General features: G+C 40.9%; 2 protein-coding genes across 5 annotated transcripts; both read left to right on the forward strand.

The window, feature by feature from the left end:
* Nucleotides 1-11,918: 11,918 nt before the first annotated feature.
* Nucleotides 11,919-63,148, forward strand: LRRC8D (leucine rich repeat containing 8 VRAC subunit D). Of its 3 annotated transcripts, XM_066555624.1 has the most exons (3): nt 11,919-12,025; nt 23,352-23,491; nt 57,464-63,148. In XM_066555624.1, the coding sequence occupies exon 3, from the start codon at nt 57,466-57,468 to the stop codon at nt 60,025-60,027; it is 2,562 nt and encodes an 853-aa protein (XP_066411721.1). In that variant the 5' UTR covers nt 11,919-12,025; nt 23,352-23,491; nt 57,464-57,465; the 3' UTR covers nt 60,028-63,148. The 3 variants fall into 3 exon arrangements, with proteins under 3 accessions (XP_066411721.1, XP_066411723.1, XP_066411722.1); XM_066555626.1 differs by lacking the exon at nt 23,352-23,491 and having other exon boundaries at nt 11,955-12,025; XM_066555625.1 differs by lacking the exon at nt 11,919-12,025 and having other exon boundaries at nt 23,190-23,491.
* A 16,744-nt stretch (nt 63,149-79,892) lies between these two features.
* ZNF326 (zinc finger protein 326) lies at nt 79,893-102,984 on the forward strand. 2 transcript variants are annotated; one of them, XM_066555412.1, is made up of 13 exons: nt 79,895-79,999; nt 80,486-80,560; nt 86,343-86,469; nt 88,499-88,904; nt 91,529-91,727; nt 93,431-93,465; nt 94,337-94,424; nt 96,684-96,798; nt 97,822-97,969; nt 98,291-98,390; nt 99,586-99,716; nt 100,609-100,704; nt 102,170-102,984. In XM_066555412.1, the coding sequence occupies exons 1-13, from the start codon at nt 79,984-79,986 to the stop codon at nt 102,329-102,331; spliced, it is 1,698 nt and encodes a 565-aa protein (XP_066411509.1). In that variant the 5' UTR covers nt 79,895-79,983; the 3' UTR covers nt 102,332-102,984. The 2 variants fall into 2 exon arrangements, with proteins under 2 accessions (XP_066411510.1, XP_066411509.1); XM_066555413.1 differs by lacking the exon at nt 80,486-80,560 and having other exon boundaries at nt 79,893-79,999.
* Nucleotides 102,985-144,179: the final 41,195 nt, after the last annotated feature.

Here is a 144,179-nt window from a genome sequence, read left to right on the forward strand (position 1 = left end):
CAACCAGCTACTATTTCTGAGACACATTCTGCTCACCTAGATTTAGGAAATCCACACAGGAGTAAGTAACACAAAAAGAGTGAAATGGGTCTTAATTTAAAGGATCTTCAGCTACCCCCAGCCCCAGTTTCTCCAGCTGGGAGTTTATCCCTGTCATTACATGCTTAAAGTAGAGATCAACTCTTCCTTCCTGTTCATGCAGATCTGGGAAAACTGGTTGTACTTTGTTCAGAGAAGAATAAACAGCAACCACTAACATGGTCAGCTCATTCCTACCATCTGTCAGCTCATTCCTTGATCTGTCAACTCCTTTTGCTGCTTATTTGCTGGCAAAGAAACTCAAACCAAAGGTCCTTTGGGAGATGCAAAGACAATAGAAGGAAACATTTGCCTGGTATCTGATGTTACCACAAAGATCTGGCCAGTGCACATAGAAATATTTGACTTACGATGGAAAATTTAATGGTGAATATTGCAGGAATAGAACCTGTGCTTAGAAGGGCTTATCTGTTCCCTGACATACACTCCAATTGTCAGTCGTTTTCCAGCACACTCCTCCCTCTGGAGGAGGGTACTGGTCACAGCATCTCCCCTACTCATTCATTCCCTGTTTTCCATTCCCAATCCCAATTTCCAGACTTCCAAATTTAGAGTGCTTCCCATCTGAGTAGTCCTGATGTGAAGTACAATTTAATCACAAGACACTGGCTGTCCAATCCTTCCTGGAGTTCTTCCTTAGGTGCATTTTGGCTCTTCCCTCTTGCACAAGAAACATCCTTGTTCACTCACAAGCGGCCACTGCTCTGTGCAGCTGCTGCTTGTTATCAAGAGGTTTCTGTGTGAAACAAAACCTAGTTATAAAAGAAGGGAAAAAAATGTGAATTCCCTGGGGCTGGGCATGAGGCTGTGGGACTCTCTTAAACCCCTGGAGATTAATTTCTGGTTCTGCAAACAAGCTCTGAATGAAAAACTTTGCCTGCTGGAGTCAACTACTCCCACCACAATTAATGTGTAGGAACTCAACATATGTGGAGGTTGTGTCTCTGGAGGTATTGTGATGGACCACTGTCACTGCAGGAAACCTAGAAAAAGTGGCATAGTAAGTGGGCATAAATTGGAAAAATTAGGCTGTTTTCAGTGAATTTACTAACCTTTCATTTAGTAACCTTTCATTGTCATTTTATAAATATTCAGATTTACTGATTAGCCATCCAAGCAAAGGGGTTTGCAATGGAAGCAACTACAGATCGGGGGACAATGTATGTGAGTACCAGGAGAGCTCATGCCACAGCAGCATCAAGCATAGGGTTGTGTAATTTGAAAATTTGGGTACGCATCCGTATTGCACTAACCTGAATTTGTTTTGCAGTGGAACTCAGCTGGTTTTGAAATGGAAAGACAAAAGAACTTACCGATAGCACAAGGGAAAAGGCACATAGAGGGTGTGCCAAAAGCGTTTAAAGACACATTCAACAACTGGTATTCAGACATGAAGAAGAAATTCTGCAATAAGCACAGGTAAGACAAGCTGTTCTATATAAGGAAAAAAAAAGGTGGTTGAGAGCTAACAGCACAGACAGTCTCTTTTTCCAGAAGTTTGGAACTAAAGTGTAGAAATTTCATATAGGGAGTACTATAGAAATATAGGGAAAACCGGGAACATAAAGCTGCCAGTCTCCTCCAGGCCAGAATTGCCACAAAATGGCATTTTGAAACTAGATAGATAAAAGAAGCTTTCTCAAATACTGGGAAGCAGGAAAGAGATGGTCACAATGCTAACTTCAAGTGTATCCAGGATGCTGTTCCAATGGACAGAGAGTGTTCAAAGCTGGAAATTTGAGTCCAAATATATAAATAGCATGACAACACAGTGTGGAAAAAGTACCTAAAGGAACACTGCAAACAAGTCAAAAAAAGACTTGGTGATGTACTGATCTCAGGGTCCAGAGGTGTCATTACAAAATCATGAAGTGTGGCGTCACTTCTCCTTACTTGAGAACACACATGCAAATTAATGCAGGCTGCATTAACAAGCACATGTGTACCTGAGACTACAGAGAAATGTAACACATGCCAAGCTAGCAGCCAAATGTGGGTTCAAGAGTCACAGACAGTAGGGGAAGGCTCTGGGTCACTCATTAAACTCTGAGACCTTGTTGTTCTTAAAAGATGAGCAAAATTGGGAAATGCAAGAAAACTGTTCACGTTTTGCTGAGTTTTCAGATCTGAGTCTGCTAAATTAATGTTTTAAGTAAAATATCACAATTTTATAATATGTTTCCAACTAGTCATTTTACAGCTTTCCACAGATGGTCTGAAGTATGTATGAAAATATAATTCAAATGGAAAATTCCATGCCTTTAGAGCATCCTTACATGCTCTCTCATATGCACCTCCTGCATGTCCTGCAGCAATAGTTTAAATGTTACAATTTCATGACCACTGGTGGTTTTGTGGTGGTGAAACGAAGCTGGAGAAGTGGAAGCAAAAGAAACAAAGCAAGAAAGAGTGATGTTTCTAGTAGGAAAACAAAATGTGCAAATGCAAGAGACTTGCAAGGAAAAGTAAAAGAATCAGAGGAGGTGATGTTAGCAGCACTCAGTTTATCTAGGAAAGGATAGGGGTTGGCTGAGATGCAAGGTGGAGAGACCCCATCAGGAGTGGGAACCAGCAGAGCTGTAGATGTTAGCTGAAGCCCTCCAGATGAATGAGGTGGTCTCCAGAAGGTCACCCAGGAGACATTTGTGAGGGGAGGAAGGAGTAGATGGGCTTGATGTAGACTCCCATGTGGAAAGGGCAGGGAACAGATGAGGGCAAGGAAGGATGAATAATGTGCCCAGGGTGGGAACAGAAGGAGGATGCTGGCATCCTGGTCCAAGGGTCTTTGTGGAAAGAAAGAAGGCAGCAGACAAGAAAAGCAATTCCATAAGACAGGAAGGAATACAGCTTCAAAGGGAATTTGCAATTAATGGCACCAGAAGCAGCAGCACAACCAGAAGGATGGGGATAGAGATGGAGGAGTGAGAGGCTGTGAAACTTAATGGTGCAAGCACTGGAATAAAGGTAGAGATCAGGGTTGTTAGGCTGAGGGTAGAGTTAGCTGTGGTGCTGGATTCTCCCATTCAGAGAACAAGGAAGAAGAAAGGGTGGGATTTAGGGACAAGGGGAAATTATAAGCTGCTTACCTTGGAAGTCTTGATAAAGGAGCCTGGAGGAAAGTGAGGATTTGGAGCTGTGAAGGATTGAGTAAGGCTAAAGGAGGTGGCAGAAGATACAGTTTCTGGGGTATTTGGATAAGTAGGAGCAGAGTAATGCTGTTGACTGTATAAGAGCCAGGAAGAGTACAGGAGAGGAACAAGCCTGGCTCAGACGTGGGAGAAGCTGGCAGTACCCCTGCACAGAGGTGGAAGAAAGAGAAGACCTGTGTGAAGCAGTAACCTGAGGTGGTAGGCAAGGGGTCTAAAGTGAAGGAAACTGTTGGAGGAGTGGGAGAGAGGATGGAGCAAGAGGTGTTAGGAGAGAGCACAGAAGATGTGAGTAGTAGGGAGATATAGAGGAAGGAAAGGGTAGAGCAGTGCAGCAAAGCTTTGTGAGGCTGAGGAGTGCAAGAGAAAAGGGGATGGGAGTCAAACAGCAGAGGTAGTGTGAAGGTGGAAAGGATGGAGAGATGGAATTATTCCAAGGTGGGAGGGAAGAAGAAAGACAAATGAATAGGCAAATTGTAACTAATGCAATAATTAACTGCTACAGCAGTAATCTGATTGTTACCCAAAAAAGAGGATGAGGCAGGGAGTTCGTGGGTGAGGGGGAGGCATGATCAGGCTGGTAGAGAAGCAGAAGTGGGCTGGGCCCAGTGGGGTGCAGAGGCAGCGTGGCAGGGAGCAGATGCTGGGGCTGTAGTTCCTATGGCAACATAGGAAGGCAAATGCAACAAGTGTGCCAACGTGGCAACGTTAGCAGGGGACAGCTCTGTGCCTTTCTGTGTCACACTGCTCAGGGTGGGAGTGGAGCCGAGCACCATCCCTGGCCACCAGGACAGCATGGCTCTGCCCCTGCAGAAACCAGCACAAATTACTGGCAGGTTTTTACTGCTGTGAAATGGAGGTCTTGTGCTCTCTTTCTCCAATCTTAGGAATCCCAAAGCGCAGCAGAGTGAGAGCTGCTGAGGGGCCTGTGTGCCCCATGGCGAGGGGATAGCTCTGCCGGGAGCGATGGAAGAGTGAGCATCTGCCCTCCTCATGCCCATGTGCCATGGGGCTGGGGGCTTAAATCTCCCATGCCCTGGCTCAGCATGGCCTGATGCAGCTGGCACATACCTCCAGGTGCCTGCAGTGTGTAGATGCCCGCTGTCATAGTGTGAGGCCGGTCTGCCTACAGCAGGCAGAAAAAGCACATGGCTTTCACAGGATGGGACCTTATTTTTCACTCATAAATTTTGGCAGAGTTTTCCCTTCCTTTCCTGTATCATCTCTTGTAATTAATCAGCAGTTTGGGTCTGTAGCTACTCCACCGTTGTGCTCATGTCCTACACTAAACAGCTGGAGACAGAACATAAGGGCAAATTTTCCTATAGCTCTGACGCTCGGACAGAAAGAATAACCCTGCGGGCTGAGCAGCAAGGATGCCGCTCCCATTTATCCTGCCCTACCGGAGATCCATCCTGCCCTGCCGGAGATCCATCCTGTCCCGCAGCAGCGCTCGGGCTCTCCGCGGGCTCTCAGCTGCGTCCAACAGCAGAGGGAGCTCCGGGAGAGGAAGAGGAGCAGGCGAAGCTTGGCAGGAGCAGCCCCGGGAAGGAGGGAGGTGGGCAAGGGTGGACGGAGGTAACTTCAGGCTGCTCTGCTGCACCAGGTAGGGAGCTTTTAACAGCGTGAATGGATGAGGGGAAAAGGGGCTTGAGAGCGGGAGCAGTTGAAAAGCAGCCACCATGGAAACAAAATGCCAGGAGAACTTTAGGTATAAAGAAACAAGAATGAGACAAGCAAAAGATGTGTCTGGGTGCTCTTTCTAAGATTTAAGATTTAGGCTAACTTCAGGGCATCTTGTGCTAAATAGCTGTAAGGAGGAGGAGGAGGGTATCTTAGTTACTTGGAGAGTGTTTTTTGTATATTTAGGTGCTAAAAGGTCTGGTTGTATTTTTTCTGAGGAGAATGCCCTGTGTTGAACACTATTGTCACATCAAATTAATTTCAGAAAGTTTCAGTGACATTTTGAGAAACTCTGGTGCCATGGGTTCACACCAGGATCAAAGGAAAGCAGTGAATATGCCTTTGTGGCAGTGGAAATGCACCCACTGGTAGTTGATGGCCATTTCTGCCACACTTGGGATGACAGCAATACCAGCCAGCCACATCACAGCCCCTACAAAGCCAGATCGTGGCTATGACTCTAGCCACAGAGATCAGAGCAAGGAAATAAATATGTTGGTCTTTCCATCCCTTGTTCTCCGTGGTCCCGGGTGCAGCACAAGAGCAGGCATGATTCATTCCACGGTGTCCGGGCAACCCAAGGGAAAATCGCCTGCTAATTTCAGTTTCTGATGTCAGAACATATAATTAACCTGACAAAGCAAAACGCTATTTTAGGTTAAGGCGTGATCAGACCTTCCTTCTCCCTCTACCTATTTCTAAATGGTAATAAGTTGAAGGTGTTTGAGGCTGGGGGAGGTATATGTTTTGTGGTGGCTATACAGTGTTGGCAGTGAATTTGCTGCTCTTATGCCCTCTAATAATAAAAATATTACCAGTGCTTTCTCCAATTAATTTATATTCAAGTTAAATGCAGAGAAACAAATTATTTGGACATCAGAGTAACCTTCTTCCCTGTCATTGCATGTGTGTACAACACTCCTCCTTTGTATCAGTGTTTGGAACAGGAGATTTGAAATTAGCATGCTGAATGCCATGGTGGCTGTGCATAGGAATCACAGGAGTACTTGGAATCTTTAAGGTGTGTAATGTTAGAGTGGATAGTGTGATGCTAGAATGACAGTGGATATTTAATTTTGTAGAAGCTTTAGTGACTGGAATACTTTGGTTTACTTTTTCAAATACTGTATTTGAAAAAGCGTTGGGAAGAGGATTTCAGAGGTGAATTTATATCATGTTGTTGCTATGTTTTCCCTTGGGTAGAATTGATAGAATGGAGCAATTGATTTTGTTTGATCTATAATATATACACATAACCAGCAGAATGTGCTGCATTTAAGGTAAGAAGATTAATATAGCCCATTTCAAGCAAAACTTCTTTTAGTGCTGTGTTGGCAAATCTGAGTTCTGTAGGCTCCCAGGCACAAAAAAAAAAAAAAAAAAAAAAAAAAAGCAGCCATTTTGCAGTTCTTGAGGTGGAGAAAGAGCTCTAAGTACCTCTGGGTCCCTGATTAAGGAGCTCCATTTTAAAACAAGAGTTCTACAGTCTCCTTCTACAGAATGACTAGTGGTTTCTTTGCTCCATAGTAAAATAGGAAGGCAGAGAGAAAATGCAGCATGTAAGATATAAATATTACTCCCTTATCCCTTTTTCCCCGCCTGCTGTTTTTGCCTCATATTCCTCAAATTTGGTAGTTTTTGGTGGTTGAGGTTTTTTTGTTGTTGTTTTCGTTGTTGTTTTTTTACGATTTGGGTTTGGGTTGGTTTTTTTTGGGGAGAGGGGTTGTTTGTCTGGATTTTCTCCTGATCTAGTTGCGTGAGTCCTTAATCTTTAGCCATTTGAATGACTGGAGATCAGTCATTTGCAGGCTCAGAGCATTTTGGTCCCACATATGTTCTTTCTTTTTCCTCCTGCTGCTCAGAAAGCTTTGCCCAGCTGTGCACCTCATTATGCCCTTGTGGCTAGGCTATTTTAAGGAAACTTATTCCAAAGGAATAACAACATCAGCAAGGTCTAACTATTGTACCAGTGTGATTGGTGAAGTAAAGGTTAAGTGCTAGCACAGGTACAGCTCAGCACTCTGAAGATAACTGGCTTGCCATTTCTTTAAAGGTCACCTAGATCCAGGTGGGGCACTTAGGTTTTGTGTCACTCCGTTTGCACATGGAGCCACAGCCATTTCACTGAGAAAGCCAATTGAGATCTGAAGGGGAAAGAAGGGCTTTCAGGCCTGATTTGAAGAAAGAAATAATAGACTGAAATGTCCCTGGGAAAGCAGGGAAACTGTTCCAGAGAGCAGGGCTAGACAAAGTATGACACCTGAAAGCTTCTTTTGGTCTTACCCTGCTAATTCTTATTATGACAGCTTTTAAATTTTTATTTCCTCTTCAGTCTCCATGTTTAGCATTTAGTAATTGTGAAAATGGTGTTGAGCAGAAGAGGCAGAGATCATAGAAGCAGTAAAGTGCAAAATCAAGAAAATAAGAAGAGCTAAGTAGATTAAGTAGACTGGCACAGACGAACCCCTCCTCCCAGCCCGCTGGCTCTGAAGATCTGAAGGTACTCAACATCTCAGCAGTGATTCCTGCCTGGGCACTGAGTATCCACACCCATGTTACCAGCCAGTACATTTGACTGACACAGGCTCTATCTTGGGCTGGCCAAGCAATGCACAACCACATTCTTGCTTCTGCTGAAGTAAGTTCTGCCCTGGCAAGGTTTGCCTGCAGCTCGGTTTATGGCCTTCCTGCCATGCCTCCCATCTCATATGATGCTCTGTGTTTTGTGACTTTATAGTCCTTTATTGATAAGTACAGAATGAAACAGATTGGCCATCTGTTTGTCTATCCACTGGATGAAATTTGAGAACTCATGAAAACTAGGTCTTCTGTGTAATCAGAAGCAGCCAGCATGTGTTCCTGCCATCACTTGAAAAACTTTGCTGAGCTGCAGTGAGATAACACAGGCTAATTGCAATGCACACCATCATGGCTGCTGCTCTTGTTTCAAAATACAAAGGTACTTGCTAAGAATGAGGCCATTCCCCAAATTTTTAGAAATGGGAACTGCACATTGGGTGGCTGACATCACAAATGAAACAAAAGAACTGGTGAGCACATTGTGGAGTTCTAGATGTAAGTAGAAACTGCTGTTTATCTAAAACAGTAATTCATTCCTTTTTTCAGCACAAAGACAAGGTAAGCAGTGATTTTTTTCCATCCAGGAAGTTCAGAAGCTAGGCTGGCTTGCAAGCCCTTTAAGAGTCATTGTGTTTTTTAATACAGAGGCTGCTGTGCCAGGTGATTGAAGAAAAGCATAATAGCAAAGTATCTTCAGAAAAAGTGGTAACACAGGTCTGGATAATTGTTTATAATGGAGTCATATAATGGCAAAGAAAGTTGGTTAGCAGGAATTTAAAAAAGAAATCGATGGAATTACAAATGAACCTAGTAGGGACACGGTTTTGCAATGCTTTTTATATTGGAAAAACATGCTTTTTTTTCTTTTCTTCAATATCTTTGGGATTGTCAGTAAAAGTGTATCAAAAGGAAGATTGTCTGATAATTTGATTAGACTTCCTGAAAGCTTTGGCAGTTTGTCCTGGTGATGGGCAGACTGAGCTGCAGCAGTCTGGCAGCACAGGATCACAGCCTGGGGCTTCTCCTTCCCTCTCCTCTCTGGAAGAGCAGAGCCCCACACCTCACAGCTGGCTCTCCATGCAACAGGCTTTCCACAGCCAGCTGTGGGCATATGCAGAGCAGGCCCTTGCCAACATCTGCTTGCAGGACAACAAACCAGCTGCCAGCACATCGCCCAATTTTGCCTGGGAAGTCATCCTTGCTGCCACTATGGTGGGTGTGTGGCACAGGGGTGGCACTAATGGCCCTGGGGGGTGGCAGTGGCAGATGGGGGCTGACAAGTCTGACTGCAGTCCCAGCCCCATCGTCCTGCCCATGTGTCCTGGTCGAATACCACAGGCTGAGCTGTTCAGCACTTAGAAACACTCTTTCTTGAAAACAGGTGGCCAGTAGCCAAGAGAAGTGACTCATATGCATCCTCCTCCTTATTTAAACTGGAGTCTTCCCCTTCATGCTTTGCCCATTCCATGGAGCCAAATTGGTGTTTCTGGAGAGGGGAAAGCCAATTCCCTGCCTGTGCCTCTTCTATGTAGCCATCTACACTTCTTCCTGAGTAACTGCTACCTCATCTACTTCTTTATCATAGAATCATAGAATACTTTGGGTTGGAAGGCATCTTTAAAGGTTATCTTGTCTAATCCACAACATCAAAATTCCCTTTCATCCTAAAGTTGCTTGGAAGAAAAATTTGTCAGCCCACTCAAAACCAGGACTGAAATATTTCCCAGTATGGAATTTTCTCACTGTTTTCTGAGGAGCCACTGGTGCACTCTATTTTTGACACCATCTCTTCCTCATATTCACCTTCTGCTGATGTTTCTTTTGCAGTTGGCTCCCTTGGACTGAACTTGGACACCTGCTGGACAATGTCATACAGGTATATATGAGATGCACAGTATGGCTGTTTGAGTGAAAGAAGGAAAGTACTGGAAATCATCTCAGAATAAATAGTCAGCTTTCAACCTGGCCAAAACTGTAACTCTGTTGGAGGGCTGAAATTTTCTAAAAATTTTTAATGAAATAAGAATGAGGGTAACAATAAGGTTGAAAAATATGACATATTTGGTTACTCAAAGTTAGGGAATTTGAAAAATTGAAAGTAAAATGCAGTTGTAAATCCAAACAGGATTGGTTTATCCTGTGAGGCATATGGCTGCATTGCTATTGCTTGTTATCTCAGTTCTCTGAGCCACAAATCAAAATAACAAAATTAGTTTATTTAATTGTAAAGGGCCAATGTCAAAACTGTGCAAGTGGAAAAGAGCCATTTTCCCCTCACAGCCTCTGTTTTCTTGCATCTTTTTTATCATATGGAGTAACTTGGAGTTGGCTGCCTTGTACTTTTGCATGTAGACTATAGCAGGATAACAGAATGGCTGGGATTTTTATTTGCCCCAAGCTGAGCTCTTTTAAATTTATAATTTCCCTCCTCTCTTTTCTATTCCACCTCAGCATGTCCTAGGTGGTCAGAGCTAGAAACAGCAAGGCAGAAAGAGCTGCCCAAAAGTACTCAAACTTGAGCTTGGGGAAGACCAAACCTGAAACAGTGGGAGAGGTCTCTACTAGAAAAGCTTGAAAGAGATGGTGTAGAGAGGTTTAAATTAAAACCCATTTGCGTTACCTTTAAATACATACCAAAACAAGTGAAAAAAAAAATCCAAACCAAAACAAAAACCAAACAACCCAGCATATGTTCTGTAGGAGGCGAGTCCTTCACACTTGTGTTTGCCCTGTCGGAAAGGGACTCTTAATTGGATCCGGATCTGCCCAGTTCCAGGTGTCTCCTCTCACAGGTCCCCAGAGCCATTTGTTTGTTTTGCTGGTGTGCCTCAGCTTGGCAAAGTATCTTGATTGCTAAGTGAATGTGGATTCAGCCAGCTCTGACCAGCTCTGGCATCTGAAAAAATCCTTTTTTCTTCCGCTTGGATTTCTCTGCCAGCTGCCTTCGAGTCAGGATTTCCCAGCCAGCAGCTCTTGTTATTATCTGTTTTCACTTGCCTTGATGTTTACCAGATTGGACTGCTTTTATCTCTATTAACCCTCCCTCACTGTGGAGCCCCAGTATTACATACCCTATGTGCCTTGGCCACTGGGTCAGAGCAGAAATAAGTAAATAGATAATAAAATCACCTTGTTGAGAAAACAGTGAGGTCTAAAATATTGGCCAAAAATAACACAAGTGGTGATGATCTCAGGGAAGAAAATAGCTAAAAGGCCAAATGAAGGTATTAAAAATCAAAGGTTGAAATAATTGACTCATTAGCTCATTAGACGAAATCTGAGTTCTGCTAAAATTCCCCACCAGAAGAAAACTCTGGTATGAAAATAGTGCTGAACAGCTGAGAGCAGGACAAGCTGGCCTGATTTTTCCTGGTCTCAGAGTGAATTGTTGCTAAGAAGTGCTTTCATTTGTAACCTTAGATACGTCATACAGTCATTTAGACCAGAAGGTCTGATTAAAAATGCATCTAAAAACGTAACGGGGAAATTCTCAATCTTTAAGGGGCCATAAAGCTATTCTGAACAAGCACCAAAAATCACTTCCCATCTCCTCCAGTTCTTGAAAACATGCGGAGAAAATAAAATATGGAAAAGATAAGCTCGTTTTTTGTTTTTATTTTAAATTTCATTCTTCATTAAGACCAATATACTTTCAAAGGTAATAGATTACATCTAGTTAAAAAGACCCGCATGCCTGGTCACGTGTCAGTTCAGTGTTTAAGAAATATTTAAGGATATCGGTGGCTTTTCAGTTAAAGGAGGAAAAAAATGTTCTAGCGGATTTCGGGGTGAGGATCGGGGTAAGTTCGGCTTCTTCCTCAGTGTCCTGTGCTCAGCCTCCGGAGCCGCCGTGGAGGAATCCGTCCCTGCGATCCCAGCGGTGCCGCCCCCGCCCAAGCTAAAGCTGCCTTCGACTTTTTGGTTCCCTCAACGGCTCAAAATAGACAAATGAAGTAACTTCCCTCCTTCCCCATGATAAGATTTTAATAATGAAGCCACGCAATGTGAACTTGTCGCTGCTTTATTTGGCTCACGCACTACGTTCCATTTACCTGCGCACCGCGAACACCCCTCGGGCTTTGCCGCCCGGCGCTTCGCTCCCGCCGCGCCCCGCGGACACTTCCAGCGCCCCCGCTCAGCCCCGGCGGTCCCGCCCCCGGCCCCGGCCCCCGGCCCCGGCCCCCGGCACCTGAGCGCGGCGGCTGCGCGGGGGGCGAGCGGGCGGGGCCGGCCCGGCCCGGCCCTCACATGCGCGGCGCCGCAGGAGCCATTGGCCGCCGCCCCGCCGGCCCCGCCGCCGCCGGCAGCCGGTGCTGTCCGCACGCCGAGCCATGCGGGTGCGCGCTGCAGGGCGCTGCTAGGAGCCGAGCCCGCCCCGCCTCTGCCCGCCCGCATGGCAGCTCCGTGGGACTGACCGCCGCCGAGAAGCTCTGCGCCCCCGCCGCACGCACGGTTCGGCTCGGCTCGGCTCGGCCGGGCGGCTCTCGGGGTCCGCAGCCCGCAGAGCCGTCCCTGAGGTGAGGCGTGCGCGGGGCCGGCGGGAGGCGGTCAGGCAGGCGGCGGAAGGGCCGCGGGGAGGGGGCGGCATCCTCACCGGCACCCCCGCCGCTCCCTCCCCGCGCCTTCCCTCGCGCTCCTCTTTATGTTTTTCTGCGCGCAGACCGGCCTGGGCCGGTTCGCCGGTGCTGCTGCCAGCCCGGTGTGCCTCGGCGGGACCCCGGGGGCGGCTGCGCTCGTCGCGCTGCTCTCCCGCGGGATGCGCATCCACGCAGGACGTGCCCGCATGAGCGGGGGGCCGGCGGCGAGAGCGGGACTGGGAGTGCGGCGTGGTGCTGGGGAATGCGGCTGGAACTGCGAACCCCTTTCGAGGCCAGTGGGGTTGGATCCGGCCCCTCTGGGGGACGCCAGCTATGCGGGTTTTGTATGGGGTCAGCTGTGCGTCGTGTTGCAGCGCACGCAGATTAAAGGGGCCCAAGCCAGTCAGTAAAGCACATCTTCAGGGCAGAACCAGCCCTTGTCAGATAACCATCTCTGTTTTTTCGAGGCGCGTCTCCTCCCTTCCCCCTGCTCCCCAGTACGTGGCAATACCGACTCCTGCTCCTTTAGGATCCCTGAGCTTGGCACAGCAGCTCCTGTATTGCAAACCTGCATTTCCCTCCCCGTCACAAGTGCTGCTCCTGCTCTCAAACAAATACGAATTCAGGCGCAGAAGGCTTGTGACTTGCCCAGCATCCTTTAGAGGAGCTGGTCTGCGGTCACTGGGGGGATTCAGGCTCTGCGTTTCCAGCACGCTTGCAGCCCGTTGCACTTTCTCCTCTGCATGTTCCCAGTGTGTAAGAGCCATGAGATAGGTTACTCAGACTTGAAAATGGAGGACGGTAGTGGTGGTGGTGTTGTTTGGTGGATAAGTCTTAGCAGTACTTCCTGTAATGGTGGTGCTGAAAGTGATGTTTTACTTGACTTAGCTGCTGATGCAGAGAGCACTTCGGGGTACCTGCTGCTCGTAAGCTTTGCCAGTTACAGCTTTAAAACAATCCTCTAAAACTACAGGGAAGTATCTGGTGTTTTTTTCAGCATTATGTCTGTCACCGTGATAGGAAAGGATAGTGTTTTCTGCCTGTAAAACTGAAGGTGGGGAGTGACAATGCCTGCTTGTTTGGGAGAGAGGGCTTTTAGGATGGGAGAAATTTGCATGAACAGGGCTGAGATTTTAAACCCACAGCTCTGAGCTATCAAAAAAGCACTCTCATGCCAGATGGGGTAGCTAAGTCCCTTTCTCTGTGTTGTTTTTTTTCTTTTATTTCTGTCTTATTTCTTGTTTTTTGTGGTGGTGTTTTGTTTTGTTTTTTTCCCTCACCTCTTCCTGGAGACAAAGGAAATCATCTTTCTTCAAACTTAGGGTAAGGTTAGTGTTGTGTTATTTGCTCTTGATTGCCATCTTTAAATTAATTCACCAAGCCTTACTTGGGGCCAGGATCCTATTCATTCTTTGTGCCTTACAAATGCCCTATAAACCTTTTATTGTTAGTTGAAACTGATTTATGAGGTCCTGACCTAGGAATATGCTTCTGTGGCTATATTTTTTTTGCACAATTTTATCCTGTGTCTCTAGGCAGGCATTGCCTTTATAGTAAACTCACTTGGTGCTTTGCCTGTACCTTGCTTAGTGTCAGAAACGCTTGTCTGTTTGCTCCATTTTCTTGCACATAATAGCAGGGGATATTAAATAGATTCTGTTCTTTGTAATTGTGATGACTTCAACACAAAATATTAAAACTTTACAACAGCTGTGTGAGGTTATGCAGGGAAGGAAGCAGCATTAAGCTGTCATTTGTTTTGTAAGATCCAGGTATGCACAGCAGATATATCTACCAGTCTTGACATCCTTGAGGGGATGGTAATCTGTCCAGTGTGTTGAGATCTGGAAAATGAATTCTAACCAGCAGTACCAGCAATGAAGAAAGACTTTGTGCTGCTGTCAGAGGAAGGTAATTATTAATAGGAGCCAACCTCTATAATAACAATGCAGAGAGAGTGAAAGCACTTGGGTGCTTGCCCTGGAAAGATTAACTAGTGAACATTGTACTAATACATAGCTGTACACCTGAAATGTAGCTCTTGTATTCCAGTTCTTTCTTAGCCCTTTGTGCCTGTTGCCTTCGTCTTTTGTGTGGCAATACATAAATGGCGGTACAGAGATATCACAGCTCTGCCTCCTGTTTATGGACTCTTTTCTTGACTACATGCCTGGATAGGGAGGAAAAAAGCTAATGCTGTTTGTGCTGGACTTGCAATAAGTCCTGCCAGTGACAAAAGGATAAGAGAATAAAGGCTAGTGGAGGAAAGGGTACGTCCATCCCTGTGGTCAAAAGCACTTGCAGCTATGCGTGTTGTGGCTTGGTGCAATTTTATAAGGGAAGTTTCCTGCGTTGAAATTGGTTCTTTTAAATTCTCTAGGTCTTCCCATTTCTTCTGTGTATTGAGGTCCCATTCAGAGTGTGTTAAAGCCAGTGGCAGTAAGTGGGTTTTGAATCAGGCCCTGTAGGCAAGCTGAGTTTCTTACCTTCTCTGTGTTCTCTGATGGCACCAGTGGCTGTGTCAGGTCCTGCTTGTGCTGCGTTCTCGAGGGTTGGCAGAGTGCTGACTCAGCACCTCAGCCCAGCCTCTCCCTTTGCCTTCTCCTGCACCCCTCAGAGCCAGAGGGGAGCTTGGCTACAGGTACAGGGGCACTGTGATAGCTGAGTTAGTGTCCTGAGGCTTAAAGCACTTCATCTCTGTGGGGCTGCTGAAGGCTGCTTTGCTGAGAAGTACCCTGAGTCACAAGTGGGGGAACATAAGGGAACTCAGTAAACAAGTTTCTCAACTGGATTAAAAAAAAAAGAAAAAAAGAAGGGAGTTCCAGTGTAAGTATTTCACAAAATAATAATGAACTCTGAAGGTTTTCATTTCCTTTCAAAAAAGCAGTTTTTTATCTTCCAATTCACGAAGTTGCTGTAGATTCCTAAATATAAAACACAATTAACAATTTTTATACTTAGATGTTACATATAATAGCACAGTAACATTAAGTGGAAAGAACAAAACCTGTTATTTCAGTTTCTGCTACTTAAATTCTTCAATTTCTTGCTAGCATTGAAATAGGGCTGCACAGTTCTCCTTTTGTGTTTTTTTTTCCTTTCTTTCTGTTCTATTTGTTTGTTGTCTCTTTGTGCTGGGGAGATTATATCCTAACCAACCTGAAAAGAAGAAGCTATTGCTGTGTTAAGAAAAATGGAAATATTTTTCCCCAGAAACTTTACATTTAGGTAAAGAGTTGCCTGTGCTTTTGCATAACTGACATTTTAAGCATGTTTTTTTAACAAGCAATGAAAAGTCTGTGGACTTCACCATGCAAAGACTTGTGTCCATGACTAATTTTCCACCTATGTATAGTTTCATGAGTCCACATGCATGCATGAGGCTCTCTGGGGTCACGCTAGTGCTGCTTGATCTTGGATCTACCTGCTTTTATTCTTGGCTGTGATGATGAGCTGCTGTGGGTTCACAAAAGACTGAGATATGAAGAAAGGTGTTTGTGAAATGCAGTTCTCTAGCAGTTACCAGCATTATGTTTTGTGAAAGCAGTTGTAATTAGTGTTTCAAGGCTGTCCTGTGCTCCTAACCTTGAGAACACTTTGAGCTACATTTTTTGACTTGCTTGCGTTGGGGATGGGTTTGGCTCAAGATCTTTTGGTTTGAGCAAATTGAGTACAATTTTCTTTTAACCATATAACAAAGAATAGGTACCAATTGCTTGCCAAACAGTTTCTCCCCTCAGAGATTACAAACAAATTTAGGAAAGAACAAAGCCAGGATTTCTAGTGTTTAACTTCTTGAGAATCATCTTGGTTTTGGCATGTGAAAAAGAAAAGTGCGTCACAAGTCAAGTTGGCACCTAATGCCATCAGTAATACTAATTTCCACATCATTAATTTTAACTGACACTGCTTCAATCTTTCTCTTACCACAAATTTATTTAATTAAAAAAATTGAAACTCTTTTCATTTATTTCTCTATTCTCTTCAGCGGTAGCGAGAACAGGTTCTTGTGCCCCTTCAGGAAATGGATAGGAAGAGAAGTTAAAAGACGTTATTGTAGCAGCTGCCAGAATATTGAAGGAGATATCCTTGGAAGGAGAAAGCTTGTTTTCTAGAAATCAAGCCAGCAAAACCCCACTTTTGCCCAACACTTGGAGGCAGGCTGTAGTATGGGAAGTGAGTATGGCTGTACCAAGGACTCGTTTGTTATAACTGTTTTAAAAGAAATACCTTAGTTTTCTTCTTCTCCCTCTTCAAGTGTAAATCAGGGTACAAAACCATATTGTTCATGTAGCCTCAGAACTAATTTTCCTTCTTTCCACTTGAGCTCTTTCCTCAGAAGTGATTTGTTCTGAGACTGAAGTAATTGCAACATTCAAGACTTTAGAAACAATCATGGAATAAAATACAGCCACCCTTAGGGAGGAGGAAGGATGGTTGTTGCTCAGATATTTTTTCTTTTTGGAGGCCCTTTTTTGTTAAAGGTAACTCTGATTAAGAAGTAGAAAGAAATAACAAGGCTGAAGGCGTGTGGCATCCAGCAGTGAGTGAGGATAGCATTTGTGTTTATTCATCATAGTCTTGCTTTTTGTATTGTGTGATCAGTAAAAGAAGAAATAGTCTGATTCTTGTGATTTGCCTTACTCTGTTAGTGTTTAAAAAAAAAAAAACCTCTGTATATGGTCTTCTTGTCAAAAGTTAGGCATCTCAGGTGTTCTATCTTATGATGGTCTGCTTTGAAGACCAGAAAGTTGCAGTGGAAGATTTCTCAGACCTGAGGAATGGCCACTACACATAATTAAAGGCTGTTGTTACCTTTTCCTATCAGATATCTCTTCAAACTGTTTGCTGTGCTTATAAATTTTGGAAAAAAAATGCACAGTTCTCAAACTCACAGCTCTCTATTCATTTGATCAGGATTTTTCTGAGTCATATCTCCTGATGATTTCCCCTGCATGGTTAGACCACGGATAAGGCAGACTAAAGTGTCTGTTGCTCTTTTAGATGTCTTACCTGTGACACTCACATGGAGCTGGTAAATATGATGAGACCATCTGCTGGATACAGTGATGCTCAGGATGAGCCCTCTCCCTGCATTCATTGTGTAAAGATACACAGAGAAAGGAAAAACCCCTTACATGAAGGTTCTTTATTGTCCTGATGAAGCAGTGACACAGGCTCCTGCCTGTCCTCATATAACCTAATGGCTACGAAGTCACAGCCAAGATACAGGTTTGTCTTTTTTTCCTCTCTTGAACTTCGTTCTTTGCAAGTCAGCATTGAGATAGTTTCTTTATAAAAGGTATTCCTGATTGCCCTTGGGTCCTACAGAAGCCAGGGCTGCCACACCTATAATGTTTTCAAGTCTGGCCAATTGCACAGATACCAACATGCCTGTTAAAAGCTGGGATTTTGTTGTATGGAAAAAATTTTGAAGCACTTTACTCTTGCTGCAGTGATTTCCCAACCTGAGATTATAGCTTTAAGGCCAGAACCAGTGCACAGGATGTGTATATGAATATGATGTCTGAATATTTACCTGTTTTTCATCTGTTGCAGGATAGGAAGGAAAGGAAGCTTACGTGCTTTCAGCTGCTGTGAGAACTTGTATAAAAAATGCGGATGCCTGCAATTACCCCAGTGCAGGCTTGCTGAATCTGTGTGTGCTAGGGATGGATATATTTTGATGTGTGCACATAAAAAGTTGATTTTTTTCGTGTTCTGTCAGTAAAAGGTATGGTTTGTTGTCTGTCTCAAATACACTGATTAAATAACCAAGCTTATACAACACTGATTTGTTAATCATTGAAAATAACCTTTCGGTTCAAGAGCTTCCTCTGTGAGAATTAATATTTTATACAGAAGTGTTATGTAATAGACATTTTGTTGCCTTTGCAGTCCTGCAGAGGAACATGTTGTTAAGCTGATGTAGTTTGGATTGTTCTGTATAAATTTGTCCACTAAATCAATGCAAATATCAATGAATAAGGGGGAAAAAAAAGGTCCATATTGCATATTTGTAAATGGTGGTTTGTGTACAGATCATGGAAAGGGAGGATAGGAATTGCTTTGGCCTGATAGTCTCTGCATTTAAACTTGAGGGAGCAGTGTTAGAGGTAGTGCCCTGGCTTGCTTTGTTTCCAGGCACCACTGTGGTTACACAGGCTTTCCACATGCATTAGCAATTGCCTTCATCAAGGATGCACGGAGCACCAGAGTGCACAGTTAATCTGACTGTGCTTCAAAATACAAACTGAGAAGTCCATGTACAGGGCTCCTCTCAGTGGCTGCCATACAGAAACTTTTATGTACTTACTTTCTGACTAATTAAATGAAGAAACAAAGCCTAACTTACCTAGTTTAGCAGAGGAACTGACAAAAGGGAAATGAAATTTTTCACGCGAGTTTTTTTAAGTGATATTTGATGGTTTATAAGCCATACTAAATTTCTTCACAGTTTTGCCTTGTTGGCCTTGATAGTAGAGAGGAAGGAAAAACTGGTTTGATGGTTTTGCTACTCTCCTTTTCTATCCTTCTGACAACAAATGTATTGGCTCTGGAAACAAGGAAGTGGAGGAATGCAGAGACATAAAGGCTTGTTGGTGCTGCAGAAATTGTGAGTTTAACCAGTGTTGGTGTCCCAATGAAAAGTAGGTAGGAAAAAAAAAGGAGTGGACTGAGAGAAACAAAATTGTGCTAATGATCATTCAGAAAAGTGAAAGATGCACAGGTTTGGACAAGAATATTTTTCTGGTGTTTAAAACTTGTATTTATGCTATGTTTGTTTTTAGTGAAAGTTAATTTAGTATGTACTTAGATTGAAAGGTGAATTTAAGAGTGTTTTTATTAGCATTGATCAGTTTAACCCAAACAGATTTTAAAGAAAGAAACCACTGAGGCCTGAGTTACAGGAGAAAAAAGATAGTAAAGCCTGAAAATAAAAACATGAGAAACATGCAAAAATACAAAAGAAAATAGTAATATTGAGGCAAAGAAAATGAGAAAACAAAACTGTGGAGAGAAGTGTGAGTAAATGTAACACAGAATTATAAAGCGTGAGGTTATATATGCTGTTCTGCAAGTGGAAAGTGTATGAATTCTGTTTGTTTGAGGGTGCCTCATTCCAGAAACAAGGCTTTTGTGCTCACAGTGGAATGGCCAAGTTTTCCCTGTTTGGAGCTAGCTTGAAGCAAAGTATTGGAAAAAAATTCATTGCATGAAATGTAATGGGTGCCTGAAGCTCACACGTTGAATTAGTACAAGCCTGGTTTTGCCTAATGGTTTGCACGTGCCTCATTTGTATTTCAAGACTGCAGTGTGTCCATGTGCACAGTGGCCCGGGGCAGCCTGGAAACAGGCAGTGTGCAGCTGGTCAGTGTGAGGAGCAGAGTGCCCCTGCTCTGCTATTCCTTCTGTGCAGGAAGAGAGGATGGTGGCCCTCCACACTCTCAGAGCTGCTGATTTCATGATAAGACTTCTTCAGTGTCTGATTATTTACCCCTTTGCTGTTTGAACTTGTAAAATCTTAGCTCTGGTTTGCTCTCTGCTGAAGAGTGTGATACCAGAGCTTGCAGCAGCAGCAGCCCCCTCTCTGCTGCCTGTGTCAAACAGTGAGTGAGCTGCAGCAGTGAGGGGGTTTGCCTGCTTCACCAGCAAGGTTTGATTTGTTGATGTCTTTGCTCTATTCCTGCTGTCTGCAGCAGAAGAGAGGAAGTGGGGAGGAGTTTGCACACAGCCTCTGGCTCATGGATGGGGGAAGAGGGGGTGGCCACCAAGAGAAGGGAGGAATTACAAGGAGCTCCCAAATTAAGCTGGGTGTTGGGTGTCATGTGAAAAGCAGGGCCTAGAATGGACAATGAGCTCTGCAGGGAGTGGCAGTGGGATCCTGTAGGCTCCCATGTAGCAGGAGCAGTGCCTAAGGTGCTTTCCAAGGGGAGTGTGGTTTCAAGACCAGCTGGAGCAAATTTGAGCTTGCACTGCTGTTGAAAGGGGAAGTCCTGCCTTCCAGCCCACCCTCTGCTGTGGGCTAGATGCCTTTCCCAGGCACATACCATGGAGAGAGCAGGAATGTTAAGTAGCAGGGTGGCCACTAATGAGCTTCAGCTAATTGCAAAACTTACTCAGAGATAGCAACAAAATCTGGTATTTATCTGGTTAGGTTACACGCTACTTTTGGCAGTATTTCTACAGGAGGTATCTCTGCTGGGGATTTTTCTTCTCTCTTGATGGCACTTTTCCTATGTGCTGGTTTGCTGTTTTTCTTAGGCAGCAGCAAGGGAGGAAGATGGCATTTTAACTGAAGAGATTGTCAAATGTCTGCTGTTGTCTGGGTACTTTGAGATATATGTAGAACTGAGAATTATTCAGCTGTGCTGAAATTAAACCTCTAATGACTGGAACTGCTTACTTATTTAATTAGCTGGGGTTTTGGTTTTTTTATTCCAAAATATCTACTTCTTCCCCAAAATACTGTGACTTCCCTCCTTTTCATTTCTTTACAGAATTCATAATGATTTGTTCTAAGTGAATTGTTCAGGGTTTTTTTTCAGCCTGTTAACAATGATTATTTCCCTGTTAAAAGCATCAGAAGTATTGTTTTCCTTAATGGAAAAGATGTTTGATCAAGTGACTGTACAAATGGAGGCAGCCACTGTATATAGGACGTGGCATTTGGAGGTTGCATGTGTTATGCCTGAAGTGCCAAGTGCTTGGCTGTGATTCAGATGAAATTGGCACTGGCTGATGCCAACACCAATGTAAATGTGGTGTCTTTCCCTATGCTGTAGGGCCCTGAAAGAAAAGTATTGAAGTGAATGAGTGCCAGAGGGGACGAGGTGAAAAGAGAAGTGGTGCCTGTGCTCCTTATTTAATCTCCTTTGTAGCCACAGTCCCACATACTGACCATACCAGTGGGTGTGTGTTCTTGTATCAAAGCAGATGTTTCTGTAAGAAAGATGTTGCTTTGTTTTAATAAATTGAGGTTGTCACTTCAAAAGTGGGAGAGGGAGGTGAAGGAAGTAGCATAAAGTGAGAATTTGACAAATGGGATTTGGAACAAAATCCATGAGGACTTTTGTTGGTAAGAACTGCAGGGAAGAATCTGCTGGTCTTGGCATTGCCCAAACATCTACTTAAGCACTGCTATGATTTACATAAGTTCTGCTCTTTCTCCTTTTAGATTGGTTTTTGGGGGTTTTTTGTTTCCTTTTGTTTGTTTTAAACCAAAAATTTGTAAGTGTTTTGTCATTTGTCATCCTTTACATGTCCTCAGGTATGATCCAGTCCATGTGCTCAGCCTGTTCTGTGAAGGGGAGGGTGGTGGTGATGGACCTCAGCAGTATTTCAGATTGTGATTCAGCTCTTGAAGACAAGCTGTCCTGTTCTTCCCATGCCTTGCCAAGTGTGGTGGTGGTGCTGTTCATCCTCTCCTGGCCCCTTAAATGCTGATACACTCTCAAAAAACACAGTCCTGCTTTGAAGGTGGGAGCTGCCTTTGCCTGCTGTTTTCAGAAGTGGTTGGTTGCCTTTGGGAGTGCTGCTGAGGAGGGATTGGAGGGCATGGTGAGCTCTGTTCAGGCCCTTCTTACATGGCTCCCTGACCTCCTGAAAAACAAGGGTTACAGAAACAGCCAAGGTGAACGGCCCCGTGGCTGTGAGCATTTTCTGTTAGACCTCAAGTATGATCCAAAGGTCTTTTCTGAAGCCTGCTTGCTCTAGACCCTTGGAATGTATCTAGTCACAGGTTTTTTTCCTCCATTTATTTAAAAACCTGGAGTCTCTGAAAACTCCAGTTCTGCATAAAAAGATTTGCTTCTCCTGAGACCAGTTGACTACTCGAAGCTCTTTCAAGAAGAAAAGTCTATGAGGCGTATTTTATTTGAGGATTTGACAGTGTTTTCCCCATCTCCTTATCCTGGGTCTCTACTGCTAAGAAGAAACCTGGAACAGCAGGTTCCTGCTGACCTTTAAAATTATCTCAGTGGAAAGCCTGACACAGGTCTTGTTCCTGTGTGCTTCTGAGTGCCAGTGGGTGCCACCCCTGAAAAAGCCTCAGAAGAAAATTAAAGGGAGATTTGGGGGGAGGATGTGTTTGCATTTTTTTCTGCAGTGGTTTGGGAGCAGCTCAAGTGGGTGAGTGCACTGTTCTCGTTGCTGGGTGCAGACCCTTACAGCAGAACAGCTCTGCTGCAGGCACTGCTGGGCTGGGGGCAGTGGGCTGGGGGCTGAAGCAGGGGATGCAGCTGCTTGTCCCTGCTTGTGGAGCATCCTCTGCTCTGGAGGGCTGCCCCTGTACCTGGGGCTTGCCACCCTTGCAGTGAGCACCTGCTGCACTGGTATTGGCATCCTGGCACAGGGTGCTGTGGTTGGCAGTGCTAGGAATGCCCTGGGCACACAGCAGGGCAGCAAGCAGTGGCGGGCAGCTGGCTGTGCACTGAGAATCCTGTAGAATCCTGCCTGTTGCTAAGGGACTCCTTTTGCATATGCAGCAACACTGGTTTATATAGCAGCTTTCCCTGTGTTTGTTGATTGGAGGCAATTACTGTAAAATACTTGATTTATAACAAGGCATACTTAATAAGCAGCAAAGTAAAATAAATATTCATGAATTACCTGCTGGAGTATGTTCTTTTTGCTGAGTCTTTCCATCTATGTGCTCTGCACAGCCCTGGAACCTCTGGGTCTCTGGAAGTGAAGGCAGCTATGCTGGGTCTTAGCTGGTGGAAGTTTTGGGCTGAAGAAGGAGGGGGACAATCCCACTTTTTCTCTATTTTATTAATCCCAGAGGATAGAGGTGTTTTCCTGAGATTTTTGCAAGCAGCTCATTTGACTCAAAGTGGTCTGCTTGCCTGGCATAGGGCTGTAATGCAGTAGTTGAAGTGTCACCAAAGTGTTTGTGTAAAACATGTGCACTGTGCAGCTACCACATCATTGGGATCTGGTCTGGCTTTTGTGGTGCTGTAGGGAGGTGATGATGTAGAAATAACAGTGCTCTTGGTTAAGTTAGGATGAGCCAATATGTTTAAGAAAATATGTGGGAAATGACAAAGTGCTCATTTGGGATCTATGCTCTTCAAGAATAGGACCACTCATTTAGAGTAGTTCCTAAGTTATTAAAACAAAACAGTCTTCCCTAGAGATGAAGCACAGTCAGCAAAAGGATGAGTAACCTTTGTCTTCTGTGTTGCAGAGTGGCATTCCTCTGACCCTCACTACCATGACCACTTTATTTGGCCAGCCTGATTCACAGGAGTTTGTTTTTATATAGGAGGAGTCTGTGGCGCTTGTCAAAATGAGAAAGTGATCATCAGAGTGTGGCTTGGTATTCCTGCTGCTGGAGCCTTCAGGAGCCAGCACTCAGCCCTGCTGAAGCCAGAGGAGGAGGGCGGAGGAGCACAGCCTGATCAGGTACTGAGCCAGGAATGGGAAGGGTTCTTTGGTGCAGAGTTAAGTTATGGATGATCATTAGTTATAAAAAGTTACATTCTTTGGAAGGTCTTGTTAACATGGTGTGGTTCAATGGAGGCCCAGTAAGGGCAGCCACCTCCGTGGGCCTGGCAGGGGTGGGTGTTACGTGTCTGAGTTCTGTAACAGAGCTGAGGTGAACATAAATGCAACGCATTTTCGGGGGTATTTGATTTGCACATCTAACGTGCAGTACTGCTCAGTACGTGTTTGCAAATACCATTTTCAGGCTTCATGTAAGTTGTGAAGAATGAGCTAGGAGTACTCTTAACAAATGTTTGAATGTTGAAGAGCAGTTTGATGTCTTGAGGGAAGGTTTTTCCCTCAGCTTTATTCTTTGTTCTAGTAGGGAGACTTCAGTGCTAGCTTTAGATGAGTGGTATGTTATGTGGGAACTGTAGAGCACAGAGGTAGCAGACTGATGGCTTTTAAGACACAACAAACTCTTTTTTCTTGTTATGTTTTAATTTGCTGAGCTGTCCGTAACCATTCCTGGAAACTGGTATTTATTCTTGCTTTCACATCTTTCAGAATGTCATACTTGAGAAGATTTAGTTAGGTTCATCTAGTGTGAAGACAGAGAAGTTCAAGATTTTGATTTATTGTATTCGATTTGGGGTTTTTGTCTTACATAACTGTACCTTCCAGTTTATGTGGAACTCCTGCTCTGAGGACCATGTTTTGAAAAGACTTTGCATATTTTTGTGTACCATTAGAGATCCTTTATGAACAGGGCTAGTACTTATGTGGGCTTGTACAATGCTTGGGATGGCAGTGGCATGCAATTCACTGTTAGAGGGAGCATTCTATGAAGAGGCACAATATTTTTTCACCTCAAGTGATGCTTTCTCTGCAGAAATACCAGCCTCTGTAGCTTAGACTGTCTGAATTTATTAGTCACGTTTTTATTTTTTTATTTATTGACACAGATAGAAGCAGTGAGAGTAGTTTAAAATCTGTTAAGACAATTATTCCTAATGTTCTAGAGGTAGTTTTCAGCTCTGTTTATATCTTTCCTGGTGTGGTTAAAAGATAGAGAGCTGATGGTGAAAGATAGAGAGCTGTGGTGAAAAGATAGACTCTTTTTCTAGCATCCATTGTGAATACTACACTCTTTTTTTTGGTGGGTTTTTTTTTTGGTTTTTTTTGGGTTTTTTTTTTTTTTTTTGTTTTTTTTTTGTCTTGGGAAATAAGAATCAGCATTTATTTGATTGAACAACCAGCTTCCTGCTTCCCAAGGAAGAGATAGTGGCTCATTTGCTTGCAAACATCCCTCCTGTGGAGAGTCTTTGTTGGGGAGTTAGAGGAAAGCTAGCAGTTCCTAGTGAAATAGCTGCATAGCAGGATGAAGAGGGATTATTGAAGCATTACTAGGAAATTCATGGCTGTGTGGAAGACCTTATGTACTCCACAGACGAGCTGACCTAAATTCTGCAGCCAGGCCTTACTGGTTTCTGTGTTGATGTGATGTGGCAAGCTGGATAACCTGCAGCAGATCTGGGGTTTGGAAAAAAAAAGCAGAGGGAATACAGAGAAGATTTGTGTTTGAGTGGAAACACAGACAGGCATGCTTTTAAAAGACTAGTGACTTGGTCTTAAATTTTTTTTTGTTGTTTTCTAACCCACACTTCTCTATTCTTAGTATTGAGTATTTTTCACATAGTCAGGATGGGTCTGTATTATAAGGATGCTCATTAGGAAAAGTGGAGATGTTGTTTACTCCTGGATGAGGAATATGTGGATGGATTTGCTCATAAGAGGCTTGGAGTTCTGAGATAGGTTTTAGTAAAGAAACTGTGCTAAGTATCTTATCAGCAGTGAAACAGTTAACACAACTGACACTTGAACTCTTCAGGAAAATAGGATTAGTATCCACTTGACATAAATGGAATGGCTTATGCTTGGGTTTCTAGGCGATGTTTCTTTCTCAAGATTATACATTACATGAAACATGACAAAACAATCCAAATAGAAAACAAAATGCCAGGTCTGGCACAGTCAAGTTGGTCAGTCTGACCTGCGTGCAGTGTTTTTGTGCTGTTACTTCTTGTAGTAGTGTTGTGACTTTGCAGTTTAGTTTCTGCTGGCACAAATGAGGTGTGAGGGCAGTTACTGCTTCCTGCCTTTTTCTGTACACATAAGCTAGACTGATGCAATGCTCTTCTTGGCTTTCACCCTTCCTGCTTGCTCACTTTGGTTACCTGGTCTCACTGCTTCCTTCTCAGGTTCCTCTACTGGTATGGGAGGAATTTTTTTTTGCTAGTACTGCTTATACCATGTTCTGTGAAAGGAACTGTTTATGCAGGCAGAAAAATTTTGCAATCACTAGAAGGACTTTTGCGGTAAGATTTTTACTGGCATAGTTGGGAAGCAAGAAAAAAAAATATTGGCTGATACAGTTCAATGAACAAAATGTTAAAGTGTGGCTAGGGGCTTTGCTGTGCAAGTGTTCTGGTCTGGTTACTGTGATGGAGTGTATGTGTATTTATAAAACATTTCCGTCTGGAAACCTTTTTGTGGCAGCATAAGCTTTAAGTCTTGAATTGTTTTAGAGGAATTTCTGCAACTGCAGCATCCTGAAGTGCCAGGGGAAATAGTGATATTCTGAAACATTGCTGGCTTATTTTAGCTCACATTTCACTTGATGTGCTTTTGATTTGTTTTAAGAACAACTTGTCTGTATAAGCTATTTGTTTACTATACGCACATAATAAGCTGCAATGCTGACCTTCGAGTGGAAACCAGAATGACTGCTGGTCCTGCTGCCCCACTGCCAGGAGCAGGTATGGAGAGGGGATTGGAGAGCAAGGGCTGTTTCCTGTGCGTGTGTTTCAATACCAGAAGCAGTAATTAGAAGCTTATAAACTTACAAATAAATTAAATTGATTGGAATTCCCTCCAAAATGGTGAACTGGTTTTTGCTTGCATTAGTGTTATTGCCAAGGCGACCTCAAGGCAGAAGCAATGTTTTCCTTAGTAGAGATATAGATGTAATTTTGAGTAATTCTTTGCAATGAAAAAAACTTCTGTGTATCTTGCTCCAGTGTGTTACAATTTTCATGTTGGTTTATCTTTTCTTTCTTCCTGTCCTTCCAGCAGAAATTTTAATGTTATCATTAGAGACAGAAACTGAAAAATAACTGGAAAATATCTGGAGAATAGCCCCACTTTGGTGTTTTTTTTCACTGTTTTTGCTCTTGTATTTCTTTGCCTAGACAGGAGACTTGTCCATTACTGATAGCAAAGGGCAGTCCTCACAGTGATGGGTCAGTGAGCTGAGCTGCTTCCAGCTTGTCCTTCTGGAGCCTGACCCAGCCTGGCTGCGGGCGGTGGCACCGACACAGCACGGGGGAGGAAGGGGATGGCCTGGCAGGGCTTGTGGCCAGCTTGCTATAGCAGGGAAAAATCTGAGCAGGGTCAAAATGCAGCACTGCTCTCTTTCAGCCTTCCCTGGAGTAATGTCTTGTTGCATGGTTTTGTGTTCACAGACCTGTTTTGTACTGGATGTGTATCAAATTCAGTGGGCTGCAGTATTCTTAGCTGTATGTTTTGACATATTATGATGTTGTTTTGAAATACCTACCTGCTCTCAGTTCTCAACTGGAATCTCAGGAGGTGCATTTTGGATAGATGGGAAGTGATTCTCAATATGTTGCTCCCCTAAGCATCATCTGTTGTCTTTGGTTGGTGATGCTGTTTTTAAGAAGGCAGCACCATCACAGTTCTTGTTCTCTCAGAGGTTGAGTGAACACTGGAGCACTAAATCAGTGTAGTGAGGTGCAGCATCAAAGAGTGAGGTCTGCCTGTCCTTGTCCATACCTGATTTGGTTTCAGGAGAGATGAAACACTCCCAGCAATTGAGAAATCACAGAAGAGACTGGACTGGGGAAAAGCTGACCTTTTCAACACCAGGTTTTCCTTGTCTAGATGGGCCCAACAAGACTCATGGTGCTGTATTTGCACATGATGGTAAAGAGGACATACCATTAGATGTTGGTGACATTATTGCCTTGCATCTCAGATAGTAAAGATGGGGGAAGAGAGAGAGATTTGCAAGGAAAAAATGAACAAACAGCTCTTTGTTGCTCAATTATTTTAGTGCTTCTGTGGTTTAGCTGTTATATTGTGTTACTCTGTCCACAGCTTTTTATGGGTCTCTTTTGGAAAAATTTAAAATTTACATAAATAATACATTTTTCTAGTTCTATTTATTATTTCAAGTGTTAGAATATGCTTGCAATTACAACATTCCAATGCCTTTGGTGATTGGATATATAAAATCTGGTCTTTGTTGCTGAGCAATGAGCTCCCAAACTTTCTGCTTATCTGATTGCATTTCATGAAGTGGGTTTTGCTCAGTGTATTACTGGAAACATAGAAAAGTCTTCTATGCATAATTAGAATTGTTTTGATCAATAAAGCATCAGTCTCTTTTCCATTCTATTAACTCTTACATTCTGCAGGAGCTGGGCAAAAAAAGTGATTTTTTTTTTCCTGCTCATAAATTGAATCTACTACTTTTTTCCAGGCAGACTGCAAAACAATTTTCTTGGGGAGTTCAAGTAATTATTTAAGGAATATAGTAATTGTTAACATTACTGATATTTGAAACATTGGGGGAAAAACAATTCCATGAAAAGACATTTTTGAGAAAGGAAAACACCATACAGCCTCTTCCCCCTGGCCCTGCCATGTGCTGTTTTGAAGTTCCGTGTTAGTTAAGGGGAGCACTGCCCAGGTTTGGGTTTGGTTTGTTTTTTCCAATCTTTACTATGGCAGAAGCATCATAGTTTAAGGCTTTAGAGGCAGAGCTCAAATGCCACTCCACTATTTCCCCCCAAAACCCCACCAGATTGTTGCTTGTACCAGAGCTGCACTCTGGTGTCCAGCTGTCCTGTTTGCAACTGGATCTGGCAGTCCCACATGCTTTGCCTTTTTGGCAGGTCGTGTGTTTTGGTGGCTTGCTGCCTGCCATGACACCAGGCTGAGATGCTGGTAGTGCTGCTGGAGGCTGGGAGCAGCAGACATTCCTGTGCCACGGGTGAGATGGGAAGGATTGGAAATAAGGATGCTGCATGGGGTTTTTCTTGAGGCGCAAGAAGCTGTGATAGAACCAGACAGCCACCTCTCAAGTCACCACCTTTTGGCTGAGGGCTGATGGCTGTTTTTTTCTAAGTCTCTGTGCTCTCTAGTCCTTGGGCAGTCACTGATTCGTGGTAACTTGCAGTCAAGTTCACAGCAGTACTAGATTTTCCTTCCAGCTTGGGGAACAAGATGGAGAGCTGCAGGTAACTTCTGCAGGATCTGGGTGAGTATTTGTGAAGACAGATGTGGGTGGTGACAGAGCTGGGAGGTATCAGAAGGGAGAACATGGAACATAAAGCACAGCTAATTTTGGTCCACACCTCTGGATTGTGCTGTCCTGGTATGTGTATTTAAACTGAGACAATCTGAAATTACTGGCTGTCAACTTGTTAAAATAATCAGGTTGCCAAGAACTCTATTATTTTGTTAAGCTTCATTTCAGATTTATTTTTTTTCACCTTTAATGGGACTAATTCAGGGGATGCAAAGGTGAGGTTTAGCACGCTAGTTCCACTCCCTGCAGTTCATTTAAATTTTCTTTTCATTTGCTTTTGCCCCCCTGCTCTGTCTCAACCAGTGTTCAGTCTGAAGGCAGCAAGTGAAAAAGTATTTCCTTCACTGAGAGGGTAAGTCTAGGTTGTAGGAGATGGGAAAATGAGAATTGGAGCTCTCATCCATAAACATTTAAACAAAGCTTATTTCAACAGCCTCTTCTGTCTTTGTTAGAATAGTTGGAGGTATGCCAACCTAAAAAGCCCCAAACCTGCTTTGATTTAACTTTCACCTAGGTCTTTATGTGTCATGTCCTAATGAGGGCCAGAGCTACTTCTGTTTTCCTTGTGTGTTGGATAGCACTTTCGTACGTTGGTGGTGGAACTTGGGTGGGTTTTTTGCAGTGTTATTGAGTTTCTTTTCCTTGTGTGGGTTGTTTAAATAGCTGTGCTACTGGGAATACAAACACTTAAAATTGAAAAATATGATGAGGCAAGGGCTGTCAAGTATTATGCATCAATTTTGTACTTTACATGCTGAGGTCCTGACCTACTTGAGGTCTCTAGGTACTTTTGCAGTGTAAGTGTTCAGCAATGATAAACTGCAGTGTCTGGCAGAGGGATTTGGTGTGCAAGGACACCTGAAAAAACAACCTTTAATCCTTTCCCTGAAATGAGCTGGTTTCCAGGTTTCTGTTTTTTCAGAGGAGTTGGACAGGGTGCTTCTATTCAGTGTGTGCTGGCATGATATTCAGTGGTCAGCACCTTGTTTTAATAGTTGTCAACAAAGTAATATTGATAGAGCTGACTTACTGGATTTTTTTCTCTGCATGTGTGCCATGTTAATTCTTTGAATCTATTTTTTTCCTCATAAGTAATCAATATACCAGGAAAAGCCCCATTCACCAATAGCATCTGAAAACAGTAAAAAGAGCAGGAGACCAGAAAGCCCCCAGGTATCCCTAAACAGCAACAAAAAAATGAGCTATAATGTGGTCAATGGGAGAGCTGCTTGTAGCCAAGGGCACTTGCTGAGAGGAGACAGATTATGAAAGCTCACCTTTTATCTTGGATTTTTGAATGAGGAAAAATGTAATTGTGTTCTCTAAATAAATGAGCGCAGTAGTTATGTTATGTTTTGTTCCTTATGGTATTAAATGGCTTGTTAATATTAATAGTTTCACAGCTTGTCACAAAAGGCCTTGGTGTTTATTCTTGGTTTTCTAGATAGTCTGATTACAGGTGATGGAACTAGACAAGCTAAAGGGTCATGGCATTTTAGGAAGTGATTCTCTAAATGAATATCTCAAGGACCTTTTAGAGTTAGAGGTGTCCCCAAGATAAGCTGTTACTGATCTGAGGCCACAGATATGAATGTTTCTTGCTTATTAAATGACCCAAATGTGAGTAGATGTGTGTATGAATAAAAGGCTTTGTGGATCAGCACTGGCTGAAAATGTTTCTGAAGTTTGCATGGGTTAAACAGCGTTTCTTGACACCTTTTCTGCAATGTCATCTACCCCATTAACAGCATATTTAGGGGATGGACTTGTTTTGGTTCTGTACAATCAGAGTGCTCATAAGGAATGTGCATCTTGTTTTCACAGCAGTCATAGAGCAGTCCTCAGGAGCTGACTCACTGCTATTTTGTAAGCAGGGTTTGCCTGCCCGCCTTTTATGCGGTTCTGCATTTTTCCATTCCACAGTCCATGGCAATTTAGATCTTAAGTGTGCTGGTGCTAAAAAGCCTGCTTCCTGGAGTAGATCTTACCTCTATGTATGTGATGTGTACTTGGCCTAATTTGATGCTAACAAAAGTAATTTTTGATTATTTCACTTTTTTCTAGTTGTGTCTTAATCGTGTTATATTACAAAGGCACTTCCCCTGCAGCTAATGTACATGATCATTAACAAACAAGTATTAATGATTTGGGGGGAATTTTATTTAGTCTGTTAGTTATTGTTACACTGTCACACTTGCAGGGGCTTGTTTTCAAATTTTCCTGCACAATACTTGACTTGAGTTTTAGATTAATTGTCTTGTTCTACTTGCATTTTCACTGAGTTTTGCTATTGGGATGTCGTGGTAGGGTGGGACTGGTAAAAATGGGCCACTGGAAAGATACAGAAGGAAGGCCTTGGAGGCTCCCTATAATTTGAGCATTCAAGTTAGAATTTCTAGTGTGTAGCATACCTTGAATAACACTGGTTTCCATTATTGACTTCCAGAATCACTTAAACTCACTCTCACACCTTAGTAACACTTTATTCATGGCAAGTCAGGTATTTTCTTGTGACTTTTTATTGTTTGCTTTTACTTGACTCAGATTATTTTTTTCCATGTTGGCATCTTTGGAGGAAGTAAAGTACCAGCAATCTTCAGTGCTGTCATGATTTTTATTTTTTAATGAAAAGCTTTTCTGAAAATAACTGTGCACCAATGTGTAAATCAAAGTGTTTTCACAAAGTACTGCTACCTTTGTAATTTTTTAAAAGCTTTCCTAGGTAAAAGTTGGAAGATCAGATTGTTTTAATTGATGTTTTTGCAAAACATGTGGCTGGAAAACTGACAGTAGTCATGTGAATTTGTATTACTTCTGCATGATTAAAATCAACAGCAGCACTCTGGGCTGCTACTAGAAATATTTCAGAAAAGCCCTACAGGAGAGACTAGGGGAGATAACCTAGCAGAGACTTTTTTTTCCTTTTCCTCATATTCTGTGGTAGCTCCAAGGCTGAGTATAGTAAAAGGGGAAGATGTAAATCATTCTTAGGGCAAAAGGGTGAAGTGATGCTGGTTTTCCTGGTAGTAGCCAGAAGGCTGCAGAGAGGAGAGAAGCAATAGGAAGCTCTTTGTTTCCTGGGTGGGGTTTCACATTTGACGCTGGTCAGTGGGAGCCTGATCCGAAGGCACCGGGCGGGTAGAACGCAGCACCTTCCCTGGGAGCTGCTGGACTTCAGCCTGGGTGTTCCTGCAGGAAACTCCACCCTCTCCTTCTATCTCTGGTACGTTTTCTAAGCCTTGATGTCGTCTTCTCACTGCTGGCAAAAAGTTAATGTGTGGGAGATATGCAAATGTCTTGTAGTGTTCTGATGTAATTTTAGCACAGGGAAAGAGCAAGCTCTGTACATAGGTATCACTAACTGAGCTGCAGTCTTGCAGCTCAGTTTGTTTAGTAGAGCTGTCAAACTTTGAAAAGAGATTTGCATGGATGTGGGGTGTAGGATCAAGTTTGTAATTTTGTAAACTTAAAAAGTAGCTTCTATCAGTCCACAGTTCTCTAAATTCCTTCACAGACAGCAGAAACTGTCTGGATGAATACAGAAGAATTGTATAACTCAATGACATGATAATTGAGGATTTCTCATTATCTGAATCCTCTTATTATTTACAGTGTATACTGTCGCTGCAAGAATACTGGCCTTGCAGTGAATAACTGAGGTGGACTTTAGTGGACTTTATCTTCTCTTGTTTCTCTCAATGTAAAATTCTAAATAAAATTCTGTTTTACCTTTTCTCTTTTTTTCTTTGTGGCTTGGGGTTTTTTTTGTGGTTTTTCTTTTTGGTGGGGGAGGAATTTTTCTTTCCAGGTATAATGAGGGCTTGATGATCTTGTGAGAGAGGAATGAAACTACTAAAAGTCTTTCTCATATGTACAGGGTTAAGTATTAGTCAGGAGGGTAATGTTCCAGTGGAATTGCAGTCTCCCCATAACAGTTTAGACTTTGGTAAAGCAAGTGGATGAGTCATTGCACGGATTTGATGGCTGAAAAGATTGATTAATAATTAATTTAAAAACAAGATGCCCTTTCCTCTGTGTCCTTGCTTTCAGCCATTCAAAAGATCATCAGATTCCCACATGTAGTTTTAACATTTGAGTACTAGGGACGTGTTTACTTTGATGTCTTTCCCTGAACTGAAAATGTTGCTTTGTCTTTGCTTTTGCTCACACATTATTTATAGAGATATAAATGTCAAATTTGATTCAAGTGTTCTGATGAGGTTACTGCACTTAGAAGGAGCCAAATGTTCCCATTTGGTGTGCTAAGGTTATACTTGCCTCATGACCTTTTTGAGATACAGTGGTCTACCAGGTGCTTCATGGGTAATGGCATTCCTGATTTTCAGGAATTCTCACAGGTTCTTTGCTATTCTTCAGTAGACATTTGTCAGTCAAGGATTTGTATTTCTACAGGTTTGCATTTGTGCTGAGTGTCTAATGGGAAACCTGTGGTTTCTAATAGGAAAATGGGTCCAGGGTGCTTTCTAGCCTTTATGCTGGGATAGTGATAAAAGTAAAGATGCTGCTGACTGCAGTGTAACCCTGAAAGGATGTAACCCTCAAAACGAGCCCTTTGAATTCAGTTAAACTAGCATAATAATGTCTATTTGAGAGGGGTTCAACAGCAGTAGGTCGAGATACGGGGTCAATCAAAACCAATCCATGAAAGGTACAGAAGCTTCAGCAACCTTTTGGAATCCTTTAAGGTGAATTGATACCCTCTTGAGTGCTCCTGTCTGGGGGCAGATCTTTGATACAAGATAGGTCTTGTGACTCTGATCTTAGAAGAGGTAATAACCTGTGTTTTGTCTTTTTGGTTAATTAAAATCATGCTATGTGCAATCCTTGTCAATTTAGGTAATGAATCGTGAATATTTAGTGCATGGCGCATGCACATCAAGACATCTCTGTGCTGACAGTGTACAAAAAGCCACTGTTGAAACTTTCATTTTTACTTATTTATAAGAGTGAAAGGTGAATGGAAATGCGTCATAATCTTACCTTGAGCTGTTGCTATCATTCATAATTTAAACCTGAAATGCTTCCCATTTTCAGTGTAATGATTCTCTTAATCATTAAATTCTGAACTATGGCAGGCTTCTGTAAAAAGAAAAAGGCTGCCAGATATTTGGTACCAAGATGTAGCTACAACCTTCTGGTGTTGGTGTTTGTGACCTTGCATATTGTCAGGTATGTAAGGTACAGCAGCTGACACCTTGCACTTTACAAAGCCTCAGTCTTTGAAGATCTGTCTAAATTTTCCAGCCTGCAGATAATGAAATACTTTGGCCTCCTTTAACTGTGAATGTTATTTTACTGTAGTCAAAAGTTAAGATTTAGTTGCACTGCTTTACAAATGCTATATAATTGTTACTGCATATTGCAGAGTTACTATGAGTAGGGATTTTGGCCTTTGCAAGGATAGCATTGGGGTTAGACTTCAGGAAGTTTTGTAAAAAGAGGTTGTTTCTTGACCTTTGTGATAAAACCACCATTTGCCTGTGCACAGAATATGGTAGGAGAAAGCTCTCCCTCCCACTACCTCTTTAATTTGTGTTAAAAGCACTGAAAGTAGGAAATGTGGAGATGAGATTTTGGCTGCAGGGAAGAATATGTAGTCTGATTTATAAAACTAGACCTTCTTGAATGCTTGTTTTACTCCAGCAAAGCCTCCTTTGGTAAACGTCATGTGCAGGATTGAGTAGGTGTTCACCTGCTGGTTTGTCGAGAGAGGAGGACAGGAAAGCAGTTTGCTCTTGAGGGGTGCTGGGAAGAAGTGGATGATTTCACAGCCTGAAGTATATAAAACTTGCTCTGGTGTCAGTATGGGCAGTGGAATTTGACAAGAAGTGGGAGGGGAGAAGTGTGTGTGACTAGGGTGATACTTGGTGTTCTGGAAGGAAGAAGCAGGGTCTGGAATTCATAGTTTGACATTTTTGAATGTGGGAAAGAAGCCAAAGGAAGCTAGTGGGTGTTGGGACATGACTGATTTGCTCCAGTTTACAAAGTAGGTGTGGACAGCAGAAATCAGAAGGACAGCAAGAAATCACCAGGATTTGTTTTAACTGAAGGGGCAAAAAACTGCCAATGGAATGGTCACCCAAGGCACCCTGAGCTGCTCTAGGTCCTGATATTGGAGCCTGGCAGTGCAGCTGTTTTCAGCTCACAACTTGAGAGCCACTTTGCTCTGAATTACTGCCATTGGGAACATCCTAAGGCAGAGAAGTCCCTGAAGAGAAGCAGTTGCAGTTCCATTGGCTTTTTCTCTGGGATCACTGCGGGACCCCTGGATGAGTGAGACAGGGGTCAGAGATGGATTGGTGTTTCCTCCAGGCCTTATGAGATTTGCCTGTGGAGAGAGATTTGTGAGTTGAGCAATGGTGCTGTAAGAGGATTCCAAGGCAGAGCGGGTGAATCTGGCTACTGGAACTTGCCCTAAGGAGCCAGACTCACCAGGGCAGCGTGCCTGAGTGTCTTTGTCCAGAGCCTGTGGAGTTAACATACACAAAGTATGTGGCCGGGCAATCCTTGTGCATTAACTTTGGTAGCTTTTGTAAGGTATCTCCTGTTAATTACCTTGCTGTTGAATATGTGAAAAGTAAGATTGGGAGTTTTTTTTTCTTTCTATTAAGCTGAACTAGAAATAGTCCCTATGGGTTTTGAGGCTTGGACACAAGAACATTACTTATCATGTGGTGTCACATCAGCTGAAATCCTCAGACAGTAAGGCTGCTGGGTTTCCTGACACTTGCCTTTCTCCTAGTCTGTCACAATTCTTCCACCATTCAGACTGGCATTTCTTGTATGTTTGGGTTATGGGTTACCCCCATAACAAAGCTTGTGAAACATGACAGTCTGTGAAAAATAGTCTGTAATGTTCCTTCAGCTTTTCCACTGGGATAATTTTTCACATGTACGTTTGCATTAATAGCAGCTAGCTTCTAGTTAATAAATACAGTGCCCTGTGAAATTAATGGGTTATTAGGGTTGGATGGGTTCCTACAGTGCCCTTAGTGCTGCAGCTTTCACTAGCTAGCTGTGCCTTTGCTTGTGTGCACAGCAGAGTTGTTTACATGTTAGGAATATGCTAGAGGCAAGGAGAAAGGAACAGCTTTAATGTGATGCAGCTTAGATGCTCTGTGGGGGAGGCCTCAGAATTGTTCATAACAGGATCAAATGTCAATCAGTGTTTTGAGAAGAATAAAGTTACTGTTTATGAGAAAATTAAAGAATAGTATATTACATGCTTTTCCTCCATCTATTTTTGACCCTGTCTAGGAAAATGTCCCTCTCCTGTGGTTCTCTTGAACCCTGTAAGAGTATCAGTGATGCCTAGGAGAAGGATGTGTGCAGACCTCTCCTTTTGGCTCCAGCCACTCCTCTGGGCTGCCTTTGGTAAGGAAACAAGTAATATGCCAGCCAGCTTCTTTCAGCTCTTGCATGGAAAGCCTGGTGATCGTGTTGCTGAGGATGCTGCTAGAACATTTTGGTTACTATTAAATTTCTTCTACAGGCACATCTGGGGATTTACTGCTCTATAGGGTAAGAAAACAGTTACTCTGACATCAGGCCATGAACATGAGAAAATGGCTTCTCCCTCATTGCAAGGGAGGAGAGAGAGAAGTGGAGAAGACAGCTGTAAACCTCCTCCTCTCCCTCCGGAGCTATTTTTTGCCAGTGACAGAGAATGGTGGGATGAGCAGAGCTGATCTATATCTGCAGCAGGCTGTGGCTCTGATCTGAAGATGTATCCCCAGGAAAAAACAATGAGAGCTTAAGCTGCGGGGGTGGGAGCATCTGAAGTCAAAGCACTTCTCTGCTGGTTCTGCACCTGCAGTTTCTGTTCCAAGCTGCTTTGCATTGTAGGCAGGTGATGCTTAAAATTTGTCAAGAAGGGGCTATCACGTTTTGTCTTAGATTATGCTCCATGTGCCAAGCTGTTAGGGCAGCAGGCTGGGGTCTGGAAGAGCAGCTGGGGAATGCAGCTTGGGCAGAAGGGGTAGGGATGGGGAGGCAAGGGCTGGAGAGGAATCATGGATAATTGTGTCAGAATAAAAGGCTTTTCAAACCTAGGCTATGTGCCTGCTAGAAATGCTATTCTAAAACCTTGCAAATACACAGTCAGGAATTTCATTTGCCAGAAATCAAGCTTTTCTGATTGTGTTGCTTCTTGCATTCTTAGAATGGTTTGGTGTTGAACCAGTGTCCTGATATGTTGTGTTGTCTGAGCCTGTCTCCCAAGGGAGGTATTTTGGACAGTTACTCCCAAGTAAATTCTGTGTGTCGTTCTGGAGTTAAGGGCTTGTCTTCACATGCCATTAGGAAATCCTTCAAGTCAGCTGAAGGTGTGAATTTAAAGTGAATTGCTTCAACTGTTCTACACCTTTGAGGCAGAATAATTGAGAGTCACTCTGATTCTGAAGAAGAGCATCAGAAGAAAGTCTCAAAGAGTTAAATCAGTTTTTTAATTTACATGGTTTTTGTCTTAAGAATTAATCCAAAGTGCCTTATACAGACAAAGCCTCAAAGTGGATTATATTATATGGGAAGGCTCTTCTTAAGGATTTGGGAGGGTTTATGTGGATGTAGATGTTTTACTAGTCAAGAATAGCACTTGTATTTTAAAGTCACCTTGTACTTTCATCTGAATTCATTTTTCAACCTTCTGACTCTGCTAACCTTAAGCAGAAATTATGAGAGGATGTGAACTGACTTTAGGCTTTGCAATAGACCTTTAAGGGTGCCATCAGCAGCATTTTAAAGCTGTCGCTAGCCATGTAACGACTGAAAATTTCAGTAGAAACTTCTAGTTCATGTATTTAATCTTTTATAGTGAATGGAATGCACTTTAGTGGATAAAACTGCTGATTTCTTCTGAGATTTTCTAAGCTGATGGGAGGAGAGTGAAGGAAATTAGAGGAGTACAAGCTCTCTGAGGAAATCTTAGAGTTCCACCCCAAACTGAAATTCTTCCCATCCCATACAAAGTTTTTTTTTCAGGGAAAAAAACAGGGACCTTTAGCAAAATCTGGGTAGTAGAAAAAGGCTGAGTGTTCTGTTATCTGAGGCTTTTGGCAATCTGCATAGTTATGTTTACCTCAAGCCTGAGAGGAAGGGGCAGAGGAATCTGGCACAGGGGTTGTGCACTTCGGACTGAACTGTCTGTGCAGACTGGCAGGTTGGAATATTTGCTGCCTAATTTGGGAAGAATTTGTTGGAGAAGTCATGGACAGAGCTCTCTGTTTTGCATTTTAATGTACTGCTACAGTCTTTTTTTCTTCCTTCTTTACTTCTCTTCCTTTTTTTAATAAGAAGAGGAATGTCTGAATTACTGTAGCTATTTTTCCTTAGTCATTTTCAGTTGTACAAAATAAGTTGCAGTGGCTGATGTACAGCGAGAACACAGATTATTGCCTTTTCAGTTACTGAATGTAGACTTGTGAAACACAGGAAGGAATTTCTAATTTAACTAAATTCATGCAAGTATGTGTTTCAGCAGCCATGTGAGATTAAGTAGAAAGGTCCATCGTGTATGTTGAACTGCAGAATTCCATCTGTAGAGTGCTACTGCCATGCTTTTAGAACACATAATAGATCACTGTGTCTGGATAGTTAGCATATTATTTAAATAAGGTTGTGAAAATTGAAAGTTCTGAATGTTTTTCTTACTGTTGAGGCAATTAAAAAGTCAAATGTTGCTATTTTCTTGCTGAATACTTTTATTGCCCTGTGAAAGACTTGGTTCTAGGACTAAGGACTGATTCTGCCTGAAGGTTTAATTGACAGGATGGTCAAATCCAGGCAGAGCACAGATGCCTTCATGTTGGGCAGATGAGGGATGTTGCATCTACACTCTGAGTGCACGTGCTTTGCAGTGCCTTTCTTGGCTGAGGAGCAGTGCAGTTTCTGTGCAGTGTCCCACTGGGACCAGACTTGAGGTGAGCTCATTGTGCCTTGTTCATCAAACAAGCAGCAGGTGGCTGGGCTGTGCAGAAGCTGTTAACCTGAGTGAGGGTCAGGCTGATGGTGGGAGTCTGAATTTGTACACTGTCCAGTCTGGTTGACTTATCAAATTGGGTACTTGGTAAATTCCTCATCTTTACAGTCAAGGACTAGATTTTGAGGTGCTTTTTAGAGATGTCTGAAATGGCTGATCAGTAAATGTTAGGTTTGTTTCCCTTTGTACACTCTGGTTAGTTTTGTTGCTTCCAGAGTGCTGAACATCCTGTTGGCATCATGGAAAGCTGCTCATGGAAATTTAGCCCTCTGCAGGTCAATTCTTGTTTCAGGTCTTCAGCTGACAAAGCTACTGTGGACTTTGTTATCACACAGTTAGAAGTTGGTTGGTTGCCATGGGACCATCGAGTGTGACCCATTTATGTAAAGGATAGGCAAACAGCAAACAGCCCCAAAGAAATTGCACTTAATGCTGCAAAAGAGCATATTTGTCATCACTGAGAACTCAATGTCATTGTAGAAAAAAAAAGTGAATGGAAAACAGATCTTTGTAAGAAGCTGCTAAATAGTCCAAAATCTGAAATTTTGGTTTAAAGAAAGAAGACATCTACACTAACAGCCCTCTGGTTTCAGGACACATCTCGAAATGTAAAAGAAAAGCCAGTAATTAAGGGGAAAGTGGATATATGAAATTAGAAGTTAAGGAAGTAAGTTAAAGAATTAACTGAATATTTTCTACAGCTCAACTATGTTATAAATAATTCAAATTACTAGACAGAGATACTAAAGTAGCTCATGCAAAAAAACAGAAATATTTGTTAATACTCTTCCATATTTGGGAAGGTGTAGAATGTGATACCATCAGTGTAATTCCAACAGAGAATTAAGTCTAATTTAAAAGTCTGTAGGCATGCAGACAGTTTTCAATAACTGTTGGTATTGGGGGTCTTAAAACCAACTGTGCTGGAATAGACAAGGAAAGGGTGGGAGACTGACTTAATCATAATCTGGATAGTTTGAAATTATCAGTCACCAAAATACTGAAAAAAATTAAAGCAAGCAGGACTCTGAGATGTAGTAAAGCTATGTCTTCAAAGGCAGCTGCTGCAAGGGGGATGGAGACAGTTCAACCCATTATGGTCCTCTGCTACTCCCTAGCTCCTTCTAAGTGCTGTCTCCCATTCCTTCTCTCAGCAGCTGCAGAGTAGTCAGTGAGGACTGCTGTGCCCCTTGGGGACTCCTGTCCTGACATGTTACTGCTCTGTGATATTGCAAAAGTAAACGAATTAAGAACTGACTAACTGATGTTTGAAGGTTAGTCACTTCTGGTGAATCATTGTCAAACAGAAATGCTTCTAGAAATCTTGTTTTAAGGATTGAGGTGAGGGCATATTCCATTGAACCTTTTCATCAAGTAGCTAGAGACAAGGGCAGGATCTGTACTGATAGAATTGGCAGGCCATACCACACCAGGCAGTGTGGTAAACAAGGACAAAGCAGCTTGGACACCAGAATTCACACGGCCTGGTGAACTGTAACAATCAAAGGTGCAATTTGATATAATCTGTAATATGATGGGGCCTGCAGGTCTTGCACTTCAGTATAGTGACAGAATAGTGACCACTGCTTGGGGTACAGTGTGAGTCAACAGCTGGACATGACTGCTGTCTTGCAGGGCAGCAAAGGGGCATAACTGGGGGTAGGAGGGGCAATGGGAGGAGGAAGGTGAATTGTGTACAGTTCTGAGATCAAGAGGAGCCTGTTGAAAATGGGAGTGAGTTCACATAAGTCAGAGAAGGTATTTGAAGGCTGACTGGTGTTCCACAAGGCGAGCCTGAAAGGCTCATTCTGTTGCTGGGTTTGTTGTTTCTTGATAGATAAGTGGAGGAACTTAATAATTGGTGGGAAACACCTTCTGAGGGAGAGCATGCTGGAGGCTGAAACGCAAACAGAAGCAGGCATGACACAGAACTGATGGCTGGGAGCTGCAATCAGGCAATTGGAAATAAGTGCATTTGTAATGGTGAGAGAGCATAAGTGCTAGAACAAATAAATAACAGAGGAAAGTGGTGAACTCCACCCAAAATGTTCCCAGGGCTGAAAGATTTTCTGGAAGTGTCCTCTGTGCTAAATACAGGAATTATTGAGAGCAGTGGTATGCTATGTCAAACTAACTTCAGTAAGTCATGGATGGGACTATACAAACCTGCAAACCAAACTGTTTTTCACATGTGCTTCATAGTTGAGCTGGCCTCTCTGCTAGAAAGTGTGTATATATATACATATATATATAGAGCATATGTGTGTGTGTGTGTAGTTCAGGAGAGGCACATACATGGGTGGTGCCTCTTGGCGTGAGATACGTAGCTCCTTTGTTAAATATTTCAAGAGCAACTGAAGGAATTGAAATCCACAAGTGGTGACCAAGAGTTTCCTAACCACGCATATGGTTCTTCATGGACTCAAACTGGGAAACATGAGTGCATTTCCACTCTGCTTATGCTAGGAAATAATTGCTGTCTGCAGGGCAGACTAACTTGTGTGTAATGCTGTCTGAACGCTTCTCTCTCTGGAACTGACCTTTCTTGCATATGGCCAGTTTTGGACTCTTTGCTGCTCTTCTCTTGTAAAGCAGCAGCTTAGATCTTTCTACTCCTCTTCTTCAAGGTGCATCTAAAGGAGTGTTGAGGAAAAGTAGAACAGAATGGAGTAAGTGCGGCAGCAGGCTCACAAGCAATGAGTTTATGAGTAATGTTTGGGTGGGGGGTTGGGTGTGGTTTGTTTTTTTCTTTTCTTTTTTAAAGTGGACAGTTAATTTCTGAAACTCATTGCTACATGATACCATTACGGATAAGAATTGATAGGATTCTGGGAAGGATTAGACACCCAGGAAATTATTTCTTTAGTTTCACATAAATATGAGTCTGTTCTGGGCTTATAAAATAATTGGTAACAGTGGGGTCTGATGCAGTGGACTGATTATTGTATAGCTGTTTCCTAGTAAACTTCTTTTGCTGTATCTGTTTCTAGCTACTTTCACAACAGGAACTGGTGATTCAGAGTTCTGTTTCTAGATTTAATATGAGAAGGAGCATAATTCAGGCAGAAGGAACACTGAGGGTGTGTGTACGAAGGGGAGGTGGTGATAAAGGGAGAATGCACCCTGTGTGCTAAAATGTGTCATTGTGCCTCTGATTGCAGGGCATACATGCTGATACACAAACAGAATATGCATGCATCAGAGCAGCAAACTGCTTTTTGACCACTCAGCTTTTCAGTGACAATACTTTACAGTATTTCTCTGTTGTATGATCTGCAGGGAAAATGAAGCATCTTTGACGATTGATACCATCAGAAGTGAAGAGAGAAATAGAGCAAGGAGATTTAAGTTATGGAAAGAAGATTTAGCTGTGTTTTTGTCAGGCAAAAGTCTTCCATTTCCTTTGTAATTACCTCTCGACACTTGTTTTGGAGAAAACTCTCTGTTCTTAAATGAAGAGTTACAGATGCTGTAATTTTCATTACTTTTTTCTTTTTCCCTTCCCAAGGTTACATGTAGGTGAGACAGGCACACCCAGAACTTTATTTGGTGTGACAGTTGCATCTGGTAAATAGAACTGGACAGAAAGTATTGATGGGAACGTGCAGGTACAGGCATAATGACTGTGAGGGCTGTGCCACTGTTCCTTCCCTTTCATGGTTTCCAGGCCTGGGGGTAGCTGCTCAGCACTGTTAGCAGTGTATGCCTCTGTGTGCTCTTGAGATGTCCCTTGAAGAGCAGAGAGCTCCTCTGTGTTTGTCACTGTGTCCACACAGAAACACATGGACGTGATCAAAGAAAGAAGGTCAGCTCTGCACGTGTTTTGCAACCCACGTCTGTCCACCACCCAGGTTTTGGTGGAAAGCAATCTGCAGGATTATAGAACAAGAACATGAGAAAAATGGTGATGTAGTTAAAGTTTTAAAACTTGAGCAGGTTCAAAAGATGAAGCATTTTAGCTTTGCTGTCCTTGTAGATGGGAATGTTATTTTGTTGTCATGCCATTTGTGGCCCAAAGATGGGGACCAGTGAGCAGACTTTCTCTGAAGTTCTTTGCAAGGGTAAAAGGAACACATCAGCCCTACCTCTGCAGGCTGCCTTTATAGCTTAATGTAGCACTAATCTGGCAAAGAATCAAGTAAGGATACTGGACTGTGAACAGAGGAGAACATGATGTTGAAATCATAGACGCTATGAATTGGCTCTTAAGAGCTGCATCAAGAAACACAGTGAATTGTGATCTTTTGTGGCTTTTGTATGACTGCCATATTTTTCCCTGCATGCAGTCATTCCAACACAAGTAAAATTCTTTGTTGTAGGAAAGCTAAATATTTTTGAATGCTGAGTCTGAAACACAGATGATATACTGCAGCAAAAGACTCTCATGGGATGTTTTTACGAGATGGCTTTTATTTGTTAAATGAGTTTTCAGTAGTTCCTCAGTACATGCTATTGTATTGTTTGTGTGATGCCTTACAGTGTCACTGGTCTGATCTGGACTGTGATGACTGAATAAATTGCATCATTTGCTGACTGTGGAAAGATGGCTTGATCTGTAAGACACATTTGTGTATATGTGCATTTTGTAATGTAATAGTAATCATAAATTAAAGATGTTCAGTTAATGCCAAATACGAGCTGTATTCATAACTCTTGCTGTTCTTGTCTACCACAAGATTTCCAAGAGTCAGAGGGGATCATAGAGGAAACTGAAGCTGCTTTTGTACTTTAAGGGGGGGAAGGTAATGAAATAAGTTATGTCCTCTAAGACATCTTGAAAATGGAGACTTTTAAGTGGTCTTTGGGCTTCTACCAAGGAGCATGCGGCTGGCATTTAGGTTTTGTGCATTAGAGGAAATAAAACACTAGAAATCCCTTGGCTTTCATCCACAGAGAAATAGCTATACTTTGCTGCTGTGTTTTGGCCGTGTTGTGTTTTGGCAGGGTTATGGTAATTTATAATTTTATGTCCTGTGGGTTTTCAGTGACTTAGAATTACTAAGAAGAAGTAGTTTGCCCGGAAGTGGTTGGTGAGATGGTGTTACAGTTGGCAGGGAGACCTCCTCTAGGACTTGGAGGCTCAGACCCTGTAGTGTGTTGTGGCTTTGACAGTGACAGATGTCACAGAGGAGGACTGGAGGAAACTATAGGAGCTGGCCGTGGTGTTGCGATGTGGTTGATTGTTCCTTGCCGATCCTTGCCTTGGATGATAGAGGTGTACACCTTGTAATTAAAAAGCTCAAGTGCAAGTCTCACTGGGAAAAGTTGAATAATTTATGTTAATATGATTATGCTTTTGCTCATTGCTAAAAAACTTCCAATTTTGAGTCTGTGTTACAGTGAAGATTTATTGAGAGCTCTGTTCAAATTGCAGCTATTCACAAGTAGCAACTTAGAGGCAAGAAATCATTTTATGTAAGTTAATTTCAAGAAGTGCTATCCTCACATTATTTTTGTTAACTGAAGGCAATAAAGATTCTCTAATAAATGAGTCATAATAGCATTATTGCTCTTATTTATATAACTTGAGATCTTGTAGTCCAATCCTGTTGGCCTTTACCTCCACGACTGTTTTAACTTCTGATGGGAATTTTGTTTCTGTTTTAAGCCACTTCATGATTACTCATTTCATACAGTCAGTTGTTTCTCTCCCCTTTAGGGGTAGAAGTAAAACTTTATTTACATCTTGCTTCTCGTAATTTGACAAAGCAAGGATCAGTGAATATGGCTGTGTTCAGTAAGTGATTCTATGCAGAGCACTAAGGAGAACTGTACCCAGACCAACTATGTGTGGAAAACTTGGCTAAACTCCCAAAGGAAGAGTTTCAGTAACTGGAGAGAAATGGTTTTATTTGTGAATTGTACACCTGCATGGAAATACCAAAATTCCCTGCTACTTTGTATCTTTCAATAATACTTTTTTTCAATCACTTTTCATAGTAGAGTTGCATGGTAACGAAAAATTCCAACACACTGCCGATACTTGAAAACTTTTTTTAGGATGACTTTACTTTGTGATTATCCTGAGGTCAAAGTGTTACTAATGTAGAGAATAAAAGATTTATTTCAATTTCTAGCCCATGGCAGAAACTTAAAGATTCTTCCTCTTCATAACTGGTCAGTCTTGAAACTCTGCTTTCCTCAAACACTCTGCTCTGTGAAATCTGATGCAATTCAACTGAATTTTTGGGCCATAATCCTTTTGAATCAGGATGACACACTGTATAATGCAGTAGGGCTTTGCGATAGATTAGGGAATTGAACTTTTTATGCACTATAAATATCAAGTCCTAGCAGAGTGTAAGTCAAAAAAATCACCTTTTTTTTTTGTTTGCTTGTGTCAATTTGAAGAAACTGACCAAGACACAGGAGCTGGAGACACAAGGCGCACGGAACATCCAATTCAAGTGTTGTGGAAGGTAGTGAGTGGCATCTGTGAGACAGACAGAGTGTCCCTGCTGAGTCAGGAGCAGGATTGTCAGAGTGCTCTCTCATACAGGATGCTTTAACCCAACAGGCAGCACAGTAAGCTATTAGCCATGTTTCAAGAATAGGCTGCAACAACAGTGCCTACTTATGTGTGGTGAGCAAGGATCCAGCTTTGGTATTGTGATCCAGGGCTTTGTCACAGTGAACATGGACATGGCTGTGTCCATATGCAAGAATTTAGAGCTCACAGCATTAGCACATCACCTGCCTTTTTAGAGTCACCATTTTGGGTCTTACCTTCTAGGTCAGTTGGTGCTATGTGTGGGTGTCTCAAGCTTAGTGATGAGAGAGAAGTACTTCATCTGGCTTCCTAAAGTAAATCTGTTCTTGGGAAATTAAAACCAGTGCAGGCTTAAAGGAATAATTTACTTAAATTTTCATTAATCCAAAGTTGCTTGGTGGTTTTATATCTAAGAGAGAGGGTTTTTCTGTTAGCCTTTGAGGAACTTGAAACTGAGATTAGAATTGCTGTTTAGTCTAAAAGGGAACAAAAACTATAGCTGAGTTCTGGGCCTTGATAACATTTTTGTTATTTAAAAAAAAAAGTACTTCAGGCATGATTTGGCAGGCAGAACTCTTGGTCAAAGACAGGCTGTTGCAAAACTTTATCTTAAATGGATGGTTTTAGTCTGGCCATGACAAATCCTAAACTCTTGACTGATGGCTGATGGGTATGTAGTCATATGTATATTATTGTACACCCACATGCATGGGCAGTTATCCAAGTGTGTGATGAGATAACAGGAAAATGTAAATAAAGTGGCTGGCTAGTTGTCCTAATGTTCTTGAGTAGATCCTTGTGAAAATAATGCCAGTCAGACTTACAAATAGGTCTGTATGGAAGATGACTTGTGTTCAGCTGTGACGTGATACAGGTCACTGTGTGGGAAATTGTGGCCATTTTGTGTTTTATTTTGTGTTGAGTCAACAACCTGAAATGCAAACCAAGAGCTCAAATAATCCCTGCTGTCCCTGGTAGTTGCAGGATGTCTCCAGGCTACCCTGTTCTGGGAGGGGTGTTTGCCACCTGATCACTGAGAGTGCCTGGAGATCTCTGCATGCCTGGGAGGAGAGCCCTGTAGTTGTTCACTCTCTCACCATCACCACTGCACCAAACTGGTGTTTTCTGGTGTTGTTACTAGATAGAAACTCATTTGCTCCGTTGGTCCTGCTTTGTGTGTAGGTGATGCCTAGTCCATCACACATGCCTGTAGAAATACTGCTGCATGTGATGTTGAGAGTTTGCTTGGGACAAGTTCTTGTTCTGCTCGGGGCAGTCAGGGGGCTGGACTGCACCTCTTTCTGAAAGCCTTGCATTATGCTTGATGCAAGTCACAATGAGAGCCAGGATGCTGAAATGACTGGTGTACTTGCACAAGCTCAGACTTTCCATTTCCACTTTTTGTGAGATCTTGGCATGTTAGTGGAAGGGCTAGAAGGTGGTTTAGAAGGTAAGGACCCTTCTTCTGCCCGGTCAGAATGATGTAGTGCTCTGTCCTGAACTTGCCTTGCTCTTATTCATGCTTGCACAGAAATCTCCTGGGGACCTGGCTGGGTCCTGCTGAAGGATGTGAAAATTGCTTACAGCGGCAACAACAAAACCTGATTGTTGTGTTTTCCTCCAGTTAGAAGGCACGCTGCTTTTATTTCTGTAGCAGCTGGGGAGCAGCTATTGTGCTACCGTTAAGTGATGTGAAACTTGCTAAAGCGAGTTCAAATGGAGAGCACCTGGGCTAAGGGGAAGCTGCCCACCAAATAAAAAAGCTGCCTCTGCACTGATTCTCTGATCTCACCATCCAAGCAGATGTTGGCTGTAAAAGTCAGACAGTGACATGGTACATGGGTGAAGGTGGCTGCCAAAAACTTTATTGCAAGTGTGTGTGGAAGCCTAGAGTAATCATGGAAAAGTCCTAAGTGCTGGAGCAGGAGTGGTATCGTCTATAAATGGGATCGAGTAAAGTGTCTCCTTTCTGTATTTTTATTTTACTTGAAGTGTACACTCAGCTTCATTATCTATTTTAAGACAAATTTGACTGTAAAGGAAAGTTTCATTGTCCATTTCAATGGAAAAGTAGGTCTCAAGAGTTATTGCATTTAGTGCCTTACTTTTTAGACAGCATTCATCCTCAAACCAGTGGGAAGGAGTATGGCTAAGTATATAGGAATGCTGTAATTGTAAAGGGATTTATTGGCACATAATGTTAAGCCTTCTCAAAGATTGCAGTGCATTAAAATGTTAAATTTGATTATACTTTAATCAGGCTGTTATCCCACTTTATCTTTTTCTGGAAGCCTGAGGGAGTTTGGTTTTTTGCTTTGAATGTTACAGCCACAAATGCTTATCATTGCCTAACAAATAATCACTTTTAGATTGTGAGCCTTCAGGGGCAAGGGTTGTCTGCCCACTCCCTGCTGGAGGGCCCTCAGTGCAGAGGTTACAATTCCAGCTGGAGCATTTGAGTCAAATCATAATACAAATTTAGCAATAGTAAATATTTAAATTGGAGGTTGTATGGATCTGTTAGTGCTGGTGAATGGCATCAGCAATTCAATGGAACCTTACTGAACATTTTTGCAGAGCTGAAAACTTGCTTGTTAGAGCAGGAATGCTGTAATCACTGGTAGGACAACAAGTCTTGGAACATTCTTTTTGTTCTTAAAGCAATGTTTTGAATGGTGTTTTGAGAAAATAAAGCATAAAAAGGAAGGAGGTGATCTGAACTCATCAGCAAAATTTCAGAAGAGCTCCCAAAAATGTGTTGCAGCACAATTTCTTTTTATGTCAAAGTACTGAAGTACACACCCTGAACCAAACAATTATGGGACTAGATGGACTAAGCAAATAGCTTATCTCTTACAGAAAGCAGCTTAAGTTTAGAAGAGGAAAAAGAATTATAGTAAACTTAAATAAATCCCTTTGAGGATAAATGCTGCTTCAGCTGCAGGCATTTTTCCTGGCATGCAACCACTGGAGGTTCAACTATTGGAAGCTTGGCAGGAATGTGGTAACATTAATAACTCATCCTTCATCTGCTGATCAGAGTTTTATGTGAGAAGTCATCATTGTTATCCATCTGGCAGGATGTCTGAGGTGTAGGAGATCTCTGTGCTTGATAAAGAGCAGGTAGGGTTGGCAGCAGGCTGTCAGCTGTGTGCTGCCTGCCCTGGCTCGGGGCGGGCATCGTGCTCAGGGTGTCGGGGCTGCTTGGCTGCTACCTCCAGTGGTTTCTGTGACAGGGCTTTACAGCTGGACCTTGGCTTGAGCAAGGAACTATCCCCTTCTCCCTGGGGATAAAAGAAGCTGTGTGACATTTAAGTAGGAACAAAGTTGGACTCTTGTCCTATAAAGACTGGAGAGACTGTGTATTTGAGAATTGAGGGTGCAGCCTATTTATTGAGCTGTAAACTAGCATTTTAATTTTTTCATCAAAGCAGCAGAGTGAGTAAAAGGAAAGGTGGACTTTGAGTGTGTTTTTCCATATCCTGATTCTCAGCTGGATTTAATGCACCTTCCTACTGCTCTTGCTACAGAAAAGCTCTTAGCAGAAACAGGAATTCTGATGTGTGAGTAGGAGGCTTGTGTTTACATGTAGCTTCTTGTGTCACTGGGCACTTTTTTGTGTGTATGCATATGTGTCATTTGCTTTTGTTATTTTAAGTTTTTAATTTAAGTGTGACCTTTCCTGGTTTGCTTTTAGCTAATGGGTATAATGAAAGTGCCACTGCAGATATTTGAAATACAGTAGCTTGTATGTGTGCAAATCTTTATGAAACTTCTGTTCAACATGTAACCCAGTGAGAGTCACTGTGTGTGCAGGCTGAAGAGATGAACCAGCTAAGATAGGGAACAATGGAGCCTGTTCTTTAGTTAAAGGAACTTTTTGTCTGTTCTTGGCTCTGGATCTCCATGAGGATGCTGTAAATGTTCCAGTTCAAGGTTGCTCACATGTCCATTGAAATAAAAGGAAGGAGAAAGTGTTCATTGAAAATCATTTACTTCAGTTACTCCGTAAACCTGCTTCCATATGGATGGGAATGCAGTTTAGAAATTAAGTAAAATAAGACTTTAGTACCATGAGCTAAGGTACTAAGGAGAGTTCATTTTGCCCTGAAGAGGGTCTATTAAAATCTGCAGCAGAGTGAACTTCAGCAACACATTTCCTTCTCTTTGATAGGCATTCCTCCTTATTCCTATGGTACATTTAGGGTGTGTAGTTAGAGCCACTAATATATTCTCTAATAAGATTTGTATCTTTACATTCTTTACATACCAAACTATCAACTCTATGTATGCCAGGTTCAATTTCTTACCACTTTGAAGCTGCCCTAGTTCCAAGTGAGTTTGGAAGGAGACGGACAGACTGGCAGTGTGTGTGGCTGTGCATCAGAGAAGAGTATTTTTCAGAGGAATTGCATGAGTTTGAGTGCTGTCTCTATCTGAGATAAAGCAATTTCATGTTACAAGCTTTGTAGCCATGTGGACTTATTTATGTAAAAGGAAATTTGAATAACTTGGATGTAAACCATTTTTAACTGTTCTATTTTTCAGATTTCTAAACTAAAAAGGAAATAAAAGTTTGTTACATTTTTTACTTTTTTTCTGTCCCAATCCTTTAAATTTATTTTTAATTGTATTGCTGGGTTGGTTTTAGTGATAAAAAGCAGCCTCTAGGGACTAGAGTTACCAGATGTGCTTTTATTTTGGTGCAGCTTGCTTTTGCAACTTGATAAATTCCCAAAGTGCTCTGGTTAGTAGAAGTGCCAGATGTTTGCTCTGTGTTCTTCTGCTTCTGATAGTGGTCATGAAAACACTGCAGGAACCTCACGGCCTAAAAGATAGGGGAACAGCAGATTTAGAAATGACAAAAGGATTAAATATTTACAGTTGAGAGCAAGCAGCTGTTAGTTTGTGTGGTGTAACTTACGATTGCATTGTACATCCATGCCAGTGCAGGTTAAACGTGCTTCAGTTGTATCTGCACTTGAGTAAAAGTGCTTGGTGTTAAACTGGGACTCCTGCACACACAAGTTGGGTGTCTTTTCAAGATTGTTGGTCTGGCTGTTTTGGGAATTCTGTGAAATGAAATACAAAGTGTCTGCTCACTGTTGTTTCTCCCTGGCTAGGTGAAACAGAAAATGCTGTTGCAGATTTGATTACTAGGCCGTGGCTCTGTGACTTTGATCGCAGGGAATGTGCTGCCTCAGATAAAAGGAGGATGAATTGGCATTGCATAAATAAGAGGGGCTGCAGCAGCAGTGTAAGGGTGGGAGTGCATGTGCAGGGTACATCCAAGGTGTATTCTCTGCCTTTCTGTGCCAGGTCCTTGCCACTCTGCTGCATGGTTTCTGTTCTGGCAGCTGTGGCCCTGAAATGCCTGTGCATTCATGGACTGTTGCTTACAGGTATGAAGAGCATCTTAAATTGAGAATTTACCCTGCTGGTGTCTCATTAGCCACCTCTTCTGGTTTCTTGCACGTTGCCTTGCTAGGTGGTTTGTTTTGCAACTGTAAAATCACACATGGTTAACTGACTTCAACTGGAGCACATCTAATCCTGATCTCTTTACCAGAGAGGACCACTCTCCAGTCTTGTTTGCTTCTCCCATCTCTGCTGCCCTTCATGGTCTCTGACCCTGCTAACCTGTGAGAAGTAAGGATGGAGTGGTGTTGCTGCTTGGGTCTCCCTGAGCTTTCAGAAGTGTACTGGGCACCTGATCTGCACCCTGTAGCTTGGGGATAAATGTCAATAGAACCTGAAGCTAGCACTTTTTGTGCAAGCAGCTCTTTTATAAGAGCATGCTCAGGATTACTGCACTAGGCAAAGCGAGAAGTTACTCATTTTCTGTGCTCTGTAGACACAGAATTTGCATGCAGCAAATACAGAGGTAATTAATAATCAATAATAATAATTAATTTAGGGGTTTTTAAATAATTTTGGGGTGAATAGTTTTGGGTTTATTTTGGGAGCTTTAATTGTGTTAATAATCTTTGGATGCTTTGTGGAACTACTCTAAAATGTAAAAATGGGCTCCTGTTTTGAAAGTCATCTTTAAACAGACTTTTCCAGTCATTTGCAGCAAGGCAAGAATGAGGTAAGATTTGACAGTTTATTGTTAGGGAAATAATGGCTGCTAATACTGCTTTTTAAATATCACAATGATTACAAAACCATTTGTGTAGGAGTGGTGTATGGCACTAGACCTTCAAAGAACTGGTAAACAAGGAAGATTCAGTGTAAACACTTAAATAGCAGCATCCAAAAGTAGGTTAGAGCGTTACACAACCTGAAAAAGCCCAGCTTTGAAGGGCAGCATTTTTGAGGATTTTAAAAAAAGAAAAAAGTGTTTTTTATAGATTTAATTTTTGCAAGTGGTACTAATTTGACATTGATTATGTAAAGAATCTTATTTTTGTCTCCAACTTACTGAAGCCTAATATTTCTTTATGCAATCCAAGAGAAATAAGATTTTGATAATTTTTTGTTTTGCAAGTTACTGTCAATGAGGTTCCTGTTGTTCATAAAGGTGATGCTTCCTTAACTGGAGAATTTATTTGCAGACTATATCAGAGATTATGTATATATTATGTATATAAATATATAGACTTATATAGAGAGGTATTATATATCTGCTTTAAGAGAAAGTCCAAAATTATAGCTGTGCAGTTTGGGCAGTGGGATGGGGGAGATGGGCTAGATGTGGGGGATTTTGTTTCATTGCTTTTGTTTCTCAAACAGTGAGTGTATGAGTTATTATTTAATTAAAAGCTATTGTAGAACTCTTGTTCCTTAGTTGAAATATTTTTCTCTATAGGAAATAATCCTTTCAGCATTGTGTTCAATGCTTTTCCTTATCCAGTCATCATCCATTACAGGGCAGCCATACAAAAATAATCCAAACTAGATCTCGCAGATTAATTTCAAATGGGTAGATTTGGTTGCTCTCAGGTGTTTAGGGAAGAAACAGTAAGTGGAAATTCTTGTCATGCTTATTGGTAGAAAGAAATAATGGAAGTCTTTTTCTATGCAGTTTTTTACATTACATCGGGTTTTGATTTTCCAGAGATAACGGCGCTGATCAGGAAGTATGTGATAACATAAGCCCCATCCTGGTGTTAGTGTTCTGCAATGCCTTCCATCACTAAAGTAGCACCAAAACGTTTCCTATAGTAGAGAAATACTATAAAAGCACCCATGTTGTGTTTTCCTGTGAAATGTTTCCTGGACTTTTCAGGCAATAGAGACACTCAGTGCACAAATCTGTGCTTAGCTGAATTTTGGGGGTTTGTTTGCAGGATGGTTGAGAGGAGGAGCTGTAGTCACAGTTGTACCTTCAGGTGCTTTTGTAGCTTGAGTGGGCTCAGGTAGAGTAAAGCACAATAATCCCTTGTGAAATAAGATGTCCTCTTAGCCAACCCATTAGGAGCTGCAAACCAGGCCATGGATAGTTGTAATATTCCCACCTAGTTCAGCAGGGCACTTTCCCTCCATTACTCGATCCCAAAGCCTACTGGTGGTTAAACCTTCAGTTTGTTTTAGACTTCTCATCTCAGAAACTGAATAACCAATGCAGGTATGGATGTGGATGTGCTCAGAATGCCTAACCTGATTTTTAGACCTTCCTGTATGTCTTTGTGCATTATTTCACAAGGGTCTTGGGGCTCCTTATACTTGGTTCTGTGGAAAAGGAGGGAGGAAAAAAAGGATAGTGCCATCATTTTGATGGCAGATTGTCCATGGAACAATTGATACTGGCAGGGTCCTGGCTAACAGGAATCTCGTATTCTATCCTTATCACATTATGGTCAAATAGTCTGCTTTAATAGGATATTGCAGAAGTAGAAATGGTTGATGGAAAGAGACAACAAAGTATACAGTGGAAATTTAAATTTAAACTTATGGTCACTTGATCAAAAACAAGCTAGCAAAGCCTTTTAGTTATGGGAAAACTTTTCTTCTCCTTAATTTCCTGTGGGAAGGGAGAAAACAATTTTGTTAGTGGTAGCACTTTTTAGCTAGAAATGTTGAGGGTTTTTTTAGGAAATTCTTTACCAGATGCAGTAACAAGGCGGATTCAAGAATCTTTTTGTTTCCTGAAACAAAGTGGACTTGTTCGTAGTCTTGGGAACCTGAGAGTGAATGAGTGTATCATGTGCTACAATTCTCCTTTTATTTGTTTGTTCTGACTTTGAATTTGCTTTAACTTTAAATATGCTTTTAAGACAGGAGGACCAGGGAGTTACAGGACAGACAGTTTTTATCTGTAAGTACAGGAAGAAGTAGGATGTAAATAAACATTAGTGACATACCAATCTGCTGCTTCCTTTTCTGCTAACTTCTGTATTTAAGCTAGAGCAGTTTCTTAGGAAATATCCCAAATATGTCCATTTTGTATTTCAGCATTTATAGTCTGAAATGTGTCAGAAATTCACCAGGCTAATCACATTCTGATCTCTTTCTATTACAGCTTTTATTTAAGACTAATGAAATTATTATAATTAAGAGTAATGATGTGTTAAGAATAATGATTTATTAAATTAGTTGCTACCCTTGCTGATTTACTGTGGACCTATGACAATTCCATTGTCATTGTTAATTTTTTTTCTCTTTATATTCCTGTTTCACTGTAACTTGTATAACTGCAAAATAAACTAAGTAGGTTTAATTCTAGAGCTCCAAATCACACTACTGCACTACTTTCAGAACTTCAAGTTTTTCCACCTTAAAGTATTAGAAGGTAGCAAGAAACAGCTCTGCTTAAAACAGTTGGATTTATTTAGGCTAAAAATTTTTGTTTCAGGAGAAAGAATACACCCAGTAGATAGCTAGAAGTGATAGATGGAGCTGAAAGAAGTTGATACTATCCTAGGGTACTATCCTGGAACTGGAGACAGGGTTTGGGAGAAAAAAAAGGTTATTTGTTAAAATTATAGTCTTTATGTAGCTGTGCAGCCTCAAGGATCATACTGCAATATCTTTGAATTTAAATCTATGCTTATTAAAACTAAACAAAAATGTGCTATTTCAAAAAGGAGTCTGTCCTGACATTCTATATTGGGAATTCAAGAACCTCACTTTTCTAGTGTGGATCTCCTTTGAATTTGGGTATGTCAAAGCCCCTTGTTCTGCTGACCCTCAAGGTCCATTTGGTGCCTTGTAAGCCCTGAAAAGGGCTGAAAGAAGGGCATGTTTTCACATGAGAAATCAGGTATTTTAACAGTTCAGCTGCACAGGACTTTGTTCTTCAGTTTGACCATCTGCTCACAGATGTTTTCTGCAATGGGGTTGTGAGTAGAGCCTGCCATGACTGGTTTTGAGGGGGGACCATCTATGGTTGCAGGTTCTGCCAGACACAGACTGGCATTTGCATGTTTCTTTTTTCTTTCTTTTTTCCTTACTTCCAAACAGTGTTATCACTGTAACGTACAATGAAACTCAAAGCCCAGTTTGTCACTCTTAAAAGGAGTTGAAAATTAGTAGTGAAAATACTCTCCACCCACTCTAAAGAATATTCCAGACAGTAGGTTTCAAAAGCTTTGAATAGTTTAAATTAAAAAGGAATAAAGAAAATCCAAACCCATTACGATACTGTACAGACCAGTTGTTCTAAGTGCCTCTTAATTGTTTTATTTCTAAGTGGGTGCAGAAATACAATACAAGTTAACTTCTATGGTTATTAGTTTAGTAAAATCAAACACCAATACATGTTATGATGGATTTAAGAACGGAAATACCAAATTTATTTGCAGCCTGTCAGAATGTGTCTTATACTGTGTGTAGGTTTATAGTTTTTCATTTTGGTTTTTAAGACTCAGAACATTAAACATTTTGGACATGTAAGGAGGCAAATCTGTTTTCAGCTCTTGGAACTGATTTTTGCTAGCTAGAAAAAGGTCTGTCTTTTATGAGACAGCGTTAGTAATGCCACAGAGGAGTTTTTTGTGTTTTATAACTACTAATCTCTGCCAAAACAGGAGCTCTTTTCTGAGTATCAGTAACTTGAAAGAAAAGATGTGTTCAGAACATTGAATGTGGTGCTTCTTGGTGTAAAGCTCCTGTTACACCATGCTGCCTACAGCCTCACAAAGAGTTTTACTCAGGCTCTGTTGTGCCTCCTAACCTTTTTGGGAATGATTTTGTGTGTGCAAGACAGAGGTCTGGTAGAGATGATTGTTAACTTTTCCTTTTATTGCTGTTCTTTCTAAGTCTTCAGCTGGAACCACTTTATGCTCAGTCATTTCTTTTCCATTATTTTGGTTGTTTGGAGCAGTCATGTCTGCAGTGCCTGGGTTTCCATCCTTTATCCACGTGTTCTCATGGCAGAAGCAAAAAAATCACCTTTTTTCTGTGAAAGGAATTCTGGAGGCCGTGCCCCAAACCGCAGTGAAGTAACTTCCCACGTAATTAGCTGGTGCAGAGTTGAGAGAAAGGCTAGCCCCAGAGAGCAGGCAGGAGCAGCTGCCCACGTTTGCTCCAGCAGTGAGCTGGTTCCTCCTTCCCAGCCTGCTCTCCTGTACCACAGGACTCATCCTTGTGTGCCTTGGCTTGGTGCTCTCCTGCTGAACGCACCTGCTGGGCGAGAACTTCTGTGGCAGCCAGGGTAGGTGAGAGCACAGTGAAAACAGCCTGGAGATGGAGAGTATGCCTTCCAGAGAGCTTCCTAGAAAGAAAAAAAATCTATTATGGGGAAAAAGTCACCTCTGCTGTTGCTTTGTGGTTCTCCTGTTCTGGGCAGGTGACAGGCAGTTGGGCCCTAGGAGTTAGGAGGGTCCTTTTTATCAATCTGTTCACATTAGCACAAATGGCTAATGCTGTTCAAGTGCACACTGTTATTGTTCAAATGTCAAAGGTGGCAACTCCAGGGCAAGCAGTCATGCTGTGTCTCGGTGTAGGTGAAGCAGTGGGAGACATTAAAGATGGGAGTTTGTAGCTGACTTCCAAGTCAGGCACTGTGAGGCTTTGATATCTGGGGGGTGTTACTGGTTCGTGTCCTTCAGCACTTTGTACAGCAGCTGCAGCCCTGGGCAGGTGTGTGGGGGCAGGCTCAGGAGCCTCTCCGGAAGGAGTTCCTTGTGGAGCTGGGAGGACTGTAAGATACCAAAAACTTCTTATGAGGGAGGAGTATTTGACCAAGAAAGGGAGAACTGGAAGCTCCTTCTGCCAGTTCCCTGAGAAACTCAGTCCTAACTTTTAAGTTTTAGCAGCTGTGCCAAGAGCACTAGCATGAGTGCTGCAGTGAGATAAAGTCCTTCCTCTGTGGCTGCCTCCACCAGATCCTAGGCTTGGTATGCAAGACTGGTAAAAGCTTCAGGGAGGAGTGTGAGAGGGCAGGGGCTGGGTATCTCCTTGTGTTGGAGGAGACGCTTAGATCATGAACTCTGTGGTAGTAAAGACAAGTGCTGGCCTTTCCCACAGACCAAGATGTGGGAGCTGCTTGTACTGGTGTGGGGAAGGAGGGGTGCTAGTGCATGGCTTTTACCATATAGGCAATTGCTGGTATTTGAGTTCTGTGTGTAGAAATGTCTGTTATCCAGAAATAATTAAATTATCATGCTGTATATATGTTGCCTCTGATGCTGTCCTTTACAATGTGTGAGATGCAGGTCTGTATGAATTGTTATGCTACAAGTTAAAAATAATAAATCCAGTGCATCTTGTTACTGCCTGCTTTGATCTCCTTGGGCTCTGCTAAGCTGTTCGTGTCCCAAGCAAAGGGAGACAGACTCTGGGGGATAGTGTACATACTATCTCCTTCCCAGCTGCATGTGTGCACACAAGCTAGATATTTTTCTATAGAAATGGCAAATTTGAGTCACACATTCAGCAGTCAAAATGATGATTTTACTACATCCTGCTTGCGCAGGAAGCTTATTTTTTTTTAAAGCTGATAAGTTGATTCCTCCATATTCTGTCAAAACAAAAACCAAAGCAAGTTGCTTAAAGCTGCAGAGAGGTTTGGATTCCCCATAGTGAAACCTTCTGAGGTTGTGTATGTCAAGCTGGGATTGTTTTTAAATGGTAAAATTAATGTCCCCAGTCAACAACAGTGATTTTGTCTTTGTTTTCTTGTAGGAATGTTTACCCTTGCAGAAGTTGCATCGCTCAGTGACATCCAGCCAACTTACCGTATCTTGAAACCATGGTGGGATGTATTTATGGATTATCTTGCTGTTGTTATGTTAATGGTTGCCATTTTTGCTGGAACCATGCAGCTGACAAAAGACCAGGTGGTCTGCTTGCCAGTTTTGCCGTCTACTGTAAATTCAAGAGTGCAGCCTGATACAGCAGGGAAGGCTGACTTCACCACTGTTGAAACAACCACTGATCAAGAAGAAGCGTCAATGAGAACTGTTTCCTTTGCCCCTACTGTAACACCTAACATTCTTCTGAGCAGAGCTACCTCTTCTCAGTATCAACCCACTGAATCAGACCAGGAGCTGAAGAAGGAGCAGAAAGATTCCTCAGGCCGTAAAACAAATTTGGATTTTCAGCAGTATGTATTTATTAACCAGATGTGCTATCATTTGGCTCTTCCTTGGTACTCAAAGTATTTTCCCTATCTTGTTCTCATCCATACTATCATTTTAATAGTCAGTAGTAATTTTTGGTTCAAGTATCCCAAGACTTGCTCAAAAATTGAGCATTTTGTGTCTATATTGGGGAAGTGCTTTGAGTCTCCTTGGACTACAAAAGCGTTGTCTGAAACGGCATGTGAGGACTCTGAGGAGAACAAACAGAGGTTAACTGGTGCCCAGTCCCTGCCCAAGTATGTTTCCACTAGCAGTGATGAAGGAAGCCCAAGTGCCAGCACTCCCATGATAACCAAATCTGGCTTCAAGTTTTCAGCTGACAAGCCGATGATTGAGATTCCCAGTGTCACGATTTTAGATAAGAAAGATGGAGAACAAGCCAAGGCGCTGTTTGAGAAAGTCCGGAAGTTCCGGGCTCACGTGGAAGACAGTGATCTTATTTACAAGCTCTACGTTGGCCAGACTGTCATCAAGACTGTCAAGTTCATATTTATTCTCTGCTATACTGCAAACTTTGTCAACACCATCAGTTTTGAGCACATCTGCTACCCGAAAGTGGAACACCTGATTGGCTACACAGAGTTTGAATGTACACACAATATGGCTTATATGTTGAAGAAGCTGCTTATCAGCTACATTTCCCTCATCTGTGTCTATGGTTTTATCTGCCTCTACACGCTTTTCTGGCTGTTCCGGATACCTTTAAAAGAATACTCTTTTGAAAAGGTCAGAGAAGAGAGCAGCTTCAGCGATATCCCAGATGTCAAAAATGATTTTGCATTTCTCTTGCACATGGTGGATCAGTATGACCAGCTGTATTCGAAGCGATTTGGTGTCTTTTTGTCAGAGGTAAGCGAGAACAAACTGCGCGGGATTAGTTTGAACCACGAATGGACTTACGAAAAGCTTCGGCAGCACGTCTCCCGCAACGCCCAGGACAAGCAGGAGCTGCATCTCTTCATGCTCTCAGGGGTCCCTGATGCAGTGTTTGATCTGACAGATCTGGATGTGTTGAAACTGGAGCTGATTCCTGAAGCGAAAATTACAGCCAAAATTTCCCAGATGACAAATCTTCAGGAGCTTCATCTGTACCACTGCCCTGCGAAGGTCGAGCAGACTGCCTTCAGCTTCCTCCGGGACCACTTGAGATGCCTTCATGTGAAATTCACAGATGTCGCGGAAATTCCTGCGTGGGTGTATTTGCTCAAAACCCTCCGTGAATTGTATTTGATAGGCAACTTGAACTCTGAAAATAATAAAATGATAGGGCTTGAATCTCTTAGAGAGTTGAGACACCTTAAAATTCTCCACGTGAAGAGCAATTTGACCAAAATTCCCCCCAATATCACAGATGTAGCACCACATCTGACAAAACTAGTCATTCATAATGATGGCACTAAGCTTGTGGTACTCAATAGCCTTAAGAAAATGACAAATGTTGCAGAGTTGGAACTGCAGAACTGTGAACTGGAGAGAATTCCCCATGCCATCTTCAGTCTCTCTAACTTACAGGAACTGGATTTAAAGTCAAATAGCATACGCACAATTGAAGAAATTATCAGTTTCCAGCATTTAAAAAGATTGACTTGTTTAAAGCTGTGGCACAATAAAATAGTCAGCATTCCTTCATCCATTACTCACATAAAGAATTTGGAGTCTCTTTATCTCTCCAATAACAAACTTGAAACCTTACCTGCCGCAGTGTTCAGTTTACAGAAACTTCGGTGTTTGGATGTAAGCTACAACTCAATTGCGGTGATTCCAGTGGAAATAGGTTTGCTTCAAAATCTTCAGCATTTTCACATCACAGGAAACAAAGTCGACATTTTGCCAAAACAGTTGTTTAAATGTGTTAAATTGAGGACTTTAAGTCTGGGACAAAACTGCATTACCTCAATCCCAGATAAAGTAAGTCAGCTGTTGCAGCTGACTTACCTGGAACTGAAGGGAAACTGCTTGGACCGTCTGCCAGCTACACTGGGGCAGTGTCAGCTTCTCAGGAAAAGTGGGCTTGTAGTGGAAGATCACCTCTTTGACACTTTACCCTCAGAAGTTAAAGAGGTGTTGAATCAAGACACGGGCATTCCCTTTGCTAATGGGATTTAGACTGAGGTGAAATGCTCTGGTAACTGACTTCCAAATGGCAAATGATAAAAAGTATGGCAACTGTGAGATCATGTGTTTTAGAAAGCTGAATTCCTTGGAAGGCAGAATTACTAGCAGGTTTAGAAGTGCAACTGAGTGTTCAATGTTTGCAGTGTTTTAAAAGTTCATTTCCAAAATTTTTGAGAGGATAAAGAACCTTAATAATCTCAATTCTTTTTTCCTTAAATTGTTTGTAACTTGGATGCTGCCGCTTTTGAATGTTTACAAATTTGCTTGCCTGCTTAAAGTAAATGATTAAATTGATGACCTTTTCTTACTATGCAAGTTATTCCTTAAGGTCTGGTTTTACTTTAGTGCATTATGGGGAGACAAACCAAGGCTAAATGTTGTATGTGGTATGGGCCTAATAGCACTTGAAACACAGGTTGAATTGTGTTGTTAGTGTTTACCTGCCCTTGGCAAATAAAACCAGTTTGGCTGTGATTTGAACTGCACCAGAACCACCATTTTCCTGCATTAAGGTATGTGGTTTCATTGGTTTCATAGAATCATTTAGGTTGGCAAAGACCTGTAAGATCATCGAGTCCAACCATTAACCTAACACTGTCAGGTCCTCCATGTCCCTAATCACCATGTCTGCGCTTTTGTTGAATGCTTCTGGGGATGGTGATTCCATCACTTCCCTGGGCAGCCTATTCCAATGTTTGACCACTCTTTCAGTGAAAAAAATTTTCCTAATGATCTATCTTAGCACAACTTTTGTCTTTTTGTGCTACTGCTTGTTACCTGGGAGAAAAGACTGGCCTCCACCTCACTACACCATCCTTTCAGGTAGTCGTAGGGAGTGATAAGGGTCCCTCCTGAGCGTCATTTTCTCTGGGCTCAAGACCCCCGCCTCCCTCACCCAGTCCTATCAGGACTTGTGTTCCAGACCCTTCACCAGCTCCACTGCCCTTCTCTGGACACTCTGCAGTACTTCAGTGTTTTGCATCAGTCCAAATGTGTTTGCCTTCATTCTCAAGGCTTCATGTTTTTGGGTAAGATTCCTTCTGTGGTCTGGTGTGCTAGTCCTTCACCCTGGGAAAGGCTGGTCACCTTCCTGCAGCTGGTCTGCCCCTCAGCCTCCACAATGCTCCTCTGTCCCATGCAGCAGTGGGTGGCAAAAGGCAGAATATTGCTACATGGCTTTCAAGTTGGAGATAGTTTTGACATTCGTGCTCTTTTGGAAGATGACTTTGAAAGCCATTAAACACCAAGTGACTTTACTGCTCATGTTTTGCTCTTCTGAGGTTTTTTATCTGGAAAACTCAAGGCGTTTTATGAGTTGGTGATTGCTCTGTTTAACCGCCCTGGCTTAGGATGTGGGGCGTCATCTCCATTTACCAGACTAATAACAGACATAAGATTGGCTTTTTCACTGAACCGTGATTAAGCTTTACCATCTATTGTGGTGTCTTCTGCACCTGGACTTTACCATACCCAGCCCAACTAATCTGATGTCTTTGAAGACTTACTCACTGTTAGAAATCCTAACTGTGTGCCAGATAAGTCATCCAATAAAGAAAAAAGCAGACAGCAGTGAGCTTGGGTTTGGTTTTTGTTGGTTTTGTTTGGTTGTTTTGGGTTTGTTTTTTTTTTTTTGGCTTTTTTGGTGGTGTCTTTTTAGCTGAGTTTGCATTGCCAGAACCATTAGAGAAATATAATCCATTAAATCTGCAAAATCATCAGTCGTAAATCTCAGTCATTTACATTCCACGTGTGCAGAAAAGAAGTACTATGCTGAGAGATGACTGCATGATTACTCATGGTTTAAACACAATTCCCTATTGTAGTGTGGTCAGGACTGAACTAGTCTGTAGTTAAAGGGACTGTTCTTCTCACACAGAAATCCTCATGCACAGTGATTTCCACTGTAACTTCACCAGAGCTGCCCTGACTTACACCACTATTAACGAGCAGATAGTTTAGGCCTAGAGGCATTGAGCAGGCAGGAACATTTCAAATACTGCTCTTAGAAGTTTTGCATATTTTATTGTTAATAATTTACTGTTAGTCATGCTGAGAGGACTGTTCTCAGCTGTAGGTAGCAGTCTCTGAATACATACCTGCACCACATGTTTATGTATCTCAGAGGACCAGTTTATGAATAGTGGTTTTCCTATTTCTCATGGGGATACAGTCTGTTTTCCACTTGCCAGCGGGTAGTAAACTTGGGATGTTGACAGTTTTGCAATACCAAGTCACAGGTTAGGCAGAGTACTTGGAGTTACTGATCTGTTCTCCACTGGGAAACTTAGTGCAAATCCTCAGATTCTTTTTTTTAGAAGGTAAGGCTGCAGCGGACTTTTCTTTTTTTAAGAAACTCTTTCATTTGTTTATTTTTTGCACATAGATCACTTTAAAATTGCTGGACTATTGACTCTAGAAAAACTGTGGACTATACTATTGGTGTATGCTTTGTATTTGCTGTTGAGTGTCATTTCAGTTTCCATGAAATTGTGTGTAGGAGGGAGGAAGAGTTGGAGGATGACAAAATGATTAAAATACTTAGAAAAATAGTTATATTTTTAATCTTTTTTCCCCTTTTTTAATAGCAGAGTCGCACAGAAGGTGGCTGTGTATTTATCTAGTTTTTAAAAGGTGTTTTTGGTGTTTCTGATTCTCCTGCTGGCCCTACTGATGTTCAAAAACTAAACCCATGTCTAATTCATATGACTATGTTATACTCAAAAATTAAACCCATGTCCACTTAATGAGTATGGTATACATAACTTAGACCACTGTTTTGACTAGTTAGTAGCCAACTGTATGTCTTTAGACAATTTTCTCCAAAATAAATGTATGTTAAAATTAACATACTTCTAATGCTTGCTTAGCATAAGCTCCGTTCTTGTTTTTAAGAGATCTTTGTCAGAGTGGGGAGGACCTTCCCAGCACCCCCATGTCACCTCCCCCCAGTCCTTCCTCCTCTTTGTGACTGTTTATAATGTTCCTGTTTCCTGCGTGTCAACTGACACAGTTTTGCTTTAAAGTCTTGGAAGTTCATCTCTTTTCCATGTAAGGCATGTGAAATATATTTTGCATTTCTATTTGATTTAATAAATAAGATGTTTATATCTTCCTCTAATCTATTTTTTTAATGGGTGAAAAGTGTGTTTGCATAGTAAACTCCCTGATTTCAAGTACCTCATGCTGAACTTGTTCTGTGGTGCCTGTACTCTAAGAAGTATGAAGAGGTAGAAGTTGCTGCTCACAGTAAATCCTGTAGGTATGTTTCTATCTAGAATGCAGTACTTCAGATTTTTTTCATGTACACAATCTCAATGACCTGCCTAAATGTTTTTATTTGGCTAATCAAATTCTGCAGAACACATGTATGGTCCTGGAAGAAAAACCTGTGTTTGTTCAAATGAGAGGAAGTAGGAAGTTGCCTGTTCTGTTTGCTTCTGCCACTGTAACTCATTTTGGTGAAGATCCTTTAGTTTTCCAATAAATCGACCTTTTGGAAACGGCTTCCAATGATGCAAACTGAACAATGGCATTTCTGGGCAGGCATCAAGCCTCTTGGTGTAAGGGAAGATGCTGACACTTGTGAAAGGCTCTCTGCTGCTACATAATGGCTTTGCAGTCCTGAGCTGCCCTCTCTGGTAGCAAAGCAGGATGCCCAGCCACTGTACATCTTGTCTGAGTATGGGGGTTCTGCTTTGTGGACTGCATTTTTAATGAAAATCTTAGAGAAATAGCTTTATATTGTATTTCCATGGATGTGCAGAGAAATCAGTGGTGTATGGTTACATGAAGGCAGTGGATTAGGTCTTGATTCCTTTACTTAAAGTCAGGTTGAACAGAGCAGGTGCTTCTATAGCTGTGGTGTTGACTGTCATTCTCATTTCTTACAGGATCTGGCTGTCAGACTTCTCAGTTCTCAAGACAGGGAGTTGAGCAGGAAACCTGACAGTCCCACATGTAACTGCTGCAGCTTATTGTGAACACGACAAATGGGGCTTCTGTTGACCCTTTGGGTTGGAACCCTGGGAGGGTGCTAAACATGAAAACAGAAGTCTCAGATTTGCTGAGGGATCTCAGTATTGATAGCAGGGCCACAGGGCACAGTGGGCTGAGGGGAGCAGAGCCATGGGCACAGTGGCACTGGGCTGAGGGAAGATCATCTGGGCAGCTGTCACCAGTCTGATGGGATTGTTTTCTATGCAGCAGCTGGCCTCAAACCATCATGGACCATGGCACTGCTTTTCAGTCCAGAGCAAGGAGGGAGGCTAAGCATTTCCTGTCTATAAGCTGTGGATTCGTTAAGAGAGGTAAAATGCCTGAACAATTGTGAAAAACACAAATCATGCAAAAATTAAGTCATGTAGAAAGATTCAAGAGGCAGAGGCAGTCTCATCATTAGCTGCATGGCAGAGCCATGTCAACATGTTTCTAATGTGTGATCCCAGCACACTTTGATTTAGACAGCAAATCATCAGTCTGGGCAGGACTAGAAGGTACCTCAGGATGGCTTTAAGCCTGCTGCCCTGCCTCGTGCAGAAATAAGGTTCCCTAACTCATTACTGCCAGATGTTGGTCAATATTAGAATGGGTTAGACAGCAATGGAAATTCCACCCTCTCCAGGCAAGCTGTTTACTTAATCATCTCTCTGTCGAAGAGAGAGCAAGAGAACTGCTGATGCTCTGTTTAAGGCAAACTAAATGGTTAGAAATATATTGACCTATTAGCTTGCAGAAGTACAGCCAAACAGACTGTGTGGATATGCTGGGTGGATATGTTGCTTCCCGAGCAGTTTGGGCAGACTGAAGTTCAGGATTCCTTTGAGAAAAGCCCTGAGGGACAGCTTGCATCAGTTCAGTTACAGATACAGCACAAACAGTTCTGTCCTCCAGTGACAGCAGGGCCAACCACCGTGCAGTGCATCCATGACTGGTCTGCCTTGTCTTAGCCTAGAGACTGATATCCTTGCCCTTGCAAAGCCTGGGTACTTTGTTTCTTCAGAAAGACATTTTATGAAGGCATTTAAATAAAGTTTATTGAGCAAGTTTGCTGTAGGAACATGCAAGTTGATCCTTAAGATTACCAAATTTGAAAGATTTGAGACTAATTCTGTAGTGATTTTGACCCTGGCATTAGTCCCTTGCCTCCCTCTGTGAATTGATGAAATTACTGCACAAACTAATGATTTACCCAAATGGTTGGCATTTCAGCACTACAGCAGAGTTCCCAGTTCAGGCTGGCTGCTTGTGCTTATACAGTGTGTTCAGCACTTAAACCAAAGGCATCAAACACTGAGGTTGCAAAACCCTGTGGGTTTATGCTGTTACCAATTTCCCAGGACAGCAAATCATTCCCCATGCTGCTCAAGGGAGGGTAGGCTGTGTCACTGAGTACAGTTGTTTCTGTAGCAAAGATGAGGCTTTAGAATTAAGCTCAGAAACAGATTTTCCAAGCTGATTACAAACACGCACTCATTCCATGATAAAAGTCATGAGAGATGTCATTTCTGGCTGAGATGCTTAAAATAGTTCTGTAACTCAGCCAGGCATGGGTGCAGAAGTGACAGCTCTGTAATGCTGCACATCAACACAATACAATCAAGTGAGGATCTTTAAAACAACACACCGTGGAGTTTGGCCAGGCTGCATCTCCCTCCCTTCCCTGAAGAGAACAGCCCCTAAGCCCTTTTGCAATTATTATCACTGGGACCTTTGTTCTGTCTTGCCTCCAACAGCACATTGCCCCTTGATGCTGGAGGTAACACAAGGTTATTGGTTTAATGATGACTATTTGGGAAGAAAGCCATCTTCTAAATTAACACCACAGTTGCTTGCAGGAAGTCTTCCAGCACAGAGCAGGTCTGTTCCCATAAAATGAACATGTGCCCATAAACAATAAAATTTCAAGTTAGGACTGGGTTGTGTAGACCATTAGGAATAAATGCATGGACATGTTGCTGTTCTGCTAACAAGTTCTGGGTATTTTTGCTGCTTCACGTGATTTGTAAAAAATGGATTTTAAAACCATTTTCCCTAACACCATGCTGCAGCAACTCTGGAGCCAATTGTTGTTGGCTTGGGGAAGGCAGGCTTACCCCAGAGGGTGTTGCTGGAGGTGCTCTGGCAGAGCTGAGGTGGAAGAAGGTCTGGGTGTTGTGGCTGCTCCCAGCACCCTATGGAGGGTTCACTCTCCTGGGAAAGCCAGATTTACCTCACTCCTGAGGCATCTATGGGAGATGCCATACAAGAAAGAGTGTGCCCTTAACCACAAAATAAAGGGAATACTGTTGAATGAAACATGCAATGTTTCTGAAAGATGGGGATTGTGATAACAGGAGGAAATGCAGAATGAGTGGGAATAAATGGTCCTGAGAGGAGGTAGAGCCCCCATCTCTGGCTTGAAATTTCAGAAGTTTCAGAAAGATAAGTGTAAAATCTGGAATGTAAGTTACAAGTGCTCCTGCCTAGAGCCAAGTTCAATTTCTCATGGCACTGTATGACTTTGCCATTTTTTTTCTACTTTGTTTCTGGTATCTGTCCCCTCTGGCTCTCAGAGCAGGGCCTCAGGGTGCCTGTGCTGCTGACATGCTCTCCATCCCCTGCTGCTCCGTGCCAGTGCCTGTGATAAGCCCATCTTGGCACTTCTCCCAGCAGGGCCCTACCCGGAGCTGCAGCCCTGCCCTGCAGGGAACCCCCAGCACTGTCGGGGCCAGAGCCTAATCTGGGAGCTGCAGCTTGCCCCGAGAGGGACTGTCCTCCTCGGGCTGGCAGGGTGGGGCAGAGCTCTGCCACAGCCGGGCTGGAAGCTCCCCCAGCTCCCGGGGCTGCTCCATGGAAGTGCTGGGGCAGGGCGGTCCTGTCCATGCTTGGCACAGGTCCTCTCCAGCTCGCACAGCTGGGGGAGCCACCTTCTTCTGCTGCCTCCAAGGAAGGGGTTGCCATACCATCCTTACAGTGCCATTTCCACGGGCATCCCCGTGGCTCCTGCAGTTGTGTGTCTCAAGAGCCTCCCATGTCTTTGTTGGAAATTGGGCTGTGTGTTTCTAACCCTGTTCAGGGAGGATGCAGAGAACACCTGATGATTGTCACAGCCTGTTCTGCAGTGAGCACTTCTCCTCCACCCTTATTTTTCTCTGCCCTGGGTTAAACCCCTTCCTTCAGTAGTTTGTAACTCCTGTTTCTCTCCTCTCAATCCTCTCAGTTTACCAAGTTTGATAAAAGCAATATTGGGATGTGGGACGTGGGCTGAGGCCTCCCAGTGTAGAGCCCTGACCCTAAGGATGGACACACAGCCAGAAGGAGTCTCCCCAGGAGTGACAGTGTCACCCAATGTCTGGTTTGCCCACCCTCCATCTGACCACAACTTCCTGGTTCCCTCCACAGAAAGGGAGTTCAGAGGCCATTTTGCAAGGTGCCTTTGGTCTGGGGCTGGTCAGGGCAGTGGCAGGATGTTGCACAGGGTCTGCTGCCCTCGTTTGTTGTTTGGCTGCTCTGAGGTCCAGGGGATACATCTGAAGGCGGTGGTTTGTCTCCAAGCCCTCCAGGCTATTACCTGAGAGTTTTATTGTGGAGCTCTTCCCACACTGTACCTGCAAGAACATCCTGTAAAATGCTGGCAAGTGGGGACTCTTGAGTGTGTATCCAGGTCTGTAGGGCTGTAATGAACAACAGAGCTGGAAACCAGGTGCCTTTCAGGGCCTCAGGTTTCAAGCTACTGAAACTGTGAAATGTGCTTAACAAAAAGCAAAGGCAGCTGGGTTGTAAATTGCCCACTGTCAGTATCAGTTTGTGTATTTGAGACCTAAGAAAATGCCAGCATGATCTGACCCAGGAGAATGAGATAGGTTTCTAGCTGTCTTTGTACTAAAATCTTGTTAAGTAAATTGGCTTTAGAGTTGAGTGCGTGTGCGGTGGCGCTGTCCCTGCGAGTCAGCACTCGTGTGGATGAATAATTGTACTTGGGAATGTTCCTCAAGCCCTCAGACCTATCTGGGGCTGAGTGCATGTTCCTCTCACCACGGATTTCAGCCTTCACCCAGAGCACAGGGGTGTTTTCCCCAGGTGCTGCTGATCTGAAACCCCAGTGATTCAGTGTCGTGTCTGCAAGGCAGAGGTCAGCTCCAGGAGCCCACACAGGCATTGCACAAAGGAGCTTTAGTATGTCCCCTCTCAGGGACCTCTTCTTTCAGTTTAGGACCTGTAAAGCGGGCAGGCTGTAGTTTTGAACTAGAACTCTGCAGAGGAGGTCTTAATTAAAACATTTTTCTGAAGTAATTAAAAGACTGTAAAATAATCATGTAGACAGCAGCTAGAGCATAGTTTGAAACCTGCCTTTCTCCTCCCTGCCAGGAATTCAAGTGAATCTTGGCCACATCTCTCCCAGAACAGCAGGTATGCTCCCAGCCAGGCTGCCTCCGAAGGAGTTGCCCCCCAGAAGAATTACACCCACTGTGAAAGGTAATTTCAGAGGAAGGCAGGCAGGGTTATTGCCCCATGTACAGGTCCTTGTGCCTGTGGAGCTTTGCTTGTGTTTCTTCTTGCATTGATCATCCTTAGCAACATCTTTAGCTCTGAACAGATTTGTTTAATTAAATGCATTTAACATTCTTTAACAGGGCTTCTAACTGCTGAGTGGCCCAGAGGAACTAGCAGCAGACAGCATGGGTTGTGAAACACTGAACAGCCTTGTTGGGGCTCTGAGGGTCCAAAAAACAACAATTTAGCTTTACATTCTGCTGCTCTCTCCTCGCCAGAGTGAGAAGGGGCTGGTAATGGAGGAGACCTCAGAAATATAACATGACTGTAGTTTTGTGAGGCAGCAGTCAGTGCTCCTGACAGCCTGAAGGGCTGCTGCTATTATTAGCAAAATGGGGGTGATGGTGTGATTAGCTCTGTGCAAGATTGGAGTTCAAAGAAGCTTAAAGGATGGACAGATGCACACTGGACTAGGCATTGGATATTATAAAACTACGTCGGTCTTGTGTGATGTGGAAAAAACTGTGTAGATGCTGGTTCTCCACTTGTTATCCTGCTGGCCACAGCATTCCCAGTGCTTAACAGCAAATGGGCCTCAGTGTGAGCTGCTGCTCCTCTGTGTATGAGAGTGGAGCAGGTGGGGTGCCTGGGATGGATTTCTCATGCTGTGATGTGTAGTGAGGCTGGGCCATTTACAAGAACTTGGGTTAAAAATGCCCTGAGTCCCAAGATCATTGGCCCTCAGCAGCCCCACTGCCTGCAGGGGTGTCTCTTCCTGTCAGTAACTGTGAATGACACATTTTGGGGAAGAAAAACAACTCATTTTAGTACAAAAGTATTTTGTTGTGGTGCTGTTTAGGAGGTTTAATGTGAAATGCCTTGCTACAGGATATTGGGGATGATACGAGTTTTCTTGGTCTCAAGAGGATGCAAAGGAAATTCATGGGAGATGAACTCAAGGGAAGATTAACAAATACATGGAAACTACCTCTGCTGTGGTAGGCCCTGGCATTTGCCCTGATTTCCCTATGATCTGCAGCACCTCCTGTCAGGAAGGGAGGTTCTCCCACAAAATGCCCTGGTGGAGAGCATCTTCCCATCAGGAGGCACCACAACTACAACGTGCTCATACTGCAGGGCACACAGGATGGCCACCAGCCTGAGGCATGGCTTCAACTCCTCCATCATGACACCTTTCTTACAGGCTGCTTGGGATAACTTTCTGTGACAGGAAAACTAAATTCCCTGTCCTTCTCTGTCTCATTTTTGTCCATCCTTCAGAGCATGTACTTATTTTGCTTTTTCCAGACCAGCCAGCGGTGTCATCTGGGCACACAGGCACCATCTGCTCAGAGGGGAGAAGCTTTACTCCTTGGTGTAAGCCACATTCTTTGATAGATACTACTTTGATTGTGTCACACAAACACACCCAAACGTGCTTCCGGTTTGGGGGCTCCTCCCTGGTGTCATGGTTCGACGATGGCACAAACTTGTCACTTCCTTGTCAACCCAGGACATCTGGCAGGACCCCTCTCCTCCCTGCTGTTTGTAGGATGCTCCATCATTTGCTGGTTCCTGAGTGTTCTGAGCTTGTATGGCCTTTCAGGACAGGCTCCAGTGTGGGCTCCTGTGCAGGAGACAAGGATGGGACTTCAGTCACTGCTGGCAGAGGATATTTGAGTTCTACTCCTGTTCACAGAGGGGGAGAAGGGACTGCCAGATACCCCCATTGTCCCTGATTTGTGCTAAAGACAGGCATGTCCCTCTGGCCTGACACATGGAGAGGAAGGGATAGATGGCTGGTGTCTGGCTTTTGCTGATTTTGTCTCTCCAGAGCCCTGTCCACAAAAAGGCCCAGATGGGGCTTCTCCACCTCACCTGCATGCTGGGGGGTGCTGAGAGGTGTGCTGATTTTGGGTCAGAATGACCCAACAGTTTTGAAGCTGTTTCGAGCTGACTTAAAAATGCAAAGGTTTTTTCAGACTGAGCAGACAGAGACTCTTACTGTCTCCTGGAGCAGGCACGACATTTGGAGATGCAGCTCTTGTTTCCTCCTATGAGATTTTGCACAAAGGCAGTGGCAAAGTGGCTGTCAAAGGCCAGGGGGATGGAAATTTCCTGTTTCTAATATTGCAGGGTTGAAGTGAGGCGCAGCTTGTGAATTAATGCAGTGATTATGAGGAGTTTGGAACTGGTCCTAATACATCACAGAAAGCAAAGAAGTCCTGCAGTTCAATGTGCGGACTGTTCCCAGGCTGTTCTGCCTCTTCACTGCTCACCTCCTGAAGCTCTATCATATAAAGCATATGGTTGAATGAACTCCAGTGAAACAATCCTAAAAAACCAGGGTTGCTTCTCAGAGCTTCATCGCTAACTGGGGTAGAGGTGAACTGTTCCTGCTCTAACCCCTCTTAAAGAACTTTTTTATGTTACCAAAATGCTTGTTCTGAATTCCTTTAGCTCCACATTCAAAATTAATTGAAACTTGTTTTTTTTGCAGCTGCCTCTTTTGAAAACTGCAGACTTGAGCCATTGTGCTCTGATTTCAACCTGCTAAAAGTTTGACAACAATATGTGCAGGGTTTTTTTTCTCTTCCCTGTGGGTTTTGTTTTGGTTTCTTCTTTTTTGCTACTGATTTGGAACAGGAAAAATTCTGGCTAAATTCTTCCTCCCTAATAAAATTTAGTGCAAACCTTCTCATCTGAAGGAACCATTCTACTGTATCATCCTATTAGTATGTGGGGAACATTTTCTTCCTGAAAGGATGTTACTGTACATTTATTCTAACTTTATCATTAAAAACCCCACTCTCTAAAATTCAGGGCTGTTCTGGAGATGTTGCTATCCTTCAGTAACTAATTTGCTGTTTTACTGAACCACAGAATTGTGGGGAGCATTTCTGTGCCAGGCCTTCTCAATGGGCTGGTTGTGCTCAGGTAAGTGCACAGTGCTGCAAGGGTTGTACAACTCAGTCCTTCAGCTTCTGTAAGTATCTTTTTACAAGCTCTAGGATCAGGATTCATATCTGCACTGTTTTACTTTGGTGCAGTTCTCTTACGTAGTAAAGCACTGTGTATGGGGTGTTTATTGGGGAAACCCCGTGGCTTCAAACTCTGCAAGTGAAACTTTATTGATTTTCACTGTTCCAGGTATACCAAGAGAAAATACGAACACCATATACAGTGTGGATCTTCAGATGCCATTTGGGGATAAATATTTACATGAGTTACAGGTAAAGAAACGTGCTTGTGGCTGAAAAGAAAGTCCAATCTTTATGTTGTCCCCCTGTCTTTGCTGATCTGGCTCAGCCAGGGAAATAGCAGTGAGCACCTGGCTGGTCAGCCCTGCCCTGGCACCCGGACCCAAAGCTACACAGGGAGCTGAGAAGGGAGGTCTCTGCTTTGCTCTGCTCTGTGTGTTTAGCTGAAGAGGAGAGCCAGATGGTGTATTCATTCTGGGGCACGGAGCAGTGGACACTGGCCTGCTGGGAAAAGATCCAAGCCCATCAATTCAATTCCCATGAATGGCGAGTGCATCGATTTAATCCAAGAGCTGGAATTGACAATGCCATGTCCACGGTTGCTGATATATAGCTTTGCTTTTCTTGTGACTTAGAGCATCTGGAAAGTAGCTTTAAACTAATAGCTTGTATGTCTTCTTTCAGGAGGGAACTGGTGAAAGTTCATGCAGAGACAGTTGCTCTGGCACAGCCCTCATGAGGCTGGAGGAATCCTGAACACATTGGGAACTGCCTTGGTTTTGGTCAGCTTACAAATGTCTTTAATTTGCTGAAGGAATCATACCTGACAGGGCTATAGGACTTCATAAACAACATTAATTTTCTTTTTCCCTATTCTTACTGAGATCCTCAGGCAAAGAAGACATGAAGTTTTAATTCAAAGCCCCACATCCTACAGTTGAACTCCTAGGTGTCCCACATTTCACAACAGGTTGATTTGGTTTCTGTGTTTTAAAATATTCATGGAGATCTTTGACCTTTTTGCTTGAGCTGAACTTACATGATAGGGCAGGGTATGATCACAGCACAGTTCGAGTGCTGCTGCCTTTTGCTGCTTTGACCAGCAGTGACTTGGATGTCAGCAAAGGGTCTTGAGACATTCTACTTCAAAGGTCTGTAAAAATACCTCTCCTACTGTTGCTGGCACACCCCTGACTGCACACAGGAACCCCACCTTCACTGGCTAGTAGGTGGCTCTGATTTCCCAGGCTTCTAGTGCCAAGGAATTTTGCAAATTTTTTTGTGTAACTTGGATGGAAAGTGATATTTCAGTATTTTTTTCTGTTATTGCTGATTTTGCTCTCCTTCCCCTAGTATATATCTTGGAGAGTTTATACATCTTAATGCAATTATGCAAAGGGAGGTGATGTCCAGAGGAAAGGAGAAAGTGGAAAAAATTATATAAGCCTCCAGAAATAACATAGAAAACCTTTTTTTTGTTCTTTTTTTTTTTCTTTTCTGTAATACTGAAAGCCTGTTACGGGTGAGTAAATTAAAAGTGTTTGTTAATAATACACTGAAAAGACAATATAAGTGTATGGGTGTCTGCTAGGAATGCCCACCAGAACAGGATTCCACCTCCAGAAGCACTGCAACCAGAGAATTCTGCTGGTACATCCAGGGGTTTTCCAGGGGACAGACACTGGGATGGTCCCTTTCAAATGCGATCTGATGAATCACACTTTTCTGAGGTGGTTGTGGAGCAGTCTTTGGCTCTGCATACGAATTCCACCGAACAAGTGCAGTGCAGGAAAAATTCCTTGAATGTAATACAAGGATAAAGCCATGGCCAGCCTAGCCCACATCAGTTCCTGGGGCAGCCAACTCCCACATGGACTCTGCCCCACAGGGAGCCTGAACTGGCCTTTGCTGCTTGTGGGTGTGGGCTGAGCAACCAGAGTGCTTGGGGCCAGTGTGAGCCCTTGCCCATGGTATGTGCATTTCCAAAACCTGGTATTTTGTGTGCAGGAATGCTGCAGGAGGCATGGCAAGCCCATTGCTTTGTGGAGCACTAACCCTGGTGTCCTGGGTCTCTGGGCCTAACTTTATGTTAGATGTATATGTTTGCATTTGATTATTGCCTCTCACAGAAAAATACATAAACAGATGTCACCCACACTGTAGCTCTCTGTTAGTTTGCCTGTGGTTGCTGGAGTCATTACTGTAAGGGAGAAAGAAAAAGGAAGAGAGGTGTATCTCAGCCACAGGTTAGATCTGGTTCAGAGCCCATAACAAAACCAGTTCACCAGTGCCCCTGTCTGGGGACAACTGAGCTCGGTGAGAATCATTGACAGGAGGAGGGAGTGTATGTATCTCTTTTTTGTTTGAATCCTGATTTGACCATTCTGTCACAGAATACTTAATGTACACCACTTAGAAGGTTAAAATACAAATCTTCACAGTTCCCTCCCAGAGCTACCTAAAATACTTCTGGGATTTGTGCAGGAGAATCTCAGCAGTGAAGGGGGTGAATCCATTAACCTAGCAGTACATGTCCCTTGGTAGCAAAATTAGGTGAGAAAAACTGCCTTTGAATCCCCCATCACCACAATACACACTCCTGCCTTCTCTCAGAAATTCCCTTCAGGAGTGCTGATTCAGCTATTTGCGTGACTGCACATAAACTGTATGAAAGAATGAGATTTTCAAAAGCCCTCAAAAAGGGGGAAGTTGTGCATCTGTGCAGAAAAACCATGTTGTGCATCCACATTAACATCTATAGTTGTGGTTATCTGCTCTTAAACTGTTTCTGGATTGGGACCACAGATGATGAATCTCACTGGAACCACGTGCCAAACAAATATATGACCCTGGAGCACAGAGCTGAGTGAAATCCACGTTTCACAAGGATTTTTGAGAGACAGCCAGCACTGTTTTCAAAGTGCTCTCAAATATTGTGGAGGAAATGTTGACAGATACTGCAGTACTCATACTGATGAATATGTTCAGGCTCTGTAGAGCATCTCTACATTCATGCCAGAACTTGAGATCCAGAATAACAAATGAAGTGCAAGAGGAGGAGGAGGAGGAAGGAAAAGCTGCTAATAAGCAGATGCTTTTATCATTTTCTGGATGAGCTGCTTTGGCCTCAGCAGAAGTAGCTGTCTCCTGGCAGGCAGAGCTTCACTGCAGAGCAGAGCAGGCAGAGTTACCAGGGCACAAGTCATTTTCAGACCATAAAGAGAAGTTTCTTTCCCAGGGAAGAGCTAAGGGGATGTGAAACCTCCATCAGTGCCAAGGCACTCATATCCCTGACACCCTGAGGGCTGCTGCCCTGGCTGCTGACTTGTGGAGGGTGGCACAGCAGCCACCTTTTGCACTGAATAAGCCTATCCTGTTTCCAGACCAAGACTCCAAAGTGAGTTTACAGCACAATTATTGAGCTAACAGAGTGTGTAATCATCAGACATTTCACAGAAACTGCAATATTTGTATGTGAGGCTCCTCACTGTACATTAATTCAAAGCAAAACAAATGGGAAGCACAGAAAATTATTTTCAGCATTAAATTTTCATGTTGCACTACATACAAAAATCTGATTCAGAAACGTGCAGTTTTATGTAACTGCATATGTAAAAAACATATGTAAGTTTTATGAGCCTTGAACAGTAAAGGGTTTGCTGAAACTTCTGTCATCCTTGAAGTGCATGGGAAGTAAGCATGAATGCAGTGTGAGAAAGAAGCTGTAGCTGTTTACTTGAGCTTTAAGAAACAATAAAAACCTATAAATTAAAAATGAGAAAAAATACAGCTCAGTCACACTGAAATGTCCAAGAATAAAACTCAAGAGCAAAGGCTCAGAAAGTGGCCTGCAAGTGTAAATATGTATACACACTCAACCTTTTTTGTCCCCCCCACCCTTTTAAAATGTATTTTAAAAGTCTCTGTGATTCCATGGCAGTTTTGAGGAAGGAAGCACAGGCGCATGGGCAGTCTTGTACCTCTGTAAACAGTTCCTGTAGGAAACTCACATCCAAGCCTACTGCAGCATAAAAGAAAATGAACTGGGTTTGTGCTCTTTCTGATACAGAATTACCTATACAGAAGATTTGAAAAATACTGACAATGAATATGTATGTTTGTTTTAGTTTATTGTGTTGTTGGGCTTTTTCTATTTTTAAGGAAAGAGAAAATTAGGAAGGGGTATGGCACAGGCATCTCTAACATGGGAGGAAATGGGCACATAATAAGCAACTGAAAGAAATGCTCCAGGGCATAAGTGGGCTGACTGAGAGGGAAAGAGCAATGACAGCTCCAGTTCTGTCCCTACTCAGGGCACCTATGCAGCTCTGCCTCCCATTGTGGAGGCTACAGGGCAAAGAGCCCGACCAGAGTCCCACACACCTCTTGCAGCACTTTTCTGTGTGCTTAGATAACAACTAGAGCTGGGTGTCAAGGAGTGCAAAGTAAAAGCAAGCTGTAAATATAAAGAGCAATAAGCATAATTGCTAATTTTTTTTTGTATTTGCATTCAAGGAAAGTAAAGCACTTCACTAATAATTTGACAATTACTAGAAAGTTGTTCTGTAAAGATCCTTTCTCCTCTAGGGCTGTGTCATAATGAAGCTGATCTCTTGTCTCTATTCCCAACTAACCAGTTGTTGGCAAGCATGCCAAAAACCAACTCAAAACCTGAGATGGGTTTTATCACCCTAACTTCAGTGTTCTACTGTGGCCCAAGAGTTACAGCAATGACTGTCTCTGGCAAGTACCCACTGCTGCTGGTGGGATGCTGAGGAGGCTCCAGCAGGGCCACCCAGCTTGTGAGCTCCAGCAGGTCTGTGTTACAGCACATTTGAGGGCTTCTAGTCTTTCCTCTAAAGGAGCTACATAAAGAAGTTTAAGTTTGGTTGATTTTTAATCTATATTCTAAGTGTGTTTTTTTCCCTGGAGGAAAGAGAACATGATTAGTTTCTGCATTAGGATGTTTCCACTCCCTCCTGCTGCATTTTAGGGTATCTTTTATGATTGTGTTCTCAATATATACATTCAGAGAACATATTTGAGCTTTGCAAATCTATATTATGGCTCTGATTTATGCTGTGATGACAGACATAAGAGCCCTGAAATCAGTGTGGCTCTGGATGGTTACCATGGTTCTTCTGTGAAGCTGGGATGGAAGGATCTGCTTCTATGTTAATACCTAAAAAGAAACAAAGGGGATTAGATTTCACATTCTAGAAAGAATCAATGTAATTTTCATGTTCCTGCTGTACTCTCCATCATCCTAAAATGTAAAGAAGGCTACTTCCTGAAAATGTCAAGTGTCAGTGGACATCCATGTTAAATATATATATACACACATACACACACATACATATATATATAGCCCTGCTGTGAACACTGCTTTAATGATACAGGAGAGAGGTGCTGTTGGAGAGATGTACTCCTGTAGGTTTAAACATTAGGTCAGCCACACCTGCTCTGAATAGGGTTAATAGACAGCTTCCATCAAAGGCCAGAAGAACCCTCTCTTTTCTTTTCAGTGTGATGTAAATCAACTCCACTGCAATTAAACTGTGTTAGTGTTAGGCCTCCACAATTGTTGGTACCTGGTTGCTAACCACTGTTAGCAGCAATTGGTAGTTATTTGACAGAATTTTCTCAGGTTTTAGATGAAGCTTTAAAAGGAAGGGCAGAGGAAAACACAGTACTTGGGAAGAGGAGGAGAGGGTGTGGGTAGTCACGGTACTGAACTGCAGAAGAACTGTATTTCACAGTAACCCTGCTGCTGTTTGTTCTTGGAAAAAATCACTCATTGTTCTCTTATCCCTATACTGCTCTGAAGAATCTACAAAAAAACCCCCAAAAACCTGAGAAAACAAACCCAAGGAAACACTAGAACATGAATACAAGAGCAGAATGTGATTGTACAGGGAGATTCTACACTGAACTGAAACATTCATGTTTTGATCATTGAGAACAAATGAAGTACAATGCTGGTCTGTTCCCCTTCTCTTCTTATGTCTCCATTTTGTTTTACTTTGCTTAGCTTAGATTTTTTTCCTTTTTGGAGTCCTGCAGGGAGGAAAGAAGGAGTCTTTGTTTTAAAAAGTCTGAAACCAACAGTGGCCCATTGATCATAATTAAGTCTAAAATAATACGCTTTTTCTGACCTGTTTGTATTGAATCCAAAAAATTGTATGTTATACCTGCTGTAGTTTGGATCTGCCCCCAGATCCAGTTTCTTCTCCTTGAGCTTCTGGTTGTGGGACAGTAAGCCCAAATAAAGCTTTGTGTTTTCAGGGCTGTATTTCCTCTTCTGTATGAAACAAAATTTTTCATAATCAGGTGTTCTCTTTGGCACATTTCTTTGACAGATGCCCGTCCCCATAACAACCATCTCTGTTGTCAATAAGTTCTTCAGACCATGAAAGGGACACACAGGACAGCAGTAGTTTTCACAGAAACACTGGAGAATTGCATACAAACTTCAAGTAATCTTGACATGATGTGCATGGGCCCAATTCAGAACCTCCTGAAGTCCATATGAAACTGCTGATTTCAATGATCACTCATGTCTTCAGGGGCTGCTTCTGACCTTTTGAATTCAGGTTTTTAACGTGACAAACTATAGAGGCTTAACCCCGTGACCCTTGGTAGTCTAGTATACTCTAATGAGTAATTTTGCTGATGATTGATGTATGATTGATGATTTAAGCACACAGAGTAGATGTGCTTTAGGAGAATAGTGGAGAGATTCACAAAAATATGTATTTGGGCATAATTTCCTATGAATGAGGAGTGTTAGGTGCTGCGGACCTGCTTCTGCCCATTCCCAGTCTTGGTCTTTAGAGACTCCCAACATGCATGGAGGCAGCACGCATAGCCCGATCCTGCTCCGAAGGATGTGTGCATCGGGAAAAATCCTTCTAGGCTCTCCCAGCACTTGTCTCCCACACTGCTCATGTGACCCACCAAGCTGACTGGCTTGGAGCTCGTTACCAGCTCGGATGCACGGACACAGAACAGAGGGCACAGTCAATCACTGGAGCCATGGCTCTGCCCGAGCACACGGTATCTTTGGCAGAGAGGCCGGAGCTGAAGCCGAAGGCAGGGCTCCCTGGCGGGATGGCGGCGGTGCCAGCGCTCCCCAGCGCGGGCCCATGCGCTCGCCTCTGCTGCCCTCCAGAGCCCGGCCGGCGGAACTGTGCCCGCCGGGCCCCGGCTCGGGATTAACCGGATCTCACTCTTCATTCGCCGCGGCGACTCAAATAATGCCGGCCTGCAGTGGGGCTTTTATCCCTTTGAGGATGGCGAGAAACTGGTACGGCCACCCAAGACTGAAGGGAAGCCCTGATTCCCCGGCAAATCAAACCCCATGAGAGAGTGGCTTTGCTCACTTATACAGCCTGATAGTTAACCCACAGCCTGTCCTCAGAGACATTTTCCTAGGTTTTATGTACCAGATCTGCTCATTAGTATCTCGTATGTTTTTTATTATTTTTTGGTTTTTCCCCCTTTCTTTTTGTTTCTTTCAGGATTGTATAAAACATTAAGAAACTCTAAGGAGTGGCATACTCTTCATGTGATCTTCACACAGGTCGTTGAGGATTTTTTGCATGATCGTGTGTCTGGGCGAAGTCTGTTTCTTCAAATCTTTTGGCTGCATAAAGTAGCACAGTGTTACCTTACAACTAACCTCAAATGAAGTCTGTGTTTAACATCAGCCATTTCGAGTGTTTCAGTGCAGCCTGTTACAGACACAAAATACTTTGGCTGGAGGCTGATGCATCACAGAATCACTGAATCATAGAATGTTAAGGGGATGGAAAGGATCATCTAGTCCCAGCCCTACACCCCCACCAAGGGCAAGAACTCCTCACACTAGACATTGCCACATAACCCATGCAGTAAAGAATTTCTTTGTTAGGTAAACTGGTGGTGTTAGGTCCATCAAAGTGGGCATCATAGAGGGTATTTCTTAAACAAACGGTTTATTTCACAAAGCCGCTTGGTTTGCGTAACACAGCAGCGGCTCACACTGGGAACTGGCTGGGTCCATGGACAGGGCACTGCATCTGCAGGGGTGCCATCGAGGGCTCAGTCCCGCCAGGCTCTGCCTGACTTCAGCGGAGCGCACTCTGAACCACTTCATCAGGGCCCTCTGGGCGTATGTGTGAGGGCGATGGTGTGGATGTCTCGCCACTCCTCGTCCTGCAGCGACCTCAAGCATGACAGGGACCACCGCCAGAACACAAAATGGCGGCTGCCAGGGCTGAAAATGGCCGCCGCGCAGCCTCCCTCGTGACCCGGAGCCAGGCCCCGTGCGCGGCGTCGTGCGCGGCGGGCCCGCCGGCCCAGTCACGTGACGCGCCGGCCGAGCCAATCGGCGCGCGCCGTGGCAGTGCGTGCAGCGCGCGGGTCCCGCCTCGCCTCGTTGTGGTGGAGGGCGCCATTGGGAGCCGCCGGAGCCGCCGCCACCTTCCCGCCAGCAGTGCCCGCCGCCGCCGCCATGGACTACGGGGAAGGTGAGGGCGCTCCCCCGCTGCAGGGGCAGGGCCTGGCCGCCGCCGCCGCTGCCGCCGCGGGGCCCGACCGTGACTCAAAATGGCAGCGGCTGCTTTGTTACGCGCAGGACGGAGCCCCCCTCACCCACGTCCTCGTCCTCCTCCCCCGCCGCCACTGCCGGGCTGGGGGAGCTGCGGCGGCGGCCGGCGGCGGGAGGGCTGCGCGGGAGGAGGGCCCTCCCCGGGGGCGGCGCGGGCGGGCGGGCAGCGCGGGCGGGGGCGGCGCTCCGCGGGCCGAGGCGCCCTGGGGGCGGGGGGCGAGGGGGCGGCGGCGGGTGGGGGGCGCGGGCAGAGCCGGGGGGAGCTCGGGGCGAGCTCTTTGAGGGGGTCGTGTCAGGAGCCTGGAGATCCGACAGGAGAGAGAGCCGCCTCTTGGTGCGGCTCCCTGTCTCTCCCCTCCAGCTCTCGCTAAGCACTAAGTCATTCTCACTGACCCATCCTCTCCAGCTGAAGACAGAGATTGGAGATTCCCAGATACCCCCATGCATTGTGGTGTGAACATGCCCAGTGGGTCAGTCTCAGGTATGAGCTATAAATACGTCTAACCTGTAAAAAGAGTTGGGGCTGAACAATCAGTGTTAACAAAAAACAAAAAAGGAAACGGGTTTTTTAAAGTGCGTGACATGGTTTAAGTGCTCATGTTGTTTTCTGGAGGAGTTGTAACTGGGAGTGAGACTTGATTTTCATCTTGGGCATGTCAACATGAACTGCACGTTCCAAATAAAAAATTGTGCGATAAAGGAGTGGGGATGGGGGGGGTGGGGTAGAAATACAGACTTTTCTTAAGATGATGCTTTTTTTACATAAATCAGTATATTCTTACAGAGTACTATTTTTGTTGAAAATAAAGGATATTTTCCTATTTTATATGAACCAGAACCTGTAACTGCTTGGGTTTTAATTACTTTTTGCCCGCCTAAAGTTTGCTTTAACTAACAGTTTGGAAAGGAGTATAGAAAAAACACGTAAAGCCAAGACTAAAAGCTACCTCTTTTTTTTTGCACTGTTAAAAATACTATGTAGATAAAACGGAGTGCACGTACTTTGGTAAGATGATTAAAGTTATGAGTTTAGAAAAGACTCAAGAAATGTTTTGACATCTCTTGCCAGCATGCAAGCGTTAAAAGGATCTTAATATAAAAGCTTTACTGATACTGTATCCAAGCTGCGTTTACAGATCCTGTCAAGTAAGTGCTTGCTGTTGCTTCTCTTGACACTCTTGCTGGCTGTTATTTCCATATAACACGTTGAATTACAGATGCATCTTTGATTGCAATATAATAATTTTTGTTACACATTTCTCGAGTCTTAGCTTTTTTTTTACAATTATATTATTTTGCATTTATCTTTTTGCATAGTAAAATTGATAAATAGTGAATAAATAAATATATTGCCCCGTGTTTTCATCTTCTGTATTGAGTAGTAATTAAATATCCACTTGGTTTTTAGAATGAAAAGTTATTCTTAAGCACCAGTTTAAGTATCTTATTGGAATATTCACTGTAACTATTAACCAGAGCTTGCTTTTCTGAGATCTGATTATACAAATATTAAAATTAATCCAGGCTCATTGTAGGGGAACTAACTAATCAAATGTGTACTGTACAATTAGAGTGTTCCTTTCATGTACCTCTGTAATAATAGTTTTCATTGTGTTAATTAAGCTTTGTGTTATTTGTAATTATTACAAAAGTTTAATTACGATGTATACAGCTTGAAACTTTTACCATGACTGTTTATACACTGTATGTACATGAGCAAGGCATGCATAAAAATTGTTTTACCCAGGTTCTATACAGGGGACTGAAGGCTGTTTTGTGGGGCTCAGAAGTCAGGCAGCAGAGGGTAGATGTTGGGAATTCTCATCTTTGCCTAGTTTTCATTTGAGCTCTTGGCAAGGTTCTTCCTGTTGGAAACTTTCAGCCAATGGGCAGCACTTTCAGCTGTATGTCTGATGACTCCTGTAATTGCACCATTGTCCCTTCCTGACGGCTCAGTTTGAGCCCAGAGTTTACACGCCCTTTGGAATAAATTGTTAGTTTATTGTGAGCAGAAATATTATTAAATATTCATGTTAATATTTTAGTTACTGCAGCTGTTGTCCTTTTAGTCTGGAAGAGGGAATGGCCTAATGACAAGGTTGTGATGCTAACAACCTAGACATGGTGTTATGAAAATGTAATGTGCCTGGAAAAATTACTGCTTCTTATTGCACAACAGACCCTTAAGCTTCTGGTAGTCAACATTTAGCTTTTTTAATTTATCATTTATTTTGCAAGATCTTTCTCATTTTCTTAGCCTTTTCATCTGCTTCACATGGAGCACACTGTTTAAAATGATTCCTTGTCTTTATGCTGTGAATATGATTTCAATGTTCTTTGCTCATAAGCTTTTTCTTTTAAATTGAGTTCTTTGTACCAAGAGGTTCTGAGTCTTACCTACTGTTTGTTTACTTTGTAGTTCTTTTCCTTTGGAAAATTTGATTTTTCTTTACTGGCTATTGAGATTTATTTTGCAGCTATTTTTTAAGGATCTCTCCACCAAATACGGTTTCTTTTTTTTTCTTAATTAATCCGAAGAAATACAGTAACATTTTAATTTTTAATTTAAACTTGTGTTTTAGTATACCATTCTTTTATAAATTTAGAGTTAATATATTATTTTCACCTTTGACATAGCTCTTCTCCCCTCTTTTCAATACAAGTTCAATGCAATCTAGAAGTTAAAAAACACATAGTTCTTTGCAAGTTCTTCTATTTCCCTACTTAAGTTCAATGGCTCATTGATCAACAGGGTATTTATGCAAGAAGATGCAGATGCCAAAACCTGATTTATTCTGTTAATAAATTCTTTGATTCAGATGCTTTGATAATGCCTTCATCTCAGAGGCTCACTGTCTGTTTTTAAGCTTTAAGAGCAAATATGGACCACTGTTTTTTAATTTCTTTTTAATTCTGTGGTTTTCATAGATACACAGATAAAATATTCTTCAAAGGTTTCTTTGATAAGCAGTTACTATTTAAACTTAAATGAACTACTACTCTTTTGAATTTTTGGTTTGAGACACTGGAATGCAATTCCTGGTGTTTTTTCTCTAGTGCTTAAATACATGTTCTTTCAGCATGTGAAAGAATTTCACATTTAGCCTGCACAGACAGGCAACTTCTCTATATCTCTACTGGTGGTGACAGTGATTATCATCAGTTACTACACTAAGGTCCTTTCTATTTTCATTTATCTGAATGAGTATTTACTGTTGTCTTATATGTTTCCCCCTTTTTAGGATAAAGCCTGTCTGAAGAACATACTTTGAGAGGGAAGTTTAATACCTGAAGAAATACTGTACTTGTTAAGTCGAATGCAGTTTCTTTGTCATGCTCTGGGCATGAAGTAGAAAATGTAGGAATCTTTGGTGAAGTTTGCAGCTGGTGACTGAAGCGGGAGGGCAGGGGTTGGAATGATAGGTTAACTGATCAGCAGTGTGGAAGAGTTAATGATATAGTTGGAAGGAGATTATAAGGTCACCTTCGGTAGATCAGGTCAAAAGTGTCTGTCCTACCTCACCAATGTCCTGTATGTCTGTCTCTGTTTGGAGGCAGGGAACAAATTGTACAAGTACTCCTTTGGTATATTTATATGCCTTTGCTGGTTTGCAGCTTGAGGAGTTTCTCAGTCATAGTCTGTGTTTGACATGCTGTGAATTTCTTGTCAGTTGATTTATCCAATTTCTGTCTTAAATCCCTGTTAATCATTAGTAACTTACTACTTGTAACTCGGTTTTGGGACTTGTATGTCTGTTTTGTGAAAAATGTTTTGTGAAAACTTGGATCCTTCTTTCAATTGTTACTTGTAAATTTCATTTGCTCCCTCCAGTTTCTTGTAGTAAATCATTCAAGTGATGAAATCATCATCCCTCTTCATGTCTTTGTACCTTTTGTATCCCGTGTTAACCATTTTCAAATGTGAGTCTATTATAATGTAGGTAAATGCAGCGCAGTGAGTCTGGAAAGGGTTGAATAAACTGTTCACTGTCAGGGAGGAGATGGTGGTGGTGTCCTGAAGGCAGGGGTTTAGGGACTGGCATAGTCTATAGCAAGACTGCTGATGTTATATAACATGAACTGAGTAAGCAAGTGTGGATGTCAGAAGTTATCCTGTGATTGTAAATTGTATTTTAGTGTTTGCTTTCATGCTAAAAGTTTTAGACTAAAAATATATTTCAAAATGATGCTTTTTAAACCATTTTTGGGAAGAGTTCTTTGCACATGAAAGTTTTTGTGTTTTTCCAATGCTGAACTGCTGGCATATGCATAACATTGGTCCCTACTTCCTGTGCTGTAGTAGAATTGCATTGCAGTGGCAGGGATCTTGATAGAGTGTTGTGTTCTTCCTTGTTGGATGACTTGATTCAGTTCTCAACTCTTAACCTCACTGATTTTGTGCCATCTTAGGGCCTGTAGATAATGGGGAGCCAGTGAAACTAAGGTAAATTATTGGGTGCTTTCAGGTCAGGTATGTCAGTTTTCAGAATGTCAGTGTGTTTTGATTGATTTGAAGTTGTCCTGTATTAAAAAACCTAACAACCTGGATCTGAGATTAAATTATCCCATGGTCAATTTTAATTCCTGTGCAACTGAGTTTATTTTCTTGACTATCTTCTCTTTTTGCTGTTCTGCATCTTTATGTATAGTCTCGAGGGTAATGTATTGGATTAGGTGGCAGATCATTCAGAAGCACCAGAGAGGAGCATTAGATGTTTTTATTAGAAGCCTCATCAGTTTCTTTTTGCAGTACCTCTTTGCAATTTAAGTTGATGATGGGTGGTGCTACATGATGAATATTTTGAAAAGGGTTTTTTATGCTTTGGTTTTTGAATCTTTATTGTATGTTCAGAATATGAAAAGATACAGTGTGACTTCTATGTTAGAAGTTTTTTTTTATTTTCCTTTTTTTCTTCTAAAGAAGTATCATCTTTAATTTTTTTTGAAAGTACCTATGATCATTAGAATAAAAATCAGTAGTAGGTCTTTGTGTGTTGCAGTCTCTGTTCAGGCATGCTAAGAATATCTGCGTAAAAGTGATATAGTCATCTTAATATAATTTGCAGAACTTTCATTGTTGATGGATACAAGAAAGTAAATGACAGTGACTTGGTGCTAACAAGAACTAGGTACAAATGGGATATAATTTATATACATATTTTCAGCAGTACAGTTATTTTCATGAAATTATATGCACAGAGAGTTACTGTATTTCTTTAAATAGCACAACTTCTTATGACTTCAGGGGAGCTAATTGTCCTGGAAAAGTCAGTGGTTTACATGTGGAGATACTGAAATGTATAAAATACTCTCTCTTGTCAGAGTCAACAGCTACTTAATTTTTATCCTTCCTGTGTTCATTGTGTATTCCTTCTCTGTGTTACTTCTTCTGTGATCTTGACTTGCCAGGTTTTCTTGGTATTACCCAAACCTTGGTGTTGGTTGGTGTTGGGAAGCAGTTTTGGTCTCCAGAATGCCAGTGAGGTGAAGATTGTGTACATTACAGAAAGACAGTGGATCATAATTGTTACGCAGATCTGCAGCATTGTTTTAGTGCTTTGAATTTGAGTGATTATTTGTCCAGAATTTTTACATAGACGTTCCAGTGCTGAGGAGGAAGTTGGTTCTTTTGCCAGATTTCATTGCAGGATACTGAGATGAAGATGTCATGAAGTGACATCAGTTTGTGAAATGCCAGCACCTTAGCACAGTTAGCGAGCTGCAGCTCAGTGCTGATTTGGGTGGATTTTTGTTTGGCTAGATGTCAGGAAGTTCTTTTGTTTGACTCTAGCCTATATACAGAGTCTGCACTGCAGCATGACAGCTTGTAACCTTGACCCAGAGTCTCTCAATGAGAATGAAGGTTTCTTGGAGCATTGGATAGAGAGAGCCTCTGAGCTCTTTGTATTATGAAAGGGTTGAAAGTGGTCTTAATTCTTGACAACTTCAGACATATTCTACATCAGGTATCTTCATTTAATTCGCTTAATTTATGACGATTCCAGCTGATGGAACAATAATCCTGATTTACTTAGTATTGGAAAAAATGAGGAATTTTATTCCAGTCAAGAGGTGCTCAGATGATGACAAAGACACGTGGCTTCTCTAATCAGTGTCAAAATTGGTTTGCAACTGTCAATTCTGTATTTTGTTTGTAAGCACTGTGGCAATGATTAAACCTCTTACTTAAGAATTTAAACTAGATTACTTAATAAGAATTCTCACTTGCTTTCTTTATAAACATTTTTCTGCTCTTTTTTTAGACATGGACCGGGATTATGGGCATGGAGGCTATGGTGGCCCACGATCCATGGACTCTTACCTTAACCAATCCTATGGGATGGAGAGTCATGGAGGTGGAGGCGGAGGAGGTGGTGGTGGTGGTAACAGGTAAAATAATCCTTCAGTTGTCCCAAGAATCGATCAAATCCAATTTAAGTTTAAATCATTCTTCTAACTTAAGTGTTCCTGAGGCATGTTGTTATGATTTTGTATGAACACTTTCATTCAAGTCTTCATGTTTGATAAATACTGGCAAATACTAAACTGTAAGTGCTAGATCCTTGTAATAATCAGCATTTTTGTGGAAAAGTTTGACAGCGGAACAGTGCGTCTGAAAGAAAATAGCAAAAGTTTTGTTTTTCAGTATTGTCTAGCAATTTGCAGCTGATTGGCCTGACACACCATTTCTGACATTGCAGACTAGACCTAATTGGTTTAGTGTCTTAGACTGAATCTATCAACATTCCGTTTTCAAGGAACATTTAGGGTATGTGTTCTTTGGTTTAAACGTGCAGTGCTCAAGTGGTCTTGGTATTGAATCTGAAAGTCATGTCCAGATTATTTCATTGGAAGGTACTGATTACACTTGAAACTGTGTGCATGTTCTGGGCTGCTTTGTAAGATGGAGTAGTCTAAAACTAAAAATTCTCATGCAGTGGTCTGAAAGTTGTGTTTTTAATGCTAGGGTACCATTTGCTCTTTCAGATGAAAACCATAGGGAGCAGCTGATTTGATTTAGGTCTTAAAATTGCATTCAAAGAAGCATGCTTTTCAGAGTAGTGATTCTATCTTGGAGGAGATAAAATGCGAAGAAAACTTAGATAATCTGATGGTTTTCTTGTGTGCATCCTTGAATTTTTGTCTGGCTGTTGCCAGATTATTGTGTGGTTCCTGTCTGTAGTCACTGTGGTGCCACTGGGGAAGGACACTACTAAAGAGGGAGGCTGGAGAAGTGTTGTGTCTTGCTGCTCGGTTCTATTTAGCATTTCAGTTAAGTATGACTTGTTTAATAATGAACGTTAATATTGATTTACAAGTCTGAGCAGAGATTGAGGAATGAGCCGTACCTACCATATAGTAATCTGCATATGATGGAGGTTGAATGACTTCTTGGACACCAAAATGTCGCTTGCTATGTAACCTGATGTTATGCATGGACTTTTTCTAGTGTCATTTTCTGTGTATCTCTGAGTCTTCTGAGATGAACGGATTTTAAAATGAAGGCATTCAGTTTACTGTAGATAGAGTTAGTAAGTTGAGTCTCCTGTAGGTTGTATTGTATCAGGGGATTGTCTTTCCCAGCTGCTCAATCACCCTGTTATAACCCTGCAGGGACACTAATGTGTTTCCCTTCCAAGCAGTTACAGATACTGATTTCTAGCCTGACACTGCCCATGTCCCAGGCAAAGCAAACTCTTGATAAATAGCTGAAGATTGTAGCTCCTTGTTGCTTTCCAAGGACTCTGTGTGTCCGCTGTGCATGCGTTGGGGAGACTTTCAGAATCTTGAGTTGCTAGACCTAATGGTCTGCAAGTGAAAGCTGGATACACTGAAGACCATGAACTTCTTTGAGTGTGAGACTGAATTTTATAGGGAAAAAATTTCAGAAAGAAAAGATGTGAACAGAAGAGCATATGTATTTTTCCTTTAAAATGAGAACTGTGGGATACTTGGAACTCACAACTGTACCACTAAAAAAGCCAAAACTTTTTTTTTTTCTTGGTTCAGAACTAAGCTGCCTCTTAACTACTGTTTAACTGTTAGACTGTGAGGGTATGATTTTGAAGAAAGGGGAGTTTGACTAGGCTTTGAATGTCTGCAGGTGATTATTTTTGTGAGACTAGGGCTGGGCTCCAATAATGTTTTAGTAAATAAATGTTGCTGAAAATTTAAGTAAACAAAGTTCAGGTATACTGAGCTTTAGAATTGTTTGTAGCAAAATGGCTCAGATAGCTTTCTGTCTGGTCATAGTGTGAATTGCCCAGCCCTAATCAAGATTAATCAATAACACAACTGTACAGATCAGTATAGTAATAAATTGATTTTAGTTGATAAATGTCAACTGCTAACTTGTCTTTTGAAATGTATAACATTAGTAAGCTTACTTTTTTTTCTCCTCACTGTGCAACTTTTCCAGGTTTGGACCTTATGAGTCTTACGACTCCGGGTCTTCTCTGGGTGGGCGAGATCTGTACAGATCTGGCTATGGTTATAATGAACCCGAACAAAGCCGCTTCGGAGGTAGTTATGGTGGTCGATTTGACAACTCCTACCGGAATAGCCTTGACTCTTTCGGAGGTAGAAACCAGGGCGGGTCTAGCTGGGAAGCACCTTACTCCCGTTCAAAATTGAGGCCTGGGTTTATGGAGGACAGAGGAAGAGAGAGTTACTCTTCCTACAGCAGTTTTTCTTCACCCCATATGAAGCCTGCACCTGTAGGCTCTCGGGGGAGAGGAACGCCTGCTTATCCTGAAAGTGGATTTGGAAGCAGAAACTATGATGCTTTTGGAGGACCATCAACAGGCAGAGGCCGAGGCCGAGGAGTAAGTACAGAATCTTTTCAGATTCTTTTCACTAGACACTCTTTTAAACCCTTTCAAGACCACTGCTTTAAAATGAATGCACTGTTCAGTACAGTGTGGGGGTTTTGTCCAAGCAAACGATCATGGTTGACAATGTTGTTTATCCCTTTGAAGCTGTCTTCAAGTAGAACCCAGTCCCTCTTTCTGCTGAAAGTAATGAGTAATAGACTAGTTGATAAGGTTTGTTAAATCTCTCCTTTTGTTTGAAAGGTGAAGATAAAAGTAGTAGGTTTGGTCTAAAAGGGATTAAAAGGACTTTCATTTTTCCTTGTAAACACTAGCATCTCTGCTGCTGGTGGGGAAATTTTTGAATATTGTGAAAGTTGAATTCAAAGTCTTTTGAAGTTTTGAGTAGGTTAAAGGTGCAATGTATAAGCAAAAAATAAAACCCAGGTTGTGAACGCTAGAGCAGTTTTTGGTTCATGTAAAGGGAAAAGTTGAGCTAATTCTTAATATGTTGAGTACATGTTTTATCAAACATCAAGTCTTCTTTTAGACTTAATTCTTACTCTGACTTGTTTACTGGAAGGGTGATGGGGAGGAAATGGCAAAGGTGAGTGGTTAGCAGTTACAGTGATTCTTTCTCAGAATTAAAACATGGTTAAAGGGGCATCATCAACTTGAAATCAGGTCCTTTCACAGAACTGAAATTAATTTCCACACAGTGTGCCTAGTCCTCTTACTTGTATTCATTTTGAAGACTTAAGTTCTAAGTGCTTCTCAGTGGATTCCTTTCCAGTATGGGATGTAAAAAGTGTATGTCCTAGAAACAGCATGATTAACTGTATGCAAAAGAGTGATCAGTTTGAGGAAGTAATGCTTAATGTTAAGTGACCTAGGGGAAAGAATAAAAAAAAAACGAACCTGACAGAAATACTAACTTTAGGTTGATGGTGTCCCTTTGTCTTGGTTTTATAATCCCAATTTCAATTTCTTTTTTTTAAGCACAAAATATTCAGTGAACACCTTTCTGCCTGTGCCTCTAGGTGTAACTTACCTTTTAAAATTCCTGAGCGTGCTGTATTTCTTTGGGAAGTGATTCTTTAAGTTTAAACGATACAGCTTGAAGTGTAGAGGAAAATTATTTTTTACTGGGTCTATTCTATACTTAACATGCGTGGTGGTTTTGTTCCAGAAAGTCTACTTTGCAACATTCTTGAGTATTGTAGTTGCCATATTCAACTTTTAGCTCACTTTTGCACATGGCTGTTAGCTAGCATGTAGCATGGTATGAGAAAAAGATTCTAATCTTCATTTCTCTGCTTGTGAAGCTGAAAATGTTACATTCTTAAGCCTTTATGCTATTCTTTCAGAACTCCTTTAGATCTGAAAGCTTTGTGCAGAGTTACAACTGAGTTATTTTTTTCATTTGCTTTTGAAATTTATCCTTTTAGTCTTTTCTGTAATAAAGGAGAATGTAAAGGCTAGACTACTTACCAGATGTAAAATGCATTGCACCTTTAATAGGTAGTTTGTCTGTTTAAAAAAACCCAAACTTGAAATTATCCAGTGCGTACTTCATGTCAAATTTGTGTCTGATGTAAATGTTCAGGCTAGGCAGTCTATAGCTATCTCAGCTAAATAAATTAACATGGAGATCTTGTGCATGGACTTCTGCTTATGGAAAGTGCCTGTTTTGGTACATTCTGTCTGTCATTTAAAATCTGCTTTAAAAAAGCCATGCTTTTCTTAAAGGTTTTGAAGTTATTTTTATGTTCTTTTGACAGTGTAATACTAATTCTCTTCTCATGGAAAGAGATACATTTCTGCTTATCCAAGTCACTCATCCAGTCTGTGGGCACTCTTCTGCCCTTTATTAATCAAGTAATTAAGTTAATATTAAGAAGTATGTTTGCACTTCTGAAAATATTACAGCTACTTAAATTCCCCTCTTCAGATTACTCACTTATTCTGTGACTTCAGAGAGGTAACTTTCATATGCAAGTATCCACAAATGACTGTCCATAATTTTAGAAATAGTGGAAAGGTTTAGTCTTTCAATGGAATTTTCATTCCTATCGCTGCATTGTTTTTGTATCACTCTCTCCAGGCCCAACTTAAAAATTCTGCTTTTTATTGAATTGGAAGATACTGGAAAGATAGATAAAAGAAAGAATGGGCTTCCTTCAATTAATCAGTATTCCACAGTGGGCAACCTTCTTCACGCAGTTTTCAGATCACTACTGTATCATTTTGTGTAAGATACAAAGCAAGGAAACTTTTTTGTTAAAGCTATTTTTTTAATTTTTTTTTTTTTATTTTGAGGCAGATGGAATTCATTATCTAGAGAATCTGAAGAGAGGAGCCAAGATGTTAGGCTGAGATATGACAGATATGTTCATTGCCTGGACAATGGTTCTGAATAAGCAGAAACACAGTTTATACATAAGTATTAGTTCTACTGGACAAACACCCACAAAGCCATTGCACAAACGAATATCAGACCAGGAACTTCAGTTTCCTCCTACATTTTGCTCTAGAACACAGATTTTAGTTAAGGTCACAGTCATACTGTACCAAGTAGTTGTTTTGTTGACATGGGTTTCATATACTAATACCTTTCTCTTGATTTCACACATTTTCAGCATATGGGAGACTTTGGCGGAATGCACAGACCTGGAATTGTCGTTGACTATCATAACAAACCCAGTCCTGCAGCAGTTGCTGCAAGAGGAATAAAAAGAAAAATGATACCACAGCCATATAACAAACCTGGTGGGACATTTATCAAGAAACCCAAAATGACAAAGCCTATTTTGAAGCTGAGCCAGAAAAAATCACCTAGTAAGTAGCAAGTGTCAAAATTTTAAAGTTAAAATGAGTGATTTTTTTATTCATTAGAAATTACTTAGTTTTAATATTCAGAAAGAGGACTGTATGTGCTGTTTTGTAATTCTTTGGTTTCTACCTTTCAAATAGTCCACAGTGGACTTTAGGAATTTACACGTTTAACTTTCCTACTGGAAAGATAATTTGCTAAATGATACTGAATGTTTTGATGTGTTCAGATATGTACCATTGAAGACTATCACCTTGAGACTTCATGATGATACTTCCTGAAGGCAAATTTTCACTACTAAAAATAATGTCAGAGCTCAGGTTGTCTGAAGAGACAATGCCTGACAAATACTAAAATGTGCTCTTGCATAAGCCTGGGCCCTGCTGTCCAAATTCTTTGGATATAAAAAGTAGCGCATCAGCTGCGGTACAGTTAAAATAAAGATATAAGGCGTGGGTGAAGAGGAGAGGGAAAAGGAGGGAAACTGCAAAAATGGCAAAAACTGTTACATAATAATTTATGAGAGACAGAAAGAGATTGCTCCCACTTGTAAATGAAATGCTCTAATGAAAAGAAGAATTGTAAATGAGATAGATAAACATAATACAAACTGCAAATTGTATTAGTGATGCTTGGTTTCTTTAACTTCCATAAAGATATTCTAATTTTATATTGCAGTCAAAGTTGGAGAAAAAAGCCACTAGTGAGGTTTAAATAAAGTACTTGCTTTGAGGGAATGTAAACTCGAGTATTATATCTTGTGAAGTGTGTACAGCAGTCAAATTTTAGTTTTTATGCTTGTGATTTCCTAGTTTGATGTGCAGTGTTTTATGTAGTTTGCTTTTAAATGACCCATGAAAATAGTTTAAAGTTGCTGTAGCTTATAGCTTGCAAGGCAAATGCACAGATTTGGCAGAGACTTTGAGGCGTAAATTCTGGTTTTGATTTCGTTATTCTGGTTACATTATTATGTATTACATAACTGTTCCCTTAACTGTAATGTCAAGAGTACTGAACCAATTCCAGGAACTGGCTGTATAGAACACACTCCTCTGCCTTTTGTATAGGGAACTTTATTGGTTGGTCTCATCAGCTTTGTTGTTACGAAAAGGGTCGCTAAAATTCGAGTTCTTTCAGTACTTTCATACATTCTCCTTTCTAAGCTACATTCAGGCATAATGTATCTAATTTATTATTTCGTCCACCAATTTCCATAATCCAAAGACCAATACATAATATTTGGGTCACTTTAGGAAGTGGGATATATAGTGCCTGCAAGAATGCAGCCTGTCCTGTGGCTCTGAGATTAGGGGGAAGAAAATGTTGAGTAGTTTAACACAGTTTCTGAAACTTGAACTGAAAGACCTAAGCAGTATCATGTAGTTGAAAACTAAAAAGTGGGTAACAACTAACAGAAACTTTGATGCAGTTGGTATCTATTGTATGAATGAAAATATATCTCAAAATACTATTGTCCTTTCAACCTTGAAATTCTTGTTTTGGAATTAGATATAGGTGATTGCTTCTAAGTGTTTAGTTTGTATTTCTAAGGGTAACCGATTTTACATTATTACCAAACTATGATAAATTGTAAATGTAGACAATCTTCCCTGCATAACAAGCTGATTTTTTTCCTAAACATCTTATTGTCTTAAAATGAATTGTCAGTGACAGCACTTTTGCATTGTTTCTCATTTTATGTTAATAGACACGAAGACATCTTACCAGGATTCTACTGTAGAGGTAAAGATTCCCAGAACTGGAAAATGTTTTGATTCTTTGAGAAGTTTGCATAGCATACCTGAAGACACACAATTCTTAAACTAGAGTTACCAAATTGAACATTAAGCTAGATAAGTTTTTCTGAACATGTTTTTGGGTTTTTTATCTAAAACTATCTTATTTTGGTGGCAGTTGATTTTGAGTGAAAGATGTAGCTTGTGCAGATAGCCTGGAAAGTGAATTTTAAGCTGTATTTGTAGACCCTACCTGTTCATGTAATGCACAAGAGAGCTCTCATGTGAACACTTCTCATATTGCCACAGGTAGACAGCTTGAGCTCATGCAGCTGTGACCTGCTTGGGTGGGTACAAGGGAGATCACTAAACACAAGTGAGGAGGAATGGCTAAGACATAAGACACATCAAGGAGAGAGAGTAAATAAAAAAGGGTCAGTGTTAAAAGGTACTCTCTGATAGGGTAGGAAGATTAGTCCCTTCCTTCAGACAGATCAGATCAGTTGCAACACTATGTGAGAATATTACTAGTAAGCTAAGCATGTGTCTATATATATCCCGGTTTAATGTTGCAAGACTGGAATGGCATTTCCCTTCTTTTTGAGTGAGGGTATTAACACCTCAACTAAGTAAAAGTCTGGATTGGAAGTCAAAATATTTATATAGAAAACTATTTTGATTGTGAAGATAATTTAGTACGGCATTATGGAGGAATGCAGAGCTAGAAATGTTTGTACATGGAGTTCCACAAGATAATTCACTTTCTTTTGTTGTCATATTTAAAAATAGCAAGTAACAGATCATTGGAAATAACGTAAATTACATTGCCTTTCTGGATTTAGAATGGCTTTTTTAATTTATGGTTTTGACTTTATTAGGAAATTGAAGTTGATACAAGTGGTGCAGTTGTTATATATGAAGACTTCACAAGAGATGCTTACGATCTTGGATATCAGACTTTCGGAGGTAAGTCAGTTTGCTTTGTCAGGTAAGGTGTTGTAGGTATTCTGTTTGTGAGGCTTTGAGAGATTACATTTTGTAAGCCTGTATTTATGACCTTTAGTAGTTATTTGGTAGCATGGCTGCCTGTTTTTTGTTTAAAGAGTTTAAAAATTTAGGCTGTGGAAATATGGTTGTTTGTAATACCCATCTATAACTTGTTTGGTTTTTTCATATTACTGTGTCTCTGCTCTCTGATCATTTCAATATGTTGCTGTTTGCCTTTTTCTTTATTTTTGTGAAAAAAAGTGGTTTTCTTTACCTGCTACCATTCCATTGCATTGAATGTTGTTCATTCCACTGGTTCCTCACCCATATCCTATTATTTATCCCACTAGCTGATCAACCTCACCCTTAAACCCTCGGTGAGTCACTTTTAATAAAGTGGATTCAGTTATCTCGGAGAGCTGCTCTCAGGAATGCGGGGTCTGTTTCATGTACAGTTTTAATGAAACAGGTTTATTATTAGTTTACAAAAGTCAGTTCAAGTGTGTATTAACTGTAGTGATTCCAGACACATAGAAAAAGAAATCCAGTGATAAGGCTGAAATTACTTTTAGTCCCCCTTTCCTTGTATGTTGCCCTATTGCATATAGCATAGTCTCATTTGAGAGCAAGGAGGGCTGGAAATTTGCAGCCAAATGAGTGTTTCTTTTCTTGGAAGTAATAGTAAATATTTTGAGTTTATTTTTAAATTGTGTGAGTTTCTTTTTGTTTTAAAAGTTTGCATAAGTGCACTGAAGGAAAGAGGGAGTTTTTAGTTTATATATAAATTCAGGTCTCTATTCCCCAGCTTCTCACAGGACAGGTACTTCAGTTTATGAGCTTGAGGGTCAAAATAGAGGCCATTTCACACCACAGAATAATCATACCAGATGGTTATTACAGCAGTAAAACAAGTGGTCCTTTGAATATTTCCAGGGTTAGTGATAATGCACTGAACGAAATTTAAATCCTGAGATCAGTATGGGAATTTCTTCTGTGGGTAGGTAGATAGGTGTTTTTCTGTTTTCAATTTGATTTTTTTTTAAATAGTTTTATGGACAGGAGTTTTTCTCCTCTCTGGATCACAGTAAAATTTGAAACTCTTTGCTACAAAATGGTAGACCTTGGGATAATCAGGAGCTGTTAGTCCTGAAGATGTTTTCAGTATTCAGTGACACTTCGTGATCCACAGAGTGTTTTGGAGTCTTGGTGTTTGTGCATGATGCTGTTGTACGTTCCTTTCTGTTGCTGTTTGGATGGAGGTAGATTTCCTGGAGGCTGACCTCTCTTCAAAGTTTGAACTGGAAAAGAAAATGAAGTGTTCCTCTTCTTTTTGGTCTAAAACTACCCACTGGATAATATTCTAATTGTTTCTCGTTGTCCATAGACTACTAAAGCAGACAGAGGAAAGACAGACATAAGTGCACTTATGCAAAAAGTTAATGTCCTTGGAAGTCTTAAATATTGTAGAACTAAATTTTGTTCATTTACTCATTGACACTTTTACTTACATGCTAGGTAGTAATTTAATCAAGTTCTTCTCTGAAGGTCTGCTTGGGTACTTTGTGTGGTAAATCTTTCTGTCCTTGTCTCTCCCTCATCCCCACCTCCATTAACTGGTTTATTTCTTTGGCTGAAAATCTTTGGAATATTTTTCTGTGAACAGAAGTGAAGTCTAGTGGGTAAAAATAATAAAGTTGTTGAATAATAAATTTGTTGAATGTTGGGTACCGTACCTTGAAACAACACTGTCTTGTCTCATTTATGAGAATCTTTGCTTTCACTTTTGGGAACTGCCTTCTCAGTAGAAGAGACAGCCTTTAGATAGTTTCCTTTTGTGTAAGGGGACTGTAGCAGTGGTGCTCTAAAAACATGGGAGAGTTTGAAACAATGTGTTTTTCTCTGTGTTTCCAGTTACCTTTTTCTGGTCACATACTTGAAGAGGCCTTTAATAGCTAGGCACAACAGGGAAGGAGTTGCTTTAACTCAGAATTTCTTTTATGACTGTAAACTGGAGTGTAAAACCCTAGCTGTAACGTTGAAAGCAAGTGTTTAAATTGGCTGTTTCTAGAGGAGGAAAACAAAGCAAAACTTTCAGAACATTTAAGAAAGCCATCGAACTATGTTGTTACAGGGTCTTTCTCTGCATTTTGAAGTGTTTGTGGAGGAGATAGGGAAGACAGGTACTTCTGTTGTTGTTTGTTTTGAATTTGGTTTTTAATCCTTCAATTGTATGTTAAGATGGCAAAGGAGAAGTTAAAAGTGAGGAAGAAGAAAAGCGGCGGATTGAGGCCAGAAGAGAGAAGCAAAGGCGTAGAAGAGAAAAAAACAGTGAAAAATATGGTGATGGATACAGGTTTGTGCTGTAACTTGTGTTGTGTACATTGTTTTTCTTCCCCTTAATGCCTCTCTAAGAACACATGGTTTTTTTTCCCTTTGGACTGATTTTAGCAAAAGAAAATGCAAGAAAGAAATGATGGAAAAAACCCACCTCCTTCCACACCCGTCAACTTCTCCTGCTCCCCAGCAAAAGCAAAAAGCTAGCTCAAATAAAGAAAAAACCTCAAGCCAAAACCTGGCACCCAAATTCTGTGGCTTAGCCTGGGTGTTTCACTGGACCACTGTTGCATCAGAAAATCCACAGTTTACTAACCCCTTTTCCCTCACAAGTGCAACACTTCAGAAGCAGATTAGAATGGTACTGCTTTTGAAGTATATGTTCATGTTGACTTAAAAAGCTGTTAGAAATTGGTTTTATTCCAGTTTTATATACGTGTGTGTTTGTGCATATGTATCTGTGGTCAACTGTTTTGTAGCAAAAAAAAGTACATAGGTTTTGTAACTTGCTTAGTCTTGCCCAGTGGCTGCACTGTACAAAACTGTTTAGTGTCAGTGCAGTATATGATCCTAGCTAGTGATCAGTGACTGTTACAGAGGAGATTATATTTACTTATAAAGATTATATAGCTTTTGTATGGAAAATGAACTTTCACTTAATTCTTCTAATTACAGTTAGGAATTCATGGCCTGACTGGACTATGATTCTGTGCCTATGAGATGTTCTACAAAAGGTGACAGGAAGTAGAGAACTGCAATAGATGAACTCACAGAATAATGTGGCTTTTAAATGCCTGGCTTCTGATTTCAGCAATTTGTCTCCTGAACAGATAATTTGTTACTCTGACACTGGCCTAATTTATATTTGATTCATGTAGCACTTACCCTTTGTAATGGAAAAACTCTAGGTTGTTTTTTTTATTTCTTTTTCACTTAGGCTGCTTCAAAGAATGCTTTTCCTGTTCCCTTACTGATTGGGTTTGTCAAGTGTCATTGTTTTGAGGAGTTTTAATAGTAATATTTAATGTATTTCTCTTGATAGAATGGCATTTACTTGCTCATTTTGCAAGTTTCGAACATTTGAAGAAAAAGAAATTGAGTCACATCTGGAGAGTGCAGCTCACCAGGAGACATTGGATCATATCCAGAAGCAAACAAAATTTGACAAAGTAGTGATGGAATTTCTTCATGTAAGATAGCTGGTTTTGATATGTATAATACTTCTACATGAGAATGTAGTTACAATTTACCATTTATTTTCAAAATATGCTTTACTTACCATTAATCATTTTGCAGATGACTTTTGGTGCAGCACATACTACTGCAAGTTCAAGCAAATGAAACAATTTCAAAGTCTCTAAAGTACTGTTACTTTTAGAATTGAAAGTAGTTCCTTAAGAAGAAATAGCAATTATTTACTGTTTGTTATAAAGAATTTTCAAAATCTGGGTTAATACTGGAATGTAAACAATTGTACATCACAGGTATTTACAATTTTTTCCCCTTTGTAGGAGTGTATGGTGAATAAATTCAAGAAGACAGCAATGCGTAAGCAACAGACAAGTAACCAAACAGAGAATTCCCAAGCTGCTGAAAAAGATATAATGGAAGGTGAGTAATTTGGAGCTCTCCTGGTCTTTTTCTCCTTTCATTCTTCTTTGGATTTGATAAAATGCATAAAACCGGTTAGTTTTTCACATCTTTTCTGTACCTGGTTGAGATTCCTTGCTTCGTTTCTGATCCCATGTGGAATGTTAAGCCCAGCAGGAAGGAGATGGCAAACCTTGTTTGTTGGGTATCCAGGTAGCCTTGTCAGAAGGTGAGAACTATCCTGCTTGAGTACCTGAGTACCTGACAAACAATTCTGTGGGCTTTGCCACAGTCTTGTTCAGTATAAGGCATGTGGAGTGACAGCAGGTGGATGCAGTAGATAGAGAAAGAGTGTAATAAAGAAATAAGATGACAGTGGTCAAATACAAGAACTTGGAAAAGTGCAAGTAGGAAAGTTGCTGTGGTTTGGAGGGAAAGGAGTGCCAAAAGGAGGAGTTGGAGCATTTTTTGGTTACCCAAGATATCTGGAATTTTTTTCCCCTTGGCTGCCCTACAGGCAGTTTTCTGGAGCAGTTAATGTGTCCCTGCCTTACTGTGCCATATCCTTCCCTTCTTTGCTTGAGGGATTTCAGAATATGGGCTACAACCAAATGAGACGTCTTTGTTTTAGCAATAACTATTGCAGTATCACCTAATTTGAACTTAAATACTAAAAACTACTTAAAAATGGATATAGGCAACATCTTAACAATCACACAAATTCTTTTGTACTTTCCTTAAGTACTGGAGTGCCTTTTTTCCTTTGCAATGAGAATGTTCTATTACCAAGCTAATACTTAAAATTACAAGAGGAGTTGGATTCATGTGCCTCTTCCTGATGGTGAGGGAGGGCAAAGAAGTAAATAAGTTTTTATAAGGGGTAAAGTAAGTGCAGTTACTTCAGTCAAGCTTTGTTTGCTGTATAAAAATGTGTATTTTTAAGGATATTGGCTATTGTTGATTGAAAAATCAATGCTATTTTTGTACTTTGCCTGGGTCTCATGTGTAGTCTGTGAAGAGGTGGAGTGTTGAAGTGAAAAACTTCCAGTATTGCCCTCAGAGAGCCTAATTTAGGTGAATATACCTCAGTGGTTTAGTTTGACATGTTTAACAACCAAGAGCTCTTAATTTTTGGGTAAAAAACAAACAGGCTACTTTTCCAGTTGCCTAAAGTAACACATTTTGTGTTAATGATTTGTTGCATCTTCTTTGGCAGGGGTTACAGCTGATGACCATATGATGAAAGTTGAGACTGTTCACTGCAGTGCTTGCAGTGTCTATGTTCCTGCATTGCACAGTTCTGTTCAGCAACACTTAAAATCTCCTGATCACACAAAAGGAAAACAAGTAAGATACGACATATAATTAAGAAAAATAGGTGAAAAGTGTTACAGTTCTTGGTGCAAGTAATTTCTAAGTTCTTGTTGATGTGGCTTGTTCTCTATAAAGCTATAATGTCCTTAATGCACTTTGTAAGTTTAACACCTCAGGAAGTAGCCAGCACTTAAGCACCCCAGCTAATGAAATATTGGTGTGCTTAATAGCTGCCAGTAGAAAATCATGAGAAAGTTACTGGAAATCACTTCTTCATTTGATGAGGATTTGCTTTACAGAGTGTAAGTATTTGGAAACATTTTGTTACTCACACATGTGTTTCTAGCAAGATAGACATAGTGTCTCTTTTCTTGGCCATTATCTTTTTAATTTGAAGACAACTGAGAGCAGTTTAGAAGTAGCAGTTGTGTTGTATTTGTCCCTGTTAAAATTTATAGTGATAAACTTTATAGGACTGGTAGTAGGGTTGAAAGAGTAGCATGAGCATGATAGTAAGCAAGATTGCCTAAGTTATAGGTTTTTTTCATATGAGCTTCTGTGATTGTGGGATGTTGTAGAATGTTTTGAGTTGGAAGGGACCATGAAAATGAGCAGGATCACCTTCAACAATATGTTAGACTGTGATGAAGAAGCCTGGATGTTTTCTGTAGATGAGAACAGATAACAGGTTGCAGTCCCTTATATAAGCAAGATACATCTTTTGATCAAGCTAAAGTAACAAGATGTAAACACAACTAAACCTTATTGGTTAGGTTCATGTGCTTTGGGCTTACGTACTAAGAGCAAGCAGTTCATGCTGTAGTATATTCATTATTTTATATACAGAAACTGGCCATGAATTCAAATTCATGTGACAGTTGTTATAGGAATGTGATAATTATTCACTGTCAAATTTGTTTCCTAGGCCTACAGAGAACAAATAAAAAGGGAGAGTGTTCTTACTGCCACCAGCATCTTGAATAATCCTATCGTCAAGGCACGATACGAGCTGTATGTGAAGGTGAGATGCAAATGGAAAGAAAATAATTGTTTGCCATTTTCTCCATGTTGATTAGTGTTTAACCTCAGTCCTCTGTCTTTCAGATAGCTCACAGATTTAATATAATTGTAATGTATTTTGGCAGTCCAAAATCATTGTCTCGGATAAATTATTTTGCAGCCAACATTACCACCTTCAGATTCACCAGCTTTTGGTTGTCATTTAAAACTTGTATCTAGGCAATTTTTAGTTGGATTCTCTAATGAAAAAATCCCCCAAACAAACTTCAGGCAAACTTCAGCAGTGTCTTTATATGTAATGTTAACTGCAGAGCACAAAACACAAATTATTCCCACCTTTACATTTAGAAGCAAAAGCTCCAGCATGTGGGTTTGTACTGAAGTATAGTGTGCACACTACTCAGCTACTTTTCTGTAAAATTTTTAGGGTTCATGACAAAAACAAAAGCTTGCAACAGTAGTTGATGAGATGAGAGAATTTAAGAGGCATGGAAGCTTATGTTGTAGATATGTGGCCTGAGAAACAGGTGAATTCGTTTTAGCAAAATGGAGAGATTTTTTTTTCTGCTGGGCCACTTACTTTGCTAAGGGACTCTGTAATACTGTTGTTAGCTATTTCTGGATTACCTTTAATTGGTTTATGATTCTGCCTGTGCCATAACAATAAGACTCTTTCGGACAAAGCAATACTGTCTTTTGGAAATACGGCAAGGTATGAGCCAGTGCCCAAGTTAATTGTGATTTAAAATGACAAATTAGTTGTGTTCTGAAAAATTATGTATGGATGGGTGTGTGAATCAGTTTCAATAACTGTTGTGTATCTGTTAAGGAAAGGTTGCAAATGGCCAGATAGCAGAGCCTGGAATATCTGCTGGTGTTTCCAGCCACCTCTTCCCAGTTCCTTATGCCTGGTGTGCCTTGTCCAATACAGCCCCCTAGCGAGAGACTGGCAAAAGGGAGAATGAAAATTTGCTATTCACCAGTTCGAAAATTGAGGAGAGAAAAATCTGCAAGATTGTCTTCACAAGGAGACCACTGACATTTTCACAATGCCTAGCACTGGTGATTTCTGTTGTGGACTGAACTTAATACACTTTCACCAGGACCTGCTCAAGGAGATGTATCTGGTTCCTGGTTGTGCAAATCTTTCATCCTTATTCAAATTTAGAATTAACTGAGACTGAAGTAGTTCAGTTAGCATACTTGGCTTTTTCACAGTGCCATTTCCACTTTCATTGAAAGAGTTTCTTGGGATCCCAGTTTCCCGTGTGCATAAAGATGTGGTGTTGCTAGTTTTAAATCCAAGGTGTTTTGGTTTTCTTGCAAAAAACCCACAACTATTAAAAAACTGCATAAAGTAATGTAGCATTGCTTAATGGCTGCCCCTTTCATTCACTTGAAATGATGAGTATGATTTTATATTTGAAATAAATATCAAAGTGTTGCTTTTCGATCTTCTCCTTCAGGGTGAAAATCCTTTTGAAATTAATGATCAGGCTCAGGAGCAGCAAACAGAAGAAGAAGAAAAAGCTGATGAGCCAGCTGAGGGTGAGGAAGAGGAGGAAGAAGAGGAGGAAGAAACTGAAGAACAAACTGACTTCACTTTAGACCACACTGAAGATAACTAAGTGCAAGAAAATGAAAATAAATTAGTGGGGGCAAGCCAGCATTTTATTTCTGCTCTAAAGTGGCTCAGACTTTTTAATAGTCTCATGGATCTGAAGGTTCCCCACGATATGCATGCATTCCATTCCATGGAGAACTTGTTTATATAATTCCTCTGTGTTTCTGATTTTGTTAAAATGAAATTAAGACTATTTTAGTTGAGCTTTTTATAGAAAACTGACTGTTAAAGCTGATCAAAACATTGTGTTGTATATTTTTTTAAGCATCCTATTTTTTTGGTGTGTGTACTGAAAGTTGGATATGATAACTTCTGGTCTAATCAGTTGAAAAGGAGGGTGGGTCTGTGGGGTAAATATTTTAAAAGCTTTTATGGTGTAAGCTTATAAATATTTACCTCATAGTACAGGATGAGTAACCTCAAAAATTGTGCTCTTGAGTGTGGCTGTTTGGAGGACTGCATTGCACTCTGTATAATAGAGTATGTGTTTATAATATGCCTTGTAGCTTTTTGTGATAAGATGTACCAGTTTGTAGCAATAAAATACGTAAGAGATATTACTGTTTTAAATGTCTGTAGTTTAAGTATTTCCAAAATTTCCCCATGCTGACTACTAAACTGGTTTCAAATTAAATCTTGATTATTACTATCATTGAAGTTTGTAGTTGCATCCTAAGTGACTCATTTATTGCTGAGTTTTTATATATTCAGACTCCACCTGCCAGGACAGGTGAGATCTTGGGCCCTCATAGTGTGCCTGGGGGAGGTGTGCTTTCTGTGTGTTTACATGTGGTGTACTCTTCTCTATCTTAGGAATTAACAGCATGAGCTGTGTAACGTTTTAGGGTCTTGAGTGGAATTGATAGAGGAGATTTGGTGCCTCTTACCTGAGTAGTCAAAATGGTATGGAATGTTTCAGGTGGTGATTTACATTACACAGGAGTGGAAAGTTTTGACTTCCATGATGATACTACTGCTATTTTTATTTCTGCTGGAAACATCTTGATGCATTTTTAATCTTTCATAGGACTGAATGGTGTTTTTGGTTTATAGTTGTGCTGAAGAGTACATACAACTTGTCTCACATTCTATCTACCTCAATCTTTTTGCTCTGAGAAATGTTGACAAATACTATGTGTAGTTTTGTGGTTTTGTTTTCTTAGGGTTGAACTTGCAAGGTAGCCACTAGAGTAGTAAGAAATATGGGCACTAATCCTTGCAATTTGCTCAGAGGGAATAATTGCCATATATGCAAGCTCTTATGTATATTGCAGCCAAAATGCGCTAGGGTTTTTACCTACAATTATTTTTTGCCACACAGTAAGTGTAGGATGATTAGTATCACACTTGTGTAATAACTTGCTTTGATTTCATGCTGTGTGAAGGATTGAAATCTTGAAACAAGCCTGTAGATTCTCTTGCTTTGGCTTTTCCTGGTTTTGTTACAGTTAAGAATGTGGGAGATATGGAGACTTACCATCTTCATTCCTGTACCCTGGACATATTCCTTGTGGACTCCAGAATGTGTTTCAAACTGTTGCTGTGTCTGTACAGTGAAATCAGTTTTCAGCTTGCTAAATAGAAGCTTTACATTTTCTTCTTGTTGTCTATCAGACTTTTACCAAAAAAAAAAGCTTTTCTTTAAATGTATTTTTCAACTTCTAGAATGTCTTCTGCTCTTTCAAAGTAGCCCTAAAACAGAGGATCCAGAGCTTTTCTTCAGTTGGTTATCCTACTAACTGAAGTCCTCACCCACTCAGATGTAGGATTGTAGGGAGAAACTTTATTGTAAGGAATGCCCCTAGCAAGCAGGGAGTTGGATCTCTCCTACCCTTGCTAAATCCCACATTCTCTTGAGTCAAAAGCCTGCAGTGAAGTCCCTCAAATCATTTGAGAGGATTAGAATGCTACATTGAATTTAGCAGTGAAGACTGTTCTGACTTAAATTTAAAAATGAGTAATATACCATCTGTTTAATTTCTTAAAGGTAATTTCTAAAATTGTGTCACGTTTTTAGGCTTACAATAGTGTATTTCTCTTTAAAGTTAAGTCCTGCACCTCAATTCAAACAGATTTGTCTGGTTTAAAGTAAAGTTAGCTGATGAATAATAAGCCTTTCTGTATAAATAAAAAGGTGTATAAACTGAAGTCCAACATCTGATACAAAAGAGCTTCTGATCTTACTCTGCAAATCTAAGCTTTCCTCATCCCATTCTTTGTTACTTCCAAGCCGATGCCAACAGGGAAAGGAGTAAATATCCAGAGGGTAAATTTGAGCATCAGAATCTGCTGAGACAAAAACAAAAGAGAAGCCTTCTTAAGACCCTGCAACCCCTTACTGTCCTCTGATTCTGATTTAAAATAAAGTCCTTTCTGTATGCAGAAGTTTGGTTGAGGGGTTTTTGTGGTGGGTTTTTTTTCCCCCCATGATTTGAGGATTACCAAGTGTTACAGGAGAACAAGGAATAAGTAACCTGCTTGCCTTTCTGGTCCCCTGCAGGTGAAACATTTGGGTATTTGCAACAAACGTGCCTGTTCTTTTTATGGAGACTTACCATCTTCATTCCTGTCTACCCTGGACATCTTCCTTGTGGACTCTAGGACATGTGTTCCAAACTGTTGCTGTGTTTGTAGAGTTCTTTATATACCCAAAGCTGTTAAGGTAAGTCAGCAATGTTGAGAGTTTTTATGGGTCATCAGAAAAGCTAAGGATGGGTAACATGGTGGCAGGAGCAATGCATGTACTGTGAATAATCACAACCTACTGTGTATATAAGTGAATATTTGTCAAAGATTTTGAAGAGCAGAACAGCTGTGTGGGCTTAGGAGAAGGGCCACAAGTGTTAACATTGCCCATTTAAAAAAGAAAATCTTTTATTGTATAGTCCTTTTCAATCTCACTTCAGATAGGTCATAAGATAGACGTCCTTCATCACCAACTAATAACATGGTTGTCCATATCCTTTTGTTTTCTTTTGTTATCAGTAAGGTTGCTTCATCATTAACAATCAGTTGTTAAAGTTCCTCCAAATGCACCTGTAAATCAACCTTTTTTCACACTGAAACACTTTGGAGCCTGTTTGAATGTCTCAGAACATAGCTAAGCTAATTAGCTACTACACATGTGGGAGTAGACAGTTAACAGTTGCCTTACCATGGGAGTTGGGGTCAAGCAGTGCTGAATGTCCTAGAGCTTATCTGGGCCTGGTCTCCATATGTATCATGGCATACTAGAGTCATTGGGGTGGAGTGATGTCTATGGTCTGTCTCTCTTGCCCTGCAGGCATCTGCTGAGTGTCTGGATTTTGTATTTCTGGTCAGATTTTGTACTTCTCCCTGACCTTCTAACAAACTATGTGTAGCATTTGGAGTCAGGCCAGGTTGCAGGCCAGTGTTGTAGCATTTCTAAGAGAGAGAATTTGCAGAATCTCTATGGTATTCCAGTTCTGAATCTGGCTGAACACCCTCTTGGTAAAACATAAGTGCTGTGTGAAATGGGTATATGCAAAGGATGGTGCCTTCCTACTTTTGTGTCCAGTCCCTGAACACTGCATTATAAATGTCTTCCAGTGAAGGGTTTATTTCTGCAATTGAAATTTGCACCTTTTGAAGTATAAAGATTTCTGTATATTTCTATATAAAGGCTTCTATCAATACATTTGCAACAAAAGGAGGGATAAGGAGACTCTCCATCTTCTATTGAATGTAGGAGGAAACAATGACAAGTGATGGGGAAAAGGCTGAGGTACTTAATGCCTTCTTCACCTCAGTCTAATAGTTAAAGCAGTTATTGTCTGGGTAGCCAGCCTCCTGAGCTGGAAGGCAGGGACAGGCAGCAGGAAGAAGCCCCCATAATCCAAGGGTAAATGGTGAGTAAAGGATCAGCAAGAGCTACCAAAGGCTACTGAGGGAGGTGGCAGAAGTGCTCATCTCTACTTTCCATTGCTGACCAGCAGCCCTGGCTGACAGGGAGGCCCAGATTGTTGGAATTGTCACATTTGCCATCTACAAGAACGGGTGAAAGGAGGATCTGAGGACCTACAGGCCTGGCAGCCTGACCTTGGTGCTGGGGAAGGTCATGGGGCAGATCTTGAGTGCAATCACACAGATCCAGAGGATCTGCACCAGCCAGCAGGGGTTTAGGAAACGCAGGTCCTGCTTGACCAACCTGGTGTCTTACAACACAGTGACCTGCTTAGTGAATGGGGGAAAGACTGGATGTTACCTGTCTGAGCTTCAGTAAGGCCTTTGGTGCTGTCTCCCACAACATTTTCCTTGAGAAAACAGCCATTTTCCGTGGCTGCTCATGACTTGGACAGGTTTACTCCTTGCTGGGTAAAAACTGGCTGGAGGGCTGGGCCCAGAAAGTAGTGGTGAATGGAGTTAAATCCAGTTGGTATCTGGTCACAAGTGGTATTCCCCAGTTTTGGAGGCCAGGGTGTACTGGGACCAGTTCTGTTTAATATAATTTTCAATAATCTGGATGGGGGGATTAAGTATACCCTCATTTTGCAGGCTTTCTGCCCAAATTGAGCAGGGGTCTTTATCCTGGAGGGTAGGAAGGCTCTGCAGAGGAATCTCAGCAGGCTGGTGTGCTGAGGCCAGTGATATGAGGTTCAAGAACACAAAGTGCTAGATTCTGCCCTCAGGTCACAATGACCTCATGCCCTACCATAGGTTTGGGGAAGGTGCCCACAGGAAAAGGAGCTGGGTGCTGGTTGACAGTGGCTGAACATGAGCCAGCCTGTGCCCAGGTGCCCAAGAAGGCCAGTGGCACCCTGGCCTGTGTCAGCAATGTTGTGGCCAGCAGGAGCAGGGCAGTTGGTGCCTTCCTGTACTTAGCACTGGTGAAGCTGCACCTTGAATACTGTGTCCAGGTCTGGGCCCCTCACTACGAAAAGGACATTGAGATGCTGCAGCATGTCCAGAGAAGGGCAGCAGAGCTGGGGAAGGGTCTGGAGCACAAGTCCTACGAGCTGCAGAGGGAGCTGGGGATGTCTGGGGTAAAGGTGTCTTGAGGGGAACTGTGTCACTATCAACAACCTCCTGAATGAGGGTTCTAGTGAGGGAGGGTCAGTCTTTTCCCAGGTCACAGGCAGTAGGACAAGCAAGAGGAAAGGGCCTCAATTGCATTAGGGTAAGTTTAGATTTGATTTTAGGGAAAATTTTGTCACTGAGAGGTTTATCAACCTTTGGAACAGGCTGCCCAGGGAGGTGGCTGCATCACCATCCCTGGAGCTATTTAAAAGACATGTAGATGTGGCACTTAGGGTCATGGTTTAGTGGTGCATTTGGCACTGTTAGGCTAGTGGTTGAACACAATGATCTGAAAGGCCTTTGCCAACCTAAATGATTTTATGTTTCTTTGACTGTCAGTAGCATATGTTAAATAATGTCATAACATTTTGTGTACAGCAATTATAATTTAAAGAATATCCCTCCTTCCATCTATTGTTTGGCTGAAGGTAAAACTTAGTGTAGCCTGTTACTACTGTTAGAGTGCACAGCAGTCCTAATGCTGGAGTTCTCAACCCACTGTGTACCAAGGGGTTAATTTGTTTCCATCACTGGGGATTTGAATTTCTTGTCTGTGCTGAGGTCACTGTCACTGTTAAATGACAGATGTCTTTCTGAAAATCCCTTGCATCTTTCCTTGTGTTGTAAAGTTCAGTGACTGCAATAACAGGGTGTTGTTCTTTAATAACTGTTAAATTTATTCTTTAGAGAATTTACAAAGATGTCCTATTGCTCTGTGAGAGCTCCCTTGATGCTGAACTCTGCATTTTCTTTTTGCATAATGCCTACAGATTTAGAGCCACTGTACTCCCAGTTGTATAGCTGCTGTATCCCTTGTTCAGTGCTGCTGAAATACTCGTAAATCTCCTTTCTTCTAGTGGCTTTGTGCAGCAGCTGGGGTATGACAATAAGGTCCCTGATCTATAATTCCAGACAGCCCCGGAGGGTGAACAGATCGACCAATCCTCATCCCCAACGTAAGCCCAGGGAACTCACTGTCCCTGGGAGGTAGTTGTCTAATGCTTTCTATTTGTATTCTGCATGAAACTCTTCTTGATGCTGGACTGTTGTTCACTTAGAGAATTATCCAGTGCACAGTATATAAACTCCCACTAGAGATTGAATGCATGTAAATAAAGCATGCCTTAAGTCTAGCATAATGTAACTTTAAGTGAGAAGAAATAGACTCAATCTAAGCACCTTGTAAAGCTGCATTCACTGCTAAGATCTGCACAATGCAGTCACAATCTGCATTTCTATGTCACACGGATAAGAGGTAAGGAGGACAGCTGTATAGGTTTTCTAATTCCAGGGATTTCCTGGCTTTTTATTGCTTTAATGAGAATACAACACTGGCCTTTTAAAATAACATCCGTTTTTAAATACTCTTGTGAAATAGCAACATTTATGTTGTAACAAAGAGACATAGTTTGAAAAATGTGATTGATTGACCTTTATGCTACACAAGCCTCATGAAAATGTTACTTTATACTCTGTTTTCACACCACCTAAAAGCCTGGCAGGCATTTCATAGTACAGACAGGAGATGATCCCTGCCCTATAGCTGTTGCCATCTCCTTGTAATCTCTAGCTGTATTCACTTCAGCTGTATGATTTTTGCAACTTTCATGTCTGTGTAGCAGCATTGACATGTATTTTAACTATAAATTATTTAGAACAAATCTACTTGAAAGCTAGCACTCATTTACTCCTTAACCCCCATCATCTGCTTAAACATTGAGATTAATGAAGTGTAAAAGGCTATTTTTAAGTGTGAGGAGTTATGTACATGCTATCAGTCTTTGAATGCACTTGGTTTATCCAAGCATCTTCAATGCTGACAAAATTGTCATACTATTTTTATTTTCTGCAACATCTTTAAAGGACAGAAAACTGCTTCAGTTTAGTGATTTTCTATTTGCCAGAAAAATATATTCAGCATATGGAAAGCAGTCACATTTTGATAGAAGTAGTGTGCTCTGTGCCAAGGCCCCCCCTGCATCGAGGCCAAAGGCAGCAGCACAGGCAGGGCAGCTCCCAGCCTGCTTTAGTAAGGCTGAGTGCTCATCAGCACTAATCTTGCAAAACTGATGGTTCTGTTGATACCACAGAAGTACAATTCCATACATGTTCTGTGAAAGCTAATCTCTAAAGAAGAGATGGACTCTTTTATTGTTTTCATCTGTAACTTTGCATTAGTTTCTTGCACGTATTTTTAAGTAGTCTTCTCTGGAATTCCTCCAGAAAGGTAATGCACCACTGGTCTGCTAGAAGGTGTAAGAATAGCTTACTTACAGAGGACAAACCATGCAAGTCATATCTGACAAAAGTCCCCTTTGTAAAGATAGCTTTACATTTATGGTCTTTATCCTGTCCTTTGTCAGGTGGGAATTCAGGAAGACTGAGAAAAAAATTCCTATTAAAGTGTTGTTTCAAACAAAGGATTCAGTTTCCCAAGTTGACTTCATACAGTTTGATATTTATTCCTTATAAACTTGGATTTGGACTGAGTTAAAGATTATTAAACTGCAGTAACCTTTTTGAATTAGGGAGGTGTTTGTTTTCAGATGATCTAAACAAAGGATATCTCAAGCTCTGAAAATAAATGTAAAATAATCAGTATCTTTAGTCTTAGTTAATTGCAACAAAATTTAGTTGGGACAAAGTCCTTGTGAATGTAAGAACATTTACATAAAACACTGTTCAGAGCACTCAAAGTTCCATGCCAGAGCACGGTGGTTTCCTAATTCCTTTTGCATAAGAGCTAAGCACTGTGCTCGTTGTGGAGATGGATATTATGGTTACAGTATTTGTGTAATGTATGATGTAATTAACATAGTCTTGGTTAGCTAAAATGAACATCACATCAACATTAATTTGTTTTATCCTTGCTGCTTTCAGGAGGTTTGTTTTATCTGGAGATTCATGACATTATGATTTTTTGGACATTAAATATGGCCAAAATAAGGAAAGACCTTCATTGAAGAGAACTAGCTTGCTTCCATTTCACAGAGTTTTCAAACAATCACATTATCATTTTGTTTCTTACCAAAAATGCTCACAGACTTTATCAAACTTCTTTAACAGTGTTTGAAACTTTTTTCATTATGACTATTTTTTGATAAAGTATTTCAGAATGTTTAAGGTATGAAAGATAACAGCATGGGACATTTTAAATGCAGTGGGACTTTTTAGTGAAAGTTTTATTTTTACAAAAAGGCATTACTTCAAGCAAAAAGCACCCAGCTTCCTGCCTTACAGAAGTTGTGGGTCAGAATGTGAATTTTGCCTGTTTTTCTAGATGCTGTAGCCTTTACTTCTTGTGATCCATATCATAAATACTTATTTAATTTCCATAGAAGTAAACTGCGAGAACATGTCAAAATCAGAGGGAGCTAAATTCCACATGTTTGTTAGGATATAATCTACATTTACTCTTTTGCTCTCTTTTTTTTTGCTCCATTCAGAACCTTTCATGCCTCAAGCCTGTGGAGGGTGCCATAATGTGCCAGAGTAGCCTGTTGTGCTAATTGTTCTTTCTACATATTAGCTTTGTCAAATCTCATTTCTTAGGTTGATGTCATTAGTGTAAATCAAGACTGATTTACTTTCTCTTCTGCTTCTCTTGATTCCTTCTGTCTGTATCGCATTTCCTTTTCCAGTCATGGTCTCTAATTTGTCATCAAAGAGGTAAGGATATTTTATACAGACTGATTTCTTCTTTGTTATCCCACAGTTGTTCTATCACTACTTTTGCCAACCTGAATCAATGACAAATATTGCTGGAAATGTAAGTATGGACAGACAGGTAAATATTAATCTTTGAGAGAACACAAAAAAGGAGTTGTCCACTTTCCACTATTTTTGTTTACTATACATTTATAGTAGAAAGTTTATTTAAATCTAGATGCAATTGTAGTACTGAACACAAAAGCTCAGATGGATCTAACTTCAGTGTACCTTTTGTATTTCAAAACTAAAGTGCCTGAGATTTTAAGTAACTAAAATAAGACACAAAAAATGCAGAACAAGAATGCAATGTTTCATGAGTCCTTTCATTTAATTTCAGACCCCTACTCACTTCCTGTAAGAGGTTTTTAATTGTTTAGCTCCTGAGAATTTTATTTTCTTTCCAAATGGAGTTTGGCCATAATTTCCCCCCTCCCCCAAGTTATTGGGGAATTATTTTTTCTAACTTAAGAAACATAATCCCTATTATAAGTGGCTTAATTTTTATTTTTTGTAAGCTTAAATTAATGTTCATATTTTTATAAAATCCTTTTGGACTTTTTTGGCAGACTGTCATAAGCTCAAGCTCGTTAACCTTTTTTAACATAACAGTAACAGTATACAAATACAGAATATTTATGTTTTGCTAGGTGTATTCCTTAGAAATAGTACATTTCTACTCCTAGTTTTGTTGCACTTGCATGATGGAGTACAGTTGTGATGATACTACTTTAAAATCCTTAACTGTCCTCATAAAATTTCTTGTATTTGTTCCTTTCCTCTGGGGGGGTCAGAAAACATGACCCTTCACAGGAGAACAGGCTTCAGGTTGCTGCACTTCTGTCAGTGGAGGTAAACTACATTCTTAAAGTTGTATGGTCCTTTTACATTGACCTCAATTTGAAGAGCTGCTATGGGTTAGGAAAGGATTGCTTTGAAGAAGTTTTGTTGTGCCCCTTCTAGTTTCTTATTTGTTTGCCTGCAATTTGGTAGTTAGCAAAATAAGACCAAACAAAAAAACCCCAAACAAAACACCGAAGTGTTCTTGAATGAGTGGTAGTATCACAGTGAGGCATTGCTTTAGGAGTAACTGAATAAGAGTCAAGCAAGGATTCTCTGCTTGTGTTTAGCTCTTCCAAGCACTTCTGATGTTTTGTGGGAATTCATTTAGTAATGATTAATCTTCTCATTTGGATAAGGACATTATAAAAGTTAATAAATCAGCTGAAAATATTTTGAGATTCCAAGTGAGAGAGTCTACCACAGAATCACATATTTTGTTGCTACCATGACTTACCCCCAGGACTTCTGTGTTCTTTCTTGAAGAAAGTACTTTCATTTAATTCCTTTTTCATGAGCAAAATTTAATTCCTTTTCCATGTGCTGGCTCAGTGTTTCAGTCCTTGAATTTCCAAAGTGGCTCTCCATGGTTTCCATTCAAAAGCTTGTTATTTCTTGTATTTGAAGCTCATCAGGTTTTCAGGTCCTCTTGAAAGACTTGGGGTTTGTTTGTTTTTTGTTTTTTTTTTTCCTTTTCTTGGAAGTTCACAAAAAAAAAGGAGTTGTTCTTTAAAACAAGCTCAGGATTAGAAAGAAACCCCAACAAAGTCTGAATTGCTGAGTCTGTCTGGCTATCTGTCTTTAGACTTTATAATGGAGCCCAGTGGTGTAGTTTCTGTGCAGCAGTGTGGTTAATAAAATGAGATCCCAAGTGAACTTGGAGGCTTTTTATCCTCTGTGGTGGTAGACAGCAGAGCCTGGTGTAATCCTGAGATGATCAGTGCTGATTTGTTAGCTTTGTCAGGGAGTGGAACCTAGACCATGACTGAGAAAAGGCCTTTTTGCCCCTTCTCACTCGCTGGATAGTGTATGCTCTTCTTACATCTTTACAAGCTTTACAGAGCATGAGCTGTCTCAGAAGTTTTGCCATTAACTGTAACAAAAAGTAACTTTTGCTCACCATCCTGATTTTTAGATTTTAGTAAGAATCAGATCTGAAAGGCTGCTTATATGACTGGAATAAAACATGTTGAGACAACCATTAGTGGGGTTAGACTGTGAAGAAGGGCTTTTCTCTGGAGCAAATCAAGACCATGTCTAAAAAAGGTGCACTTAATTAACAAAGAGGATGTAGCCTGTGTTTTTACACTCAGTAGATGCAAATGCTTCCTTATATTTTAAGGTTAATGACTTGCTCTGGATGTTTGACCTGGTGTGCTGTAGTGTGCAATACAAGTAGCATGAATCATCTGTCTTAGCTTAGGACTTCATGAAAATACAATGGGAGTTCATTATATTCCATGTACGCCTGCATTTGGCTGATGGCTTCAGTAACAAAAGCTGAGCTGACAGGGTGGAAGGTGTCTCCTTAGCTTTTAATTTCATATCAGCAATAGCTGGGTTATTCCTATTTGGTTTTAGCCATCATGATATTAAGGATGTTGTCTGTCTCTTGATTTCATAGAACTGACTGCGGACATTGGAAATATTCACTGGAAGCTCTTCTTACTCTTCAGTAAGAGAGGAGGATGGACAGAAAATGGCATTCAAAGAGGAGGTTTTTTCTTTTGATGTTTTAATTAAGGGAGTATTAGGAGAAAGCAGTGAACAAACTACAGGTTTAAAAAGGAGGGGTAAAACTGTTGACATCTAAATTAACAGTGTCTGAGTGTAGTAATCATTGTATTGATTCTGTGATCACAAGTATTTAGCACAAATGAAACTTAAATTTCTCATGGAAAAAGGAGAGTAATGAAGAGAGGTTTTCTTCTGTTTCAGTGATTTCAGTCATAGATATTCAGCACTTTTTAGTGCAACAGAAAGAAAATCAGAGCAGACTGATTCCTGCTTTCTTGTCCGGGTCTTGCCTTATGTAACAGCAAAACAAACTCAGAATTTTTGAGGAATATAGCTTGTAAAAAGAAAAAGACTGTGAGAGAAAGCAGAGGTAGAAACATTGCTGTTGTCCTTCATGCACTGAAATGGAGTGTCTTTGGCATGTAGGAAACCATGCTGGTAGCTTTGGTAAGGGAGGACTAAATGAGTAATTTTGGGATAGTATCTTACAGCTGAATATAATTAAAAGCATTTAGCAATCATTCCTCCAATGGCACTTCTCACGTTTAATCACAAACTGGTTTGTTGGTCAGCTTTTATTATATTTTCCAAATAGTTTTAGACAATTCATAAAGCATTTACAGCATGACAGGCTAGTCAGTCTCATCTCAGTGCCTGGCAGGATCATGCAGTAGATCCTCCTAAAACTTGTGCAAAGATGTGGAAAATTAGGTGATAGGTAACAGCTCACATGGCTCTGCTAAGGGAAAATGATACCTGACAAATTTTGAGCCTTCTACATAGAGAATTGGTGCTAGTAGATGAAGGAAGTACAATTGATGTCATCTACCTGGACTTGTGCCGAGCATTTGACACTACCCTAACATGAGATCCTTGTCTCTAAACTGGGCAGGCATAGATTTGATGGATGGACTATCTGGTGGATAGGGAATTGGCTGAGTGGCCACGTTCAAAGAGTTGTGGTCAACATCTCAATGCCCAAATGGAATCCAGTGGGTAGTAACTGGTGGTGATCCTCAGGGGTCAGTATTGGGATTGGCTCTGTTTCACAGCTTTGCCAGTGACATGGACAGTGGGATCAAGAGCACCCTCACCGGTGACAATGACACTGAGCTGTGTGGTGTGGCCGACACGCTGGAGGGCAGGGATGCCACCCAGAGGGACACTGACAGGCTGGAGAGCTGGGCCCTGTGAACCTCGTGGAATTAACAAGGCCAAGAGCGAGGTCCTGCTCCTGCCAAGCACTGACAGGGCTGGGCAGAGAATGGATTGAGAGCAGCCCTGGGGAGGATTGGGGGTCTGGCTCTGCATGAGCCAGCAATGTGCACTCACAGCCCAGAAACCAACCCTGCCCTGGGCTGCAGCTGAAGCAGTGTGGCCAGCAGGGGCATGGAGGTGATTCTCCCCATGCTCTCATGAGACAATACAGAGAGAGCTGTGTCCAGCTCTGGGGCCCCAACATAAGGAAGACATGGAACTGTTGGAATGAGTCCACTTGAGGGCAACAAAGACAATCAGAGGGCTGGAACACCTCTCCTGTGAAAACAGGCTGAGAGAATTTGGAGTTCATCAGCCTGGAGAAGAGAAGGCTTTGGGGAGAGCTTAGAGCCCCTTCCAGTACCTGAAGGGTCTGTAAGAGAGCTGGAGAGGGACTTTTCACAAGGACAAGTAATGATGGAACAAGGGGGTATGGCTTTAAACTGAAAAAGGTTAGGTCTAGATTGTATTAAAAATAAATTCTTTACTGTGTGGGTGGTGAGGCACTGGAACAGGTTGTCCAGGGAAGCCTTGGATAGGTCTTTGAGCAACCTATTCCATTGGAAGTTGTCCCTACCCATGACAGGGGCATTGGAACTATATGATCTTAGTCTCCCTCACTGGAGATACTAAAGAATCATCTGGATGCAATCCTGTGTAGTGTGCTCTTGGAAGAGTCTGCTTGGGCAGGGAGGTTGGACCAGATGATGCCATTGTTCCTTCCAACCTTTCCCACTTGGTGATTGTGGTTCTGTCATCTTCAAGGTCCTTTCCAACCCAAAACATGCTATGGTTCTACTTCCTCATTTAAATTCAATCATTTGGGACAATAATTGAGACTTTGAATTTCTGCTTGGTCAAGACAGATTGTTTAAATGTAGCTGAATTCTGACCTCGGTTTAGAATTCTGTGAAGTCTGGGACTTTGGACCCACTTTTGATTTTTCTGTCTTGTTACACAATCTGGGAATTGACAGGTAGAGGGCAGCAAAGTTCTATTTTTTTAAGTGAAGTTCAAACCGTTTTTTAAAAAAGATAAATGATGATTATGTCAGTTTGATCCATTGGTTAGTACTCTTCTGATTCAAAATAAGTACAAAAATTGCCGTTGAAAATATTTGCTAAAATACAACTAAATATAAAAGAGCCTGACTGCAGTATTTCTTAACTGGTTGTGAAATAGCTACAATAAAGGAAAAGAAAATAATTTGCAAGACCAATTAAGGGCTGGCTTTTTGACATCATAGTGAGAAAATTGTGCTGGTTTGTGCCAAAATCTATAATTACAGACTGCATGCTGAATTTTTTAACTGGAAGCCAAATGACATCACCCAGAGATATTTCCACTTCACTTAAGAAAGAAAAAATGAAAGGGAATCTTGCATGCAGCTCTGGATTGATTTTTGGATAAATGCCCTATCTTTGCCTCATTTATCTCACAATGTGAAATTATTCATATAACTCAGTGGTGACACTCAATTCCCCTGTGAGTCCTTAAGTGTAGTTATGAAACGATGGCATTGGGTTTGAAATCAGCTACTCCTCCAGCACCAGTGTGTGAGCTGTAAACATTTCACAAGAGGAACAGAAAAAGCATTAAAATAAAACTACAAGTGGAAGTTAATTCTCATGAATTCACCCAAAAGGGACTACCCTGTGCATTACTTCAGCCATTAATAATGAATGCTGATCATTAATGCAGAAAGTAGAATTTACTTGTTAAATGCATTGGAACATAGATATTATCTTTTAGAGTGGTTATGATGTTGTACTGTTTATCTAGCACTGCTGCCTGGTAGTAGTTCCTGCCTGTTACATACGATGAGTGTGCTTTGAGTTTGAGCTCAAAGCCCTGGATTGATGAGGAAGATCAGGACCAGAAGCTGGTAACATGCTTTACTGTCTGAAATACATCTGTGGGGAAAAAAAAAACCCAAACAAAATCCCAAACCTCTATTCAAATGTTGTGGCTCATTTTCAGAGTTAACTTCCATATCATGTATCTTCTCTGAAGACAGGGAGTATGTAAGGACTTTGAGTGGATCACCAGGTATGAAGTGTTCAGCTTTTCTGCAGTCTGATTGAAGTTGCCAGGTTATGCATACTTGAAACCTGTACTTTCAGCCATGTGCAAGTTAGCAATTAATGTGACTTCTTTGTGCATAGTGGATTAAAGAATGTAGGGAAGAAGTTTGCAAAATGGAAAAATTAAGTCCGAGTTTGAAAGGTGTAAACACAAAGATGTTTGTACTTTAATTGCATATTTCAGAGGTGGAAAGTATTTTGCAGATTTAAATTGTGAGACAATATTAATGCCACTCAAATATTTTTAATTATTTTTGGGAGGTTTCTGTCAAAATGGTGTAATTGTTTTAAACATATTGTATTAATTTTATCTCATGTGCTGAGATTTTTTCACTGCTGTCAACAGGTGCCCTCTTTGAGTGCTGTGGAGAGCACAATTTGGCATTCACATTCATAGTCCTACTGTGCTTGACGGTTTGCATCATATTTTGTTTTCCCACTCTGTTCATTCATCAGTTCCTGGGGAACTAGTACTGTTCTTAGTTCTAAACTATCTTTTTGAAGGATATTGTGTTAGATTTTCCTTGCCCTTCCATTGTATGTAATTTCTCTTGAATCTCTCACAGACAAAAAAGCACTCTTGAAGTGATTATTCTGGCTGAAACTTTGATCCCAAATTATTGCAGATATTTTTATCAGTACTTCCTGCTCTATCTAAACCAAATTTTCAGACATATTGCTTTGAACCCCATCACATCTGGATAAATGAGTCATAGGTTGTGTCTTGGCAATGGTTTTATTTTAAAGTCTTGTTATTTATTTATGGTAACAATTTCATATACATCAAAAATGTATTATCAAAAATGAATACACACTTGTAAACACTGTATTGAAGTAAGAACTATTAAAGTATTGGATTAGGAATAGTGTATATTTAAGTATTAAAATATTTATTGCATATTAATTCCTCATATAGGTGACAAATATTTGTATCTGCCAAAGAAATTGTAAGAAATGCATTTATATTGGACAATATAAATATAACAATATATTATATATCTTATATAATATATTGTTATATTTATATAACAATATATATAATATATATTGTTATATATATTATAACAATATAACAATAGTTATTAAAAAACAACAATCCATAAATCAGAAAAATAACATTAGCTAATGTATTGCATTGCAGTCTGAAGTTACATGAACCTTTAAGCTGTAAAAGCATAAAGCAGCTCTAAGCAAATTGGCTGTTTTAATTTCTGCATGGCTAACATTTAGCAAGTATGATTAATAAATTTTTAATGCATGTGTTGGTTTTGTGATTTTTTTTTTAGCTCTTGTTTTGTTTTGTGGGTTTTTTATAGCAGAAAATTGCAAGGAGGGTAAAGCTACACTTAAGGCATTGCTAGTTTGAATCCAAGGTAGGTCCAAGACACATATTTTTGTGATCAAATCCTATCATCTAAAAATAAGCTACATTGAAAGACTGAAACTCCCTTTACTATGTAAAAAGCACAGCTACTATAATGTGCAAAATATTGCATTTTTCATTGGCAAGGCTACGTCTGTAGTGCTGCTGGTAAAAAACAGATTGACATTTGGTCATTATTTCTTATCAAGGGTGTTTTACTTGTAATGCTATTTGACAGCTATATTCTAGGTCTGACAGCATTGAACCAGCTTAATTCCCACTGAACTGCTCTAAATACGTGGTATTGCAATCAGTTTAACAACCCCTGGAGGCAATAAAATCTCTCCTTTGAACACACACAAGGGGAAGAAATCTAAGATTTATAAAGGGCAGCAAGTATTCAAGACAGGGGCAAAGTTTATGTGTGAGCCTATAATTGATGTTTCCTTTGTTGGAAAAGAAAGCTTGAGGATGCTTTAAGAATTAATCTTTAACAAGATCTAATCTGCACTAACAAGATCTGCTCAAGATGAGTGAGAGTAAGATATGATACCAAGAGTTTTGTCATATTCAGCCAACAATGAAAATTCAAAGGTACTCTGTAGTTTAGGAACATTTTTGAGCAGATCAAGAAACTTCACAATTAGATGTGAAATCTGCTAGAGCTCCCTGCCGCAGGTGGAGGAGAACAGAACTCCTAACCTGGGCTGCTTTTTCTCTGCCATCTATTCAGGTGAGCACTCCTAAGGCTGTAAGAGCTTCCCATTATCCACTGAACATACTGAATAGGTGGTAAGGTACCATAAGTTTGCTCCTTTTGTTCTTGCAACATATAATTTGGCAGATGAGGTAGTGACAAAACAAGGGTAGATGCTGATGAACTTATCAAATACTATCTTACTTTATAAAGGATACCCATTGCTTGAAAAAATTACTGTATTTGGTATTACCCCTCAATAAAATGTAGCTGCCACTTGGATGAGTGATGGTCTTTCACCCAAAGAAAGAAGAGTATTTTGGAAAAACATAAACCCTGTCATTGTTGTATAATTTAATAAGATACTATTAATGCCATAGGAACGTGTCATTAAAATGTATATAGGTACCTTTTTATTGCATATATAGGAAGAGCACGATGGAAAAAGGTTTTCAGAGCCTTCCTGCCTTCCATTTGCAGAATCACACTATGGGATTCAAGCATAACTGTCTAAAGGAAGACTTTTGGTTCCAGGTTACCACCTGACCACTGCTTTTATATCTATAAAGTATCAGTTGATACAGTGAGCTTGGGGACAGTCTCCCTAGTGAGGGGATGAAACAGCAGTGGTATTGAAGAGGACAGGAACTCTCAGTTTGTCCTAACTTGTGAGAAAACCTCTCAAAATGGAGAAAATTAGCACATTTTCTCTGATATCAGAAAATGTGGATGCTATCATAGCTTTGCATGGTGGAATTGTGTCTTTGGTGGTATCTGCTATTGCTGTGAGAGGCAGCAGAAACTTGAATGGATGGCTGTGGGACTTTGCAGGTAAAGATTGAAGCAGTGTGCTGTTGTATGGTGGGCATTATTCCAGCAAAACCAGCCAGTTCCTGCTTTCCTTGGTCTGTGCTGCCACACATTGATGCAGACAAGATAAGGTTCTAGGAATTTTCCATCTGTTTTTTTCCAGAGGTTGGAGAAAACTTATCTGAAATAATTTGTCTGTCAAAAACAGTTCCTTCTAGTTCTGTTGAAGAAATAATCTTGTTTAATTAATCATGTCCTTAGCATTTTTGTGGCGATAGTTGAGATTTGGGGCTGTCAGTCTGCCTCAGTAGTGTTTCTTTTTCCTTTAGAAATAAAGAGAGCCTTCTTTTTTAGAGATAGACTAGCTGGCTTTTGAATTTCTGTAAAAAATTATTTAGGTATTTATATGGCAGGATAGATGGTTACAGGTTTGATACTGTGATATATCTTGTGTTTATTTTTCCTTAATCAACTATAAATCTGATAGTTCAGGGAAAGGGACCATAATGTGTTACAGAAAGAGGCCACTTCAGTCTCTGAGCAATAACTTCAGTTTGTGTGGAAAAGGGGAATAGGAAAACCCCTCTTGCCTGTGGTGAATAGATTACAAGGCAACATTTCTCTATAGGTAATACTCTAATGTTTAAGTACTAGTACTTCTTGGCATATCTTCTAAGAATATAAAAACTACCTCTGCCCCAGCTAGTGTCACTAGAACTCTTGACAGTTTTCACCAGATGAGAAATTACACAGAATTACCAGATGAGAAAAAGACAGATGTTGCTGTGTTTCCATGTTCAGTTACAGTTATTAGGTATTACCAGAAAATACTGTATTCAGAGGTTTCCAGCAATGCCTTCTGGCATGCCCTTGGCCACTGTATTGCTTCCATTTGAAAAGCTTCTTTTCCTCTGCTATTGCTTCTGCTTTTTGCAGGCCTTTAAGCTGGTTAGTTAGGGTGGGTGTTTTCATGCAGTCCATGTGCCTGTTTCTGGGTGTAGGGCTCTCATGTAAGCCCAGCTGTAGAACAGTCTTGATCAAATCATTACCATGACAATTAAATACACTCTGTAACACAGCTAATTTCATTTGGCAAAACAGGCTACCTGCCTGCTTTATTCACTTATTTTTGTGCTCATATTCTACTTTCTGTGACTACTTTAGCAGTGTAGCTCTATCCATAAGCCCATTTATTATTATAAAATGTTTATTTTCTTCTCTTTCTCCTTATGAAGGGCTGCAGATAGTGACTAACTAGAGACCTTTGTGAATCTGTCTTCAGACAAGTGCAGTGCTGTGGCTTTTCAAGCTGTTATTTTGGTCAAAACACAAAGATTTTTTAAAATCAATTGATTCAGTGTTTCTTGCCAGTAGAGACAAACTCTAAGCTCTGCCAACATAGGCTAGTTTCAAAGAAATTTCGACGCCCACTTTTCTAATATTACAGTCGAAGCTCAGCTATGCCTTTCATACCCGGTAGTTTTGTGTTATCCACACACCTCCTGCAGGAACAGACCCTCCCTTTCTGCTAGACAGTAACCTGTACTAGTAAAGTGCAACTGTGGTGATGATATAAAATGTAATGTATTTAATTCTATAATGCAATACTTGTATTATTAAAAAAATTTTGGTAATCTTTTATTTCTTACATAGCCAGAAAATTAAAAAAAAATCTGACCAAAATCTCCTCAGCAGGTTTTGAAGAGGTTGTTACTCATTAATGTGAATGAGGAAGGTTCTATCCTAAGTAATTAAAAACAAATTAAGTAGAGGCACTAAATCTTTGTCTCATAAATGAAGGTTTCATCAGGGTGAAATTATATCTCATTGGTCATGGAATGAATAATAAATGAACCAGTGAATCTACTGGATCATTTCAAATGACTAATCTTAGTCAACCAGGTAAGTGAAGATGGCTATAAATTGGGTTAATTACTGTAGCTTGAGTTTTAACTCAACAGCTCTTAATTTCAACTTTCAAAGGCTACACAAACCAATTTTGTACTCTTAGATTATAATGAGCAGTCTTTATTCTTTAATCAGTTCATCCAGTATCTGGCTGTCTACTGTAACATTCCTTTGAAGTCGAGAAAGATCTAACATAATTGAAGAAATGTCTAACTACTTGACTCCCTCTTTTTTAATATAAAGGAATTAAACATTAATCAGACTTGTGCATCTCAATTAAGCCAATTAAAATTATCACAGAATGTAGTGCACAGAGCAATAGGTAGCTTTAATGTTTGAATACATTATCAACTTTTACCTAATGTTCCTTATTTAAGATGTTTGTTACTCAAAATGGGAATGCACGCAATGCATTAAAGAACACTACCATTGTTTAAAAAGTTTGACTAACTTAATTTACTTAGTGTAATTGCCTACATTTATGCACAAGATATGTTAAAATTTGTTGCATTTAGTTAAGATTAATATGTGGATTACTTTAGGTCTTCCTGCACCAGTCTAATTTCCATATGTTTTTGTGCTGATTGGTTTTTTGGTAAGAAAAATATTATACACTATATCTGACTTAAGTCATATCACAGGGCAGTATGGCTTAGTCTTTACTGGCTGATGTATATACGCAAAGTCCATATAATTACTAATAATTTGTAACAAGTGTTAATTGATAAACAACTCCCTCTGGTAGCTTAATTAAAGCTGTAGGATAGCAAGGCGATTTACAACTGGGATTGATCTCAATTAGTCAACAAAATCTGTGTAGTCTGTTCAAAGAAGAAGGAGGAAATTTAGCCTAGCGAGGCTTTGGGGATTTTGTCTTGTATTTTTCTTTTTTTTTTTATCAAGAGAAATAAAATCACAAAGTACAGTAATGTTTTCTGCAGTTATCTACCTACTGTACACTGTGCTTATCTTTTACACTACCCAGCATTTGTTCTTTCATTTGTTTGTTCATTGTCAGGTTACAGAACAATATTCAAACATTTCTTTTCATTATACACAATGTGATAAAAAAGTAATTTCATACAGGGATGTACATTTTAGAATAACACCCCCAGGAGACCACAAACTAGAGAATGAAAAACATTTAAAATATGTCAGTTTTTGATCTTACTTAGAGATTTGTTTATAAACTGGCATTATGCAGCCTTAATTAAAAGATAACACAGGAAAGATGGCATTAGGGAATAACTGGATATGTGGAAGCACAGTGATCTTATAAAGTCAGCTATGCTGTTTCAGGATTCACTACTCTTTTATCATTTGGACTGATAGTAAGAATATAATCTACCAGTACTTGAAATTGCCCCTGTGGAATAAAAAAAAGTGTCATCTCTGTTTAAACTAGATCACAGACTGGCTGCAAACAGCTGCTGAAACATTAATTAATTTGTTTGCAAATAAATCATGGATATGTACTAGCTGAAAATACAGATATAAACAAGCATGAATGTTGTGCTTCTTAGATTACCTATGGATCCCTGGTTTGCCTACATTTTTAAAGATAATTGTTTATGCACCAGAAAAACAAACACATAGACCAAATAATCTGAAAGAGCTGAGCCTTTTTATTAAAGTTGTTCCATAGATACATCGATGTGTTGAAATGCAAATCAGTTTCAGTGCTTTAAAAAACACACATCCATTTTACATTTGTGTAGGACTGAACCTCATTTAAGAAAGATTTGTTAATCAAAGAGAATGAAATATTTTGGTGGAGGCATATGAATGTGGGTTTAAGAAGTTTGCAGCTAAAAATACAGCTTGATTTCAGCTCTGCAATTTATGCCCCTCTGTATCCTGAATGCTCTTTTGGTAGCTGTGTGGCATCCTCTATAAACTCTGCATTTCTTGGTACCTGCTTTTCATATCCCACCAAGGATGCTGTTCAATATCTACGGATTGTTTAAGGAAACAGGCTAAATGCTGCAGCCTTGTACTTCCCTGAGCTAGAGTGAGGCAGATGTACCCAAATTCACACTTGTAAGGACACAGGCACTTCCTTGGGGCAAGCCTGAAGCTGTTGTGGTGCTTCTCATTGTAAGGGCAAATCCTTGGCTCTTCCCAGTGCTCCCCTAGGCTCTGCATATGGCAGGCAGAGAGGGGAAAGATGACTCTGCAGGCCTTGACCCCTTGGCATAAGCTTTATTTTCAAGAGTGGAAAAAGATAAAGGTTAGATTCTGCCAAAGGATGGGACTTGCATGTGTAATATGAACAATACAGGGAGGCCTCTGGATCCTAACTAAGGTTCAAGTGGCAGGCTGCTCTGCCACAAACCAGACCTGTTGGTGGAGGTTATAGCACATGGCCAGGAAAGGTTGCATGGTCCAAATTCTGCATTCTCCAAAAATGTTATCTGCCTCACAGAGCTGCTGTCTTACGTACACAGCTTTTTCTCTGCTTTTTTAAGAGGCTTTGTTTTGAATATTTTCTAACATGATGGGTATCCTTTTTAGTCTTTGGAAAATTAAATGTTTGCTAACAGGAAAAAAATCACATTTTGACATTAAAAAAAAAAAATGAAGTCAGAACCCTAGGGAAAACACAAAACTATGGAGGAGCTAACATGATGATGTGAATTTGATTTTCTTCTTCCTTCTAGGGTCTGTTTTTTTGTACACTATCTGAACTGCCATATGAAAGATCCTATTCCAAGCAGATCCTGCTATCCAGATGTTTTTGTTAGTGAAGGGATAGATTTTCTTAAGTTTGGCTCAAAATTACTTGAGCAGTATTGATTTTTGGGTACTGAAACTGCATCGTGCCTTAAAATCACCTTTTCTGTAGACAGTGCAAGCTTTAGTGTTAGTTCCAAGAGCAGTCTTTGACCTCAGGGAGCATATTCCTGCAAAGCACTCAGGTACTGTTAGCACCCAGCTCCCTCCTTCATGCCTTCCTTTAATCCTGAAGAGAAAGCTTCGGGTCATTTAGTCTTTGTACTCGAGTTAACTATAAGCCCTTTGCTTGGGCTCTCAGAAAGCACTGGCTAGAGCATGAGTTCTTTCCACATTCAAAGCCTGTTAGGGCTTTTTCAGAGGTTAATGCGACCGCTCTAGATAGTATCAGTCATGTTTGTTTACCAGTCCTGCCCTAAGGTTCACCCACCAGCTGCTCCAGGTTCAGCTATTTAGCTTCTTGTGGCATAGCACTTCCACAGCCTGATTCAGTGATATTATCTGTCTAGAAGCTTGACTTTCATATGTTTAAGGAAAGAAGGAGAAATTTTACTTTATTTTTATTATTACTTTTGCCAGCAATACCAGCTAAGCTTTCTTTCTGTGGAAGATCTGAACCTTTGGGGATTTTTTGTGAAGTGAGGGAAGAAGGGTTCATCTGAATGTGAGGGCAGGAATGGCAGTACCTGCAAGCCAGTGACCTGAGGGAAGCTGTGTGCTTCTACGAGTTATGATTTCACATGAAGGATGGTGACAGCTTCTGGATGCCAGGTTTTGTTCCCTGGCCAAACTGCTCTGTTACATCAGGCAGGAGAGAAGTCAGGAGAAAAGGTTTTGTGGGTGGTGCTGTTAGGAGAGATTTTATTGATGCTTCTGTATTTCCAAAGAAATATAGAAAAACTGAAAACTCCAAGGAAAGTTGTAACCATGTAACCATCAAAGTCTTTTTGCTCCTGCATTTGTCAAGAAAACTGAATTTTCCTTTTTTTTTTTTTTTTTTTTTTTGCTTTTGAACTTTAACTGTGTATGCAGTTATTTTGAATGAGATGTAAGTTCATTTCTGCTCACAGCAGTTAGTAAAGTCAATGGGCAGCCAAGGATAAACAAGGTTCTCAGAACCCCTAGCATTGCAGTTTGCCATTCACTGTTAGAGGTTTATGCTGTTATGATGACTAGATTAATCTATAATGTCTCCTAACCTACATAACATGGTGTCCGTGGTATGTAAAATGTCTGGGTGGAATTTTGCCATGTGCCTCCCATTTGATGTTCTTTGCAAGGTCATAATTGATGGTATACCTTGTCATACCTTGGACTAAAATTGTATTGTATTTCCAGAACTGACCCCTCTTTGGGTCTCTCAGGGCTGTTTTATTATATTTGGTTGTTTGGGTTTTTGGTTGTGCTGCCTCCTTTTCCCCAGTGCTGTACACATGCATTGACCCAAAGGGACTTCAGGCAAAGCTGAAGCATGAATTGGGGGTTCAGCCTGGGAACTTTCCAAATAACTCTGTGCTGCTGGTTTCCTTGAGAGCTTATGTCCCCTCTGTGATCAGCTTTGGAATACTTCATTTATTTATGTGCCAGTATCCCTAGCTCCAGTCTCTTTCCTTGCAGGAGGGCAGGAGCCCTGTGCCAGCACGGCCCACGAGCTGTCTGCAGGGCACTCCTGGGGGCAGGCGACGAGGCAGGGGCTCTTGATCATGCTGCCAGACCATGAGGATCTGTACTTAGGACCTGAACACAGCCCTCCCTCTGGGTTTGTCTGCTTGTTGTAGCTAATTATAATTGTAAATTTGCCCTTAAAATCAAATTCTGTTTAAAGAGCAACTTTTGCCTTGGGGCACCCTTGTAAGTGGAAAATACTTATCCAAAAAGCAGTTTACTTGGCTTATGATTTCCTGTAATCCCTATATTGTTCTTCAAGATATTTGTATGAGAGCGAGGAATTGCTTTTCACAGTTTAGCCTTCCCTCTCCTCTTTATGTCTGATCTTGTACAGGAATTGTCACCTTTTGTTTTATGGTGTCACAGCCAGTTCCATTGATATAGCTGGATGCTCCCAAGTTTTATGTCTCCCAGCAGGGTCTACCTTTTAAGCTACCACTTAAAAAAATTAATGGTTGGGACATGTCTTCTCAGGAATTTATGCTGTTGGTCCTTTCAGCTTAGGACAGTTTAGATAGAACTGCTGCCCAAAACTGCAGGTTATTCTGAGCTAAAACATAACACATATTTATCCCTGTGGCCACACTACTCAACACTTTGGGGTCAAGAAGCAAAAAACAACATCATGCTTAACTGAGGTATGCTCTGATAACTTGAATGTCTGAAGTCTGGTTCACTCTGAAATTGGGACAGGATTATCTGCCCAGTGATTTAAAGTCCTGTGCTTATTTGGGAGATTTAAATGAATTTGAATGCATGAAGCTATTTGTGCAAAATAGGCCATGGAACAATTGAGTACAGCAGGTGCAACTGCCATTCTTCCAGCAGGTCTGGGAGAGGGCTTTGAGCTGCATGGGTTCTTTCTATTGGCACTCATCAAGAGAAAGTAGAAGGAATAACTAAGCTTAGCTAACTCTCCTCATTATCCCATGTCCTCCTGATTCATAAAGAGTGAGTTTCTGAACAGTTTTGGCACAGTTCGTAGCTTTGGTTCTTGATTAATAAGTTAAACATCAAGTAATGGGTTGCAGGGTCAGTCAGAAAAATACACCTGCTAGGACTCAAGCCCTGGTAATTTGGTATCAATTTAAGCATAATGCATTCAGACTTACGCAAGCTAAACAAGAGTCACTTACGTAAGTGTGAAAGCGTACATAGAGGGAAGCAAGCTGAGAAATAAGTAAAGAAAAACATATTTAAAAAATAAAAAGGCCCCAAGAATGCTATTCTGTTCCAAAATGCCATATGGTCAATTGCTTGGCATCATCTTCCCAAGTGTGTTAGCAATGCTTTACAGGTTGCTGAACATCAGTGCCTGGATGGAAGGCAATGGCTGAAATAGCATGGTATGAAAAAGGGAGCAGCTTGAATGCTTTCATCCGTGTGTTAGCAGTCAGACAGCATGGGACTGACATTGCTTCAGAACTTCCTTCACTAACAGTCACTAGGAATTGTTTGGATGTAAGAGACACAAAGATGTTTTAACATTGTCCTTAGTTTGGATAGCAGAACTTTAAAATTTGTCAAGGTTTTTTTTCTATCTTATTATTTATTTTCACAATGAATAATTGTCTTTGTTGTCAGGGGCCAAAACACACATCAAACTACTTAAGGGTAAACAACAGGAGTAAACAACACTTGTGAGTTATGACACACACTCAGAATAATGCAGGGAAACAATGAGGGATATTATTGAAGCAAAACTAATTTTTGTTCTTGTATAACATTCTGAACAGAACAGTGAAGGACATCATAAATCCACTCATTTATTTCAAAATTTGCAAAACAAATCCCTTCTTACACGTAGTATTTGTACAACATGAAATTATTATTCAATAAGTTGACATTTTAAACCTATTACTGCCTAAACCCATCTATTACTGAGCTATTCAGAGCACTAAGTTAACATTTACCAGAACATTCATCCTCACATCATGGGGAGATCAAGCTCAAATCCTTTATTTCATATTCAGATCTTGTTGGGTCAGGATTGAAAACTGCTACCTTTCTGATACTTTACCGAAAAGCCACTCTGAAATCCACAAAAGAATTATTATGAAGTTACTGCAGTTATTCTGCTAGATGTTGACTTTGATATGTCAACTCTCTGATCTTTAATAGAAAATTGATGGTCTTGCACTGAGGGTCAGTCATATGCATGACCAGGATAGGCCAAGGTTTGCATTAAATTACACCCAGCCTTGCATCTTATTCTCTGGCAGGCAAAGTCAAACAAAGCCAAATGGATACCTTGTTAGTTTTGTTTTCTTCATTGTTTTCTGTTGGCATATGGATTTAATTCTGTAATGGGGGACTGCTGGGCACAATCTGCTTTATTGATTTTTCTGGGGAAAGTTTTTGTGAGAGCACACAGAAGTATGATAGCACAAAAGCAACTGGTGCTATTTTTGTTCTTGTTGCAGTAGGTGTTCATTTATTTAACAATTGACTGTGTCACAAAATATCAGGTTGAATTTGTGCTTCTAGTAATGTCTTCCTGTAGCCTTGGACTGAAGTTGTGAAAATCACTGTGACTTTTTTTTGCTTCCTATAATTTTTGTTCCTGTGGTGACTGCAATGAATCATGCAAACTTTGGCCCTTTTCAGTGTTGTTGGTTGTCAGTTCATACAAAGCTGCATTTTTAACTTGTCTGAGGAAGGAGTGCTGTATGGCAGAACTAGGATATCCATGGTCTAGGACTGCATTTTGAATCCCAGCTTCTGAAGTGTCGGCTGAAGCCACAGGGGGTTGGGTGAGCTACTCCTCTGTGCATAATTTCTTTGATGGCTGCAGATGAATATGTTGTATGGCAGCAAATAGGAAAATGAAAGCAAGGGAATGCATTTGCCTTTAAAAAAACCAATACCAAAAACTGTTCTTAATCTTGTCTTTCCTGCAACTGCTGTTATGCAAACACCACATCAAATGTTCCTAAAGAGACTTGAATGGCTCAGCAGCATCTTCTGGTTTTATGTGTAGCTTCCTGCAAGATTTTCAGCTTTGCTGTTCATATAACACTGATCAAAATAATGACAGAAGGTGAACATACATTCTCTCTTTTTCAGAATGAACCAAAATTTTCCTACCAAGTCTTCGTAGGAAAGCATGGACAAGTTTGGCCCCTTTGGTTAATGGCAGCGAAGAATGTCTCATTTCTTTGAGTGGAAGATGGCCAGCATGGAGGCCAATACAGTGAGCCTTGTCTGGACAGTCACATGAAGCATCTGTGGATGAGCTGGGGCATCCCTTTCCTCATGAAATCTAGAGAGGGTCCTGGATAGAAGGTAATTGTTTTTGAGATATCTTACCATTGTCTAAGTGGACTGATCATGGAAAGACTCAGTTTACACAACTTTTGTCTATTGTTTGTGTTGGTTTTGTGTCAGTGTTTTTGTGTTGGCTAGATTTTTCCAAGCCTTAGCTGGGAGGCAGCCAACTCGCACTGAAGGGCAATAGGATCTAGTTTCAGAAAACCCAGCTGATTTAGGAAGATATCTCACTGACTTTCAGTAGGATTAACATGCCTGAGTCTCTTAAATGCTTCTGAAAATGCCAACCTTGGATTTGAAAGCCAACCAAATGTGTGCTAAGCCTTTTCACAGAAGCAGACTGGTCACAGTATGTCCACTCTGCAGGACCAAGTTTCACAACAGATGCATATAAGGCATTTAGCTGTTAGAGAAAGGATGTCAGACTTCAGATTTGAAGGGGAATGCACAGCCTAATGTAAGTATTAATGCAGCCCTTAATGCCAAGTTAAGAACATCAGTGAATATATAAGAATGATTTTTAGGAATAGTCCATGTTACTACTTTGATGTGAATCTCCTTCATCAAACTCAGAATTAGCTTTGCTGAAGTCAATAGACTCTTGCACCCTTGTAAGTGACTGCAGTTAGGCAACCCTCGAAGTATGTATGCTCTTATAGAGCAAAACATACAGATTATAAATAACATCACAGGGAGACTGGGTCTGCTTTATCTCTGCAGTAATTCTTCTGATAGGCTTTGAGTTACATCAGGATAAATTTGGCCCACTGAGATTAGTATAAAAAAGCAGGTAGTGTTTCTTAGCTAGAAAGGTGCATATAAATCCCTGTATCTCTAACTTTGATCAGCTTAACACTCAGCTTTCTATGTGAATCCTTTACCTTCTCCCTTATTTCAGAGCAGATAATGCTGGCAAATGCCTGTTGGACCTACAAAATTACCATGCTATACAGCAGAGGTGCTGTGAAACTCCCAGAGCATACAAGTGATGCTCAGATCAAACTGCCTTTCTCTTCCTCCTAGTCTATGAAATTGTGTAGATGACTCCTTCAAATCTCTCTTTCATTTTAGAGCCTGATCCTGTGACCCACTGATTCCTCTCATCTCCCTTTAAAGCTAATGAGAATCAAAAGTGCTCATCACCATTCATGGTGCAGGATTAGGCCCTAAACTATCCTCAGAAATAGTCATTCTCTCCTGGATGATGAAACAGCATTGTACCAGCCTTACCTGGTGATGGTAATGCCTCTTCATGTTTGTCTTAAGATGCCTTGCTTTGTCAACACAAGGAAAATTTCAGTGTGTGCCCTCCCCTCCCCAGTCATTCCCATTATACAGGGATGTATGGCACCAGCCTGGTTTCAGTTTGTCCCTTAGGAAAGAAATGATCGTATCCACGCTTGAAAATAGCTCTTCACTTAATACTTTCCTGTGTAATTAGGAAATGATGTTCATCTGACAAAGTACATTCATTAAATAATTTCAAAATAAGCCAGAGGCATTATTTAAACATAGTGTCAACATAAACTGTAAAAAAATTGCAGAATAGTTAAATTTTAGCCAAAAGTCTATGTTAATGGAGCAAGAACACTAAATGTTTTTTCTGCTTTTTAAGGCATCGAACTATCTTTTAGTGCAAGTTCTGCCTCACAGCCAGATCTGGCCCCTTCTTCACCCTAGCCCTTTCATCTCCCTTTGTTCCATGTCTATGCTGAGACTGAGATTTTCCCACCTCTCTCAGTCTTACTGTGGCTCTGAAAGATGATTGCCTTCCGGTGAAGCCCTTTCCCCTTCTTCTGTACCCAAGCTCCATGTTCAATGAACATCAAAAAGCCTTATCATACCCTGATGGTTTAAATCTTTAAACAGAGAGTAACAGCCTGAGTACATCCAGACCCCTCACATCCTATAGTCTTGTCACTATGTGTTCCTGCAACAATTACCAGGAGAGGGAGGCTGCGGAGTGAATCAAGTAGCGTGTGTTGTCTCCCTGGACTCCATGCTGATGCTCTGATCAGGACTTCAGCAAAATTCTGTTTGAAATGAGAATAGACTAATTTTCATCAGACTCTTCTCAGAGGAATCCCATGTGGGCTAGCATGCCAAGGGTCATCATTAGAAAACTGCCTTCAAAAGAGCTGAGGTTTCTTGTGGCAAAGCTCTTTCCCTTTACTAAATTTATAAACATTTATGTAAAAATGTATACATTAATTGTTCGGCTTCCTTGTATGCCTGCAAAGTAATGTCCAAAAATATACTTGAGGAAATAGACTTGTAAAAATAGCCCAAGTAAGGACAAAAATGTCATCATTTTGACTCAAAATTCAGAATACTGTGATCAAAGGATGCTGTAACTCCCAGCTGTTCAAAGGGACTTGTATTAAAAAAAAAAATCAGATGTGACCAAGAATAGAAAATAACTCATTAAGAGCTTAACTAGATGATGACAGGTGAAGCCATCAGTTGCTTAAACACTGTAATGTTTTTCTAAGCAGTTTCTGTTATTTTTCTTTTTTTTTTCTTCCCCCTGGAATAAATTTATACTTTCTAGAAATAATTATGAGATCAAGCAAAGTTTTTCTGCTATGTAAAATAAATAGATACACAAGACACTGGGCTGTGGGGTATTGAAGACATCACTTTACTGCATTTTTAAAGCATAGATAAATTACTGAATTTATTTTACCATTCCTATTTATCAATTTTCATCTGAAGTAGCTGCAGTTCTTAAAAGGCAAAAGAAAGGTAATAGGAGTCTGTAAGTAAAAGAACCATCTCCGTAAGTTTTAAGCCTTCAGACATAAAGAAAAGGTCTTTGCTCTGTCTTTTGTGGCTTACAAGCAATGAATGGTAGGTGGATATGATTCTCCTCATTTTTATAGCTATTGTTTTGCTACCACAGTGTTTGTAAAATGCATTAAAAAACTCTTTATAATTCTCTTAAGCAGCTTAAATCCCTTTTCACTTTCCCCAGGCAAAACCTGATTCACTTGCATGTTTTTGGGCTCTGACCTTCACAATGCTGATCTCCCAACAGTAGTAGCCAGTTTCTTATTCTTTAAGTGCTGGAGGAATCATGAAAAATTCAGACACTGGGTTTCCCTGAGACCAATCTGGTGGCTTTGTCTTTGTGCTAACTGCTGCTTTCTATGCATCATTCAAAAGGTACATACTGTTGTCAGCCCCTGAACTGCTACTTGGTGTTAAACATGAATATTTGTAGCTTAGCAAGGGACTAAATTTAAAAAAATTAATATTTGACAACCTTTGAGAAGGCATTACTGGCATGAAACTATACGAATGAAAGACTGTATTTGTGAAAAATGAAAACTTTCTTCACTGGGGCAGTTCTAAACATGATCAGATCTGTTTTGAAACAGCTCTGGTTGCTGGACTTTCTTTCTGATGCACAGATTATGATTGTACCAAAGAAAATACTACAGTACATTTGTTTTTTCCTGTGTACTGCAGGGGAAAATTCATTCTGTGCATGTGCCACTAATCCTGTCTGACCAGAAAGCAGAGAAAGATGGCGTGTGGCTTATTCTGTCTACACATCAGAGATACATCCAATGGTAAAATTGCCTTTTTCCACATTTCTTAATTAGAAATAGAAATGGCTTCAACTAATAGAATCTCTTATTAATAACAAAAGGAATTGCTAGCTCTCTAGTTCAAGTGGCATATCTGCATAACTTATAGCCTTAAGAGCTTGTAGAGTCACTCACACTCCTGGCAGAATGCCTTTTACTCTCCCATATTAATGAGTTGTTCTAAATTTAGTCTACTGTGACAAACTAATATTAATACAGTATTTTATGGCCCAGAGCATTGTTAATGCATAAGAATGAAACACTGAATCAGAAGAAGGGGAAAGGAGGCAAGATTACTTAGTATGATTGTCAAGATATAAGATAATCCAACTATGTAGATATTAAGACTTAAATATAATGCTCTGCTTATAGATTTATATTATGTGAAACATTTTCTATTATTTTAAATCCTTGCAGTATTAGTTTCTTATTTTCAAAGGTTTATAACTCGGTCATAAAAATTCACTCTGGGCTGAAACTTGGCATACAAGGTCTTAACCTGGGAGCATTTTCTTAAGTAAATTTTCAAACAAATCAGTGTTTTCCTTTGGTAAAAATTAGACAACAGTCAACATGTATGTAATTTTCCTAACAGGTCTCAGAAAACAATGGAAATGAACAAGCAAAGACAATTTAATTGCTCTTTTTGTATTATTTTAATTCTTTTTAATTGTAAAATGCTAACAGGACAACATATTTGGTAGGTAGTGGCTATTTAGATGTCAGTTTCTTCCGCTGCAATCAAGGGTTTTTTGTCACTCTTTGAAGGGTAAATAGGATGCAGTACTCCATTTGATACCTATTTGATGGTGATGATTTTACTGTCTTAGTATTTACCTAAATAGATATTTGCACGAATATTAACTAAATATCATTTTACAGGAGAAAAAGACTTTATGCAGAGCTTTTATATAACTTCAATAGCTGTGTTTTATAAATATGCATGTGCATCCATATGTACAAATACATTTCATCTTTGCAACCTAAAGCCTGGTCCAAACAGAGCTAAACCATCTACCTGTGTAAACTAAGGGCAAGAAAAGCATATGAGCCTAACTCATGGAAGGGATGCTGCTCCTAACCATGCCAAGTGTGTCTGGTGCCTGCCAGAATGCTGCCAGTTGTAAGGTGGATCATGGATTTTCACAATGAACAGTAGGCAACAGACAGCAGAGGAGCTGATGTGGAAGCATAGGGTCAGCAATGAATTCTATAAGGGGCTTGACTACCTGTGCCATTACTGAAAATCCACCTTAAACAAGGAGGGATAATGAAGTTTTCTGACTAGCTAATGGAATAATTAGCTATATTGGGCAATTTTACTGACGAACTTTGGAAATGGTATATGCAAAATAATTCTTGATTTACTTTGGATTTCTGACCCATATAAAATTTAACCCCTGATTTGACTTCTCTCTTCTCATATTTATGTGGATTAGGAAGTTCTGTCCCCAGTGTTTACAGGAATACAGGTTAGTTAAAGAGTCTTGAGTAAATGTGAAAATTGAAAGGCCTGGGATGTGTGATTTTCATGCCCAATAGACCTTGGAGGAAGACAGATCCCTCAACCTCATTTGGGTTGAGCTGCAGAGCTGTCAGAATGGAAGTTGTCTTTGTGCACGTGGAGAAATGTACCTTTTGACACTCTTTTCAAGGAAATATTTTGAAAAATCAGTCTACTTATGGCTGCTGGTGTGGGTTTATCAAGGTTGGTTAAACTGCATCCAGTGCTTGCTGTAATGTGCTGCTTTGAAACATGCAAAGCATTTCCATGCTTGGTTATGGGGTAAGAACTGTGTTTTGGGAGTAGTGGCATAACCTGTAACTGGTGACATTCAGGAAAGAAAAATCTAATTGCAATGAAATTATGGTGGACAGGGAGGTTATGGAGTTAGCAGGTGTCTAATCAGCACAGAAGCCCAGCACAAACTGCATTGTTAATTTTTGTGCTGCTCAGACAGGAAGAAGTGTGTAGAAAAGAGCAGAGCTCTCCAGCTCTTTCTGCAGCTCCCCATGCTCCAGAAGGAGGGTGAGCACTGAAATTGGGTGCGTGGTTCTGTCCAGGGCCCCCCTTAAACTAATGACACCAAATTGCATGGGCAGTGGCAGAGCCATGCCTGGCTGGGCAGGGGGGAGCAGCAGAAGTTCTGTGTCAGTGACACAGCTTGGGCATCAGAAGGAGCAGTGGTGGGGGCTGCAGCTCGCTGGAGGCAGACTTTAATGAACGCTGCACCAACTGGGCAAAACCATTTCCTGCAAAGCCCTCATTGCAGCACTGATTCAGTCTCCAAAAGACCCCTCTGTGCTGACAGAGAACCACAGGCAAGAAATTATCTAAAACTGATGTAATTTGGAATAAAACCACAAGAACTGGCACTAGGGATTAGTGGCCTTGCTTGTTATGTTGCTCAAGTTGGAGCCAGCCCCTCAGGTGGGTGAGGTGCAGCCAAGGCTTGTTGCACTGCATCCCACACACAGTGCTGGGAGTCTTCCTGCAAGAGCCAAGCCCTGTTTACTCTGAATTTCTTCATTGTGTGGGATGCCAGTGCATTCCACATTGCACAAATTATGGAGTTCATTAATCTCCCTATGCCATAATTAAGTCTGTTTAAGTCTACAGTGCAGTCCATGAGCTCCTTTTAGTGGGTGTTTGGGGAGCAATGGATCAGATTTTTTCTTTGCTCTCCCTGCCAGTGCTAGGCCTTTACCAAGCAAAGCTAATGCTCCATCCAGCCATCTTTGTCCCTGAATCCTGGTCACACACATTCACTGGAGAATGAGCAGACTGTCATTTTGAGGCAGGAGTGCTGCTGAGGGCTCTCTTGTTGCCTAGAAGGCAGGATGAAAGAAAGGAAAAGGGGCAGTCTTCTGTCAAAACTGAAAATGATTCCTACACTTGCTCTGCACTCTTACAGAAACATAAAACAGATTATTGAAACTTTATGTATTTGGATAGTATTTTGGTCTATCTTTTGGCTTTTTCTTCCTGCTTTTATTCCAGTCATGCAGCTGTGTTCCTGCATACCCTCCTGAAAAATCCCTGCAACACAGTCAGGTCTAAGGACTGAGTGGCCCATGATGGTTATGAAAGAACAGTCACTGCCAATGCTGCATTTTTGTGCATCACCTTCCACAGATATTTGGATTATATAAAGCCTGGATTTTGACACATGTAGCAGATCTTTTTACATGATAGTGGTCTATATTTTGCCTGAAATAATTTGAACAAAAACCTGAATTTTCTATTTTCTTAAATATATTTTTTCCCTATTTGTCCCAGTTTGTTGTTTTTGTTGTTGGGGTTATTTTTCATCATTCCTGGCTTTTTCAGATGTAGATATAAAGCTAAAATCAAAGCTGCCACACCAGCAGTTTCAAAAATGTGCTGTGCCACCATGCATATCTCTTGGGTAGTATTTCATCTGAGAAGCTTGAAAAGAGCCTATTTTTAAAGAGGTAAGTGCTAAGCATCTTCTAAAAGGTAGATCTCCCAAAGCTGTATGGGAGTAGCCACCTGGAACTGGATGCCCTTAGATTTGCCAGTTCTTCCGAAGACCTGCCCTTATTTGTCATTGTTTCTCCTTTGCAGTGAAACTCTTCAGCAGGTTGATATTGTGGAAGAAAAAAAGATCAAGCGGTTGCCAAGATTTTGGCTATTTCCCATGCACAGAATGCTGAAACCTCCCACCTTATGAATCAATAGATCTCTAAGATGGATCGGAGGATGAGGCTTCAAACTAATTCACATGACTGCCTGCCACTGTAGTGGACAGAATATCTATTTGGTAGCAGTGACTGGAAAGGTAATTTTTAATGTTTCATATTTTATTTCATGCACCTCTAATAAAACACAAGTGTTCTGTTTTTCAAGAAAATACTGGGAGGCACAACCTCAAAGAAATGCTTGCTTATGACCCTGTTACACATGGAGTTTTGGACTGCAGTGATAAGTGGTGGGTTGTTATTTTATTGCTGAAAGAACTTACTTAGCATATGCAATATGCAAAAGGAGGAAAGCTGAGCGTTGGAGCATATTACCAGTGTGCACTTAAAAGAAAATTATCCCATGAAAAACAAATCCCTTGACTTAAATGCTACTCATAAACTATAAGGCAACTAAGTCTACCTTAATGAGTGATATTAGTACTTGATGGGGAAATAAAACCAAAACTACTAAAATGTTGAGCTAGTGTAAATGTTGACGGGTTGGAATCTATTAAATGCATGTTATTGTGGGAGCTGGAGAGGTGTAATTTGTGGTTTTTTTGGTTTTTTAAATTATGCCTATGGTTTATGAGAATTCCATTCTTTTTTTCTGAGTCGGTCAGTGCAGTTCTTTTCATCAATGGGTAGGAAGCAGAAGCTTAAATTGTGTAAGCAGGTGTAGTATGGGAGATATCCTTTTCAAGAGAAAGGGAGAAAGAATAATATAAATCAGACATGGTGGGAGGCATTTTTCACTGTTATTTTTGTTCCCTTACACATTTGTTTCTATACAATGCCATTGAACTCTGCTGTCTTGCAGGCTAATTTAAGGTTCAGAATTTAACTCTGAACAGGCTTACCTGTATGATGTTGGAGAGTCTCAAGAATGGTGAAACATATTTTTAAACCTGAACCTATGAAATCCAAATGTCTGACAGTGAGGTGCTGGAGATATGGAGCATGCAGAATGCATAGAAGTGGCTAAATGCACTTAACTCAGATGGTTAAAAAATAGTAATGGAGAAAAAATCACCAGCAATGATAGAACAAGGTAAGAATTTCTACTAATGAATCAGACATCTCTTTTGACTCCTTTGTCTCGACTGGTGTGCACTTTGGTTATTTTAATTAAGTATCTCATTTAGACGGTGCAGCTGGTTCGGTCTGTGTTCTCTGGGAGCCGGACTTCGCTAGAGGGCAGCATTTGATAAAATGTTCAAAGCGGGCTCCCACAAGTGAGGGACAGACATGCAGATCACTCTAATAACACTTCTAACAGGGATCTCTGTCATAAGTTTTCAGATCTGTTTGTTGGTCTGGGGCCTGGAACACTGTTTGGGTTGATGGGAATTTTTGAAAGAAATTTAAGGATTTATTCCACTAATAAATATGAATTGGTGTGAGATGGATATATTATTTCAGGTTTGCAGAAATTGCACCCTGCAGCCCTATCTTCTATCCTTAGCCTTTTAAATGTACATAAATTAATATTTTAAATTTTATATTATTGCAAAAGAATAAAACATGAATAGGTTCACGGTTCACTTGTCTATTAGCTCTTCCCTTTAATTTTCTTTTTTTTATTACTACTGACTTTCAAGCGGTCGTCTCAGCATAAGTACTTTATTCAGCAAAAATCTCTTGTTGCTGCAGAGTCTCAGTAGATCTGTATGGCTGGGCACCTGTGGAGCCCTGTCATGGTGCTAGAGGCAAAACCTTGTCTTGTGCTGGTGGTGGTTCTCAATGGTTTGCAAGGTTTTGCCTTGGCTTTGCCAGGGCTTCCAGCTATCTTGGTCAGGCCAGCAGCTCCCTGCAGCCTCCACAGGGCCAGGGATGCAGATGGCCAGGAGGCAGCCTACCTGGACTGCCTGATCAGACAGGAACCCTTGAAGAGGTGTGATTTGGCATTTAAGGTTAGATAAACAGGTATTTTCTGATTCATCACTAGCCAAGAAATGCCATTTTGCTTCTCTGAACTAGGGGCATCAAATGAAAAGTGACTTCTGCCACCAAGCATTAGGGATCTATTCAAGGAGACTACATCACCCTTGGCTTTCTAGTTGTGGGGGAGGGAGAGATTGTTAAAAAGGACAGTTTAACTGACCTAAGATTTGAAATGCCTTCTGGAGATGTGCATCCTCCAGAGAAAGCATTTGAGTGATAAGACATCATTTGTATGAGTCTAAAATGAAGGGGGGTAACCTGGACTCCACAGCCACATAGGTAACTTTTAACAGTGATGCCAATGCTTTTCCCTGGTGAGCAGGAGGCAGATATGCCCAGAGTTTGTGCTGGAACCATTATGCTGCTGGGAAAAGCTCTGGTGGTTTAATAGACTTCTCTTTCTTACCAGGTTAAGTGGCGTTGACTTAGGTGAACTCTTTGTAAATGACATCTTTGCTGGGATTGCTGTCTGCACAGGCAAGGTGAAAGCCTGATCCTGAGGATGTGAGTGCTCAGCCTGCAATAAACATGCCCAGGACTCTCCCAGCTCAGGGGCTGAGCTGTGGTTAAGCACATTGCACCTCGTGTGGTTCGCATGCTGGATGCCGGCTGAGTGAAATTCTGATTTCCTATTTTAAGCTGTTAGTCTCCAATACTGACTGTAGCTTATGGTTACAGATATTCCTGTGTGGTTAGAAAACCAGAAGAATTCATTTGGATAGCATGAAATGTATAAATGGAATATCATTGTCATTATCTTTAGAATTACATCTTTCACATGCCAGGTAAATCCAGGAGGCAGCTAAACATTTTCCCCCTATGACATTATCACAAATGTCATTTGGTGCTTCAAGACTATTTGAGCAAAATAAATCACCGGCCAAGTGATGTTTATATCATCATATGTGTGTTACTTTTTGCTGGAATAGATTGCCACAGGACAGACTTTATTCAGTTCTTCAAGACAAAACTGGTTTTTTGTTCTTAATGGTGGATTTTTGTTTAATTTTAATTTTTTAACTGTTGTTAAATATCTCTCAATGTGTACCTGTTTGTCTTGAAGCTATGCAGGTCTGTGGGCTGACAAATGGCCTAGAGATGTTTAGAGAACTTACCTTATTTATGCACAATGTAAGATATTTTTGTCTTCTGTCCCAATTGCATATTTCTACCTGGTTATGTGATGTCTCTGCTCAAGACCTGCCCCAATAAAGGAAGAGGAAGGAACCATCTGTAACATCCCTGGTAACTGTAGCTTCCTGTGACCATTCAACAAAAAACTTCACTCTATTTTTGTGTATCCTGGCTGGTTAAACTGTTGCTGCCTGGTGAGTGAAACACCGGGTTGTCCCTGAAGAGCACAGTCAGCTCAGGGCTTGAGTGGTCTTCACCCAACAGCAGAAAGAAAACAAACCATTGCTTTCATTTGCATTTTAATCATGGTAAGAGCGTATAAGAAATGTCTGGCTCATGGTGTTAGGAGAGAGTGATACACCAAAGGCACAGGCACATAGCCCTGTCTTAATTTCATTTTAAATTAATAATCTTGCCAGTTCACTTTGAAGCCTGCAGTCCAACCTCCACAAAGATCACCGCTTGCCAATGAGATATGGGGCAGAGCTGTTCTAATAGCACAGGAAGACTGAAGTTTTATACCATCTTTATTATCAATGCTTGCTGAGGAACACTGTGCTTACTCTGTGAGCTGTGGCATAATTCAGCCAGCTCACAGTACTGATGCTACCTGGTATGGCTGGTTGGTGTATCTGAAAGAACAGAGTGGCCAGAGGAAACTTCACAGAGAAGAGAGCTAGAGCCAGATCTCTTGGTACCAAAGATCACATGAGCTATGTAGTAGTACTTAGTGGTCCTTCTTGGACAGAGGTTTATTGAACAGTAGCTGCATTTGATGAAGAAGTGAAAACACTTCATTTTGTTCCAAATGGCATCATCCTGTTCCCAGACCTTTGGTGTCCTAGAAGGGTCTAAATGTAATTTCTTCTTTCCAGAGTCAACACAAAGAGCTTCTTAAGGACTGATGTGCTTCTTGTCTTTCCAGGACCTGTAGTTAAAGTAGCTTGTTATCAATTAGTTCAGTCCAGGAGCTTCCAAACCTATTGGAATTACCCATAGCTGATGCAGTGTGGTCAGCCAGGCAATTATATCTCAGCAAAGCAAACAGAATAAAATCCTGGTCTCCTCACCAAGGAGGAGACCTTCTCCTAACCTGGAAGCAGGTTAGTACAAGTGTCCTGTTTCTGCTGTATATGATGCTTTTACACCAGCCTTGAATAGTGGTAATCCTTGTAACTGGTTTCCTCTCTACCGAAGAAGGTGGGAACCAATTGCATTCCCTCAGTCTCAACCTCATGTGGTATCTCTCATGCCTTCCTTTCTCTCTCCTGGACTAAGGGGAAGGGAGAGGCTTGCTTGGAGTGCAGATCCCTTCGAGTTCCATCCAGCAAAACTGGATGTTTGCAACAGCTCTCAAAAGGGAGGAGTCCCTACTGCTGATATTCCCACTTGCTTGGGTGGAGAGCCAGCCCACCTCCCCTCCCACACAGAGCACTGCTGACACTGCTGGCAAGGACTGGCAGCTTCTGGACTTAATATCTGTGCCATGACTCACAGCAAACTGCTCACTGTTCTTATGGTGCAAACTGGAAATAATCTTTACATGGAAATTGCATACTTGCATGCCTTCAGCACAGAGGCCTTTTTTGTACTGGCCTGTGCTGTCCATGCTGTAACACACCCATACTGGTCAGTTTGAAAAAACAAAACAAACCAAAAACACCCCCAAAGCCTTAAATTCGAGTGCAAAGGAGTCCCCAAAACCATCGTGTTGAACATCATGTTTGGTACTCACTGGTTTTGTTTTTTATTTGGGTTGAGGTATTTAATTCAATATTTCACTTAGATTGCAAACTCAGCTATACCAAGAATATACAACAGTAATTTCTCTACTTTTTAATTACTGTTCACTCTTTTATCTACAATCATGTTGCTGACAAGATGACAATAGGTTTAGTAAACCCTCAAAGACATGGAAAAAGGTCATTTGAATCAGTATTATGGCACTATAATTTCACAGCTTTTTTAGGGCATCACTGACTACAGAGGTAATGCTGACAAACTTTGGCCTATTACTGGGAAATTAATGCTTGATGAGTAAAATCTGTGATTATAGTGGCATGATGAGGCCTGAACACCTCTTCTTCTGAGGCAGCCTTTTCACTACTGAAGAGGATTAACAAAAGAGGCAGATGCCAGTGACAAAGTGCCAATATTTGTTAACAGATGTGATCCTTGTAATGTAGCATGTGTTCTTAATTTGGCACGGCTTGACACCAGGAGGATCTCTGTAAATAAGGTGTCATTAGCTGTGTCCAATAGGCTTTCCTTCTAAACTGGTCTTTGGTTAGTATCCATGCTCTGGTTGAAACTGGCATTCTACCTTGTGGATGGGCTACATGCCACTCTGACAGATGGGCATGACAGTAGACCAGCCAGGGAAACATTAAACTCATCCAAGCTGAGTATTAAGAGCCAAATAATCTATCCAGAAATATAACATGGGCAGATTTGTGTTACTGTAATTGGTGAAGTGGATATGCTGTTGCTACCTGAAGTCCTAGATGGTTAAATGTTTGCATTCTTAGACTTTGCTTTGGTTTCCAGATTTTGGTTTTAGAAGAATGAAGATTACTGCTTAAAAGGGGGGGAAAAAGAGCAGCAGACAAAAAAGAATCTGTTTTTTGAAAGAAACTTCTATATTAAGTGAAGAAAATATCAAGTGAGTCAATCATGTTTCTTGTTAAGTAGGTTGATGCCAGTCTTCTATTTATGTTGACTTCCAATTAAGTATTTAGGTGAAAATGTTTTGCACAGTATTTCCTTTCTCCAGTTTAAAAATTAAAAGATGTTGAATAAGATATTTTTCTGTCTCTGAATCTCTGGAGCAAAAATGTAGTCTGTTGCATCAGTGAGGAGTCAACTGAGTTACTTGAGGAATTGTTTGTCCTGATGTTTTTAGGAGGGGAAAACATAGATGCTTAAGAAATGCATATTTAAAGGTTTAAAAATCTAAAAAGGTAGATATTATAAGAGTGTAGGAGTTTTCCCTGTAAAAACATTATCACAAAATTTCTGCTCATAGAATTCTACTTAACCACTTACCTTTGCTTGCAGATAAAATTGGCTTATTGTTTTACTCAGAAAAAATATTGAATTTGACTTAAAAGTGAGAAGAGTTTGGAAGTATTTTTTCAGAAATTGTAATGCTTTGTATCTAGGGGAAATCATAGTGTGCATGACAGGGACTTTGAACATCTTTCTGCAGCCAAATGGACTTTCTTGTGATTTGTAGCAGTGAAGAAAATTCCTGTAATTTAGAGGGAGAAGGCCTCACTCTCTGATATGATCAGTGTAACTCAGTGATATTCTTGTAAGGCTGCAGTGTTCTTAGTGCAGTTTCGTAATATCTGCATATCAGCACAGATTGGTCAGTCAGATCTGTTTAAGTAAAGAAAAGCTGAAAAATACCTGTGCCTTGATGGAAAACCCAGGTACTTGTGTTTACCCTCTGAGACACGAGGCACTGGCCCTGGTGAGTGAGGAACCCCTGGAGGGCTACCTTTGCTAGGTAGCAGAGGTTGTGAGAATAACACACAGACAGACTGCTTTTGTCACCCAAACTCTGCAGTATGGGCACGTTTTCCTACCACTGGAGAATTCATGAGCTTCTGTAGCCTTTGATACAGATGCATACGGTAACTTGTTGCCAATTTTGTGCAATTAGGGCATACAAAATGGTTTCCCTGTTAGGAATGTTGCATGTGCTACGACACTAATTAGGGGTTTCTCTCCTTTACATGCATGCCTGTCTGCCATTAATATTAATGGCAATTTTGCCCAAGCACAGGGAAAGACAAGACCTGTGTAACTGTGACTTAGACTTTTGCCTTGGAAATTCCCTATATAGCTGTTCTTGGAACCTGCTGGCTTGTAATTTGCTAAAACCTACCTGTGAAAATGGTGTGTAGATAAAACAGTTACCTTTGCAAGGGGTAGTTCTATTATCTGTTCTGTGGTCTTCCCCCTCTAGGTCTCTAGTTTGTCCTTGTGGTTACATTACAAGCATTTCAGCTATTTAAAAAGCCACATTTTATGCATACTTAATTTTTTTTCTATAATGAAGCTTATATTATAAATTTTAAAAAGCTCCAGTGGCTATACAATTACTCCATGTTCCTGCAAGAAGGTGCACCATACTATTTTCTAACAGAAAAATTCAAAGGAACAAATCTGCTAGTATTGTCAGAGGAGAGATACAGGCTCATGGGGTTTTAAAACTCCACTGAAATTTTGGGTTTAGTGCAGATTGTGATGGAACACGTGCAGCAGGCATGCAGCGCTCTGTGAAGGCACCCCAGCAAGCCAGCTCCAAGGAATGAAAGCTAAGGAGGCTCTGGTGCCTCCAGCTCACTGCCAGGTCA

The sequence above is a fragment of the Molothrus aeneus genome, chromosome 9, assembly GCF_037042795.1.
Source record: "Molothrus aeneus isolate 106 chromosome 9, BPBGC_Maene_1.0, whole genome shotgun sequence".
Taxonomy (NCBI): Eukaryota; Metazoa; Chordata; class Aves; order Passeriformes; family Icteridae; genus Molothrus; species Molothrus aeneus.

Bases quoted from the DNA above. Each gene is read 5' to 3' on its own strand.
- ZNF326 (XM_066555412.1), top strand. The intron at 88,905-91,528 runs GTAAGTACAGAA...ACACATTTTCAG, and splicing joins GCAGAGGCCGAGGCCGAGGA to CATATGGGAGACTTTGGCGG. The intron at 93,466-94,336 runs GTAAAGATTCCC...TGACTTTATTAG, and splicing joins ACCAGGATTCTACTGTAGAG to GAAATTGAAGTTGATACAAG.
- LRRC8D (XM_066555624.1), top strand. From the start codon at position 57,466: ATGTTTACCCTTGCAGAAGTTGCATCGCTCAGTGACATCCAGCCAACT.